This window comes from Pelodiscus sinensis, unplaced genomic scaffold (assembly GCF_049634645.1).
Source record: "Pelodiscus sinensis isolate JC-2024 unplaced genomic scaffold, ASM4963464v1 ctg133, whole genome shotgun sequence".
Taxonomy (NCBI): Eukaryota; Metazoa; Chordata; order Testudines; family Trionychidae; genus Pelodiscus; species Pelodiscus sinensis.
The window spans coordinates 52007-183080 of NW_027465927.1; the positions used below are offsets into that span (position 1 = coordinate 52007).

Here is a 131074-nt window from a genome sequence, read left to right on the forward strand (position 1 = left end):
AAGCACCAGAGTGCCCAGGGGCAGCTCTGGCTTCATGTCGCAGAGTGCTGTGATGTCCCGAGTGAAGGCAACCAGAGCACAGAGAGACAAAATGGTTTCCTGTCCCTCATGGAGGTAGGCAAGCAAGCAGGGAAACCTGAGAACTGGCTGTCCAGGGGGGTGCCTTTAAGCACAGGCCTCAGACAGCCTCAGGCAGCAGCCACACAAAGTAACTCCTGACCTGATGCCCTGCCGGACCTGGTTCTGTCCGGCCTTAAATGCGATTCACCGTACACTCAGTGTGGACGCGCTATTTCAAAATAGCAAAACGCTATTTCAAAATGCATTTTGTGTGTAGACGCGCTATTTCGAAATAAGATAGTTTGAAATAATGCTGTAGTGTAGACATACTCTGAAAGAAGAAATCAGGCCCCTGAGTAATTGAAACAGATACTTCAAAGAGTTTAATTGGAAACATGTGCACAGTAAATACAAACACTATATTATTTACAGGGGAGGGTTATTTACAGGTGACTGTTTGTGAGACACAGCATGGCCAGCACCTGAGAAATAAACTTAAAGAGTCATCAGCATTTGTACAATGCCCCTTAATAAATATAATAATATGGGTTGGGATTAAGCTGCTGGATATGGAATGGAAAACAATCTCCAAAACAGGAAACACCACAAGATTAGGGGAACTCCTATTACCTAATATAGTGAATTATCAGAAAGTGTCAGTTCAACAGGGGGTCTCCATTGATCCCCTTCCCATATTCAGCCATCACAGGAAGAGTCTCTCCCCATTGAGAACCACAGACAATGATATCCCAGACCCCCTCAGCCTTTTACCCTCCTTTGCTAACTGTTGTCTGGTGACTCCTCATAGGCCCAGAACCCAGGAGGGCAAGAGTAAAGTGCTGAGAGAGACTAGAAACCTAACTATTCAGGAAACTTTTTCTATAAGGTGGAGGATCATAGCCTCTAAATTTGGAGGACGAATGATATGTGCACAGTAAATACAAACACTATATTATTTACAGGGGAGGGTTATTTACAGGTGACTGTTTGTGAGACACAGCATGGCCAGCACCTGAGAAATAAACTTAAAGAGTCATCAGCATTTGTACAATGCCCCTTAATAAATATAATAACATGGGTTGGGATTAAGCTGCTGGATATGGAATGGAAAACAATCTCCAAAACAGGAAACACCACAAGATATGGGGAACTCCTATTACCTAATATAGTGAATTATCAGAAAGTGTCAATTCAACAGGGGAAAACACTGATCCCCTTCCCATATTCAGCCATCACAGGAAGATTCTCTCCCCATTGAGAACCACAGACAATGATATCCCAGACCCCCTCAGCCTTTTACCCTCCTTTGCTAACTGTTGTCTGGTGACTCCTCATAGGCCCAGAACCCAGGAGGGCAAGAGTAAAGTGCTGAGAGAGACTAGAAACCTAACTATTCAGGAAACTTTTTCTATGAGGTGGAGGATCATAGCCTCTAAATTTGGAGGACGAATGATATCTGCTGAGTACCTTCTTTGAAGGGCAGAGTGTTCTGAACTCCCAATAACATCAGAGGGAGTTTGAGGACACTCAGCAACTTATGGGACTGGACAATACAAGCACAGTTAAAGGCCCTGGATATCTAAAGGAAATCACCAAAATCCACAGTTAGATGCTTAAATGCCAATTAAAGCCACCCTTAGTGAATTCCCCCGGCATGTGTAATCCCCTAAGTAGTATAAGGGCCCTACCATCAATCAAACGTTAGCCCTGCCCCCTGACCCCGGAAGTCCCGCCCCCTGACCGCCAGAATTCCCTTCTCCCCTGTCACCGGAAGGCCGGCCACTGGATGGTAGTACATCCGGGTCAAGAGGGACAGCTGACCGGGTGTCATGTGACCCCCGTTAGGCCCGTCCCCTGTCACCGGAAGTCCCGCCCTTTGGGGTAATTCATCCGGGGTCAAGAGGGGCAGGTGACCGGAAGTAAGGAGTGTCATGTGACCCCTCTAAGGACTCGCCCCGCCTCCCTCAACCAATCAGGAAGGGGTTTTCCCCTGTAGGACCGCCCCGCGAACCGCTTTAACCAAGCGGGGGGGCAGTTCTGGGACCCGATGACCCGCCCAGCAGTGGGTCGTGTGACCCCTCTAAGAACTTGTCCCGCCTCCCTCTACCAATCAGGAGGGGGTTTTTCCCTGTAGGACCGCCCCGCGAACCCCTTTGACCAAACGGGGGGCAGTTTTGGGACCGGATGACCCGCCCAGCAGTGGGTTGTGTGACCCCTCTAAGAACTCGCCCCACCTCCCTCTACCAATCAGGAGGGGTTTTTTCCCTGTAGGACCGCCCCACGAATCGCTTTGACCAATCCGGGGAGTGCAGTTCCGGGACCCGTTGACCAGACCTGAGGCGGGTCGTGTGACCCCTCTAAGAGCTTCCCGTGACACCCTTTGCCAATCAGAGCATAGCACTTCCCCGTAAGTTCTAGCGCCACACAAAAGAGGCCATCTTGTTCCAAGAGCGCGTGTTTCAGAGAGCGTGCAAACGCTGAGCGGAAACATGGCTTCTTTCACCAACTTTGTTTTGGTGCCGAGAAGAAAGCGCTACATCAGCGACAGTTCCGAGGAGGAAGGAGAAGTTGAAGGGAGCCCTTTGGCCCAGCCGCTGATGGATACACCAATATCTGACGCCGAAACCCAACCGCTCACGATGCAGCCAGACAAGCTAGATGGCCTGGAGGAAGAAGGTGCCCATGGCTCTCAGGAGTCGGACAAGACGCTTGGAAAAGAAGCCAAATAGGTAAATGAAAGATCGAAGTTGGGGCATCATGGGGTTAGGAAACCGGGATTTTGTAAACTTTAAAAAAAAAATGACCAGAGCGTCTTACATTATTTCTTTCTGGCAATCTTTTGACAGCTTGACGATGCCTTTCTAGCTGACCGTCAGACCCGGGACAGCATTGCATCGGACGAGGAAGACGAACCGGGCCCACCTTGTTTTTGCTCAACACTGATACAAAGCATTGAAGAGAACGCCAAGGATGACGGCCATGAAGAATTCAGGAGGTGGCTGTGCATTGACCTCGTTGAGCCAGTGCCACATCATAAGCGTAAAAAAGTTATGCGCTCTATTGTACGCGTTGGTGTTTATACCATCCTTAGTCACTGTCTTAGGGAAAAGCTTTTTGAGGACTGTGAGGGTTGTGTCATAAATGCGCCAGCCCAGCGGTACCATGACTGTTTGACTTGGACTCCAGAGGGTATAAACTGCAAGCTCCGGGGCCTATGTGCTGAACTGTGTTTGGAAAGCTTATTAAATACTGTTATTGCCGTAGGTCCGTGGTCCCCAACACGGTGCCCGCGGGCGCCATGGCGCCCGCAGGGGCATTTGCATGCACCTGCCAGGTGCTTGGGGTTGACCTGGCCCTGGGTACATAGCGTGTGGCGCTTGCGCGGGGGGGGGGGGGCGCGCTGGCCCCGGGCGCGCGGTGCTTGAGGGTGGGGGTGCCGGCCCCGGGCGCGCGGTGCTTGGTGGAGATGAGCATTATTATGGGGTTCTGGATGTGAAAAAGTTGTTCGGAGCGAAAAATTATTGTGAGTTTTGCCGCACAGTGTACAGTCATGACCACTCTTGCAGGTATTGTTGCCGCCTCTGCTTGAGCGGAACGTGCTCAGACAGCGTGGGCGTGCCGCTGCGGTGTCCTAGCTGTAGACTATTTTGTTGAGCCAAAGAGTGCTTAGTCAGACACATAGACTGCGCATCGAAAAAACAAGTTGAATGCCTGTCTAAAACTTTGTGTGATGTGTTTCAGTCTTACATGGACAAGCGGCACCGCTGTAAAGGGCGACGCTGTAAGCAGTGTAAGGGCTTGCTTGTTGGCAACATTGACAATCATTTCTGTTTTATGGACAGCCTTAGAAAGCCCGAAGCCTCAGAAAAGTATATTTTTTATGATTTCGAATGCACGCAGGAGACGGGGTTGCACACTCCCAATTACATTTTTGCTCTGGCCCTAAAGCCAGAAAAATCCTGGGAATTTAAGGGTAGCAAGTGTCTTTCTATGTTCGTTAAGACCTTTATTGGCAAAGAGTTCCATGACTACACATTCATAGCGCACAATTCCAAAGGTTACGATGCGTACTTTGTCGTGAGACAGCTACTGAAGGAAAAGATGTGCCTAGAGCTGATCACTCAGGGTAGTAAACTAATGTGTGTGAAAGTTAAGGCCCTGGACATTCGTTTTATAGACTCTTTAAACTTCTTGCCCATGAAGCTTAGCAAGCTACTGCAGGCGATGGGGTTTGAAGGGTGCAAAGGGTATTTTCCACATTTTTTTCACACCAAAATTACGTGGGGCCTATGCCTGGTGTGGGACACTATGGTGTAGACAGTATGATGCCCAGGGAAAAAGCAGAGTTTCTCGACTGGTATCGGGACCACAGCTATGAGACGTTTGACTTGCAGAAAGAGCTCGCGTATTACTGTCAACAGGATGTTAACATTTTGAGACAGGCTTGTATTCTATATAGAAAAGAGATTATGAACATGACAGAGATGGGGGATGTAGCAGAGAGAGGCCCTGGTAAATTCACTGAGATAAACCTGTATATCGATCCTTTCCAGTACATCACGCTGGCCTCCATCTGCATGGCGATGTACAGGTTTATGCTTTTGGAGCCTAACACGGTAGCTCTTCTCCCTCCAGACAATTACCACCGGCAGAAAAAGAGATATTCGACCCCATCTATTCAGTGGCTGCTGTATACCTCTTACAAAGAAAATATACAAATACGGCATGCTTTACAGGGTGGGGCACTACAGGTAGGCCCCTACTTTTTAGACGGTTATGCCAATGTTGACGGGGTACGCACGGCCTTTGAGTTTAACGGGTGTTTTTTCCATGGCTGTGTCACCTGTTATTGTGAAAAAGCACAAAACCCTATGACAGGGACAACTTTTGGGTTTCTTTATTACAAGACGCAGCTTAAGACTGACTATCTAAAACGACTTGGTTTTGTAGTGAGGACTCTCTGGGAGCACGAGTGGGAGGTGATGAAAGAAACAGACAGGGAGCTTGCAGGCTTTTTAAACCGAGCCCAGTTACCCCAGCCTCTCAGGCCTAGGGATGCTCTTTTCGGGGGGAGGACAAATGCTATCCGCCTATATTACAAGCCTAACCCCGGGGAAGAAATCCACTATTATGATTTTACCCTTTCGTAAACAAAACCAAAGAATACCCTATTGGACACCCCGATATAGTTTATCACAACTTTGGACCCCTTGCAAATTATTTTGGAATTGCAAAAGTTAAGGTGTACCCCCCGCGAGGCCTCTTTTTCCCATTGTTACCTGTCAGAGTGGGTGGCAAGCTTATGTTCCCGCTATGCCAAACATGTGCGGAAACCGAGCAGCGGGAGATGTGCACCCATACTGATGAGGAGAGAGCTATCCTGGGGACATGGTGCACGGTGGAATTGACTGTGGCCATAGCAAAGGGGTATACAGTGGCTAAAATCTGTGAAATCTGGCATTTCAGTGACAAATCTGACAAACTCTTGTCAGAGTATATCAAATTACACCTCCGTCAGGAACAAGAGGCTTCAGGGTATCCCGGCTGGTGCACAGACGAACAAAAACAAAATAAGTACGTTAACGATTTTTACCAAAAAGAAGGCGTGCGTTTACGCCAACACGAGATCAGGTCGAACCCAGCTAAACGCCAAATTGCTAAACTGTTTTTAAATTCTCTGTGGGGTAAATTCGGCCAAAGAACAAACCTACCCAACACCAGCATCGTAAGAGACCCTGATGAACTCTTTCGGTACCTGTTTTCCCCCAATTACGAGGTTTCATCCTGCGAGTTTATCGACAATGAAACAGCATGCGTGTCTTGGAAGCACGCAAAAGACCGGTACTCTGTCTCTGGCAATACCAATGTTTTCATAGCCTGTTTCACCACCGCTTATGCCCACTTAGAATTATACAGTCTCCTAGATGGGTTGCAAGAGCGGTGCCTATACCATGACACTGACTCAGTGATATTTGTGAAAAGGGAAGGTGACTGGAATCCCCCTCTGGGGGATTATTTAGGGGACCTCACGAGCGAGATCCCGTCAGATCAACACATCACTGAGTTTGTGTCGGCAGGCCCGAAAACCTACGGGTATAAGCTGTCGGGAGGAAAGGCCTGTATGAAAGTCAAAGGAATTACCCTAAACGTAGCAAACTGTGAAAAGATCAACTTTGACAGTTTGAAAGATCTAGTCCTGGACTATTGCACGGGTCTGCAAGAAAACACCTCAAAAAAGATAGAGGTGCAACAGCCCTCGATTGTAAGAAACAAAAATCAGTGGCAAATAGAGACAAAAACCCTTAAAAAACACAAAGGTGTTTATAACAAGAGGGTCCTAGGAGAAGGGTTTAAAACCCGGCCCTTCGGCTTTTGAAAAATGGATACGAGGTGGAAACACCCCTTTTCTGCAATTCTCGCAGGGCCTAGCAACTGTGGGAAAAGTTACTTTATAAAAAACGTATTGGGTAATGCCAAACACACACTGTCTGTTATGCCTGAGAATATTTTGTGGTGTTACAGTTGTTGGCAACCTCTGTATAAAGAACTGCTCTGTAAATATCCCTTTACTAATTTTGTGGAGGGTCTGCCTAATGCTTTTGACGATGACCATTTGTTTCCTACTAATAAAGTGAATCTGATTATCGTGGATGATCTGATGAACTCTGCTTGTGAAAGCGATGAAATTGAGAAAGCCTTTACCAAGTACGTGCACCACAGGAAATTGAGCATTATGTATATCGTTCAGAACGTATTTTGTCAGGGGAAAAAGAGCCGTACGATTAACCTAAACACTAAGTACATGGTTCTGTTCAAAAACCCCAGGGATAAACTGCAAATCGCTACGCTTGCTCGGCAAATTTACCTCGGCAAGGCTCAATTCTTTCTAGAAGCTTTTGAGGATGCTACCAAAAGACCTTATGGCTACCTGGTGGTGGATTTAAATGCGTCCACGCCAGAAGCTTATAGACTAAGAACTGGTCTTTTCCCTCCAGACTGGCCGGTGGCTTCTACTTTGAAAAGAACAACCGCCGGGTATAAAAAGAGATGATTTATCGGCAGACCCTTTTTAACAGCTGGGGGTTGCCGACCGAAAACATGTCTAGCTGCGTGAAGAGAAACCTGGCTCTTTTAAAATTACTTAGCAAATCACCCCCGCAGCAAAGGAAGGCTATACTGTGTTTGGCCTCTGACGATTTAGTAGCGGCCATCTCAGAACTAGCACTCAATACCTTAAAAGGAAACGTGCCTTTGACGCAGAATCAAGTGAGCGTGCTGAAAAAGAAACGCACGCTTATAAAAACATTGTCTAATAAAAGGGTCTCGCTTAAAAGAAAGAAGCATCTGGTGAAGCAGTCTGGGGGGTTTATCGGCCCTTTGTTAAGTTTTGCTGTCCCTCTGATAACGGGGCTTTTGAATAACCGATAATGGAGTATGCAGAAAAAATGTACCTGGTGCCCAGTCATCAGCTGGAGCAATTAAGGGCTCCCCCTCCAGTGGAGGAAAATATCAGAACAACTGCAACTCGCTTACTGGATGCTGAAATGAAGTCTGTTCTTCAAAGGACTGACTTAGCCGAATACGAAAAGGCTAAACTCTACAGCGCTGTGCTTCAGAGATACCTAACGTACGTGAGGCAAAGTGATGCAGATAAAAGGAAAATAAGTCTGTTTCTACCAGAACAGAGTGACACCGCCAAACCTCCAGAAACAGAAAACACCTCAGACTCTGTGGTTCAGGAGCTGTTGGATAACGTGAATAAGCGTTATAAGAAAAACGCCTCAGTGTTGCTAAATAAGCTGGGCCAGGATAAAACTATCGCTTCCTGGAATGATAAAGGTGCATTTGTGTACAAAGGCTCGGTGGTGAATGGTTCTAACATGCTTGACTTAGTCAGAGCCGTCACCCAGACGCGTTCTGTCCCTAGCAGACATGTACCTAAAGGATGGGATGTGTTTATCAATGCCATGGCAGAACTAAACGTTCCATCTTCCATCATGGGCAGTGCAGACAACAGAGTTCTTTTGGAACGCCTGAAGGCCTCAGCCACTGACGCTGGGATGGATCGAGAAACACCAACTCCTTTTTTGCCTTCTAAAAAACAAAAATTGGCTAAACTGTCTGACTGGCTCAGTGTGTGAAGTTTGTCATGTTCTAAAAATAATTTTTGAACTTGATCACATTTTGCTTTAAATAAAACACTTCTCTATATATAGAATATCTATTTAATATATATATATTATGTCTAGGTATTTTTTCTGAATTGTTCATTGTTTTTAAGAAGAAAAATTAAGAAAAACAACCATCAGTTGCCTTTAAACCCCTCACCTGGGGTGCTTTACTGCGTGTCAATTTAATTTTCACATCCACCCCGTTCAACAAAAGTTTTTCTTGAAAAAACAGGTCGCTGTGTAGATGACCCAACAACTCCATTGTCCTGCTCTGGGACGTCAGCCTTGCACACCTCACAAATCCTAGATTCTCACCATCCAGCTGTTTTTTCGTGTTGTCCAGGAGTGTCTTTGTAAAACAGTCAGGCGGAAAATTGCTTACTAGGCGGTCTCCCAATGTAACGTCCAATTGACTGAAAATAGAGGCCACTGGGTAATTCACCAGGCCTACCGCGGCATCCCTGGGGAGTGCAGTCCCATCGCCTTTTACTATCTTGCAACAAAGGTAGAGTAGGATGTTGTTTAAATCCATATAATCTATGCCATTCCCTGCTATAAAAAAGTCGATGGGGGCAGTTTCTGTCACGGCTGACAGAGGCGGCACCTCGATGTAGATGCTTTTCTCAATGCTGGTCTGAGTAGGGGCTATCTGAAACAAGTCTAGTTCAGATTTGGTGCACTCTTCCGACCCGCAGTGAACGAAAGCCATGTTGACTAAAATATATCTCTTTTACCAGGTACAGAGCGTGTCCTCTTTCTCCCTGGCTTCCTCTTGGACTTTTGCTGATGGCCTGTCCTGCGTGTCAAGGCTCTTCTTTTAAAGGGTTTCGGGGGTCCTGTGCGTCGCGGATATGACGCATTTCTCTTTCTCTTCCTCCTTTTAATATACATCAGCCCTGACCCTTCCTGTTTAGCCAGATTCCCCACCTTCTCCAAGACAGCCTGGGAAATATGGCCTACCACATCTCTGGCTATGTTTTGAGCGGCTGTTTTTATGTGGGGTTTAATAATCTCTAGCCCTCTTCGCAAAAGCGGTACAGCTTTTCGAAAAAGGCTACGGAATATACCGCCCACGCCGGCCCCGTACATCACAGGGGCTCCATGATATCCAGGAAGGGCATATCCAGCCTGGGCTTTGTAATAGTTGCTGTAGACTTTGGAGTCACCGTAATTTTTTACGATCGCCATAATAGTGTTTTGCTTTTTAGAAACCTCGCTCTTTCCGGGAACGCAGGTGCAGCTTCACAATCACCTTGCCAAAGCAAAATGAAACGCATCTGTTTTGATCCGTCTTTATTTCAATGGTGATGGTGTCGATGTGGTGTTGACTGATGGGTACGTAATGAGGCTTATCGTAGGTTATGGTAACAAACTCATTGTTATTTCCTCTGACAGGGACGCAGCGTAACAGGGGGACAGAAAAGTCCCCCACAAACTGGTGTTCTACAATATCCGTGTATAGATACAAGGAGTTGAAACCCCCTGTGATGTCTGCTGAGAAGGGACTCTTCTGGACACTGTGCCCGGGGGCCAAACCCAGAATGTTAGCTAGCTCCCCGAGGGTAGAAAACGTAGCAGTAGCATCGGTGGATTTAAGTCTACATTTTCTACTCACGGGGTCATAATTCATGATAACATCAGGCGGTCCAGAATGACGTGCCACAATGCTATTCATATGTTCCAATAATTCGGGTATAGTTGAGTAATAACCTCGCCGTAGGATATAACTCCATGGTTTATCTCCAAAGGTGATTTGGAAAGGGGTGTCCTCAGTAATGTTGTTCCAGCTGTGTGGATATTGTATTTCCGCTAACCCCACTTCCCAGGCCCCCGGGAGATCCAACGACTTTATTAGCTGTATTGTAAAGGCCGAGCTGGTGTTTTGGGGAAAAACCCCAGAGCTGGCGTTGCTGGGCAGAGTGATGTAGAAGCCCCTGTCCCCCATTTCTCTCCTTGCAGGTGGGATTGTTTTTATTCTCGCTTAAACGTTACAGAGTTGAGAAGCTTCTACCCAACTGTTAAATTTGTTGGGCCACCCCAGCCATTTCACCAATAGCTGCTTTTTTCTTCCTTTCCCTTTCTCTGCTAGAACTTTTTCAATCCTGTAAATCCTGTCTTGTTTGGGGTTCACCTTTTGTAATTCTTCAGGGTAAAACGACCCCGTCACTGTCTCACCCTCATAATCTTTTAATCGGTAGACAGGTCTCTCACCCCTGGTTAAGGCTTCATCCACTATGAATATCTCATCGGTAAATGTTTGTTCATAACCTTTTTTAAAGGCACCTTTGGTTTTAGAGAGTCTCACGTGGTCCCCTTTTCTAAAAGGAACAACAGCCTGTTTTATTTTAACATCATCTCCATAAACAGTTTTCCAGACCTTCAGAGAATTTGCGGGGTTCACATCAGCAGGTCTGGTCCGTATAGTTCTGTGAAAGCTCCAGCTGTAACTCTTTATAAACTCAGATAATATGTCAATGTAGCGAAAGGTATTGTGGGCTGTAAAATATCTCCACATCCTAGATTTTAAAGTTCTGTTAAATCGCTCCACAACCCCCGCTTTGACTTCATTGCTAGTAACAAAATGGTGGACACCATGCCGCTTTAACAATCCACTTAAAGGTTTGTTTAAAAATTCTTTTCCCCGATCCGTTTGTAATTTTTGAGGCACGCGACCTTCGCTGAAAATAGCTTTAAAGGCCTTGGCTACCTCCTTGCCCGTCTTGTCCTTTAGGCCTAAGGCCCAGGCATATTTTGATAAAATGTCTATCACTGTTAAAATATACTTAAAACCGCTGTTGCGTTTGGAGAACCGGTGCATATCCACCAAATCTGCTTGCCATTGTGCATCCACGTCTGAGACAATGGTCTTGTCTCTTTTAAAATGTATTCGAGCAGGCTTGTGCAAAGAGTAAGCGTCTTGGTCCGAAAGCCATGATGTTACCTGTCTTCTGTTCAAAGTTTTACTGTGCTTTTTGACTGCTTGAAACAGAGGGTTCACCCCACCAAAGCTGCCAGCTTCCCTGGGGGTGTAATGTATTTTCTCTAACAGAGCAATCTGCGTAGACATGACTGTTATTTGTGTTAATAAAAGATGCTGTAAGTATGGAAGGAACACATTCACACCAACACATTTCATACAAGTTTTATTAAGCATCTGGATTAACACACCCTTTTACAGCCATCTGCAAATGGGCACCATGACACCCCCACCACTATCGCTATTAGGGAGTCCGAGTTAATTCATTCTTGCACGTTTGTTCTCGAGATCCATGTGTCAGATATGAGCAAAAAAAGCGGGCACAAGATAGATTTACTCCCACAGGATTACCGATGTGCAATTTCTCAAAGGTTTCTAGAAAGTCATCGTCGACCTGGCAAGAGATTGTCAAAAAAGAGAATAAGCTACAGCTGCTGGTTTTTAGATTCACAAAACACCCATGATGCCCCCCACCTCGATTTTTTCATTTACCTGTTTGACTTCTTTTCCGTTCACCTTGTCCGACTCCTGGGAGAGATGGGCAGCATCCTCCACAGGGACAGATAACGAGAGGCCGTCTAGCTCGTCAGGCTGCCGTGGGAGGAGTTGGGTTTCGGGATCAGATCCTGGTGTATTCAATAGCAGAGGGGGCAAAGGGCCCCTTTTTGCCTCTCCCTCGTCCTCGGAACTGTTGCTGATGTGGCACTTTCTTCTCATGTGGTGGAAGGCCCTCGTCACCAAAACAAACTCCAAACTTCTGGTGGGGGTGGTGAAAGAGTCCATGTTTCTGCTCAGCGTTTGCACGCTCTCTGAAACACGCGCTCTTGGAACAAGATGGCTTCTTTTGTGTGGCGCTAGAACTTATGGGGAAGTGCTATGCTCTGATTGACAGAGGGTGTCACGGGAAGCTCTTAGAGGGGTCACACGACCAGCTTCCGGTCTGGTCAACGGGTCCCAGAACTGCACCCCCCAAATGGTCAAAGCGATTTGTGGGGCGGTCCTACAGGGAAAAAAACCCTCCTGATTGGTAGAGGGAGGCAGGGTGAGTTCTTAGAGGGGTCACACAACCCACTACTGGGCGGGTCTTCCGGTCCCGGAACTGCCCCCTGATTGGTCAAAGCAGTTCACGAGGCAGTCCTACAGGGAAAAAACCCCTCCTGATTGGTGGAGGGAGGCGGGGCGAGTTCTTAGAGGGGTCACACGACCCACTTCTGGGCGGGTCATCCGGTCCCGGAACTGCCCCCCGATTGGTCAAAGCGGTTCGCGGGGCGGTCCTACGGGGAAAGCCCTTCCTGATTGGTAGAGGGAGGCGGGGCAAGTCCTTAGAGGGGTCACATGACACCCCTTACTTCCGGTCACCTGCCCCTCTTGACCCCGGATGTATTACCCCCAAGGGCGGGACTTCCGGTGACAGGGGACGGGCCTAACGGGGGTCACATGACATCCTTTTTTACTTCCGGTCACCTGTCCCTCTCGACCCGGATGTACTACCCTCCAGGGGCGGGACTGCCGGTGACAAGGGAGAAGGAACTTCCGGGGAGTCGGGGGGGGGGACTTCCAGGGTCAGGTGGCAGGGCTAATGTTTGATTGATGGTAGGGCCCTTATACTACTCTCCTACCCCATAGCAGAGCTGGCCGCATACCACCAAGGTCTAGCTTCCCACCGAAGTATATGAGGTGCAAGCTGGAAACAAGCTGGCACAGACAGAGCACATTGTCCTCCAGCAATCCCTCTCTTGTTCCCATTCAAGGTAGCAGGAGCTCTTTGATCTATTTGTCTGTGCTTCATTCCCCGAGCACTCATCCAGGTCAGATGTCTCTTAGGACCTGAGTTGCCACCATCTGGACAATGGGACTTGGGTCATTCTGTAGTACCTGGAGAGCTGGAATTACAGAGAATATGACTCACTTTTCATATAGTCACCTATGCCTGCAGTAGCTGGAGATTTAGTACCAGTGAGTACCAAGCTACAGAAGCTCTCTGTACAAACAAAGCTTTAGGTTCCTCCATTGGGATCCTTCCAAGCTCCAAACTGAGATGGAGGAGGGGGGAGAGGGGAGACCCTGACCCTACCAGAAACTCATCCAATTGGAAGGTGCTCCATTGACTCAATAGCTTCTGCTTTTAAGTTATTTTACATCTCCTGACAGAAATAAATCTGATGGTGTGGAGTTTGGGGTAGCAAAAAGTGGCTTCCAGGGAGCCGATGGAGCCCAAAGAGTGGATCACACAGGTTGGGAAGAGGCATTGCCAGGATAGCCAGGAGATGCACTGACTTATATCACACTGGCTGCAGTTTCCTCCAGGTACGTCTACACCGCAAAGTTAATTCAAAATAACAGCTGTTATTTTGAATTAACTTTAATAGCATCTATACATGCAAACCGCTATTTCGATATTAATTCGAAATAGCAGAGCGCTTAATTCAAATTTGGTAAACCCCAGAGCTATTAAAGGGATAGACCCTGGCCCGTGCCAGATCCAAGCCTACCAGCCAAGAGCCAGCAGTGGCCACTGGGGCCCCTGAGCCAGTAGCCACAAAACGTGAGCCAGCAAGGCACTGGCAGCCAACCCTCCACTGCTCCTCAGGAGCAGTCTGCCAGCACCCAGGAGCCTGACAGGGGCTGGAGAAGGCGGGTGCCTTCCTGGTCCAGGGTGGAGATCATGGACCTTATTCAGGTTTGGGAGGGATGCCCCAGCATCCATGATCTCCGCACTAGACAGAGGAACACGGCCGTCAATGGCAGGATAGCTGCCAGCCTGGCCACCAAAGGCCACATGCGAACCCAGGAGCAGGTTTGCATGACATTCAAGTTGGTGCGGTGAGACCCCCAACCTTGGGCCCTGATCTTCCCTTCTCCTTTCTTCCCTTTGCTTCTCCCTTCCAACTTCCTCCTCCCAGGTTTCACCCTCCCCTCTCCCACCCACTCTATTCCTCTCTCCCACCTCCTTTTCCCAGTCTCCCCAGAGGTTCACCCTGTTGTTCAATAAACCCAGTTTCTATTTTTGAACATACATGTCTTTTATTTGACATCAGGAAGGGAGGCTAGGGAGGAGTAAGTAGATGGACGTGAGGGAGGAATGGGGCACGAGCCCCCGGTGGGGAGGACCGGGGTGGTTCTGAGGGCTCCTCGGGGTGGACACTCTCCTGCAGGGCCTCCTGGATCCTGACAGCCCCCCAATGGACTCCCCGGACGGTAGCCTGCAGCAAGTGCAGCTGGGCTGATGGCAACAACCCTACGAGACGCACCGGTGTGCCCAGGGGCAGCTCTGGCTCCATGTGGCCGAGTGCTGTGGTGTCCCGAGTGCAGGCACTCAGGGCACTCCAAGACAGGACTGCTTTGTTGTCCCTCATCGGGGTAGACAAGCGAGCGGGGAACCCGGGGTGGGGGTAGGGTCCCGTGAAGCACGGAGCTCAGTTAGCCTGAGGCAGCAGCCCCACACACTATGTCCTAACCTGATGCCCTGCCAGCACTGGTTCCGGCCAGCCTGAACTTCGGTTCAGGGTCCACTCAGTGTGGACGCGCTATTTCAAAATAACAAAATGCTATTTTGAAATAGGTTTTGTGTATAGATGCATAATTCGAATTAGCTTAATTCAAATTAACTATTTCGAATTAAGTTAACTTGAATTAACGCTGTAGTGTAGACGTACCTCTTTCAGAGCAGACTAAAGCTGAATCTGTCCTTTGATGTGTGGCTGATGCACTTCACACCTGTGGTATCAGTTACTGCTTGCTTGTCAGCTAAATTTCTTTATAACTCACTAATGAATAGGATTTCACCTGTATTTGTTACTTACAGCTCAACAGATGTTCCATGTCCAGCCATTTCATATTTTTGGTGTCCGTATGTTCCAGGATGATGCCTAAATAAGCAGTGTAAAATAAACATCAATAAAAAACCTTCTCTTGTTAAGTGCAAGGTGATAACATTGGCCCTTTGGCTTCTATTGTGGGTCTAAGGTGAGCTGTAGGCAAGAAAATACTAGAAAAGTTTAGCGTCCACACTGAAGAGAATAAGAGAAAAAAATTAAGAATGTTTACATAAAACCTCATTTGCTTTAAACAATCTATGTTCCTCTTGCCACTGCTGTCAGTTATTGGAGATATACTAGGATAGTGTATTAATCTAGTGGTGTGAACAAAGGGCTGGGGCCAGGAATAAGTGCGTACTAAGCAAGGATCTCACATGGATAAATTAATTAGGCCACAGTGCTTGCCTGGCTTGCATGGGTGTGCTAAGGAAAGGATGGCACAGGGCCAAAGGGGAGGAATCTAGTGCTTCCTGGGCAAGGCAATCAGGAACCTGCAACAGCAGGCACTGTGTGGCGGTGGCCTGCCTACCTCCCAGTGATGAAGCACCAGTAAGGAACAGTGAACAACACTGAGCTTAGGTCTATAGTTTGAGTCCACACTAACTCTGACTACTAAAAATAGAGTGCAGGTAAGATGACAGAAGCAGTTGGAGGAGCTAGCCACCTTGAGAACAGACTTTTGGGTTTGGATGGGATCATCCTTGGAATAGTTAACCCCTCCTGCTACTCCTGCCACAGCTACTCTATTTTTAGCACACTAGTTTGATCGGAGAATAAACATACCCTACGTGACAGTGTGCCAGCCTCTGCTACTAAATGACTGCGCCATCTCAAAGCATTCTATTGCAACTTACAAATTCCTCCTAACACCACACTGGAGAAGTAGGAGAACATTAACATCTCCATTTATGCATGAGAAGTCACAGCACGGAGAGATTAATAGTAGCTCAGTGCTGCACACAGGGACTTTTTCTGTCTACCTCAAAGGGAATACCAAAAGGGACACGGCACACTTTCTCTCACCAGCTAACTTGGCTGCAACTGCCCGGATCTCTTCCCAGCTGCTGCAGAAGTATGTGATGGTAGTTTTGTAAAAGTTCTCCAGTAGCTCAGCCTTCTCTTTGGCCTAGAGAAAATCAGGGACACATGAGCTCTCTCTGGCTAGAAATGCCCTTTGACTGCCAACACATGCCTTTACAAACCACAAGTAAACAGTCTGTGTTCCTCTTGCCACTGCTGTCAGTTATTGGACTCACTCAGACTTTTTTTTTAATTTAAACAAGTAAATAAAAGAAAGGACAGGAGGCTGTGTAGAAGTGGGGAAAGTGGGAATCTATGGCAGATTTACATTCCTCTCACCCTCAGTCCTGTATCCCACTCTAATAGGGTACGTCTACACTACAACGTTAATTCGAACTCACTTAGTTCGAATTACTTAATTCGAACTAAGCTAATTAAAACTAACGGATCTAGACTAAAAAACTAGTTCGAATTAGCGTTTTACTAATTCGAACTAGCATGTCAACATTAAGTGGACCCTGAACCGGGCTTAAGGATTGCCGGAAGCAGTGCCGGCAGGTCATCAGAGGAGGACTTAGAGCGTGGAGATGCTGTCTCAGGCTAGCCGAGGGCTGTGCTTAAAGGGTCCCAACCCCCACCCCGGACAGACAGTTCTCAGGGGTGCCCCGCTTGCAAAGCAGTCTTGGCTTGGAGTGCCCGGAGTACCCACACTGGGCACATCACAGCACTTGGCCATCAGACCGGCTGCACTTGCCGCAGCCTGCCATCTGGGGAGATGGGGCAATTGGGGGGCTGCAGGAGAGCTTCCACCACAAAAGCCCGCAGAGCCAGCCCAGTCCTCCCCATCGGGGGCGCGTACCCCATTCCTCCCTCAACTCCTTCCACTTACCCTTCCTAGCCCCTCTTCTTGATGTACAAAATAAAGGACAATTGTGTTCAAAAATGGAATCTGTCTTTATTGAACAAAACTGGGGGAGACTGGGAAAAGGGAGTGGAAGAGGGGAAGAGAGAGGGTGGCAGAGGGGAGGGCAACTAAAATGATCAGGGGTTGGGAACAGGTCTCATATGAAGAGAGGCTAAAGAGACTGGGACTTTTCAGCTTAGAAAAGAGGAGACGGAGGGGGGACACGATAGAGGTCTCTAAAACCAGGAGTTGGGTGGAGAGGGTGCATACAGAAAAGTTCTTCATTAGTTCCCATAAAGAAGGACTAGAGGACACCAAAGGAAAGGAATGGGTAGCAGGCTTCAAACTAGTAACAGAAAGTTGTTCTTCGCAAAGCACAGAGTCAACCTGTGGAACTCCTTGCTGCTGGAGGCTGTGAAGGCTACAACTAGAACAGAGTTTAAAGGGAAGTGAGATCAAGCCATGGAGGTTGGGTCCATGGAGTGGTATTAGCCAGGGGGTAGGAGTGGTGTCCCTGCCCAAAGTTTGTGGAAGGCTGAGGAGGGATGGCACGAGACAAATGGCTTGGTCACTGTCTTCGGTCCATCCCCTCCAGGGTCCCTAGGGTTGGCCGCTGTCGGCAGACAGGCTACTGGGATAGATGAACCTTTGTTCTGACCCAGGATGGCCATTGTAAGCTCAGTGCTCAGGGTCGGGGGTCTCAGTGGACCCCCTTGATTTTCATGCACACCTGCTCCTGGGTGGCCAGGCTGGCAGCTCTCCTGCCCTAGCCGGCCACCTTCCTGTGCCTAGTGCGGAGATCGTGGATGAGGTCCACGATATCCGCACTAGCCCAGGAGGGAGCCCGCCTTTTGCGGTCCCGGGCAAGCTCCCAGGACCTGCCAGCCTGGTCCCGGGAAGAGGGGGAGGGCTGGGGGGCATCGGGTGGGTGGCTCGATCCGCACCAGGTGCAGGGTCTGCTGGCTGGGTGCTGGCAGGCTTGCACCTGGCACGGGCACCGTAGCCAGCCCGTGCCCCTTTAAGGGGTCCGGGGCCGGGAGGGGGGCATAGAGTTTCCCTGGTGTTGGCCGGAGTGGCCACCAGGGAAAGCTGGGGAGGGCTAGCCTCCCACTAGTTCGCATTAAGGGGCTACACAGCCCTTAATTCGAACTAGTAAATTTGAACTAGGCTTAATCCTCGTGGAATGAGGATTACCTAGTTCGAACTAAGCGCTCCGTTAGTTCGAATTAAATTCAAACTAACGGAGCGCTAGTGTAGCACCTATGAAAGTTAGTTCGAACTAACGTCCGTTAGTTCAAACTAACTTTGTAGCATAGACATACCCATAGATACTTACATTGCCCATCACACATTCCCCCTGCTTCTACACCACAAGCCTATGCTGTCAATAATCTCATATAATTCTGTAGGTCACTCACAAGGTGTCTGCAGATATCCATCTGGAGCTCCTCAGGGTTCAGCTTGGTTCTCCAACTAAGATGCTCATTAAGTATAGTTTGGAGCCTCTTCAGTCCCAAAAATGGGGCACAGAGATGAAATGTAGCTCTGCACTCCTGAAAAAGAGGGTTGCACCATTGAATTGTTCCATAACACGTATTGTGCTCATTCAAATGGAACTCATGTCCTTGACTGCTCATCTACCCCAAGAATAAAAGGGATTCCCCTGAAGTAATAGACAGAAAATATGCCAGCATGACTTTAATAGGGGGAAAGGGATTCTACTTCTGGAGTATTGCATCCAATTCTGGGCACCCCATTACTTAAAAAATGTTGATACATTGGAGAAAGTCCAATGGAGGGCAACAAAGATGATTAGGAGGCTGGAACACATGATTTACAAGGAGAGGCTGAGGGATTTGGGATTATTTAGTCTTCAGAAGAGAAGAGTGAGGGGAGCTTTGATAGAAGGCTTTAACTACCTGAAGGGGGATTTCAAAGAGGATGGAGAGAGGCTGTTCTCAGTGGTACTAGATGACTGAATGAGGAGCAATGGTCTCAAGTTACAGTGGGGGAGGTCTAGGTTGGAGATTCGGAAAAACTATTTTACTAGGAAGGTGGTGAAGCACTGGAATGGGTTACCTAGGGAGGCAAAGGAACCTCTAAATCTAGAGTTTTCAAATCCTAGCTTGACAAAGCCCTGGCTGGGATTGTTTAGTTGAGGCTGGTCCTGTTTTGGGCAGGAGGTTGGACTCAGTGACCTCCTGAGGTCTCCTCCAAACCTATGGTTCTATGATTTTATAATACTGAAAACTGGAGATAGCAGCAATGTTTTTTCAGAACAGATGTAGCTATGAAAGCTGCTTCACTAGGCATAGCTGTGGTCTTTCCTCTGTTGTGGGGAGGCAGGAACGTGGGGTGCAGAGATAGGCAGGAATGAACTCTTGGGATCAGACCCATGACCTATCCTGAACTCCAGTGAGACAACCCTGGCTGCTAAGGACCAGCCTGTCTGGGATTGACTCAAAAGGAGGGCAATGAACTGAGGGAAGAATTTAGGTCTCCACTGCGGGAAGGAATAGCAGAGCTCCCCTGGCATCAGGAGGAAGATTCTTTTTGCTTAGTAATTAAGTCACTGTCATTCTTACCATTGAAACCTCAGGGCTTGGATCTTGCAGGTGCAGCAGAAGCGTGACCCAGCTCTGTCTAACCTGCTTGGCAAAATAGTCCTTCCATTTTCTCTTTGCAGAGCCGGCCAGGATACCAAACAGGACAAAGGCCAATGCACGAAGAGTGTTGTCCTCCTATAGCCAAGAAAGCCACACAGGTTGGTAACGAAGAAATAACCACATCATGTATCTAGCACAGCTGTCTCTTCTACATTAGGGTAGAGTGATTCCAACTACAGAAGTTTAAAAGAACTGGAATTAATCAAGTTTGGGCCAAATGTGTTGATTCATCAAAATACTTTGAAGACCAAGGGGTACTTGGTCAGCTTCTTGGTGACCCATCTAGCAGGCTAACTGGGATCTTGGGCTTCCTGGCCCTCACCTTCAGAACAGCCTGTCTGGCAGGCTGACAAGGAGCCAGGAAATGTGCACCCTGGCACCTCTAATTCCCAGTGTTTCCAGGTTCCCTGTCTCCAGCATAGTCTGCCAGTAGACTGCCCTCAGGCAAGGCTCCCAATAGAGCTGGCTTGAGAATAGTATTACTGTTTCACAAAGAGTTTTGAAATTTGGGCTGGGGGGTGTGTCCCCCAAATAGGAACAAAACCAAAATTTGAAATCTCAAACTTCTCTGCAAAATGGAATAATTTCAACCATCTGACATAAAAATCGTATGGAGCAGGCCCAAAACAGTCTATTACACCCTGTATGCCCATTTTCCTTGTTATGCAGCTACCTAATCTAGTATTCATACTTCCTTTGCCATTCTCATTGGAAATAAAGATGAACAGAAGGGTGAGACTGAAGGAGCAGGGATGGCATCCTCATTTTCTTAATTCTCTGCTCCTCCATAAAACACATCTCTTCCCTAAGGCCTAAAATCACTTCATTCTGACATGAACAATGCCCAGTGAGGACACATCATGCATTGTAAATGGAGCCTCATCAATGTCAGCTGAACTGGGGTTGAAGGCTTCTGTTCACGTACATTATGGAAGTACTTCCGGATCTGTGTGGTGAGGTCTCTGAAGGAAGAACCTATGTCCTTCCCTTTCAGCTCGTTCAGAACGTTGGCCAGTGCCTTCAGGCTTTCGGCAATGACTTCAGAACTGAAAGTGTCTTCTAAAGTCCTGATCAGTGCCTCCAGAAGAAACTTCTTGTACTTTTTCACCTGTTCAGACGTATGACATTAAAAAACACTTTCCACTAACCACATTTCTAATATGTTTTTTTAGCAATTATGAAGCAGTGGGAATTTCATCTGCCCCCCTAGTGACCTATAGCTATATTTTACATCAGGTACTAGCTACAATAAGCCAAACTCTGTGCCATATTACACCTATGTAATCCTATTAGATTTCTAATTACTTAGATTTGAAGGCCAAAAGGGACCATTGTGATCATTCAGTCTGACCTCCTTCACAACACAGAACCTCCCCAAAATAATGTCTGTTTGACTAGAGCACCTCTTTTAGAAAAACAGCCCATCTTGTTTTTAAAGTTGCTACTGATAGAGACCCCACCACAACTCTTGGTAAATGGTTCCAATGATTAAAATTACCATTAAAATGTATGCCTTACTAGCAGTCTGAATTAGTTTAGCTTCATTCCCCCTCCCCCCCCAATTGAATCTAAAGGCACATTTTCTAGCCCTTTGAAAATTCTTGTGACTCTTCTCCAATTTATCAGCATCCTTCTTGAATTGCAGGCATGATCCTGACATAGTATTCTAGCAGTTCTCACACCAGTGCCATAAGCAGAGGTAAAATAACTTCTTTATTCTTATTCAGAATCCCTCTGTCTATGCCTCCGAGGATCACCTCAGCTCTTTTGGTCACAGCTTTGTACTGGGCGCTTACGTTCAGCTGATTATCTATCATGATTTGAGTTTTTTAGTGTCTCTGTTTCCTGGAATAGAATCTCTCATCGTGGAAATAAAGCCTACACTCTTCATTCCTAGGAGTATACATTTACATATGATCATATTAAGTACATATTGTTTCCTTATGCCCAGCTTACCAAGAGAACAAACCTGCTGTGTATTGACTGCAAAGAGGTTACAGGGGTATGAGAGAGCAGACGTTGGCCTAGTGCATTGTGCATGGCCTCTGTAAATCCTGAGCAATTGTTTCCTTTAGTTTCTCTAGTTATGCTGCATTGTATTCAGTATTCTATCTTACCTTCTCAGGTGCCCCATAGACTAAATTGCCTAGGCCTCTTACAGCCATTTGACGGACAATGCTGTTATTGTCCCGTGACCTTTCTTCTAAGCTATGTAAGGCAGTCTTAAGGATCTTCTTCTCCCTGAGTATGGGATCAGTCATTAGCTGAAATAAAATCAACATGTCCATTAGCTCTAATATGTTCATTAAGATAGCGAATATAATTTGAGGAGACACGTAATACACTGTAATTTATTATTCTATATGAATGAGTACTGTGTTAAAAACATGGATTTTTCCTTTTAGGCACTATAATGGGTGATTGCTCATCCCTTGAAAGCCTCTCAGTGACTGCATTTGATACCACAGTCCTTTTCTCTCCCAGGTGCATCCTGCCAGTCGATCTTAGTGAGTCTTCCATGGCTCAGCCCTCTGGCCAAGTCTCAAAGTCCAAACAAATGCCTTTTAGGTCCTGTTGCCCTCACTAGGGTCTTCAGCCCCAACTCTGGACCCTTTATATTCTGTTCTTTGTTCAACCTCTCCATAAGCCTTGTCCCCTTCATCGGGTTTATGCCACTGGGGAACCTGAGCCTGCCCACTACTCTTGGTTCCAACCTAGAAATAGCAGCGAGTCATTGCTTCATTTCAGTTTATTGCTACTTTTTCCTTGGGTTCTTCCTATGGGGCCACTTTCAGTTTCTCCCTCTAATTATATGTTTAAGGCTCGTAAGGACTCTCTCTCTGCAAATTCAGCTTCAGAAAATGCTGCCTGAAATGAACCCCTGTGAATTGGTTTGGCCAGAGAATAGCATTCTTTCTTGGCCCTCCACTTCCTGAAAGGAACTGACCTAATAAAGCCCTGTAGCTCCATATATCTGAGCCAGCTGGGCTCTGATTGGCAGCTTTCATGAGGCCTCTCTAGGCAGACCTTGAAAACCCACGTTTGTGACTCCTTTCCTAGGTGGGGTGTAAAAAGATTTTGGGGCACAAACAGATTCCTAGAACCACCAGATGAGCCTCTAAAATAGCGATTTAGCGTAAATGTGAAATATGACACAGACGTTATAGCAAGGCTGTGGAGAGGGAGGATGCTCCAGTAGTTAGCAGCCTAGGACTTAGGAGGTTCCAGTTCAATTTCCTGCACCCTCAAAGACTTCCTAGATGATGTTGGGCAAGTCACTTAGGCCTTCTGTGCATCAGTTTCCTGTTTGCAAAATGGGACTAATAGTGTTTCCCTGCCTCACAGGGGTATTGTAGGGATACATACTTTTAAAGAGTTTTGAGGCACTCAGATACTACATTATCATTTTGAAGTACTCAGATAATACAAGTTTCTAAAAGGATGTTTTAAGGAAGATGGAGAAAAATTGTTCTTCTTGGCCTCTAAGGATAGGATAAGAAGCAATGAGCTTAAATTACATCAAGGGAAGTTTAGGTTGGACAGCAGGAAAAACGTCCTGCCTGTCAGGGTGGTTAAACCCTGCAATAAATTGCCTCAGGAGGTTGTGGAATCTGCATCACTAGAAATATTTAAGAGCAGGTTAGACAAACACCTGTCAGGGATGATCTAGACTGTGCTTGGTCCTGCCGTGATGGCTGGGGATTGGACTCGAAGACCTCTCAAGATCCCTTCCAGTTCGAATGTTCTATGAATCTATTATTCTACATTAATGAGAATCTAAGATAGATGTTAATGTATTTGTATGTTGCTTATTTTATAGTATTAGGACACTAGATTCATTTAGAAGATTTGCTGAGCTAGACCAAAATCAGGAGCTGTTGATCAGTATTAGCCCTAGGAATTGTCAGAAAAGGTCTAGTAATTCAAATTCTATGGCTACATCTACATTGGCATGATTTTGCGCAAAAGCAGCTGCCAGTCTACACTGGCGGGGAGTTCTTGCACAAGAACACTGACATTCTAATGTCTAAAATCAGTGCTTCTTGCGCAAAAACTATGATGCTCCCGCTCAGGAAAAAGCCCTCCTGTGCAACTGTTCTTGCGCAAGAGGCCAGTGTAGACAGGCCACATTAATTTCTTGTGCAAGAAAGCCCAATGGCTAAAATGGCCATCGGAGCTTTCTTGTGCAAGAGAGCGTCTACACTGGCACGGATGATTTTGCAGAAAAGCGCCTCTTAGCACAACAGCACATGCCAGTGTAGACGCTCTCTTGCGCAAATATTCTAACGCAAAAACTCTTGCGTTACAAGTATGGGTATGTCTACAGTACAAAGTTAATTCGAACTAACAGCCGTTAGTTCGAATTAACTTTAATAGCGGCTATACATACAAACTGCTAGTTCGAATTTAAATCGAACTAGCAGAGCGCTTAATTCGAACTAGGTAAACCTCATTCTACGAGGAGTAACGCCTCGTTCGAATTAAGTAGTTCAAATTAAGGGCTGTGTAGCCACTTAATTCGAACTAGTTGGAGGCTAACCCTAATCAGGTTGCCCTGATGGCCACTCTGGGCCAAACCAGGGAAACTTTTCTGCCCCTCTCCCAGCCCCAGAGCCCTTAAAGGGGCATGGTCTGGCTACAGTGCCTGTGCCAGTGGCAAGCCTGCCAGCACCCAGCCAGCAGACCCTGCACCTGGCATGGCATGAGCCAGCCACCCGCTGCCACCCAGCCCTCCGCCTCTTCCCAGGACCAGGCTGGCGGCTCCTAGGAGCCTGCCCAGGGCCACAAGAGGCAGGCGCCCGCCTGGTCTAGTGCAGAGATCGTGGACACTATCGAGGTTTGGGAGGAGGCCTCCAGCGTCCACGACCTCCACACTAGGCACAGGAATGCAGCCGTCTAGGGCAGGATAGCTGCCAGCCTGGCCACCAAAGGCCACATCCAAACCCAGGAGCAGGTTTGCATGAAAATCAAGTTGTTCCAGTGAGACCCCCGACCCTGAGCCCTGCGCTTAGTACATAAGAACATAAGAATGGCCGTACTGGGTCAGACCAAAGGTCCATCTAGTCCAGTAGCCTGTCTGCCAACAGCGGCCAACACCAGGTACCCCAGAGGGGATGGACCGAAGACAATGACCAAGCAATTTGTCTCGTGCCATCCATCTTCAGCCTTCCACAAACAGAGGCCAGGGACACCATTCCTACCCCCTGGCTAATAGCACTCCACGGACCCAACCTCCATGAATTTATCTAACTTCTCTTTAAACTCTGTTATAGTTCTAGGCTTCAAAGCCTCCTGTGGCAAGGAGTTCCACAGGTTGACTATAAGAAGAACTTTGTGTGAAGAAGAACTTTCTTTTATTAGTTTTAAACCTGATGTCCATTCATTTCATTTGGTGACCTCTAGTCCTTATATTATGGGAACTAATGAAGAACTTTTCTTTATGCACCCTCTCCACACCACTCATGATTTTATAGACCTCTATCATATCCCCCCTCAGTCTCCTCTTTTCTAAGCTGAAAAGTCCCAGTCTCTTTAGCCTCTCTTCATATGGGACCTGTTCCAACCCCCTAATCATTGTACTTGCCCTTTTCTGAAGCCTTTCCAAGGCCATATCTTTTTTGAGGTGAGAAGACCACATCTGTAGACAGTTCTGAAGATATGGCATACCATAGTTTTATACTTCCCCTCCTCCTTCTTCCCCTGGCTTCCCCCTTCCAGCTCCCTCCTCCCAGGTTTCTACCTCCCCTCTCCCACCCTCTTTCTTCCCCTCTCCCACCTCCTTTTCCCAGTCCCCCAGAGGTTAATCCCCCCCGCCCCCAGTTTTGTTAAATAAAGAGAGTTTCTTTTTTTGAACACGTGTCCTTTATTTTTTACATCAGGAAGAGGGGGCTCGGGAAGGGTAAGTGGAAGGAGGTGAGGGAGGAATGGGGCACGAGCCCCCGATGGGGAGGACTGGGGTGGCTCTGCGGGCTCCTCGGGGTGGAAGCTTTCCTGTAGGGCCTCCTGGATCCTGATAGCCCCCTGATTGACCTCCCCCGGATGGCAGCCTGCGGCAAGTGCAGCCGGGCTGATGGTCGAGTGCTGAAATGTGCCGAGTGTGGGCATTCAGGGCACTCCAAGACAGGACTGCTTTGATGTCCCCATCGAGTTAGACATGCAAGCGGGGAATCCTGAGAACTGTCTGTCCGGGGTGGGGGTCAGGTCTTTTTAAGCACAGCCCTCGGCTAGCCTGAGGAAGCAGCTCCACACCTTAAGTCCTAACCTGATGCCCTGACGGCACTGGTTCTGGCCAGCCTTAACTTCGGTTCAGGGTCCACTCAATGTGGACATGCTATTTCGAATTAGCAAAATGCTAATTTGAATTAGTTTTTAGGTCTAAATGCACTCATTCGAATTAGCTTATTTCAAATTAACTAATTTGAATTAAGTTAATTCGAATTAGTGCTGTAGTGTAGACATACCCTATTTGCGCAAAATCTTGCCAATGTAGACGTAGCCTATCTATATCTTGCTCACTCTCTCTTAACCAGCAACTAGAATAGGCAGCTAGGCTAGGCTAGTATAGGCCCCAAAAATAACAAAGAGAAAATGATTAAGAAAGGTGTAATGAAGTTCCTTATGAGATTTCCTTATAAAGGACACATTCTACTATCTAAAATGAATTCCTATGAACTGAACTGTACAATTCCCCAGAGAAAGGTAAACAACAGATAAAAGCCTAATGGTGGAACTGCTCATACCTGAGCAAAGAAAGCTGTGCTGGTGACTCGCTGGTTTTCTGATGGGGAATTTACCCAGGGAAGGAGGCTCTGTATGATCTCCACTGTTATTAGTCCAGATCTTTGCAGAACCCTGGAAGACAAAAGGAACCACTTATGGGGCAGACTGTGCACTTCAAAAGCTTAGCTGCTATGACCATACAACTCTAAAACCTACGCATGGAAGCTCTGTGTTTCTCACCCAGGGCACCCCGCACAAAGCTATACCTGAAAGTTCCCTGTCAGTCACTCTATTTGTTGCCGATCCCTGAGGATGAAGTGCTGTCTCCTAGATCTCTTACCTCACCAGCAAACACACCCCCTCGTGGTGAGTCTGCGGATTTTCAAGAAGCATCCAAGTTTTCTGCTTCCAGAGAGTTCTTATCAGCTTCTCATTCGTAGCCTTGAGAAGCACAGCCTCTAATGCTTCAATAGAAAGCCTGGGGGAAAAGAGGCACAGAACTGTAGTAACCAATAGAAAGGCACAGCCTAAGCAGTCAGGAAACCCCAGTTACTTGTCAGGTCTGTTGTTCATTGACAGTTCATCCATTGACAGTATCCTGGGGACCACTGTTTTTGGAAGGACTTAATTCCAGGAGGTATTTCAGTCTCATACCTCTCATATTACTAGTGTTGCTATGGACAACATTTTGCAGTCACTTTCTCCTATCTGCAAGGTGTATGGGCACTAGCACAGTACAGTAATATGGAAAAAATACACAACCAGACCCCAAAAGCTGGGACACAGAGAGATTAGTGATCACTAATGGTTATTTTGGGGCCCTATGTCCAGCGAGATGTGACAGGGTGCTGAGAGCTTGCACTTGGGGTCAGCACTCTGGTAACTACTAGTACTAATTAGCTTCCCCAGAGAAAGCCTAATTGGATAGAAATGTACCTGATTGCCTGGCTAGAGTGGGGCTATAGAATCAACAAACCTATTATCCCATTAATAAGGAATCTGCCTAAAGGGACACCCACAGGAGTGTTTGAGGGAAACAGAGAGCAAAAGAGACAAAATGCTAGAGGCATCTAGATAGACTTATGTGTAGTGCTGGGGAGGAGCCGGTGGTCGTGGTACATGTAGGTCTCAATGACATAGGGAAGGGTAGGAGAGATGTCCTGGAGGCCAAATTTAGGTTGCTAGGAAAGAGACTGAAATCCAGGACCTCTATGGTGGCATTCTTGGAAATGCTTCCAGTTCCACGCGCAGGACCAGGTAGGCAGGCAAAGCTTCAGAGTCTCAATGTGTGGATGAGACAATGGTGTAGGGAAGAGGGGTTTGGATTTATCAAGAACTGGGGACACTTTTGGGAGAGGGGGAGCCTATACAGGAAGGATGGGCTCCACCTAAACCAGGGTGGAACCAGACTACTGGCACTAAACATTTAAAAGGCTGTAGAGCAGTTTTTAAACTAAGAGATGGGGGAAAGCCGATTGGTGGGGAGATGCAGGGAGACTTCTCTTAGAGGAGAATCCGTTGATAGAGATTCTCTAAGCTGTAGTCAGAAAGAGAGGACAAAGAGACTGAGGCCTGAGGAGGCCTAGATAGTAGTGTTTGTGTTGCCAGAGGTTGGTGGTTTCAGGGAACTGACCTATAGCAAGCACAAACAAGACTTTCTCATATTAAAAGCAGGTGATGGTAAGGTGCCTCATAACCCTGAGAACTCCTGGGGAGTGTCACACAAATGTACTGGGATTCTCTTTGTTTTGCTCCCTTTCTTCTAATTACCTGCAAGGGTTGCCCTCACATAGTTGTTGTCCTTTTCTAAATAACCTCCTTCGGCTGCTCATCCTGGGCAAAGGCATCTTTTGTCCTAGGGTTTGGCTGATCTGCTGCAGAAGAACAGTGAACAACTCCGGGAACAGCTCCTGCACAGTTTTGCTCAACTGCAATGCTGACACCACTTCAAAGATGGCACATGTTGCCTGAAAGGAGAGCATGGTAAAAGAAGAGGTCTCTTCCTAACACTATCACACTCTCTCCCCTTCTGATACCTGCTGGACTAAATTCCCACTCCTGTCACTAACTTGATGAATGACCGAGAGCAATTCACTCCATGTGTGCCTTAGCGTCCCATATCTGTAAAAATGTGTACGACCTATCAAGGCATGTTATGAGTTGCACAAAACATTTGCAAAGCACTGTAAGAAATCTTATTCAAAGACTTTCTAATTGCCAGATATTATTAAGTGAATCAGCCACATACTCTAAATCTGCCATCTGTTGTGCCACAGAAAGCACAGCTGGAATCCAGGAAACAGTACTTCAGAAAAGAAGTGCCCATATGACAATATTATACCACTCATCTAGCTTTCCATCAGCATGTGTGTCACAAGGCAGAGAAATACATGTCTGTCGTCTAACTTACTGTGAGAGGTTCAGCAGCTGCTAAATGCAGGTCAGTTTCTGTCTCTGAGGTCGTGCTTCCTTCTTGGCTTGTTGGAGTCTTTATTCTTTCTATTAGGACCTTCAGGACTTGAGGGGCGAGCAAGGGATCTGTCCCCAGAGATCTCCACAGCTCAGTGGTGTCACTGCAATTTAACATAAGTTATATGTGACCCCTGGAGACTTTTGTGGCTCTGACTATATGCATCATATTCAAGTAAAGAACAAATTTTCTCCTTGACTATGATCAGGGCTCACCAACCGCGCTGTCCGGCGATCTGCGCATGCACAGATCGCCCAAACCTGGCTCTTCCAGGTTACAATCTACACGCCATGGGTGAGTAGATTGTATTATTTGTCAAGCCCTGCCTATGATGAGCAAGTTCAGAGTGCTGTCCTCCTTATATGGTCCTCATGTTTTACATATTGAGTTTCTAGTTACAGAACTAAGTTAAATTACATTTCAGGTTACATTTCTACAGTGCATGACTATTTGGGGATCCTGGAGGTATCCTGAAATAGCTACCCCACATTTACACAAGCAGCCCGTTATTTTGAAATATTTTTCAAAATAATGGGCACACTATTTTGCCATCCCAATAAACTTTGTTGCATGAGGGATAAGGGATGGCTTGAAATAGCACATTATTTCGACATTTGGTGCTGTGTAGAAGCGCCACATTTCAAAATAGGCTATGCAAAATATGATACGCAATTTGCAGAGTGCATATTGTGCATCTTATTTCAAGTTTAGGGTGCTGTATAGACACAACCCTAGTCTTACTGCACCATAACCATTAATGCTAGACTTCAGAAGGAAAGGACACAGAGCTCTAATCACAGTTCCTGTTTTCCTACTTCTCAGTAGATATGGAATCATGAGCATGTGATGCCCAAAGATCTACGGCCTGGGAGACAAGTTGAAGAAAGAAAAATGATCTTCCTACTAACTGGATGTACAACTATGAGAACAAATATTTGTGGCTAGCCCATGACCTCTTCACAAATGGCATTCCCTGGCCTCTATTTGCCAGAATGGGCATGTTCTGTTCACTCCCTATGGGGCACCTGGCATTGGCCACTGTCTGAAGACAGGATCCTGGGCTAGATGGATGTTTGGTCTGACCCACTACAGCCGTTCTCATGTTCTTAGATTCCTGCACTGATGACTGATAATTCAGCTAGGGATGTTTGAATGAAATGATAGATATGCTTACCACCCTGTCTTTAAGTACCAAGAATGACAATTCCATTCCAGCAGCCATACCCTTGCTGATACCAAAAGCCTGGTGCCCTATCCTTGCTAATCAGCCAGGAATTTGGATTTGAAGCTTTCATGCTACCAGAAAACGAACAGTCACTGGCAATTTCCAGGGTGATGTTAGTTCAGGGGTCTGGAGAGGCAAAAGTCCACTCCAGTGATGCCAGTAAAGGGAAGTCTTTAGGATGCCAAAGCAACTATTAATTAATGGAAACAGAATGACACTTAATTTCTCCCTGCACCCACCTTGACATGGTCTTGGACCTTTCTGCAGAAAGACCCAAGCTATTAACCTTTAGGAATTATCTCAAACTGTCTGTGGCTTAAATGAAGCCTTACATCTTCCAGTGAAGCCGTGGGATCCATGGTTACCAAAATGAACACTGTAAGGAGCACTATATACCTGTCCATCGGCAGACGTTTGAGGAGGAGGCTGAAGATCACTGCCTCTAGGTGATGGTGACCTAGAATGGACACTGCCTCCACCAGGAACTGCCTCAAGCTACCCTGCTTGATGGTAGGCATGTGAATGTATATTCTACTCAGGATAGCTGGCACCTGGACAGAATAAAACCAGAAAAAATGTCCCTTTTCCATTCTCTCCATTCATTCTGCAGAACCAAAACGTTTATTTAGTCGTTTAGCAATTTGCTGTTCTTGTAGAAAATCCTTCCTTCAAAAAACAAGTATTTAGACATGGCTGCATAGATTTAACCCACAAAAATTATACATATCTCTGCCCATACCTGGCTGCAACACCGGGTTAAGACATGCTGAGGCCCTAAGCTATGTCAAGTTAAAGAGGCCTCATTGCATTTCCAAAAAAACATGTATTATTCTAACAGAAAGGACAATGAAAATAGAAATAATCTATCTATCTATCTATCTATCTATCTATCTATCTATCTATCTATCTATCTATCTATCTATCTATCTATCTATCTATCTATCTGTACATAGGCAAAGAGGCAAGTAAAAACTAGTAATTTGGGGGTATTTTTAGAGACCCCTCATTATCTGAGGCCCTAAGACGTAGTTCACTTAGCTTGTCTCTTGGGGCCGGATATTCTCTTTTTGCATTTTACTCGGAGTCTAATTTTTCCAAGCCTTTCATGGCTGGAAACTGTGACAATAAGATAGACAACTAATCAAGCATCTTCCTTTTCCCTTGGGGTACGGCTACACTAGCTCGTTAGTTCGAGCTAGGTAGGGTAATGAGGGCAAGCAGAGTTGCAAATGAAGCCCAGGATTTAAATATCCCAGGCTTCATTTGCATGTTCCCGGGTGCTGCCATTTTAAAATCCTCCTTAATCCGAACTCCGTGCCCGCAGCTACACGCGGCACGGAGTAGGTAGTTCTAATTAAAGATCCTAATTCCATGAGGAGTAACGGTAGTTCGAATTAGGATCTTTAATTTGAACTACCTAGTCCAGGGGTGTCCAAACTTTTTTCAAAGAGGGCCAGATTTGATGAAGTGAACATGCGTGAGGGCCGACCATTTTGCCTGACATTCTTTGAACCATTAAAATTAAATGCAAATTAACTATTTTATGCAAAGTTTATTGCAAACGGCATACTTTTCATTTCGTCACATGGATGACAAATCTAAACAGGTGTTAAATCACTCTGCCTTTCATATCTGAAGGCCAGATGAAAAAAAAATCCAGGAAGCTGAAATATATGTCAGGAACATTGTAAATACATTACATATTATTGGTAATAAAGGTTGTCTGTCAACTTTTAAGTTCAAAAAATATGAACAGGAACATAACACCAAGTATACATGTTGTGTCCAAATATATTTATAACTGATTTAGACCAACTGACATTAACTGAGATTTTACAATGTATTCATCTCAATACATATGGATTCGTTGGGGGCCATAAAAGATAGATATTGCCAAATTACCTGTGGGGCCGTATTAAACTGGAACACGGGCCACAATTGGCCCGCGGACCGGACTTTGGACACGCCTGACCTAGTCCATGCCGCATGTAGCCGCGGGCACGGAGTTTGGAGTAAGGGGGATTTAAAAATGGTGGCGCCAGGGAACATGCAAATGAAGCCCGGGATATTTAAATCTCGGGCTTCATTTGCAACTCCGCTTGCCCTCATTACCCTACCGAGCTCGAACTAACGAGCTAGTGCAGATGTACCGTTAGATTATCTCTGTCTTCTGCTGTTGATTCCCCCATTGCCTGACTCAGGATAGGAACACAGATGGAATTAACTTCCAATCCCAGGGGGAGAAACAGCAAGACTTGTGTTCACTGCAAATGATGGCAAAGACCTGAAAGCCTGCAGGTTAGCCAGAAAAACCTCTCCAGCTTCTATTTTACCTCATCCAGCATGGCACCTCCACACTCCTTCAGGATGATCTTCATCCACAGACCGGCTGCTGTGGCACAGGAGGGGCTAGCAGACAGCATACGATCCAGTATGGCCTCAATAAAATCTGTGGCTTGTTCAGAGGGAAAGTACTTACTAACCACCTGTGGACAGATCAAAAACAGGAAAGATTGCAATGATAGTCGGCTCCAGTACTTTTAAGAAAGGAGGCCTAAGAGCTGTATAGGAAAATAATGTATTCATCAGCAAATTGCTAATTGGGCTCATATCTGGCAAGGCAGTTGCAATTAAAATTTTCTCTGTAATCTTTCTAGCTACCACATCTCTATTCTACACTAATAATATCAGGTTAGATCTTAGGTTGTACAGTTAGCACAACATTGTATGGGACAAACAGGATGTAAATTTCCAGTTTATATTCTATTATGTACATGACATCTTTTCACAAAATATAAAAATATGCAAAGAGATGCATGCACACAAATATAGGTTCAGGTAAACACACAAGGTGCCAAGACTGGTTTCTCACCTTGATGTCCCGCTCACATATTTTCCCCCTGGATGGATGGATGGATGGATGGATGGATGGATGGATGTGCGCGCGCACATGCATGGGCATGTTCATGCAACTGTCTGGAATCTGTTTGTTTTTTACATGGCATTCATAGCATATACCTATGAAAAGCATGTTACTGATTACCCATGAATGCCTCACTCCCATAGCTCGCTCCAAGTGTGGAAAGACATCACAAAAGCATAAAACAATCATAGAATCATAGAATACTAGGACTGGAAGGGACCTTGAGAGTTCATCGAGTCCAATCCCCTGCCCTCATGGCAGGATCAAATACTGTCTAAACCATCCCTGATAGACATTTATCTAACCTACTCTTAAATATCTCCAGAAATGGAGATTCCACAACCTCCCTGGGCAATTTATTCCAGTGTTTGACTACCCTGACAATTAGGAACTTTTTCCTAATGTCCAATCTAAATCTCCCTTGCTGCAGTTTAAGCCCATTGCTTCTTGTTCTATCCCCATAGGCCAAGATGAACAAGTTTTCTCCCTCCTCCTTATGGCACCCTTTTAGATATCTGAAAACTGCTATCATGTTCCCCCTCGATCTTCTCTTTTCTAAACTAAACAAACCTAATTCCTTCAGCCTTCCCTCATAGGTCATGTTCTCTAGACCTTTCATCATTCTCGTTGCTCTTCTCTGGACCCTCTCCAATTTCTCCACATCTTTCTTGAAATGCGGTGCTCAGAACTGAACACAATACTCCAATTGAGGCCTAACCAGCGCAAAGTAGAGCGGAAGAATGACTTCTCATGTCTTGCTCACAACACCCCTGTTAATGCATCTCAGAATTATGTTTGCTTTCTTTGCAACGGCATCACACTGCTGACTCATATTCAACTTGTGGTCCACTATAACCCCTAGATCCCTTTCTGCCGTACTCCTTCCCAGACAGTCGCTTCCCATTCTGTATGTATGAAACTGATTGTTCCTTCCTAAGTGGAGAACTTGGCATTTGTCTTAAACTTCATCCTATTTACCTCAGACCATTTCTCCAATTTGTCCAAGTCATTTTGAATTAGTGACCCTATCCTGCAGATTAGTCGCAACCCCTCCCAGCTTGGTATCATCTGCAAACTTAATAAGCGTACTTTCTATATCAATATCTAAATCGTTGATGAAGATATTGAACAAAGCCGGTCCCAAAACAGACCTCTGTGGAACCCCACTTGTTATGCCTTTCCAGCAGGATTGTGAACCATTAATAACTACTCTCTGAGTATGGTTATCCAGCCAGTTATGCACCCACCTTATAGTAGCCCCATCTAAGTTGTATTTACCTAGTTTATTGATAAGAATATCATGCGAGACTGTATCAAATGCCTTACTAAAGTCTAGGTATACCACATCCACCACTTCTCCCTTATCCACAAGACTCGTTATCCTATCAAAGAAAACTATCAGATTGGTTTGACATGATTTGTTCTTTACAAATCCAGGCTGGCTGTTCCCTATCACCTTGCCACTTTCCAAGTGTTTACAGACGATTTCCTTAATTACTTGCTCCATTATCTTCCCAGGCACAGAAGTTAAACTAACTGGTCTGTAGTTTCCTGGGTTGTTCTTATTTCCCTTTTTATAGATGGGCACTATATTTGCCCTTTTCCAGTCCTCTGGACAAGGGAAAATGAATGGTGCACAGCCACTAGGACAGTCACCTAGTGTTTGTTACCTTAGCCATTTTGGAAGATGCTTGAAACAGAGCCTCAGGGTCTGGAGTTGTTAGTGCCTCACGGAGACAACTCAGCTCCTCCTCTGCTGACCCCAGGTTAGTGCACTGACCTAGGATAGAGAAAAGGAGAAAAAGTATGGCAACATTTAATAAAACTGAACCTCTGATCCATAGATAATCATACAGGAGGATCTATGGGGTATGTTATTACCAGCTGTGTGTGAAATTTTGGCCCCACTAAAGCCAATGACGAAATTCTTGTTGACTTTAACGGAGTCAGAATTTTACCGTCAGGCTATGTCTAGACTACATCCCTTTTTCGGAAAAGGGATGTAAATTAGACGTATCGCAATTGCTAATGAAGCGGGGATTTAAATCTCCCCTGCTTCATTAGCATAAAAATGGCTGCAGCTTTTTTCGGCACGGAGCTTTGCCGGAGAAAAGCGCCAGTCTAGATGCTGATCTTGCGGAAAATTAAGCCTTTTCCGAAAGATCCCTTATCCCTCCGAAAAAGGGATGTAGTCTAGACGTAGCCCCTATGTCTGAAAGTTAACAGTAATGGCATGTGATTCATTGTGATTCGTACAGGATTAAACAGGCACTGTATTCTGTGTGGAGCATCTTTCTCTGTATATCTGGTTTCAGTAGCCACTCTGCTCTCAGTCTCTTTAAGGGAAAGCTGTCCTGCTCTGTCATCTCCCTCTCCCCACCCCACTCTGCAGAGCGGGGGCATATGGGCATATGGCGGGGGAGAGAGTGTGTGTGAGACAATGTGTGTGTGTGTGTGTGTGTGTGAGAGAGAGAGAGAGAGAGAGAGAGAGGGACATGCTGGCTGCCAGAGAAATCTTAGAAACAGTGCACTGCCTCTTTAGATAGGCACTCCGTTACTCACCATACTTCAGACTGGAGCAGCACTATCGTATGTGTCCCTCTCCCCAAACTCTGCTCTGCAGAGATGATGACAAGGGCAAAGGGGTCACCCTGACTTCTGCACGTCTCCCTGCTCACCTCCCCTCCACACACCACTAGCAGCAGATAGGATGGAGCAAGGTCGGAGAGGGGCAGCTGAACACATGCTGCTGGCATGCTTGCTAATCAGCTGAGCGCTCCAGACAGAAATTCTGGGGAGAAGGGCAGATCTGGCCTGTGTGCTATATTTTGTCCACCCTCTAATATTTGCAGATTATTTATTATTTGTGCAGTTCTCTTCCAGCAATGTACTTACAAGGCCCCAATCGTTCTGTTATATAAGTGTTGCTAACAAGACAGAAAGAATTACAGATGGAAAAAATGGTCATTACAACAATGAAAGAAAGTGAAGAGTTACTTACACCTGCTCATGGTCTCCTCACCTTGTATATTGAGAAGACAGTTGATACAGTCAACCACCCTCTGACGCGATGTCGTAACTGAATCACAGGTGTATGGTGCTAACAGCCCAATCAGAGATCCAATCTGATGAAAAGTTTCCTGAGGCTAATTTTAAAAGAATGAAGAATGAAAGTTCTCCGGCTATACTGGACATTATTTGCCTTCTTTATTGTGAACTCCATTACTGTACCTGGGTACGGCACATTGGAAAACATAATCCTTGTTGTACATGCAAATTGATGGGGTCTAAATTAGCTGTAGCACTCAAGAAAAATCTCAGAGTCATTGTGGATAGTCCTCTAAAAACATCTGTTCAACATGCAGCTGCAGTTAAAAATGCTAATGGTATGTTAGGAACCACTAGGAAAAGGGATGAATAATAATATGATAAATATCATCATGCCACTGTTTCAAATCCATGGTACACTCACACCTTGAATATTGCAAGCAATTGTAGTCCTCCAACTTAAATAAAGTTAGGTTATAATTGGAAAAAGTTCAGAGAAAAGCAACAAAAATGATATGGGATATGGGACAACTCATACAAGGAGAAGTTAAAAGGACTGGGACCATTCATCTTAGAAAAGAGATGCTTACAGGGGGGTATGATAGAGCCATATAAGATGATCAGAGATGCATGATATGGGTGTCCCTATATCTCTGACTGCCTGGGGCTGGGACTGGACAACAAGGGAGAGATCACTCAACAATTGCCTTGTTCTGTTTGTTCCCTCTGATGCACATAACACCCACCACTGTCAGAAGACAGGCTACATGAACCATTTGTCTGGGGGATCCAGAATGGCCATTCATGTTTTATGTTCTTATCTGATTAAATAGAAATAGAAATTCAACTTTAACAGCGATAGAAATGTAGCTGTGTTAGTCTGGGGTAGCTGAAGCAAATGCAGGACAATGCAGCACTTTAAAGACTAACAAGATTTATTTATTTTTATTTTTTTTTAAGATGGTTTATTAGATGATGAGATTTCGTGGGCCAGACCCACTTCCTCAGATCAGGAAGTGGGTCTGGCCCACGAAAGCTCATCATCTAATAAACCATCTTGTTAGTCTTTAAAGTGCTACATTGTCCTGCATTTTGCTTCAACTTTAACAGCCTGAGAGTATAGGAATGCATCTATGACACTGACACAGCCAGCCTATGTGTGACCACAATAACTTAACAAGCGGCACTGCAATTGTATCAAGAGTCTATTTATAAAAAAGATGTGCTTCCTTATACAAGAGCATTTCACTGAAAGATTGTGTTGTCAGAATTTTCACTGACTTGCCCGAGGTCTAAGGAATGTAGGTCGCACTGTCAGATGTAAATATCCAGAATCAGATTCTGGTCTCTGTTACACTTGTGTAAATCCAAAATAATGCCACTGAAGTCAGGGGCATTACCCTGGCTTTACACGAATATCACTGATCAGATTCTAGCTCTAATCCTTCAGTCCAGCTGCATCCTTGAGCATCCAAAGCTCCCACTGAAGTCAAGGGGAACAATCAGCATGCCAGAATGGCAGAACTGAGTCCTAAGTGTTAAGAACTCTCCTTACCAGATTTCTGGTGGACACATCGAACTCTCTGAATACATAGGCGACCATATCCCCTGCTGCACAATTCTCCACACTTCCTGAACTGAGCAGCTTCAGGACAAAATGGAGAGCTGCCATCCTCACCTGCAAGGGTAGAGATTATGCGCGAGTTATTATTATCTCTTCTGCATGCAATATGAGACAGGATATGAGAGTCCTTTTGCTTTTGCTTTTATCTCTTTGGAATAGTGGCTGAAGTACAAATGATTAACACATCTGTTATGTAAATTCCTTGCAACACTGGCTACAGAAGTACCATGCAAATGCCAGTTTTCACTTTCAGGTGACACTGTAATTAGGAAAAAGGCAGCATTTTCTCCTATAAATGTAAACAAACTTGTTTGTCTTAGTGTCTGGCTGAACAAGAAGTAGGTCTGAATGGACTTGTAGACTCTAAAGTTTTACATTGTTTCGTTACAGTTAACAAAAAATATCTACATTTGTAAGTTGCATTTTCACGCTAAAGAGATTGCTCTACATCACTTCTATGAGATGAATTGAAAAATATTATTTCTTTTGTCATTTTTACAATGCAAATGTTTGTTATAAAAATAATATAAAGTGCATAGTACACACTTGTCATTGTGTTGTAATTGAAATCAATATATTTGAAAATGTAAAAAACCACAAAAATATTTAATAAATTTCAATTTTTAATCGCATTAATTTTTAGTTAACTGTGATTAATTGAAACCCTATTAATAATCTCACCCTAAAAATGTGTCTCATTGCCAGACTCTCCACTGAGTGAAATACTTCCCAGATATTAACAGCAATACCACTATTCCACACACAATCTTACCTTAGCACTCTGATCACTGAGAGCAGATTGCACTGCCTTCACAATCAGAAACTTTCTAACTCTTGTCTCAGGCACTGAAAGATAAGGAGAAGTGTGCAATATAGTATATCTTTGTTCCAAACACTCATGCTCCACATTAGAATGTGTCCTGTGCCCTATTTAAGAGTACTACCAAGCTTCACTCATATACAGAATCAGCGGGGAAAATATAGGACCAGACTCTGATCTCAGTTACACCAGTCTAAGTCTGAAGTATTTCCACTTCTGTAAATAGCACCATCATACTATCCTGATGGAAATATTGTAAGAGAGTTAGACAAATGGAGGTTAGTGAAGTTAGTCTGTGTTTACCACCAGTATAGCAGAATTCGGAATCTATTCTAGAGTGTCTAATACTTATTCAGTCAGGAGTACTATTTTGTTTTTATCTCATTATTATTAACATGCATCCGCCACAAGATTACATTTCTATTTGTACCTTGAAAATATTTTAGGCTACATTCAGCACTTAATTAACCCTGTTGATTTCTGTGTGACCACATGGGAGTTACTTAGCGCAGCACTGGGTCCCTTTAGTGAATTTCCAACCCTCTGGTGAGCATGCATCTAAAAGGGTGTCGCAAGGAGAAGGAAGAAAAATTGTTCTCTTTGGCCTCTGATGATAGGACAAGAAGCAATGGGCTTAAATTGCAGCAAGGGAGGTTTAGGTTGGACATTAGGAAACACGTCCCAACTGTTAGGTTGGTTAAACACTGTGAAAAATTGCCCAGGGAAGTTGTGGAATCTCCACCACTGGAGATATTTAAGAGCAGATTGGATAGACACCTATCAGGGGTGATCTAGACAGTGCTTGGTCCTGCCATGAGGGCAGGGGACTGGACTTGATGACCTCTCAAGGTCCCTTCCAGTTCTAATAATCTATGACTATATGACTCTATGTGTTGCAGCAGGGGCAGATGACCGTTTTGCGGGGCCCCGGGCAGCATAATTCCGCGGGCCCCCCCCTTTGCCACGGCGCATGCACAGTGATGCCATGCTCATGCGCGGTGGCACCACGGCGCGTGCGCGGGGCTTTTTGAAGCGCGGGACCCGGGGCGGCCACCCCACTCGCCCTGCCCTATATCCGCCCCTGTGTTACAGATCCTCTGTGCCCCATTTGCAGAGATCATGAGTATGTTATAGCCCTACCATGCCTGCAAAGCCTTGGTTCTTTAGATCAACCTATAGCAGCTCATGCTTTTAGCTCTGGATGTCCCCAACTCAACCCCCAGCACGATGGCGATGATCGCAGCAGTCACAGTTACTCCTGTGTTACTTACAGTCAGCACCAATAATAGCTGTGAGCAGATTCAGGGATGCCACACGAACAGTCTCATTCTCAATCTTCAGCTGCGAGTGCAGAAATGCTATGAGGTCATCAGGAGAAGAACGGGCTGCAAAGGAAGAAATCACATCCTCACTAACAACTGAAAGCTCATTCTTACCACACCTACAAAAGAAGGAAGTTACAAGGAAACTACTGTGTAATTTGGAGTCTCTTCCCCTACCTAGCAGTAGGATACAATAGCACAGCTCCATTTGATTTTCCATGATGAGCTGCTGAGTTGGAGAACAGATCTGTGGGAAGAAGAGAAGTGATCAAAGGAAAACTAATCAGAACAAGCAACTGAAAAGAAGATGCTCAATTAATTTCTAAGCACTCACTTCCTACCTTTCCAAATAGAGCTCTGAACCCAAAATAAATGGTACTGACTGCACAACAAGAATCAGAAACAATGACCGATACACTGGATAACAGAAGTTCATGCTTTCAAAGTGTTTTTAGCAGCAGAGCTAATTGAATCAAGACTTGACCCTTGGTAACTGGTTCAAATGGTTAATTATTCCACCATAAAAATGTAGGCCTTATTTGCAGTCTGAATTTGTCCAGCTTCATTTTCTAGTTATTGGCTCACGTTCTGCCTTTCTCTGCTAGATTATTACATATGTTTCCCCACATAGATATTATAGACTGCAATTAAGTCACCCTGTCACAGGATAGGTCCTCCCCATTTGGATGGGATCAGTTTTTACTATATAACTCTAACTCCCTCTAAGAACTGGCTTATGCTAAAATTGCTTTACAAACTGAGCTGGATTTTAGCTAATAAAATGAGACCACTATCTGCTTATTCTTAAGCCAGCAGAAACCAATAAGGCATGAGAAGGTCTCCGGGCTCTTCACTAGCATTCAAAAGATGTTTATTCTTAATATGCTTCAGATCTGCTGTGCTTAAGCTCAAGTGATACAAGAACAAGTTCCCCTCACCTGGTCGTGCAGAGCACTGCAGATGGCTTGAAATTTCCCTTCAGGTAGAAGGATCTTATATTCACCGGAGACTTCCAAGAGCTGCCTCAGACTCTACAACAGAGGGTGAAAGTTAGAAGGTGGGCATACAAAGGAGCAATATGCAATGACTGAAGCAGGTTCATGGAATTCATAGATTCCAAGGCCAAAAGGGATGATTGTCATCAACTAGTCAGGCCTTCTGTATGACACAGGCCTTAGAAATTGCCAAAATAATTCCTAAAGCAGAACTTTCAGAAAAAAATCCAATCTTGATTTTAAAATGATCACCTTGACTCTTGGTAAATGGTTTGAATGGCTAATATCCCACCACTGAAAAGGTAGACCTTATTTCCCATCTGAATGTATCCTGTTTCAGCTTGTAGCCACTGGATCATATCATGCCTTTCTCTGCTAGGTCATTACATATATTTCCCCATGAAGATATTATAGACTGTAAGTAAGTCACCTGTCACAGGGTAGGTCCACCCTGTTTGGATGGTATCAGGTTGTGGAGGAGTTAAAGAACTAAGGCAGCCCAAGTGACCTAGTCTCCCCAACCACCATAGCAGGCCTGGTTCTTAGAGCAGCATTGCCTAATAGTCAGGGTCAGTGCAGCAGCCCTTTAATGAGGCTCTTCAGCTCAATGACCCAAGCCCTTCTAGGTACGACCGTGCAACATAGTGCTCAACCACCCTTTGGGGCAAACCAGTGTTGCCTAGTGGCCAGCCCTTCTCCACCAGGCTCTACCTACTCCACAGGGTCCCAGCCCAGGGCCTTGTCTTGCAGCTCAATGGGGTTTCTTCCAAAACATGCAGAGTCAAAGCCTAATACCTCAACTCAATAATGCTTAGTTCACATAGATTACTTCCCACCATTCTTCTGCAGCAGGTCATCTCAGTAACTCCGTGGTCTCTCCTCCATCTGTGGCATTGGATGGTTGTGGGGGGGTCAACTGGAACCACAGGCTGGCTGGTTTCTGCATCCTAGGGCACTGGCAGTCCCTCCACAAAAGCCTGCAAAGCACCTCTGCTCCCTTCAGCTGTCAGCCTAGACAGAACTGAGCTGCTCCCTTTTATATCCTGATTCCAGTTGGAGCATTCCCAGCAAGTATGAAGGGGCATAGCCCACAGATCATGATTAGCCCCCGCTGAACCATGCATGGTGGGTATCCTCTGTCACAAACACTCCCCCTTAAGAGGGTGTCCATTGGTGGACCTTCCTCTTCATCGTCTCCTTCCACTTGGGAGAAGTCTGTGTTTGCATGAGCCTTCCCTGCCCCAGTGTAACATACAGAAGTCATAGGGTTGGAGCGGGAAGTACTACCTCATGATTCAGGCACTGGTGTCCTTCATGTTATTAATCCATCTGAGGGGTGCATGGTTGGTGACCAGTTGAAAGGGCTTCCCCAGTACAGAATATCCCAGGGTATGTCTACACTACAGCGCTAATTCGAACTAACTTAGTTCGAATTAGTTAATTCGAACTAAGCTAATTCGAACTAATGCATCCAGACTAAAAAAACTAGTTCGAATTAGCGTTTTGCTAATTCGAACTAGCATGTCCACATTAAGTGGACCCTGAACCGGGGTTAAGGATGGCCGGAAGCAGTGCCGGCAGGGCATCAGATGAGGACTTAGAGCGTGGAGCTGCTGCCTCAGGCTAGCCGAGGGCTGTGCTTAAAGGGACCCGACCCCCACCCCGGACAGACAGTTCTCAGGGGTGCCCCTCTTGCAAAGCAGTCCTGGCTTGGAGTGCTCTGAGTGCCCACACTGGGCACATCACAGCACTCGGCCATCAGACCGGCTGTACTTGCCGCAGGCTGCCATCTGGGGAGAGGGAGCAATTGGGGGGCTGCAGGAGAGCTTCCACCCCCAGAAGCCCGCAGAGCCAGCCCAGTCCTCCCTGTCGGGGGCTCGTACCCCATTCCTCCCTCACCTCCTTCCACTTACCCTTCCCTAGCCCCCCTTCCTGATGTACAAAATAAAGAAAACGTGTGGTCAAAAATAGAATCTGTCTTTATTGAACAAAACTGGGGGAGACTGGGAAAAGGAGGTGGGAGAGGGGAAGAGAGAGGGTGGGAGAGGGGAGGGCAACTACAATGATCAGAGGTTTGGAACAGGTCCCATATAAAGAGAGGCTAAAGAGACTGGGACTTCTCAGCTTAGAAAAGAGGAGACTGAGGGGGGATAGGATAGAAGTCCATAAAAGCATGAGTGGGGTGGAGAGGGTGCATTAAGAAAAGTTCTCCATTAGTCCCCATAATAGAAGGACTAGAGGACACCAAAGGAAAAGAATGGGTAGCAGGCTTCAAACTACTAACAGAAAGTTGCTCTTCACAAAGCAAAGATTCAACCTGTGGAGCTCCTTGCTGCAGGAGGTTGTGACGGCTAGAACTAGAACAGAGTTTAAAGAGAAGTGAGATAAAGTGATGGAGGTTGGGTCCATGGAGTGCTATTAGCCAGGGGGTAGGAGTGGTGTCCCTGCCCAAAGTTTGTGGAAGGCTGGAGAGGGATGGCACGAGACAAATGGCTTGATCACTGTCTTCGGTCCATCCCCTCCAGGGTCCCTAGGGTTGGCCACTGTCGGCAGACAGGCTACTGGGCTAGATGGACCTTTGGTCTGACCCAGGACGGCCATTGTAAGCTCACGGCTCAGGGTCGGGGGTCTCAGTGGACCACCTTCATTTTCATGCACACCTGCTCCTAGGTGGCCAGGCTGGCAGCTCTCCTGCCCTAGACGGCCACTTTTCTGTGCCTAGTGCGGAGGTCGTGGACGAGGTCCATGATGTCCGCACTAAACCAGGCGGGTGCGGTCCTGGGCAGGCTCCCGAGAGCCGCCAGCCTGGTCCCGGGAAGAGGGGGATGGCTGGGTGGCAGCGGGTGGCTGGCTCGAGCCGTGCCAGGTGCAGGGTCTGCTAGCTGGGTGCTGGCCAGCCTGTGCCCCTTTAAGAGGTCCGGGGCCGGAAGGGGGGCAGACGAGTTTCCCTGGTGTTGGCCAGAGTGGCCACCAGGGAAAGCTGGGGAGGGCTAGCCTCCCACTAATTTGAATTAAGGGGCTACACACCCCTTAATTCGAACTAGTAAGTTCGAACTAGGCTTAGTCCTCGTTCAATGAGGTTTACCTAGTTCGAACTAAGCACACCGCTAGTTCGAATTAAGTTCGAACTAGCAGAGCGCTAGTGTAGCACCTATCAAAGTTAATTCGAACTAACATCCGTTAGTTCGAATTAACTTTGTAGTGTAGACATACCCCCAGGGTGTAGATCACCCACTTGATGGCCAGGGCCTCCCTTGCTATAGTAGGGCGGCAGGTCTCTCAGGAGAACAGCTTGCAGCTGAGATAAAGGATCTGGTGCTCCTTCCCACCTATTTCTTGAGATAGTACCACTCCTGGTCCTACCTCCGAGACCTCCATTTGAAGGATAGAAGGCTTTGTGAAGTTGGATGGGATAGGACCAGCTCTTGGTTCAGCTGTTTTCACAGGGCCTGGAAGGCTTCCTCACAGTCTTCTGATTACTGGACTTTCTGTGATTGGGTGTTCTTCATCAGGTCCAATAATAGGGTGCCCAGTGTGATGAAGTTGAGTACTAAGCAGCCACTGTGTCTGAAGTATTGTGGCACCTGTTTCTTTGTCATGGAGGTGGGGCAGTCACACAAGCCTTAGACCTTATTTATCAAGGAGCTATAGTTTTCCCCTTCCTACTGTGTTCACTAAGATGGCACTTGGCTGGATTCACAGTGAGTCCTGCATCTATTGGGGCTTACAATACCTTGCTAAGATGTCAGAGGTGTTTCCCCCAGCTGGTGCTGTGGATGACAATATTCTTAATGCACACGGCTGTATATTGCATATATGTTTGCAATATTTGGTTCATGAGCTGCTGAAAAGTGGCTGAGGCTCTGTGCAGCCCAAATGGCATCCTGCTGAATTGCTATAAGCCAAGCAGGGTGTGGAAGGCACTCTTCTCACAGGAAGCCGGTATCAGGGGTATCTACTAATAACTGTTGGTCAGTTCTAGTGTGGAAATGAACTTTGCATTTCCCACTATATTCCTCCTTGAGATTTCCCCATGTATGCATCCCAGTATCACTTCAGCTTTTTTGGCCACAGCATCACATTTGTAGGTCATGTTCAGCTGAGTATTCACCAAGTTTCCCAAAATATTTTTCAGAGTTACTGTTTCTCAGGAAGCATCCCTCAACATGTATGTATCACCTACATTGTTTTGTTCCTAGATGCATCTATTTACATTCAGCCATATTTAAATGCACATTTATTGTTAGCACCCAGTTTACCAAATGATCTATATCACTCTGAATCAGTGAGTTGTCCTTTCCATTATTTACCACTCCCCAATTTTTATTTCATCTGCCAATTTTATCAATGATGATTTTATGTTCTCTTCCAGGCTATTGATAATGAGATGACAGTCTAACTCCTTCCGGTACCTACACACTTTTCTTCTTTGCTGCTTGAAGCTTCCAGGATATCTCTGATGAAATCTACATATTTTACTACATTTAGGCTCTTGTGTAGTCCTCTGATACTTTTAGTCAAGTCCATGAGACATTGATTCCCTCAAAATCATGGGCATTCCAATCCCAAAAGCAACCACATATTCTGGACCAGAAAGCCAACATAGATTGGGAGTAAACCATGGAGGAAGTGGGGAGGGGGGAAGGGCAGCAGGGTTGTGGCCCTGGATTTGCTGCTTGGCTTGTACTGAGCCAGCTCACATAGACTGAGCATGCTCAATCATACTACTGAAGCCAACTGCCCTCAATCCATCCTCTCACTATCAGCAGACAAGAGTTACCTTGGTCATGTGATACTGAGGGTAGATGAAATAAGAGAGACAAGGTGGGTGAAATAATATCTTTAATTATATTATCTCACCCACCTTGTCCCTCTAATATCCTTGAACCAACACAGCTACAACAGCCCTGTACACAACGGTAGATGAACTAGACGGTGATTTTATATCTATCTAGTTATATAATCTAAAGCAATGCACTTCAGGCCTTCTTAGTATTAATTTTCAGCTACTGGCAGTTTATTTAATACTGCCCAGAGACAACACACAGCAGCCCCTGCTCTGAGGAGTTTATTTATAATCTAAAAGAGAGACACAGAGTTGATAGGATGTACCAGTAAATCACAAGGAGGGAGTATCTTATGGGGGGGCGGGGGGAGGGAACAGGTGTTTTGTTTCTTACCTCCTTATCATCTCCAGAAACAGAAGATACTTTTCATGAGAGGCTTTTACCTACAAAACTTGTCACCTGGGTCACCATGTCTATAAAATCAAGACTTGCGTGTTTATCTATTATCTAACAAGTCACTATGTAGACCAGGAAACGCCACTGGTAGCAGCTAGTGCAGTTCACCTATGCGCACACATTGATAGTTATTTTAATAAGTATCTCACCTTGGTGACATGAAAAACATTAACATCCTCTTTATATTGCTCAAGGAGCCATGGGATCTGTTCGAACACCTTATCTTGATGATCTTCTTTATGCAGGAGGAGGCTCATCATAGTACCAAGGGCTTTGATAATGGCCTGCTTGACCTACATAGAGACACAGAATTTATGTTCCTACAAATTCATTCAATATCATGCAATGGGCCCATCTTTTCTACTTCTGACGAGTGCAATTTCCCTTTTCCACTGTTGAAACAGCCCTATCTCAATATTTCCTGGTAAAGAGTTAAGACTCATGGGCTTCGTCTACACTGGCATGATTTTCCGAAAATGCTTTTAACGGAAAAGTTTTCCGTTAAAAGCATTTTCGGAAAAGCACGTCTAGATTGGCAGGATGCTTTTCCGCAAAAGCACTTTTTGCGGAAAAGCGTCCGTGGCCAATCTAGACACGCTTTTCCGCAAAAAAGTCCCAATTGCCATTTTCGCGATCGGGGCTTTTTTGCAGAAAACACTACTGTGCTGTCTACACTGGCCCTTTTGCGCAAAAGTCTTTCGGAAAAGGACTTTTGCCTGAACGGGAGCAGCATAGTATTTCCGGAAAAGCATTGACGATCTTACATGAGATCGTCAGTGCTTTTCCGGAAATTCAAGCAGCCAGTGTAGACAGCTGGCAAGTTTTTCCAGTCTAGAGACAGCTATGGTGTTGGTTTCAGAATTATATTCTACTGCACCTCACAACTTTCCCAAGTGGGATATTTCCCCAGATTAGTATGCACACTAAACCAACTCATTCCTGCTGTAACTCTACTGGAACTGAATAGACATCTGCCAGGAATGAATTTAGCCCATTCTCCTATATTCATCTGCATGTCAGGTGACAAAACTGGAATCTATGTACACTATGTACAGACAGAATTTCCATGAGATTGTGACATTATAATCTTTTTTAAATGTTTTACATCATACTCCGTTCTATCCCAAAGAACCTGCCATTGAACTCCATCATCACAAAGAGTGCCATACACAGAGAATTTAACAATATAATTTCTCATAAAGGTTTAGAAAGCCTACAATTCTCACCTCCAAATCTTCACATGTGGTCCATTTGCTTGTCACATGACGATAGAGGGGAAGAATTTCATCACAGAATTGAGATTTACCCATTTTGGGAAATGGCCACCTTTCCCAGTTCCTAAAATATAGATTTACTGCCCTTGACCATTTTTCCAGAACTGCATGGAAGGAAAAAAGACAGGCAATATGAAAAGGATGCAATAGTAATAAGGATACGTTGTTTTATCAGTGAAGACACCCAGGCTTGTAGTTTATTACAATTCCATGCCCAATTCAGGAACAGCTGATGAAATCCAATAACAGTTTTGAATTATTTCTCTTCCCTCCTTTCCGTTTCTTGTTTCTCAAAAGGCTTTCTTCTCTTTTGTCTCTCTCCATCTCTTTTTAATTCCCATCATTTGAAAACATATTTTTTTCTCCCTTGTTACCTCTTAATTAGAGCTGATTGTAAAGGTAGTTTAAATTAAATTAAAAGTGTTTACTCTTGTTTTTTTCAAAATTTCAAATTACAAAGATCATTCACATGTTTCAAAAATCAACAAATTTCAGCCACCTTTTTAGCTGTACAAAAACACTGAACACATCCTGATTAAAACTGTCATTGACATTTTTTCAGTTTAATATTCCATCAACTTGGAAAAAAATATGAAAAATGTAATAAAAAAACAAAATATTTTGACCAGCTGTTTTCTGAATGATTCATGTCCTCTGCAGTTATTGCTTATTTAGCCCTAAAACTGTATGATTTCCTATTGGGTTACAGTTTGTCTGAAAGATGTTCAGTGCCCCTAACTCCTATTAGCTATACTGAGATTTGACAGCATTTTGCCCTAAAATTAGATGCACCCGCTGCCCTTGAAAGGAAAATTAAGGCTCAATCCTATGTTCTATGAAGCTGATGGCAAAATTCCCATTTATCTCAAAGGTGCAGGATTAATCCCTTAGGCCTGATCTACACTAAAGGGGAAAGTTGACTTAAGGTACGCAACTCCAGCTATGTTAATTATGCAGCTGGAGTTGACGTATCTTAAATCGTGTTTTCAGACTGTCCACACAGTGGAAGGTTGACAGGAGTGTTATTCCTCATGAGAAGCAGGACTACCGGTGCCAACGGGAGCACCCACTCAGTTCGAATTAGTGGGTCTTCACTAGACCTGCTAATTTGGACCCTGGTGATCAACTGCAGCAGCATTGATCTTCTGCATAGTGTAGACGTGGCCTTACTTGAGCATCAACTAAAAAGCAAAGGAAGAGAGAAGTGGAGAAGACCAGAGGACAGAGAAAGAGGGTGAAAGGAGATGATAATTAAGAAACTAAAGAGGAGGAATGGGTGGAGGGGTGGAAAACGGGACATTTTTAAATGTAATTCAGTCTGTTGCCTGCACATTCTCCCCCAGGAATTTCCTGGCACATGGGCAGCATCAGCTTTTGTTTATTTTTAAAATATCCACAAGTCATAAAGGGCCTGAACTTACAAATGCTCAGCACCTCCAGCAAAGTAAGGAGCACTCTCAACTCCACTGAGTGCCACAGGAGCATGAGGACTCAGCCCCTGGTACAATCCAGTTCAGAGCCTGTTTGTAAACGATCAGTCACTTAACTCTGTACCAAGGCCCCTAAATATCCATTTTGGACATCTACAATAAGTGCTGGCACTTACCACCACAAAATGGTTGCCTCAGCCTGCTCTCGCCGACTAACATCCGCATGGAGCTCATGCTGTACAGGGTCATTCCCTCAAAAGGAATGCACTTGAGTGCTGAAAAGAAGGACCAGAAGAAAAGGAAGACAGTCAATTGACTGTTATCTGCCTTCTTACTATCGCATTTAGAAACACCGCTGGGTCGGATGCTATGGGCTCCTAGGTCATTTTGTGCTGCGTACACAAATGATAAGGCAGAAGTAAAAAATCAGTGGGGGATTTACCCTGAGGAGGAGCATTCTCCACCAATGTGCAGCTGTGCCAGATGCCCAATCCTCTCCCAGAGTAGGAGAGAGAGCACTGGGGAGGGATGAGAAATGGAATGGAGAAGAGCTCCACTAGACCTGATTTTCCTCAATCCTGTCCTTTAAGAACTTCAAATGGGGCATAAGAGCTTGCACCTTGGTGTGGATAGCTCATGGTCTAGCAACTGGAACCAGCCACAGCAGTTCATCTCATGCCCCCCAAATAGCACTCTGTGTAGCTGTACAGAGCGTGAACCTCTCTCCTTAAATGGAAGACAATAACTTTGAAACAAAAGATGGAAGTTGACATACGATAGGCTGATGATAGGTTGTCCAGCGTAATCAAAGTGAACACGTCAGACAGCTTCAGTGGTTTCAGATGACATTGAAGCTCATACATCACCTCATTGAAATAGCAGCGTGCCAGAGCCACTAATGTGTTGCTCGCTGCCACTTTTAGTTCATTTGTTGCTTCCTTAAAAAATACAAAAAGAGAGAGACTGAAGTGATTAAAGCCAACTACACTAGCCAATGCTGCTCAAATGAATCAAGTTCTTATTTCTGTTTTCCACCCAACTTTCTGAGAACAGAATCATGAGTCATAAATAATCATTGAATCGTTTGGCTAAACACTTGTCAGCCTTTCAGTTGTTTGCAAGCTGCTTAGACTATTCGCTATTAGCTATTTGTGGTGGATGATTGGCTATCATAGTGACATGATATTTTTCCCTCAGAGGAGGTGGGCAGCTTCAAGATATTCAGAGAATTTTCCTGAATAAACTATCCCCTAAATCCAAATACTGCTTCTTTTGGAAACAGCTCAGATTCTGTTTAAAGGTTTCATCCTGCTGCTTAACACCATAGTATCAGAGCACCTTCCACACAAAATCAGTATCAATAATGAAATCCCTAGTAGACTTCACAAAATACTTGCTTGTTAAGAAACGGTAGGCCTCTCTGCATCTGATATATGTCACAATATCCTGACCTTACAAAGCACTTAAGCACATGTGTAACTTGAACAAGATGAAACTAGTCACATGCTGCTTAGGACCTGGGATTTCTGGAGGACGGTGTGGGGATCTGTGGGCCCCTAGCAGTCATTAATCCTGGAGTTTCAGTATATAGTTTACAAAAAATGTTTTAATTAGTGTTTTAATGCTTTCATTCCTGTCATTAGCATATAGGGAAAACTAACTTACCTGAGTATCAGAGGGGTAGCCGTGTTAGTCTGAATCTGCAAAAGCAGTGAAGTGGGTCTTTGACCACAAAAGCTTATGCTCCAACACTTCCGTTAATCTAACTTACCTGAGTCTCTCTCATGTGGTTTGAGGCAAGTGTTATTATTTTGCTCAGTAGCCTTCTCTCTAGGACCTGGGCATCCTGCTGTAATACTTTCTCCAGGATACAGTAAATGTCTACTCTGTTTTTCTGGGGACAAAACATAAAAGAACAATTGGGGAAAATGTTTCCTTGATGACAATATAGTAATGCTATAAGCTAATATAGTAACGCAATATAGTAACACTTACGCTAATAAGCTTCTGCCCAAAAGAGTTTACAATCTAAACATGAAACAACTAGCCCAGGCTAAAAGAGCAGATCAATAGCCAGGAAAATAATTCAGGTCTTCTGATTCACTATCTGGAGTCCTCTCCACTAGACCACACTGATTCCACAGCCTGCATACTCACTCAAGTAACCCCTAGTCTTCATTTGTATAAAACTTGCTATGCCCTCCACAATCACCCCAGCTAGCAGCATTTCAGAAGAAGCTGAGCAATTTACAAATTTTTTAATCAGAAGAAGGGCCCTGCACTGCCCCCTTATCTAATTTCGTTTATTATTATTATTATTGTTGTTGTTGTTGTTATTATTGTTGTTGTTATTGTTGTTCTTGTTATTATTAGCATCATGCCTTTTTTTATCCACTCCAGACAGAATTTGTAAATACAATTATAAAATACCCAACTCCTGCAGTAAATCTTCTGCAGCTTTTAGGGAAAATTAGCTCAGGAGTTACCTCTACATTGACAGTAGCACACTTGAAGGTCTCTTTTATGGGGTCCATCAAAGTTCAAATTCACAGATGATACTAAATATGGAGGAGTTGAAGGTATGAGTTGTGACAGAGAAATAATCAAGAGGGGCACAGAGAAATTAGAAACCTGAGCAGAACAAGACTGATTTCAGAGAACTGCAAACTAGCGCACCTAGAGAGGGGGTCAATATAACTGACATAATGAGAGGGAGAAAAGTGGGAAACAACAAGTGACCTGGAGTGACAGTGAAAAAAAAAGTCAGCCATCTGGGTTGGGTTTGTTACATACAGGAATCTTGTCATAAAGCAGGAAGACAACAGTTTCTCATTGTTCATCTGAGGTGTGACTGCTTCTGGCTTATTTCACTTTTTTGGCACCACATTCCCCAGAAAAGATCAACAGCTTGGAAGTAATTCAGGAGAAAATTTTAAAAAGTGCAGGGAGGCCAGCAGAACTGACTTTTAAATAGAGACCTGCAACCTCTATGGGATCTGACCTCATGCATCAGGGTGAGGTTGGGTGGGTGTAGGGGAGCCTGCCTTGACAATAAATGGCCACGTCTCCCTTTGACACGTGCGGATCTCTAACAAGCAAAACCCAGGCCTGTCTCAAGTCTGGTGCACATAAGCATGCAGGCAAGGTCATGGGAGAAGCTGTGAGAGGAAGGAATGTTTTGCATAACAATGCAGATGAAGCATGGTACGTGAGACTATGTCAAGAACACATGGCAAGCAATCTTGTACAGGTACTTCTGTTTCTGATAACCACAAATTACAGATGCAGCCATACAACTGTCAACTATGCACATAGCAGCAACATCCTGAGTGACAGGATGTACTCCAGATAGGGTATTGGGCATGTTACATATCCTACACAATATGTAATCAATTGGTAAATATTATTAGAACAACCAAGTCTCGCTTTGCTATAAAATGGGCTTAGTAAGAACAATCAGTGGGAGGGAATGAGCAGGATTGACCCACAGGTACTGCTCGATGTAACTAGAAGTAAATAGGCCCTACACACCGGTGATCCAGTGCATGGTGTTCCAATGCATGGGAAGAAAATGAACCCTGACCTCCTGCCTGCTACTGTAGGTAGCATACGGGTGAAGTGTAAGTGAACTAGTCTTTATTATTGTATTATAGTAGCTCTTTTATTAATTGCTTTTGCATTGCTTTGCACTATATTATTGCTTTAGAATGTATGGCATTTAAGGTTTAAATTGTGTAGTAATTGTTTTTAAGGCTTGTAAAACTTAAACAACTGTCATAACTGCTTAAAGCTTGCAATAAATAAGAAAGTGGTTAAGTATCCCTGGAGTGTCCTGGTTTCTCTTGGATCTAAAATAAATCGTATCACATCACAGTGGGAAAACAACTGGACTCCCCTGGGCTCAGATCAGGTCAGCTCTCCTCCACAGAGTCAGCACAACCGTGACTGCCTACTCCAGCCAGCCACCACCTCCTTGCTGCATAGCATGCACTGTGGAGTGAGGATGCTTAGGAGTCAGTGTTTCTTACCCTGCAGCACGTACATTGCACAGCAGGGGGCAGTATCAGAGACATAACATTTAGACTTTAACATCAGGAAAAATGCCCCAGCTATAAGACATCTATCAGGTTATTACATAGTCTTCATTGGAAAGTGGTGGAAACCCAGTCACTAGGAGCTGTTAAAATTGGTTTGGCCCAAAAAAATGAAAAAGGCACTGCTGGGAAATTGGATGATCCAACAAGCCTTTCGCATCTGTCTCCTGTGAGTCTATAACTCTGAATTCAGGCAGCTGAAGGTGTGAACTGCCTGCTAAGGTCATAAAGCACTTTGGAATGTTCAAAGCCAATGGTTGGCTACACATTCCAGTGGCTGTGCTTTTAAAGGATGCTGCTGCAAACTGCTATCACTGCTCTAGTGGGGAGAGGCTCTGCCTCTTTCCATTCATTTTTAAATGTAAGGAGGATTTTTAATTGAAAATCATAATTGATAACTTATGAATACAAGAACCCCACACTATTCAAGCGAGCCAGAAATGAACTGCTTGTCTTGGCTTCCTGGTACTTGAAACTAAAATGCCTTCTGTGTTGACCCTTAATAGAGAAATGGACTTTGCTGGATGCGAGTATTAATAAAGGAAAAAGGGGTTTGGATTATTTAAGAACCCTTCAAAGCTATATCCCAATCATATGTCATTATAATTAAGAAGTGTTGTCTTGGGTTTAGAGCAGAGAGTCAGTTCACATGGGTTTTATTCACCATTCTTCTACTAACTCACTATGTGGTGTTGAGCAAGTTATTTAATTCCCCATGACACAGCCCATCAGTAAATGGGGATGTTTATCACTCTCCCAAAGGTGCTGTAAAACCTAATTCATGAGTAAGTAGGTAAGTGCTTTGAGGTTTTTGGATGAAGATGCTAAAGGAGGACAAAATACTGCTATAAGAGATTATAGATACCCCTACAGTGCACTTTTATAATATACAGCCCATGTACTCCAGTGTGTACAAAAGGACAGTGCTCCTCTGAGTGTCTCTTTATTATATCATCCTGATCTGTAACAGAATTTTGCAGGATGAGTTTTGCATGAAGACAGAAGGGTAAATACTGATTACACTGAAGGTGGGCTGAGCCAAGTTCTGTATTGAATTACTTCCATGAAGTCAAACAGAATTTGGAGTGGAAACATGGAAAACAGATGTGATTTGATGAAACTGCCTTACCTCATCCTGCTGAAGTTTTTCTAGCAGAACAGTCACAACGACAGCCAGTTTGGTCTCAGCTATCTTGACAATCTCAAGGGCAATAGAGGCCTTATCTTGATCGTCCATATGGTCCAGGAGGAGAACAACCTTGCTGTAAACAGCTGAAATTAAAGGAAAGGATTCTGCTGGTTATCATTGATGTTGGGATTCAGTGCTTGTGTCTTTAATTCACTATCTAGTAAAGACTCTGTAGGAGACCAGACATGGTGATAAGTGGACCTGGGAATCATGCAAATCCTTTTCTTCCCTCATGGTGACCATGTCTGTTTGCAGAGCTATTGTGGGGGGACGGATTATAATAAGGAAAAGCTGCTCCTTTTAAATAAGATCCCCACATAAACTAATCTTTTCCACCTTTACTATTAATTTAGGCATTTTGATAGCACACAGAATAATTTATAGCCAAGATTTTTAAAACTGGGTGCCTAAACTAAAACTCCTAAATCCATATTAACACGCCTACATCCTGATTCAGCAACTTAATCACATGCCTAACTCTATGCCAACAAATAAATCTAAAGTTAAACACATGCATGCTGAAGTGTTTTGCTTAGTCAGGGTGTCATTTCCAAAAGTGCTGAGCACCCAGAATTACCTATGGATGGTGCAAAAATCTTCTAGGGGTTCAGTATCTCTAGAAAATCAAGCCACTTTTCAAAGACCCCACTGTATGAATTTAGAAGTCAAACTTTATGCACTCTGTTTTGAAAAAAGGCTTCAGTTTTATTTTATGATAATTTAAATACTTGCAGAGAAGACACACGGACTAGGTATTTGTCCAGTTGCCTCTAGAGACCCTACAAGATTTTCCCCCAATGCACAACATAAGAACATAAGAACGGCCGTACTGGGTCAGACCAAAGGTCCATCTAGCCCAGTATCCTGTCTGCCGACAGTGGCCAGCACCAGGTGCCCCAGAGAGGGTGGACCGAAGACAATGATCAAGCGATTTATCTCCTGCCATCCCTCTCCAGCCTCTGACAAACAGAGGCCAGGGACACCATTTTATCCCCTGGCCAATAGCCTTTTATGGACCTAACCTCCATGAAATTATCTAGCTAGGTGTTTTCCATGGGTAGGGTGATTGCCCCATACCTTTATGTGAAGCCTCAGAGATTAAGTCTTGGTAAGTCTTGCTCACATAGTCAGGATCAGTGTTACCTGTAAACTGAGCACTTGGGTGGCAGACATGTGTTTCTAATGGTTGTACACATCCGTACATGCCTCAATGCACCTAAAATGTATTCTACACGTAGAATTGGAGAGAACATTGGTCAGGATGCAATTGATCTCCAGATTTGAGGGTGGGGAGGAATTTTCCCTGGGTCAGACTAGCAGGGATTATTGTTTGGGAGGTTGGGAATTTGTCTTCTTCAGGAGTATGGGGCACTGATCAACCACCAGGATCATCAGGGCTTTTCTGACCTAATCATTTCTCTACCATTGCAAAGGCCTCAGGCATTGGTAGCATTTCAGTTTCTCCTATCCTCTGTCTGCAGCACACAGCATCTTAGTCTCCTAGGCCTTGGGCACATCTACACAGCAGGGCTAAAGCAGAAATAAGCTACACAACTTGAGCTATCAATTGTGCAGTTTAAGTTGAAATAGTTTATTTCGGCTTTTGGCGCTGTCTACACAGCAGGAAGTCGGGGAAAGAGCACTCTTCCTCCTACTTCCCTTACTCCCCATAAAATGCGGGTTATAGGAGTCGGAGAAAGAAGTTCTCCAACTTGACATTATTTGACATTATGTTGAAATAATGGCTTGCTGTGTAGATGCGGACTATGTTATTTTGCAATAACATCAGTTATTCCAAATTAACACTGCTGTGTTGACATACCCTTCAAGAGTGACAATTTTTAGTCCAAGACAAGTTTTGGTTTCAGCATAGGGTTGCTAGGTGAAACGTAATGGTTTGTGACATACAGAAGATTAAAGTACATGATCTAATGACCTACCAGCCTTAAACTCTATGAAACTGTGAAATAGTTGATGTATTAATAAAATCAGGATTTTATCTCCCATGTGTCTCTCAGCAAAAATTCTCCTGGAGACTTAATATTTAACAAGAAATCTGAAATGCCATATTTATCTGTCTCCATTGTAACAGCATTCCAAGGCATGGAGGAGGAATTGATCAGAATTTACCCTTCCCATGAAAGATTGCTCAAGATTAGGCGATTACCCATCCTTACCCTTCGATTCCAACACCCAGATGCAGATGGAATCAGAACTGTAACTTACATTGCCCATACAGTTGCAATAGTAATGGCGTAGGATTAAGAGCTAAGAAACGCTTTGTTATCCTCCATTTAATATGCTAGCTATCCACTTAATATCTTAAGTAGACAGCAGGTACATCTAGACTGCAGAGTTTTTCCAGGATACCAGAGATATCCCAGAAAAGCTCTGCCACGTCCAAGGAATGCGTCTGCTTTTCCAAAAAAATATTGGAAAAGCAGACATGTTTTTTCAGCATCTCTGTAAACCTTGTTCTACGAGGAAGAAGGGATGTTCTGAAAGAGGCTTTTTTTCTGACATTTGGCCCACTGTAGACGGGCCAACTGTCAGAAAAGCCTCTTTCAGAAGAAAAGTGATAGAACTTTGTAGTCTAGACACAGTCAGCTAGAAGAGAAGTCCTTCTGTGTTTTCTCTTCTAATTTCTCCCATCTCTGATGCTTTGCACCTCTAGATTTTGGCTCCAAGGATGCAGAAGTCATAAAATAAGGACCCATATTAAACATAAAACAACTGGAGAAAGGAAAGAAGACCTTCCCCATAACATCCAATAGTGACTCAGGTTGTCAGGAAAGTTTCCAGGTTCAGAGGCTGTAGGCCAGTCCTTCAACTCAAGTCAATTAAAAGGGAAGTCAGTAGAGGCTCACTGGATTTACAGCAGCTAATGATCTGGTCATATAAATGGAGAATATTACACGTTTCTATGCACCCATGCTCTTGAATGTGTATGTGTGGATACAGGTTGGATATAAAAAATACAATAGTGACCCTTACCTCTATCAATTACCTCCTGTTCACTCACAAATGTATTCATGGTTTAGTCTTTCCTCAACACCTTCTCTCAATCCTTTCTCCCTCCAACTAGCTCCAGTACTGAGAGATAGATGGCCTCTCAGTCTGTCAACCAGAACTTCCAGTTAAACTTACACAAGCACTATTGTGACATCCTTGTGACCAAAGCAAATTCCATAAACTGTTGATGACCAGGTAGGCACACAGGGACTCTGTCACTGTGCTGGAGAGAACTATGATTAAGATGACCTGTCACCTGTCTATGACTTTTACTAAAAATGGCCCTAAATAAATTTTAGGTGCTGGGGAAAGGCAGCACTCCAGCAGACTCCACTGCTCTGAGAGCAGGCTAGGGTGCCACTACTACTTCCACTCCAGGTGGGTGAACTGCCTAGGGTACCCTGACTGCTCTCCAACCATTGCTCCAGCACAGCATCTGGCCCCAGGGATGCCCTGAGATGTACCACACCAACTACTGTGGAAGTCACAAAGGTCCCAGAAAGTCACAGAATCCATGATTTCTGTGATAGAAATGTAGCCGTGTTAGTCTCGTGTAGCTGAAACAAAAAACAGGACTATGTAGAACTTTAAAGACTAACAAGATGGTTTATTAGGTGATGAGCTTTCGTGGGCCAGACCCACTTCCTCAGATCAAATAGTGGAAGAAAATTGGCACAACCATATATACCAAAGGATACAATAAAAAAATGAACACATAAAATTTGATTTGTCCTTTTCATATGTGTACATTTTTTTGATTGTATCCTTTGGTATATATGGTTGTGTCAATTTTCTTCCACTATTTGATCTGAGGAAGTGGGTCTGGCCCACGGAAGCTCATCACCTAATAAACCATCTTGTTAGTCTTTAAAGTGCTACATAGTCCTGTTTTTGTTTCATGATTTCTGTGACCTCCATGAATGATTCACAGCCTTATTCATAATCACTTTCACCCAAATAGGCCTCTACCTACAGGTTCACAACCATCTCCTCCCTGTTGGTCAGAATCAATTCTTAAATGCCTATGCCCTGGGTTACTTCCTTCAGTTTCTGAAACAAAGCATTGTCCCCATGACATTCCAAGAACTTATTGGATATTTTGTGTTTTATCATATTACTTTTCCCACTGATGTCTAGGTAGGTAAAGTTCCTCATTACTATAAGGGCCTGTGTTCTGGATATTTGTTTTATTTGTTCTAGAAATGCCTCATCTCCCTCCTCCTCCTGGTTTGGATGTGTTTTCCCCACTTCGTCTTTACCCAGAGACTTTCAGCCGGTCTGCCTCTTGCCTCTTTCTGGAACTCAGAACAAGTGTACAATACAACACCACCTCCCTTTTATTCCTACATGCTCTTCCTGAACAAGATGTACCCCTCTATGCCAATACTGCAGTTATGAGATTTATCCCATCAAGTATCTGAGATGCCACTTAAGCTCAGTTATGACTTGTCTATTAGTACTCCCAATTCTAACTGCTTAGTCCTGTTATTCCTTGAATTTGTGAGTAGACGTCTAAAGCAGTGATACTCAAAATGGTCCATGAAACCACTTTGAGAAAACTGCTAACTGGCTACACTGGTGTGTTTATTTACTGGTGCCGCAGCCACAAAGCCTCGTGGCTCCCATTGGATCCGATTTGCTGTTTGCAGCCAAAGGGAGCCATGGGAAGCAGCAGCCACAGCTCCTTTTGCTATGACTGGCTAACCAGAGCCAAAGGGACCTGCAAGGCTCCGTGACCTCAGTGCTGGTAAATAAACACACCGGCGCAGCCAGTTAGCAACTTTCTCAAAGTGGTTTCACGGAGCACTTTGAGAAACACTGATCTAAGGTATTGATCAAATTCCCCCCAGGGATTTCCCTCTTGTTGCTCCTGTAATTCTACTCTAATTTTCCATATCTGATTCTCCCCAAAGAACTAGTCCTCTATTAAAGATACCTTTTGAACCTAGTTGCCTTTTGTCACCTGCCCCTACTCAACTTAGTTTAAAGCCCTTCTAATAAGATTGGTGAGTCACTGCATTAAGATGTCCTTCCCTTTTGTGGTCAGATCCACCCCATCTCTTCCCAGCAAACCACCTTCCTGCAACAGTATGCCATGACTGAGGAAGTCAAAACCTCCCATCCATCCATCTTCATCACACTATTATGTGGACATGCTTACCATTTAGAGCAGAAAAAACACTCAGTGCAGGAAACAAGGGGACTGAAACTGAAGCTGTCAAGTTCACCTGCTTCCATTTTCAGTAACTGATCCATCTGGATCTCTCAAGCTAGTGGGGATGTCCAAGGCAGAAAAATATTTCTGTAGATCAGCATGTGATTATTTGTATTGCGGTACTGCCTCGTAGTCCCAGTCATAGGCCAGAATCTCATTGCCTTAGAACCTGTACAAACTCAGAATAAGATGGTCCTTAACTGTCATTAAGTAATATTTATTCACAGCACAACAGAGAAGATAATTAAGCAAGAAGATAAGCCTACTTTGACCAGGTACCAACATGAAACTAGTGTAATAATACTACATATTTAGGAAACTTTATCCCTGATTCAGGGTCTGTCGTGGCTAAGCTTCAGTTCCATACCATTGTGCAAACTGGGGTCTTATACAACTGCGCTAGATAGAAAGTGTACAGCAGTACAGTTCAAGAGTACTCCATATTTAATACATGCACAGGAGGCCACTTCCACAAGAAGCTAAGGGCATGGTCAGCACAGAGAAACTTCCTGTCTCTGCTAGTTTTTCGCATCCCTCACTGTCTACACCTGCTCCATAAGTTCAGGCCTTTCAAAAACACAACATCATGTACAGGTAACTGTAACAATGCTTGTTCGTTGTATCTGTTCACATGAGAGCAAGGCATCCAATATCAGTCCACTATGGGTGGATCAGCAATAGGAATAATGTTTGTGCATGTGACAAATAACCCCAGGACCACAGAACAGATTAAGGACACCAATGTGTGTGGCAAAGTCATCACAAACACTGTGCAGACGTCAGGGAGCTCATAAGTTAGCATATAACCTTAATTCAGATCTTGGTGCAATAGTATATCCTCAAAAGGAAACTTTACTTATTAATTGGTTGTATTTTACTTATCAGTTGGTAGTATTTTACAAGATAAAAAGCTGAATCGTTGGTTGAATGTTCGTTTATTTGCCCCAGGGCCAGATTTTTACAAAAACAAGTCATGTGCACATACACAACTAAGAGTTCTGCAGCAACGCACACTGTCCTGCAGCAATTAGTAGTGGGATCCTGCCCTTAGCAAGTCCTGGGCTTACAATTCACATGCTTATCTCACTAATAGGTATCAATTGATCAGCCTGTACTGAATATGGCTTGACAATTTGCCATCACTCAAAACACATTACAGTCAGAGAGGATGATAAATATACCATTTATTCGCCATTATGTACAAAGTCCAACATGTCCAAGGAGGCAAGAAAACAAAACTGGTGAATACAGAAAAAACATTACAGCCTCTCTCTGAGTTACAGACCAAACACTTGGCTGTAACTCGATCAGTTTGTAACTTGGACCCCATTGAGTTACACGTGACCGCGCTGTTTGTAAGCGCGGGTCACATTCGTAACACGGGGACCGCCTTTACGACTGCTCCATGGGAGCTTTGGTCGTAAGTGCGAACGGTCGTAACTCGACCATTTGCAACTCGGGGAGCAGCTGCACTGCAAAAAATAGACTGATAGCTAGAAGCTTTTGTACAATGTGCAGTAAGATGCACACCTTAATCCCGCTCAGTGTTTGACTGACTCTAATTCAACCTAAGATTTGTCAGAGTAGGGTATGAGGCCCAGATCTTCAAAGGTATTTAGACTAATTTCCATTGAAACCAATGGGAGCCAGGAATCTCAATACCTGGGAGGATCTGAGCAAGGACGGCAGAATTTGATGCAACAACAATATGCATTTCTAGAGAGATTTTCCTTTTTAAATAATTTTACTAACTCTCTGATTCAAATATAAGCCATTATTAGCAAATAATTATATTTTTTCTATCCCTATTAGAGCACAGAGAAATAGGAGAGTGGAAATAACATGATTTATTTAAAAGATTTTAACCAGGTTCTTTCATGGAAAAAAATTAAAGATCCAGCACTGTACAGATCACTCTGCTGAGATGTGAGCCAAATGACTTAAAGCAGAATTCCAATATTACTTCTCTTTTTTGAAAGTTTTCTCACAAACTCCTCAAAATATCTGCCTCCACCTAGTGGTGTGGGTTTGTTATTTATATTCCCTGTTGTAGAAATACATCAAATTATACTCCGCATGATTCTATGATTCTATCTGTAGGGACAGGGACAGGGACAGGGATAATCCTGGGAAGAGGCTCTTTTTTCCTTCACTACTCTATAGAGGTTCTTATACTGCTTGTTGTCAGCAAGACATGAGAAGTCATTCTTCCACTCTACTCTGCGCTGGTTAGGCCTCAGTTGGAGTATTGTGTCCAGTTCTGGGCACCACATTTCAAGAAAGATGTGGAGAAACTGGAGAGGGTCCAGAGAAGAGCAACAAGAATGATTAAAGGTCTAGAGAACATGACCTATGAAGGAAAGCTGAAAGAATTGGGTTTGTTTAGTTTAGAAAAGAGAAGACTGAGGGGGAACATGATAGCCGTTTTCAGGTATCTAAAAGGGTGTCATAAGGAGGAGGGAGAAAACTTGTTCATCTTGGCCTCTGAGGATAGAACAAGAAGCAATGGGCTTAAACTGCAGCAAGGGAGATTTAGGTTGGACATTAGGAAAAAGTTCCTAACTATCAGGGTAGTCAAACACTAGGGCTGTGTCTAGAATGCATCCTTTTTCCGTAAAAGGGATGCAAATTAGACACAGCGCAATTGCAAATGAGGTGGGGATTTAAATCCCCCCTGCTTCATTTGCATAAACATGGCTGCTGCTTTTTTCCCGCTCGGAGCTTTGCCGGAAAAAAGCGCCAGTCTAGACGCGGATCTTTCGGAAAATAAAGCCTTTTCCAAAAGATCCCTTATACCTCTTAAAAAAAGGAATAAGGGATCTTTCGGAAAAGGCTTTATTTTCCGAAAGATCCCCGTCTAGACTGGCGCTTTTTCCGGCAAATCTCCGAGCCAGAAAAAAGCGGCAGCCATGTTTATGCAAATGAAGCGGGGGTATTTAAATCCTCGCTTCATTTGCAATTGCGATGTGTCTAATTTGCATCCCTTTTACAGAAAAAGGATGCAGTCTAGACACAGCCTGGAAGAAATTGCCCAGGGAGGTTGTGGAATCCCCATCTCTGGAGATATTTAAGAGTAGGTTAAATGAATGTCTATCAGGGATGGTCTAGACAGTATTTGGTCTTTCCATGAGGGTAGGGGCCTGGATTCGATGACCTCTCGCGGTCTCTTCCAGTCCTAGTATTCTACGATTCTATGATTCTTTTCATCCATAAACATTTTTACAGACAAAGGGAACGTGATGCAATTGACCTGGCCTTGGGATCCCCTCCTGGAGGCCCTATGGTCTGACCATACCCTAGAGACACAATAGAAAAGTCCTCCAGACAGACTGGAGTGGCTGTGGGAGAAGCAACCAATCAGAGCCAGGAAAGTCCTATAAAAGCAGCTGAAAGACCAGTATCAGTCAGTGTCTCTGGAGGCCACAAGGTATGCAGAACCAGGAGACAGGCTTCCTGAGAGAGTGGCAGCACTGCAGACAGCTCCTTGGCTATGTCTAGACTGCAGGCTTCTTTCGAAAGACGCTCTTTCGAAAGCATCTTTCGAAAGAGCCTCTTTTGAAAGAGCGCGTCTAGACTACAATACGCGGATCAAAAAATCGATCTGCTTTTTCGAAAAAGAGCATCCAGACTGCTGGACGCTCTTTCGAAATTGAAAGCCACCCGGAACTGCTTCTGCCAGGGCATGGGGGCAGCATTTCCTTCCGGGTGCTGCCTGCCTGCCCTTTGCAGAGACGCGTGGTGAGAGGGACACTCCTGAACACCCGTTGCTCTGCTCCTGCAGCTGCCTTTGCTGTCCCTCGAGGAAGTAAGCAAGGCATTGCAGTGCTGGTTTGGAGTGCTCAGCTTCCTGGGACACCCCAGCAGCTTTTTTCTTTTGAGGTTTTTCGCTTTGAGACCCTTTTTTTTGGCATGGAGCCAGAGCTGCCCCTGGGCAGGCGATGGCCCCACACCACCATACTGCAGCTGTTGCTGCATCTGCATGACACTGTCATGAGGCTACTTCCCGAGCTGGACCCAGACCAGAGGTACGAGGGGCTCCTCCGTCAAGCAGCCGCACTGCCCTTGCCTCCAAACTTTTTCGTGGACAGGCGTGTTTGGAGGTTTGACACCAGCTCTGACTGGTGGGACCGGCTCGTGATGGAGATCTGGGATGACCAAGACTGGCTACGCAACTTCCGGATGCGAAAGACCATTTTCCAGGAGCTGTGTACCTGGCTCACCCCTGCTCTGCAACGGCAAGACACCCACCTGCGGCCCGCCATCCCCCTGGAAAAGAGGATCGCCATTGCCCTCTGGAAGCTGGCAACCCCCGACAGCTACCGCTCCGTGGGACACCAATTTGGCGTGGGCAGGTCTACCGTAGGATCCATCCTGATGGAGGTAAGTCATTGTCTGGGGACAGTCACAGTTTGGGGTGGGGGGAAGGGAGACTGTCAGGAAGGGCCAAGTGGAGTGGGAGTGGGAGGGAGCTCCTCCACTCACCCTGAATTGTTGGGGGGGGGGGTTCTGAGGAGGGGATTCCCAGGGTGTTTGAGAGGGAAGGTGGGCGGTGGGTTCTCCTCCTAAGAGATAAGGCACCCCTTCTAACATTTTGTTGTCTGTCTAGTTCTGCAGGTGGTGAGGGCCATCAATTCAGAGCTGCTCAACAGGCTCATCTGTCTACCAGATCTGGACAGCGTCATGGCCGGCTTTGCTGCCCTCGGCTTCCCGAATTGCGGAGGAGCGCTCGATGGGACACACATTGCAATCCGTGCACCGCCCCATCGAGCAGCCCAATTCATCAACAGAAAGGGCTACTTTTCTATGGTCCTCCAGGCCCTGGTCGACCATCGTGGCCAGTTTTCGGACATTTGTGTTGGGTGGTCAGGGCGGGCACACGATGCCCGGATCTTCAGGAACTCGTACCTCTACCGGAGGCTTCAGGCAGGAATATTTTTCCCGCATCGTGAGTTTGCGGTTGGGGATGTGCACATGCCGGTGTGCATAGTGGCTGATGCCGCCTATCCCCTGATGCCGTGGCTGATGAAGCCCTACACCGGCCACCTGGATGCGAGCAAGGAGCAGTTTAATGCTCACCTTAACCGGGTTCGCAACCAGGTGAAATGTGCGTTCAGACGTTTAAAAGGCAGATTCCAGTGCTTGCTCACACGCCTCGACATGGGGGAGAGCAACATCCCTGAGGTGGTGGCCGCGTGTTGCGTTCTCCATAACCTGGTGGAGAGGAAAGGGGATGCCTTCCTACCAGGGTGGGGTAGAGGTGCTGATGGCCAGGAGAGGCACTTTGCCCAGCCCCGGACAGCTGCCATCCGCCAGGCTCACCGGTCTGCTGTTGGCATCCAGGAGGCCCTCCGGGAGCAATTCTCCAGTGGAGGCCACTGACTCTACTGAGGGGCTTCTGCCTGGGGACTGGGCCCTGGCCCAATAGAAGCTTCCCTCCACAACCCATCTCCTGACCCTGTTTGGACACATCAGTAACACCAGGGTGTGTTGCAAAATAAAATGTTATGTTTAATTTTTGTACATATTCTCAAACAATAGTATAAATGTAGCAAACATAACAATTTTTTTTTTCATTTTTGTTGTTGAAAACACTATTTACAATAAAGAAACATTTTGTTGAACCCTTTGTTTGTGCTTTAACTGGGGTGATGGGGGTGCTTGAAACCTGGAAGGGGGAAGGGGACTGGAAACCTGGAGGGGGGAAGGGGACTGGAAACCTGGAGGGGGGAAGGGGATCAGGTTGCACGGTGCTTGCCAGATTTCCCTCTCCTGCCTGGGCCTCGTGTTTGGGGTGCTCCACGGCTACGGGATCGGGTGGTGCACCTGTCGGTTGGCTGGCTGGGGTGCTCTTGGGACGTGGAAGCCTGGGGGAGAGGAGGGCCAGGGGGAGAGAGGGGCTGGGGAACTGGGGGGCTGGGGGAGAGGGAGGTCCAAGGAGGGAAAGGGATGCTGTTGTGGAAAGGGGGTTTGGTGGGGTGGGGTCATGGGGTGCTGGAGGAGCAGGACCAGGCACAGGAGCAGGCAAGCCGCAGACCTCCCTGAGCGTGGCACACAGGGACGTGCGCTGCAGGACCAGCTCGTCCATGAGCCGGTCACGCCAGCGATCCTCTGCCTCCGCCCTCTCTCTGAGGATGGAGTTCAGCTCCTGCACGGCCTCCACGTGCTGCCTGAGGATGTCCGCATAGACACGCCTGTGTCTGCGGCTCCCATGTCCCCGAGATGGAGATGGAGGTGGGGCTGGGGTGCTGCGGCCCTCTTCCACGGCTGGTCCGGCTGTGGAGGAAAAGAAGAACACACAATCAGTCCTAAAAACTGGGCTCTGTAGCACTTAAAATACTAACAGGATGGTTTATTAGGGGATGAGCTTTCCTGGGCCAGACCCACTTCCTCAGATCAGAGTAACACGGCTACATTTCTATCACAATCAGTCATGTGTGCAACAGCTGTCCAAAAGGGCATGCCCTCTCCCTTGAGACAGGGGAATCAGACATTCTGAAGGTTACACTGTGTGTGACCTGGGCATCAGCCTGAGCATGACAGGTTTCCCTTGTGCATCACCCACTGTGCACCCACCTACCTCCCCCCCCCCCCCGGGTGTTACACAACCTCACTGCACTCACCTGCTGCTTCCTCTCCTGCGCCAGATGACGCCTGGGAGGCCTCTGGGGTCTGGGTGACTGGCTCCAGGGTGAGGGTCGCCGTCTCCTCACTGTCCTCCTCCTCTGGGACCATGTCCCCATCTCCAGACTGCTCTGGGTCCTGCTCGGGAGCGTCCACCATGGGGTCTGCCAATCCAGACTGTACGAACCGCCGTGGTGTGCGTGCTTCTCCACTGCCACCCAGGATCTGGTTCAGCTCGGGGTAGTAGGGGCAGTAGTGGGGGGCTGCCCCAGAACGGGAGCTCTCCTCCCTGGCTTTGACGTACCCCTGGCGCAGCTCTTTTACTTTGGAGCGCACCTGGTCCTGGGTGCGGGGGTAGTGGCCCTTCTGGGCCAGGGCTTCAGCCATGTGGCCATAAATATCTGCGTTTCGCCGCCGGCTTTTGAGGGCCTGTAAGGCCTCCTCCTCTCCCCAGAGCTCCAGCAGGCTCTTGATCTTTGCGCCAGACCAGGATGGTGCCCGGCGTTTGGAGCCCTTGGCTGGGTCCCCAGAAGGCTCTCTGGAAGGGCCAGGAGGGTCTTGGGGCTGGGACATGCTGCAGCAAAGTAGCCATGTGCTCTGGCTCCTTCTCTGCAACAAGTGGCTGTGAGGGTGCCTGTCCCTTTAAGGAATGGCTGCAGCCAGGAACCACAGACATGCAACCCACGGCCCAGATTGTCCACCAGGGCTTCTTCCTGGAGGCCAATACTTTCGAAAAAAAGGGCTCCCCCCGTCCACACTCACTTACTTTCGACGGATCTCCCTCAAAAAAGGCGTTCTTCCTCGTAGAATTCGGTGTACCGCCGTCGAAAGAAAAGCCGCATTCTTTCGATTTACTTTCGAAAGAACGCGGCTTGAGTCTGGACGCAGGGGAAGTTCTTTCGAAAAAAGGCCACTTTTTTCGAAAAAACCCCTGAGTCTGGACACAGCTCTTGTGAAGAGCTATTGGCGAGTGCTGGACTGTGATGGGACTTTGAAATAAAGCCCTGAGGTAAGGGCAAAAATGCTGTATTTTGGTGGGGTAGCTCTGGGGACACCACTCTCTTTGAGTGGGGAACAAACTTGAAAGGACATAAGAGAGCTAACCAAGATAGGCGCCGATTAGATGTGTACCCTGGAAGGGGTTTTGATGAGCACACACAATGAGTGAGACTCGGCCAGAGACTGTGTCACCGAAGTCAGACAAGAGAGTGCAGGCACATGTGCTTAGCCAGAAGGGGTACTCAAGAGAGGTGAAAGCTGCTCTGTTACAGAGAGCAGTCCAGTATTGTCATTAATTCCTGTTCATGGCTTGTTCCTTCATTAAAACCAGTTGTGTCTCTGCATATGATGTCCTTTGTGGACCCCGGGTGAGGTGAAGGGACATGGCTTCGCACATAAGGGGTGTGGCACTTCCTCCCTCCGAGCTACCCAAAGTGTGTGGTGCTCCAGCAGCAATTTATAGGGTCTTGGGCTCTGGCTGCTGCTGCATTAGCAGCAGCCCTTATTGGAAAACTTGAGAGCCCCAAGCCCTCTCTATCCCTTCCCCCAAATCCCACTCCTGCTTCACCCCACTGGGTACTGAGACTAGGGCCAGGACACTCTGCTTCCCGGCCACCACCATAGTGAAGTAGAGCAACCCAGCTGGGAGATGGTGGAGCACAGTAGGCTGTTGGTTGTTCCAGGTCCCACCACTGTGGTGTGTGCTTGGGGGCATGACCCCCTCTGACTGCCCTGTGCTAGATTTTCCCAGATAATTACCTGGGCACCATGGGTCCCATCCATCTGATGGTTGAGGCATCCACTGTGGGGCCTGGACAGCTCGGAGAGGCCAATATAACCGTGTCTCTCATGGGCCAATACAAACTGCCTCCTGTGTTGCATCATTTAATGAAGCATCTCTTGTAAACAGGCAAGACTAGGAAGAGCTGACAATCAGGCTTACCATTTTTCCCAACTGGATGGACTGGACGCCATTTACAGCAATGGTGTCCCATCCCTCTGGTCAGGAAAGATGATAACCTTAAGCTGACTCAATGCAATGGTAGCCACGTCAGGTGACAGAACAGTAGCACAAAAGAGTGGCAGGGGAAACTCAAAACAATATTTTTTTTAAAAAAAGAGAAAATTGAAAGTTTCAGCAACAAGACAAAAAACAGGAGAAAATGACTCAAGTGGAGAATTAGGTGGGAGTGAGGGAGTGTCATGTCTTTCTTAGTATACCTGCGGGGCAGGAAACCCTATTCAGACCTAAAGGGCAGACACCAAGTCTAAGGGCCTTATGCCCAGAACCTCAGAGGTATTTAGGCTCTTAGGGTATGCCTACACTGCAGTGTTTTTCCAGAATAACTGCCGTTAGTCCAGAAAAAAATACTTGCGTCCATACTGCTATTGCATTCTTCTGACAAAAAGTTGAAAGAACGGAGGGGTTCTTTCACGAGGAAGACGTCTTTGTCTGAAAGAGCAGAAGAGGGAGTTCTTTTGAAAGAAGAGGCCTCCAGGAAATAGCACAGGTGCCCTGGTGGCCACTCCGTCCAAACTAATCAGAACTCTATAGTCCCTGTCTCCGGCCAGCTCTTAAAGCTGCAGGCACCTGGGACAACACTTGTGGCAGGGGGCTGGCCCAGAGAGCTGCACCTCACTGCGTGGCTGTGACTGCCACACTAATTGGGACCCATAGCCCAGCCACAAGCCTCCTGAGACCTCTCTGGCCCTCACAGGGAGCATGACCAGGGCTCCCAGGACTCAGCCAGAGGCCCGAAGAGGTTTGTGCCATCGTGGTCCGGGGCAGAGATCCTGGCCTTCCTGTAGGTGTGGGGTGACCAGGAGACCCTGCAGGATCTCGGCTCCCAGTGGCACAACGCCGACATATACGGTCGAATGGCCAAGGCTCTGGCCACAAGAGGCCACCACTTCCAGAACCTCATACAAGTATGGAGCAAAGTGAAGGAGCTCTGCCAGGGCTATGCGAGGGCAAGGGAGCACAGCTCTCTCTCTGGGGCAGGACCCCACTCCTAGCCCTACTACGCTGAGCTCCACCACATCCTGGGGGGTGGTTCAGCCCCTTCCTCACCCCTAGTGGTGGACTTGGGGCTGGAGATGCTCATCTTTGCCAACCCAGGGCTCCCAGGCCAGGAGGAGGAAGAATCCGACGACGAGCTGGAGGAGGAGGAGGAGACAGCCAGCACAGTCACCCTCACCCTCAAGCCCGTACCCCAGGGCCTGGATGTCTTACACGCATTCTCTGAGGATGGGGAGGAATCATCAGGTGAGTGCTCTGTTTTTCACACACACAGGGCAGGGAAGGCGGGCGCAGAGGGGATGGGATGCAATCGTCGCTTGGTCATCTTGGCCTGGATATTGTGCTACGCTCCGTGCACGTGGAACTACATGCAGTGCCAGTCTGCAACATGCAGCCCCAGGAGGCAGCCCCAAAGCACCTCCAGGCAGGGCCAGCCCGAGCCCTTTTGCACCCTGGGCCCAGGCATGCGGCGCCACCCCCAGGCGCAGGGTGCATGCGTGGGCCTGCCCCCCAGGGCGCTCGGCGCATGCACGAGCTGGTCACGGCCACTGGCGCGCAGCCCAGGGCCGCCCCCAGGGTGCACAGCACATGCGCTGCCCAGCCTGGTCCGGCCAGCGCTGCTGGCACGCACGCTGGGCCGTGCAGGGCCCCGCAGCCATGGGTGGAAGGGTGCTGTTGGCCAGCGCCGCGGGGCCGGCGCTGCGGGATCCGGGCACGTGGCTCCTGATGGCAGCTGTAAGGGACGCCATGCACTCCTTACAGCTGCCATTAGGCGCCCCTCATCGGCTGGCGCCTTGGGCAGCTACCCGGCTCACCCATGCCTCCATCCGGCCCTGTCCCCAGGGTCCTGTTCACGGGCTCTGGGGAGGCCACACACACATCTGACCCCTGGGGGAGATGCCCTCCCACCACTAACCACTGCTGGAAGCAGGCTGGGGACAAGGGCACACACATGGCTGCACACAGACTTAGGAGTGCCGCACACGACACACGGGAATGCCTGCACACTTGAGGCACCATCCACTTCCACGGACAGCGCTGGCAGGTGTGCGTGCAGCCCCCATGGAAGAGCAGACTGCTCCAGGCCCCTCTCCTGCCCATGGCATCCCACTGTGGCCGACCACTTCCCTTGCCCTGCCTGTCTGTGGGATGAGGATGGGGGGGAGCAAGAAGCATGGTCCCCTGGGCACCTCAGGGCCTCTGTGAGGCAGGGCCGATATCCAGGCCACACATAGCCTTGCTCCTGGAACATCCCTGCCCTCTAGCCTGAGGACTCTTGTTCTCAGCTCACAGAGGAGGGCACGGACTCAGGGACAGTGTCTGCATGGATGACTGACCGCCTCTTCCTCTTTATTCTCCACAGCTGGACTAGCGTCACTAATGGGCGATCACCGCCAGCTGAGGCAGCCGCCTGACCCTGGGGGAGCCACAAGTGCAGGAGGGTCCAGGGGGACCTGATGAGACAGCACGTGGTCATCCTCCAAGGCATGCAACGGATCCTGGCCCGGAAGGACCAGGAGGACGCTCAGGGGCCGTGTCTACATTTGCGAGATTTTGCGCAAAAACTTGCCGCCTGTCTACACTGGCCGCGAGTTCTTGCGCAAGAACTATGATGCGCCCGCTCAGGAATAAGCCCTCTTGAAGAAGTGTTCTTGCGCAAGAGGCCAGTGTAGACAGGCAACATGAATTTCTTGTGCAAGAAAGCTCGATGGCTAAAACGGCCATCGGAGCTTTCTTGCGCAAGAGAGCGTCTACACCGGCACGGATGCTTTTGCGCAAAAGCACATCTCTTGCACAAAAGTACATGCCAGTGTAGACGCTCTCTTGCACAAATACTTTAACACAAAAACTCTTGCGTCAAAAGTATTTGTGCAAAATCTTGCCAATGTAGATGTAGCCAGGGTTTTTTGTAGACTACAGGGTTTTTTCAAAAAAAGTGGCCTTTTTTTGAAAAAACTTCCCCTGCATCTAAACTGCTGCCATGTTCTTTTGAAAGTAAATCAAAAGACCATGGCTGGTTTTTTAACTATGGAAAACCTCGTTTTACGAGGAATAACGCCTTTTTTCAAAAGTGCTCTTTCAGAAAAAGGCACTATGTATTGCAAACTGTGCTTTTTCGAAAGAGAGCATCCAGACTGTCTCGGTGCTCTCTTTTGAAAAAGTGGCTTGCTTTTTCAAAAGTACCGGTTGTAGTCTAGATGCTCTTTCGAAAGAGGCTTGCAGTCTAGATGGGACCCAAATATGGGCTCAGATGGTGCAGCAGAGCCAAAACATGTGTGCTACCATATATGAAATGATGGCACACCCAGCTCCTGTCCCTGTCCCTGTCCCCGCTGCTCCTGCTCCTGCTTCTCCTGTTGTCCCAGGCCCCACCCACCCCCCGAGGTTGCCGAGGTCCTGAGACCTGAGGTGGCACTTCCAGCTGCACCACGCACCACTCCCAGCCCTGAGTCCCCCTCCTCCTTGGCCCTATCCAGGGAAGAAAAGGAGGAGTTGCACTATATGTAAGAGAGCACTATGACTGCTCTGAACTCCAGTATAAAGAGGGAGAAAAACCTGTTGAGAGTCTATGGGTTAAGTTTAAAGGAGCAAACAACAGCAGTGATGTTGTGGTTGGTGTCTGCTACAAGCCACCGAATCAGGTGGATGAGGTAGATGAGGCTTTCTTCGGACACCTGAGAGAAGCTTCCAGATCTCAGGCCCTGGTTCTTGTGGGGGACTTTAATCACCCTGACATCTGTTGGGAAACCAATATGGCAGTACACAGGCAATTCAGGAAGTTTTTGGACAATATTGGGGATAACTTCTTGACACAAGTGCCAAAGGATCCAACCAGGGGCCATGCGCAGCTTGACCGTCTGCTCACAAACAGGGAGGAACTAATAGGGGAAGTAGAGGTGGGTGACAACCTTGGAGGTAGTGCTCATGAGATGGTAGATTTCAGGATCCTGACCAAAGGAAGAAAAGAGAGTAGTAAAATACACACCTTGGACTTCAAAAAAGCAGATTTTGACTCCCTCAGAGACCTGATGGGCAGAATCCCCTGGGATGCTAACATGAAGGGGAAAGGAGTCCAGGACAGCTGGCAGTATTTTAAAGAAGCCTTATTGAAGGCACAGAAAGTAACCATCCCGACACGTAGCAAGAGAGGCAAACATGGTAGGAGACCGGATTGGCTTTGGTGAGGCCACATCTGGAGTATTGTGTCCAATTCTGGGCCCCCCACTACAAAAAGGATGTGGACACCTTGGAGAGAGTCCAGCAGAGGGCAACCAAAATGATTAGGGGGCTGGAGCATATGACTTATGAGAAGAGCCTGAGGGAGTTGGGTCAGTTTAGTCTGCAGAAGATAGGAGTGAGGGGGGATTTGATAGTAGCCTTCAACTTCCTGAAGGGAGGTTCCAAAGAGGCTGGAGAGAGGCTGTTCTCAGTAGTGACAGATGGCAGAACAAGGAGCAATGGTCTCAAGTTGTGGTGGGAGAGGTCCACGTTGGATATTAGGAAAAACTATTTCACTAGGAGGGCAGTGAAGCACTGGAATGGGCAATCTAGGGAAGTAGTGGAGTCTCCATCCCTAGAGGTGTTTAAGTCTTGGCTTGACAAAGTCCTGGCCGGGTTGATTTAGTTGGGATTGGTCCTGCCTAGAGCAGGGGGCTGGACTTGATGACCTCCTGAGGTCTTTTCCAGCTCTATGGTTCTATGATTCTAGGTTCTGAATCCTGCTCCTCCCTAGTTACTTTTATTATGGACAAAATACAAAGTTCTTCGTTTTCAACACAAAACTGGTATCTGTATTGATACCAAGGAAGGGGGGAAGGGAAAGATTGTTGTGGGAAAGGCAGAGAGGGGCAAGGCACAGGCCTCTAGTGGGGGGGTCATGGGGAGAGTTGGTGGGGTCTTTCAAAGAAACTCTCCCTCAGAGCTTCCCAGATGTGCACCCTCATTTGATGGGCCTGGTGGATGGCAGCTGTGCACGGCGCATTCCACGTGGATACAGGCCCTGTTTAGGTGGGTATTAAATTGGTCCCTGCTGAAGTCCAGGTGGCAGGTGTATAGCTTCATCCGCCATGGCATGAGGAGTAGGCCACATCCCCCATGATGCACAGTGGCATCTGTGTTATACCAAATAAAAGCAAGCAGGATCTTATGAGGGGGATAAGGCAAAAAGCCACGTTTATTGTAAAGATAATAATAAAAAATAAAGAAAAGATAGAAGCAAACAACGTTGTTTAACTACTTAACCCTTATACATATAAACATTCGTTCATCCATTTATTCAGGTTCTGTGTATTTGTTATAGTTACCAGCCTGGAAGTTGCTTGTGACAGAAAAATGGCCAGGTATTCTGTACACAAGTGATGGTAGTGGGGAGCGAAGTCCTGATCAGATGTGCATCTGAAGCTCCTGGTAGGCTGGCAGCAGAACCTTGGACTCTGATTCCATAGTTTTTTAGTCCAGTTCTTATAGGAATTTTTTCCTATGCCAGTCTATGGAAATTGCTGCATCATGCTGATGTCTCCAGGGTGGCTGCCAGGTGCTTGTCGGTGATCTCATCGGGTGGACCTTCAGTACTTGGTTTTCTCCACTTGACACCTTTTGGTTGCACTTGCACCTGACGCCTTTTTCAGCCCTTTGTTGCTGTATTCTCAGGCTGGCACCTCTCAGAACCATTCACTCATCATCCAAGCACTCTCTCTCTTACATACATTCCTTAATTAATGTTTCCCATACAATATTTTTGTATAAGAATAACTTTACATATCTCAGAGTTGTAGTTACAAAAAGTTTCTGGGTGGTATTGCTTAAAACATTCTCTGAGTGCTGAATAAAGTTACAATGTTTTAAAGAGAACAGGCGTTAAGTAAGTAACAATGCCCTTAGTCAATTACAGGGCTTGGCTCCCATAGCAGAGTTAGTGGATTGACAGTGCATTGTTACAATGTATCTCTGCAATGTCAATTTCAAGCAGCCCCTTGCACAAGCTTGAGCATGCCCTGGAGCACAGAGGGGGGGCTGTTTCTGGCTACATAGGATTATATTCTTAACAGTTCTAAATTACATAACCTAATACATTATATTCTACAGGGGCAATAATAATGATAAATCTAAACATTTAACAATCTTAACAAATAATAATAATAAGAAGAAGAAGAAGAAGAATTAATAATAAATCTAAACACTTTAAGTTGTGGGGAACAAATTATGGGGAGTCTCTTTCATTTGGGGGAATCATTTTCAATATATGAATATGTTATCCCTACATCTGCACATCCCCAACCTGACAGTCACGCTGGGGGAAGAATGTGCCAACCTCCAGCTAGTGGTAGAGGCTGGAATTCCTGAAAATGTGTGCATCGTGAGCTCTGCCCAACCACCCAACAAAAATGTCCATGAACTGTCCATGGTGGTAGACCAGGGCCTGCAGCACCATGCAGAAATAGCCCTTGCAGTTGATGTATTGGGCGGCTCGATGCTGTGGTGCATGCATGGGAATATGGGTTCCATCTATGGCCCCACCGCAGGTGGGGAAGCCCAGGGTGGCAAATCTGGCCATGATGGGGTCAAGGTCTCCCAAGCAGATGACCCTGTATAGCAGGATGGAGTTAGGCCTTCACCACCTGCAGAAGGAGACAAAGAAATACAGAAAACAGAGAATGAGAGGGGGTGCCTGAGCCCTTGGGAGGTTCCGGAGTCCCTCTTCCTCCTTTCCCCCTCAAACACCACAGGAGCCACCCCCTATGAGTCGTCCCCCACCCCCTGCAGGACTGTGTGAGGGCGGGATGGCACATCCCCCCCAGCGATGGGACTTTCCCTCCACTCCCAGCCCACCCCCCACAGCCTCGCACCCCTTTTCCTAGGGTCCCCTTTTCCAAGACTTCCCCCTCCCCCAGAGATTCTGAGAACACCTTACTTCCATGAGGAGGGCCCGGACAGTGGACTTTCCCATGCCAAACTACTTGCCCATAGACCACTAACTGTCTGGGGTGGCGAGCTTCCAGACAGCGATGGTGACCCACTTGTCCAGGGGGATGGCGGGTCGTATCTGGGTATCCCGTCAATGGAGGGCAGGGGCAAGCCAGGCACACAGCTCCATGAAGGTGGCCTTCTTCATACGAAAGTCATGGAGCCATTGCTGGTTGTCCCACCACTCCATGACCAGCTGGTCGCACCAGTCGGAACTGGTGTCCAGCCTCCAAAACCGTCTCTTCACTGTGGGATACAGTTGCCAGGGTCTTGCTCCGCACACAGGGAGAGGGTCTCAATGATGAGCTCGGTGTCGAGCTCGTGCAGGGCCAGGAAGCAGCCTGCACAAACAGAAGCTGCAGCAGTGTGGGGCCATCGCATGCCCACAGGCAGCTTCGGCTCCATGGCAAAGAGTATGCCGTGGTGTCCAAAAGCCGGGCAACCAGAGCACACACTGCAAAAGCTTTGCTGTCCCTCGGAGAGGTAGGCAAGCAAGCAGCGGGGTCCCTTTAAGCACATGTCTCAGCTAGCCTTAGGCAACAGCACCCAGAAGCAACTCCTGGTAAACCTCATTGCAGGAGGAATAACAGCTAATTCAATTTAGGGCTTTAATTTGGAATCCCGTTTCACTGCCGCGCGTAGACGCAGGCAGTTACTTCGGCCTAGTCAATTTCTAAAATGGCGACTGGCCGGGAACATGCTAATGAAACGCGGGATATTTAAATCCTGCGCTTCATTTGCAATTTCGGTCACCCTCATTAGCCTCCCTAGATCGAACTAGGGGGCTAGTGTAGACATACCCTTCCAGAAAAGCTTATTCCAAAAGAAGCTTGCAATCTAGACGTAGCCCTAAAGTCCATTGCTTTCAATGGATGTTAGAAGACTAAATACCTTTATGGATCTGGGCCCTACTCCTACAAAATGATCCACACAGATAGATCTGTGTGTCTGCATTCATGTCAATGGTACTCTACACAGACACAATGAAAGATTAAGGAGTAAAGGATATTTATTTGTGATATATCTCTTCAGACACGCACATACATGCCTGCATACACAGTAGCCCAACAGTTAGTTTGTTCTTTTAAAGAAATGATGTGACACACATAAGGCTGACTCAAAGGCAGGGACTCATAAAAACGTGTAGTGATATATGCCTGTCAACTTGTACAACTATAATCATTAGGAAATACAACTTAAACCCGTTTTATTTCCTAACATGCAGAGCACATGTAGGCAGGGAATAGCAAGCACTTTGAAATGTATCCACACACTTGCTGAGCTGTATATGGAGAGCGACAGTCTCCATCCATAAACTCCAAGGCTGGCATGTCGGATCCAAAGCAATGAGCAAAAGTCTTAGGGTGTGTCTAGACTACATGCCTCCGTCGACGGAGGCATGTAGATTAGCCAGATCGGCAGAGGGAAATGAAGCCGTGATTAAAATAATCGCGGCTTCATTTAAATTTAAATGGCTGCCCCGCTCTGCCGATCAGCTGTTTGTCGGGAGATCGGGGCAGTCTGGACGCGACGCGCCGACAAAGAAGCCATTCTTGATGGGCACAGGTAAACCTGGTTTCACGAGGCATACCTGTGCCGATCAAGAAAGGCTTCTTTGTCGGCACGTCGCGTCCAGACTGCCCCGATCTGCTGACAAACAGCTGATCGGCAGAGCTGGGCAGCCATTTAAATTTAAATGAAGCCGCGATTATTTTAATCACGGCTTCATTTCCCTCTGCCGATCTGGCTAATCTACATGCCTCCGTCGACGGAGGCATGTAGTTTAGACGTACCCTTAGTGTCATCAACTTCCACAGATGTCAGTGGGAGCTCCAGATACTGAGAGCTTCTCAGCACAATATGATTATCTATGTGTGTGGCCAACTTTAGCAGGATTTTGTTTGGTTAGTTTTGTTTTTCCTCCAAGCCCTAGCTCTTGGATTCATGATTATGTACAACTCAGTTTTTGCCTTCAAAAAGTAAGTTTCTATCCGTCATGATTACAGAGAAGTTTAAAATATGACATGAGTTCACCCAAATGACTCAGAATCCAGAAAACAGTCCAAAAATAATATTTTTTTAAAAAACCCTCATGATTTTTAAGCCAAATGAATGACTTTTTTCAGGCCTGACCTGAGATATTTGTTATGCTTGGGTTTAGAAATATTAATAACATGTTAGAAGCAATTTATATGCTGGGCTCTTGCAGTGCATTAGAAAGCCTGATGAGTGCTATTCCACGAGAAGTACTGTTTTCCAACTGAACAGGGGAGAGGATCTGTGGGATCACGTGAGGGTTACTTGTATTCCCTCCCTCTGGGGTATCTGGTGTTGGCCACTGTTGGCAGACAAGATACTGGGTTAGATGCACCTTTGCTCTGACCCAGTCTGGCCATTCTTATGTTCGTATCAAGCTCCCATGCTGAGTGAGAATGTGAATGGAGCAGACAGGGTATGTCTACTAGGGATGTTAAAAGTTGATTAAATAGGTAAATATGTGACCACTGAAAATCTCATGGGCAACATGCTGCATGCTCTTAAATAAGCATTATATTGCTGAGCCCACAGCGATGCCTCCCTGAGAGCAGGCCTGTCAGCCCCTGCTGGCCTGGCTCCCAGGGAAGTGGTTTCCCTGCAACAGTGAAGCTACATCCCTGGGAACTGCCTAAGTTTAACCGACAAGCATCAACTTATCCGTTAAACGGTTAGCTGGTTACACTCTAACATCCCTAATGTCTTCACCAGTGGCCACCAACCTTTTTATGCACAAGAACATTTTTTAAGTATTAGGGCAACTCGGGATTTACCCACCCTACCCCTGAGGCTCCACAGACTTCATTCCCTGCTCTCTCCATCACTTGCTCTCCCCACACACACACTTTCATTAGGCTGGGACAGGGGGTGCAGGCTCCAGGCTGGAACCAAGAGTTCTGGGAGCAGGAGGGGGTAAGAGATGCAAGCTCTGGGAGGGAAACTGGGTGCAGGAAAGGGGCGCTAGGCTGGAGCACAGTGTTAGGGTGCAGGTGAGGTATAGGGTACTGAGCAAACACCCAGGCCAAGGAGAAAGTCTCGGAGGGTATGTCTACACTAAGCCTAGTTCGAACTTACTAGTTCGAATTAAGGGGTGTGTAGCTCCTTAATTCGAACTAGTGGGAGGTTAGCCCTTCCCAGGTTTCCCTGGTGGCCACTCTGGCCAACACCAGGGAAACTCGTCTGCCCCCCTCCCGGCCCCGCACCCCTTAAAGGGGCACGGGCTGGCTACGGTGCCCGTGCCAGGTGCAAGCCTGCCAGCACCCAGCCAGCAGACCCTGCACCTGGCACGGCTCGAGCCACTCACCCGATGCCCCCAGCCCTCCGCCTCTTCCCGGGAACAGGCTGGCGGCTCCTGGGAGCTTGCCCGGGACCGCAAGAGGCGGGCACCCACCTGGGCTAGTGCGGACATCGTGGACCTCATCCATGACCTCCACACTAGGCACAGGAAAGTGGCCGTCTAGGGCACGAGAGCTGCCAGCCTGGCCACCCGGGAGCAGGTGTGCATAAAAATCGAGGTGGTCCACAGAGACCCCCGACCCTGAGCCCTGAGCTTACAATGGCCGTACTGGCTCAGACCAAAGGTCCATCTAGCCCAGTAGCCTGTGTGCCGACAGCGGCCAACCCTAGGGACCCTGAAGGGGACGGACCGAAACAATGACCAAGCCATTTGTCTCGTGCCATCCCTCTCCAGCCATCCACAAACTTGGGGCAGGGACACCACTTCTACCCCCTGGCTAAAAGCACTCCATGGACCCAACCTCCATCACTTTATCTCACTTTTCTTTAAACTCTGTTCTAGTTCTAGCCTTCACAGCCTCCTGCAGCAAGGAGTTCCACAGGTTGACTCTTTGCTTTGTGAAGAACAACTTTCTGTTACTAGTTTGAAGCCTGCTACCCATTCCTTTCCTTTGGTGTCCTCTAGTCCTTCTAGTATGGGAACTAATGAAGAACTTTTCTGTATGCACCCTCTCCACCCCACTCCTGCTTTTAGAGACCTCTATCCTGTCCCCTCTCCGTCTCCTCTTTTCTAAGCTGAGAAGTCCCAGTCTCTTTAGCCTCTCTTCATATGGGACCTGTTCCCAACCCCTGATCATTTTAGTTGCCCTCCCCTCTTCCACCCTCTCTCTTTCCCTCTCCCACCTCCTTTTCCCAGTCTCCCCCAGTTTTGTTCAATAAAGACAGACTCCATTTTGGAAGACACTTGTCCTTTATTTTGTACATCAAGAAGAGGGGCTAAGGAGGGATAAGTGGAAGGAGGTGAGGGAGGAATGGGGTACGAGCCCCCGATGGGGAGGACTGGGCTGACTCTGCGGGCTTCTGGGGGTGGAAGCTCTCCTGCAGCCCCCCAATTGCCCCCTCTCCCCAGATGGCAGCCTGCGGCAAGTGCAGCCGGGCTGATGGCCGAGTGGTGTGATGTGCCCAGTGTGGGTACTCCGGGCAATCCAAGCCAGGACTGCTCTGCAAGCGGGGAACCCCTGAGAACTGTCTGTCCGGGGTGGGGGTCGGGACCCTTTAAGCACAGCCCTCGGCTAGCCTGAGAAAGCGTCTCTACGCTCTAAGTTCTTCTCTGATGCCCTGCCGGCACTGCTTCCGGCCATCCTTAACCCCGGTTTAGGGTCCACTTAATGTGGACATGCTAGTTCGAATTAGCAAAATGCTAATTCGAACTAGTTTTTTTGTCTGGATGCGTTAGTTCGAATTAGCTTAGTTCGAATTAACTTTGTAGTGTAGACGTACCCTAAGAGTGTAAAATGGGACAGTTGTAATGGGTTGGATCACAGGGGTCCACTTGGGATTGTAACATGGTGAGCTGAACTAGCCACTGATGCCCACCTCTGGAGTCCCCACCACCTTGTCCCGCAGGATCATCAGCTCTGGTCTCCCCCAGCCAGGCATAGACTTGGAGTTACTGTACCCCTGCAGAGCAACACAGATGCTGAACCAGTTTAGTTCTGAAAGGATTCAGCTATAACACTGTTGACAGCACCTAGGGACTCAACCCACAAGGGACCAAAACCCCAAATAAATCGATCTTACTCTGTAAAACATTTTCATAAAAAAAGGTCATAAAGATATTCCTCCCCTTAATCAATGAAAGAAAGATGAGCGTTGATTGCTCTGCCCAGTTAACAGTTATTTACAGTAGGCTTATTGAGAAACAAAAGTGCTTTTTGCTAAGTATTAAAAGTAGTTGCAAGTGAAAAAGAAAGGTCAAAGTAAGTTACTAAGGTAAAATAAATAAAACATGTCACCTAATTCAAATAGAATAAGAAACTTGTTCCATGCAAATTCTTACCCTATACAGCTGTTCTTATCTCAAGCCAAAGTTGATCTTTTTCTGACCTTGGCCTAGCAGCTTTGTTTTTACCCTTTTGCTACAGTTCTTTGTTTCCAGGTTTCTTCATGTGTATCCTCTTAGGATGGGGAGGCAGTTTTCAAGCCACTGAAGACAAATGCCTGATTGTTTTTCATTCCTTCCATAGACTTTTCCCTGCGGCAGGGACCCTTTATTCAGTCTCCCCATCCCTATTAAAAAGTACCAAATTCAAAATGGATTCTAGTGCCAGGTCTTTCTAGGACCAATCACAGTTTGGGCTTCCATGACAAACATGACCATTCACAAGTCATTGGTTTGAGTTCCTACAGTATCGCTAATGGCGCTCATTAGCACATTTAGAATTAAAAACAGATCCACATACAATAATGATACATACACAAAAATAGGATGTACAGACCCAGCAGGTTATGAATTTAAAAATGATATGTTACATGACCTGTTTCACATAAAACATCTGTGAATTATGCATATTCATGTTCATAAGTCCATTTTCATACACCATGGGGTGTGATAGGGGGAATACCAGGAGAGATACTCCTAGAAATAAGGTTCAGATAAATTGGGCAATGTATGCAGCTGCATAAAATTTCATGGCATTTTATTCATAGGACCACTAGGTGGCACAATATACATCATTCTAATCTAAGCAATCCTGAAGAAATCAAAAGAAGTCACTGAAATGGAGATATGCAGTATTCTGCAAACTTGTAAAACAATTAGTGCTATACAATGCAATAGGTGATGGTGAACTCTTCAATGGGGAGTGGAATAACAAAGTTGACTCTGCAATAGAATACACTGTAGCAAAAATTAAATGTGATCCTTTAAATTCTAACGTGAGCTTTATTATAATAGGAATTTTCAAGAGAGGTGCTATTCATTCTTTCGCTTTTGGGCAGAGCCTCAGTTCACAAACTGCGATGTTTTTAGCATGTACTGACAGCTTTTTAAGATTATTCCATGATGTTTGACAATTCTGACATCACTCACCCATGACTTCCAAGTTTTCATGACAATCCTCCAGCTTTCATGACAACCCTATAGCTATTACACACTGGAGCCAGTAGATGCCAGCAACCACACGCTGAAAGAGGTTCCAAAGACAAGGTGATTAAATACAAGTGTTGATTGCAAGTATAGTCAGGATAAGCAGTAAGCAGTTAGCAGATGAGTTAGATTTAATACGCAAAAAGTCATGTGGACTCATAAAAGAAAATTTCATACAAATGAAAGTCAAGAATTTATAGTGTGATTGTTTATCTTTTCTGAAAAATTTCACCAACATGATCCATTAACCCATGTAAGCTCTTTGGGTCAAGGACCATCTCTTTTGTTCTATGTTAGTAGAGTATCTAATACAAGACTGTCAAGTCCATGACTAGGGCTCCTTGTCTCTATGCCAATACAAATAATAAAAAAAAATAGATGGATGTTACCCTAAGAAAAGATAAAATACGAGTAAACGCCGTTTAAAAGAAATTTAAAAGCTTGAAACCTTGCCTCTTTCCCTAGCAGGTAAATCCAGTAAAAGATATTACGTCCTTCAACTTGTCTCTCATTTAAAAGACATGTAATTTGACCAAATCTGACTCCCTATATTGCCAAACGTGTAAATAATTTTTTTTTTAAACAGGGCAAATAGCCACATACTCTCAGCCTAACATTCACAACAATGTAGAGCTGGGACTGAGTCATAAATATTTTCATAGAATTATAGAATACTAGGACCGTAAGGGACCTCGACAGGTCATCGAGTCTAGTCCCCTGCCCTCATGGCAGGACCAAATACTGTCTAGACCATCCCTGATAGACGTTTATCTAACCTACTCTTAAATATCTCCACAGATGGGAATTCCACAATCTCCCTGGGCAATTTATTCCAGTGTTTGACTACCCTGACATTTTGCTACATTTACATTGAAGTGTTATGGCAAATTAAAAAAAAAATAGTACTAAGAATATGCAATGTCATACAGGGCATCCCCGTTATACATCCATGATATGTTAAAAAAAAAGCGGGCATATAGTGAAAGGACATAACGTAGGGAATTTTTTTCCTATATCTGACTTCTAATTCCTTAAATTGGTCTTTTTTTTTGCAATGGAAGAGCGGGAAATGGGGAGACTTAAAACAGAACAGTTCCCACAAGCGTCTACGACACTAGTGCAGAACCAGCATACACCAGGGCAATTTGTAGTAGGGGTGCTCTGTACCACTGTTATTATTGTGGAATATTCATATTGGTGTTTCACATCTTTTTATGAGTTTATCTATGCAAACTTGCTGCTGTATGGAAAGATTTTTTAATATAAATATCTTAGTTTAGCAAACAAAATAAGTTGTCCATGCTTAATAATGCTGACATTAGTATGGTACAAAAAGTTTATGGCTTATTGTGGTGATTTGGGTGGGGAAAAATTGAGTTCTCACCAACTCAGGCTATTGTTTGGCTGAAATAAATATATGGTGAGACTGGATAAACAGGGTAGCAGTACACAGATTTACAAAGTGAAGCTGTATCTTTTAAATGGAAAAAGATAGGAGGATAAGAGCTAATTCTCCTCTCATTCCTGTTTTAAACTGGTGTCACTCTAGGGAATATACACAAGAATCAGCGAGAAAAAAAATCGAGCCCATTATTTTTACTAAATGAAATTTTTTAACTTGAAGATAAATACAAATAGAATGTAGCAAAAATTAATAAAGACCCTAAATTAAAAATTTTTATTTCCACATGTGAAATTTTGTGAAGGTTTTGCTTTATGTGTGAATGTGAATCTCCTTGTGAATTCTGGCACAAGCAGTGTGTATACCTGCCAGGCTAGGCCTCGACAATGCACAGTGTTGTCACAAAAAGGGTGGGATTCATTCGGTTAACATAAGAGCAACTATACTGGGTGAGAAGAAAAGCCCATGTCGCCCAATAGCCTAATTTCTGACTAGCCTCAGAACCAATGAACAGAGCAAGTAATCAAGTGATCCGTCCCATTGTCTAATCCCAGCTTCTGGCAAACAGATGCTAGGTTTGATCAGTTATGGAAAGTTTTATTCTAAATACTAAGGATCACCACCAGACTAATGTCGCACTTAAGTGATAAATTAATCTGCTAATAAATTAATCTGACAAATTAACTTTATGATAATGACAAATAAAATGAGTCCCTTCTTTAAAAGTAATGTTTGCTTTTAAACTCTTGACCTTTTTCTCGGTGAACAGTACAGCCCCACGCAGTCATTCCAACTTTATTACTCCTATGATGTAGCAAATTACACATCCAGTCTTAGTCATGCAGACCTCTATAAAGCAGTAAAGATGGGGTTAAAAGCATTGAGTAATGAAGCCCCATTAAAATTCATCAGAACAAGCACAGGGGAAACAGATCTGATCTGAAAGTGGAGATAAATATTCAAATCAGAACCACCATAAATAAGATCAAATATGTCTCTGTAATATTGTTAAAGGATAACACCTCTTACACCTTGAGATAAAATGGGCAAAACTGTGAAAATTAGTTGTTTGCTCAGAAAGTACAAAATATTTTATTTTGCACTAGACCCATAACGTAATCCTATTTTCTGACACCGTTTTAGCTCTTATACTGTGTAGTCTAGGTGAACCTGTAGCTATGCATAGTATTGCATTGAAGGGGGGTTGAGAAATGTTCCTAGTCTGGATGAGTTCATTCTCCTACCTGCATGCAGCTAATTCATCCCCATGGACCCACATCACTCCAAGCCTAATCCGGGTCAACATATTTTAAGGACAATGAAGCCATCAAAAGCAGATGGAAGGAGAGTTTTGAAGAGTCTCAGAGGGATAGCCATGTTAGTCTGTAACTTTAAAAACAATGAGTAGTCCTGTGGCACCGTAGGCTAAGACTACACTGCAGCACTATTTCGGGATACCTCTGATATCCCAAAATAGCTATTCCACATCTTTTGACCGTGCCTGTTATTTCAAAATATTCTGACAATGCACAGTTACAATGCACAAAACCTCATTCCACAAGGAGTAAGGGATGTGATTTATTTTGAAATAAGCGCTGCCTGGACAGCACTAAATTTGAAAATAAGCTATTTCAAAATTGACTTGAAATAAGCTACTCAAAAATAGTAGCATCCTGAGCTTTTGTGGGCAAAACCCACTTCTTCAGATGAGTTTGAGTGGAGGAAAAAAGGGGGACCCTCAGACCGAACCTTGAGTCAACTTTTTCTGGTGCCACTATTGAATTGATACTTCAACTATGTGAAAGAATCTCTTGCTGACATCCCCCTGCTTAAAGAAGTAACAAGTCATTATGAAATGAGAGCCACAAGGCATCAGGCCAGATAGCACACCAGCTGAAGTCTGCAAGAATTGGTTAGGAAGTTCCACGCACTTTTTCCTTCATGTCTGGATAATGAGATGATTACAGAAGACCTGAGTAATGTTAACATTGTTATAGTCTTTAAGAAAGAAGATAAGTCTGAGTGCAAAAACTATCAAAGCATTTCTGTGCTATCTATAGCAGAAAATTTTTTGCCTATATCCTCTTAAATTGATTATTTTCCCTGCCAGAGGAAATATTGCCAGAAGCCTGTACATGGCCTTCATCGATTTGAGAAAAGCCTTTGATTCTGTCAATAGTGAAGCCCTGTGGAAGGTGCTGGCCAGATTTGTCTACCCTCCAACATTTATTAAGGTCTTAAGTCTTTTCCATGATCATATAACTGCCACACTTCTCTGCAATGGCCTTGAAACAGAACTTTTCAACATCAGAAATTGGGTTAAGCAAAGATGAGTTATTGCCCCAACCCCGTTCTCCTTTTATCACTCTATTTAGTAGTCTTTTTGGTCCTTGTTAATGCTGCTGATCTCTGACATTCAATTCAGAATGGATGGGTCACTCTTTAATCTTCAACATTTTTGCTCAACATCTAAAGTCTTAAGATTGTCCATTATTGATCTCCAGTATGCCGATGACTGTGTCCTCAGGCACAATAAGCACGACATCCATACTGGATTTTCTTGCACAAGCTTACCAAAGACTAGGACTCTGTCTCAATATTGATAAGACTAAAGTGCACTATTATTGTGCTTCAGGACTTGGACATGACTCATCAAAGAAGCACCTTTGAGGGTCAGACTTGGAGACAATTGAGACTTTTTGCTACCTCAATAGCCAGCTTTCTCAAAATGCAAAAATGGACAGATCACAGTACACAAGTGCTTCCTTTGTGGTGGTCAGAAGAATTGCTACAAAGACACACTTAAGAATACTGACATGGACATCACAAACTGGAAAGAACAAGCTACCAACTGACCCCAATGGCACCACATCCTCCAGCTTCAAGGAGAAGCACTTTGCCCTGAAGCTGAAAAAAGAGAGAAGGAAGAGGTACTTTCTCCCAGAAGGCAGCTGGCCCACCATAAATGTCTGTGCCTACAGCAGGCAGATTTGTGGTTCAAGGTTTGGACTCCCGAGTCATCTCAAATCCATGCTAGAGATCATCCTCTAATAAAGGGATCACCAATTAATGAATTTGTCCCCATTCAAAGATGTCTTTTAGTCCTTGTTCATACATGTACTTGTACAAAGGGACATTCTGTCCTTGAAATGGCCCTTTAGTAGATATAAGATGGGAGATTTGTTTTGAGTTTTCATTTCCCGAGGAAAGGTACCAGCTTACAGTGATTTTCTTTCCTTGTGTGCAATTTTTTTCATTTGGGCAATGGTTATGAGATTTACATGGACATAGGACTGGGAGGGATCTTCTTCATCACTGAATCCAGTTCCTTGCTATCACAAACAATCCCATCACATAACCCTGTTCATAAATGGATCAACACACACACACACACACACACACACACATACACACACACACACTATTTATTTTGGAAGGTTGTTCCACAATATCAGTCCTCTGATAGCTAGAATTCTTCATCCAAAAACCACCTTTAATTTCTTTGTGTCCAGTTTATATCCATTGTTTTTGTGCTGACATTGCCCTTCAGTGTAAGGAACTCTTCTCCTTCCTTGGTGTTTACCCCTCAGGGCTGTGTCTACACTAGCATGAATTTCCGGAAATGCTTAAAACGGAATACTATTCTGTTTTCAGTTTTTCTGGAAAAGGAGCGTCTACATTGGCAGGCTGCAGAATAGCGGGAGCAGAATAGTTTTTCCGGAATAGCGGCTGATTTTGTACAGTAGAGCATCGTTGCTTTTCCGGAAATTCAAGGGCCAGCGTAGACAGCTCGCAGCTAATTCCGGAAAAGCGGCTGATTTTCCGGAATAAGTGGCCCAGTGTAGACACAGCCGAAGTGTTTAGAGACAGTGATTATACACCCTTTTGGCCTTAATTCTGATAGGCTAAAGAAACCAAGCTCGTTAATTAGTTTGTCTTCTAGTTTCATCTCCTAAGATTTGATCGCCATTCCTCTGTGATTTTCCAAGACTGGATTGGCTGGCTCCACAGTTGATTTGTGCAAAGCCTGTGGAAGTTGGGCCGAATACATACTTTTCCTGGCTGAGTTTGAACCTGTTTTGATCACTGAGACTCTGGTGGCATGAGGGGAGCTTTGGGCTCCAAATGTTATCTGAATCCATTCCAAATTTACTATGAGACTGGTAAAATTCAGGTTGATAGAACCCTAACTTTTCCCAGAAGCTCTGAGTTTTATTGTTCTGGGCATCTTGGCTGTGCAAGCTCAGGGCCTGAGTAATTATGCCTGGGACTTACATCCTCCACACCTCTTCTGTGTTGCTCTTAACCCAGACCACTTTGCTTTTCATTTCTTCTTTTCCTAGAATAACTTGCGAAATGCCCAGCCTGACACAAAGCCATTTCTATTTTCAATTACTGTAAATAGCTTGCGAGTCATATGCCTTTTCTGTACCAGGAGATGTTTGAAACATGCCTCACAACTCCTAAGGCTATGTCTACACTACTGAGGGTTTTTTTTTTGGAAAAATGGCTATTTTTCCAAAAAAACTTCATTTATGTCATCACTGCAATCACATTCTTTTGGGGAAAAAATCAAAAGAACAGAGGGGTTAAAATTGTTAAACCTCTTTCTACAAGGAAGAAGCCTATTCCTGAAAGAGCTCTTTCAGAAAAAGGCATGTGTGGGTGGGGAAGAGGGAGTTCTTTCGAAAGAAAAGGAAAGAGGAAAAAGTACAGGTGCCCTGGTGGTCACTCTGTCCATAGTAATCGTAGTTTCAATGTGAGATAGTATCCATTCAGTGTGGACACTATCTTTCAAAAAAGCAGATCACCTTTTCGATGCATTTTGGCAGTGTGGACGCTCCCTTTCGAAAAAAGTTTTTTGAAAGATCTCTTCTGGAAAAGCATCTTCCGAAGGAAGCCTGCAGTCCTGACATAGCCTAACAAACATCTGCTTGCAGCAAAAAAGAGGGGAAATGTCATGCTCAGGGAAAGCCTAACAATATGTTTTGGGGAGAGCTGTGTTCATGTGACACTCCTAGGGTATGTCTACACTACAGCACTAGTTCGAACTAACTTAATTCGAATTAGTGAACTCGAACTAAGCTAATTCAAACTAGTGCATGTAGACCTAAAAACTAGTTTGAACTGGCATTTTGCTAATTCAAACTAGCATGTCCACATTGAGTGGACCCTGAACCGAGGTTAAGGATGGCCGGAAGCAGTGCCGGCAGGGCATCAGATTAGGACTTAGAGCATGGAGCTGCTGTCTCTGGCTAGCTGAGGGCTGTGCTTAAAGGGACCCGACCCCCACCCCGGACAGACAGTTCTCAGGGGTTCCCCGCTCGCTTGTCCTACTCGATGAGGGACAGCAAAGCAGTCCTGGCTCGGAGTGCCCTGAATGCCCACACTTGGCACATCACAGCACTCGGCCATCAGCCCGGCTGCACTTGCTGCAGGCTGCCATCCCGGGGGGAGGTCAATCGGGGGGCTGCAGGAGAGCTTGCACCCCGAGGAGCCTGCAGAGCCACCCCAGTCCTCCCCATCGTCGGCTTGTACCCCATTCCTCCCTCACCTCCTTCCACTTACCCTTCCCTAGCCCCCCTTCCTGATGTACAAAATCAAGGACACGTGTGTTCAAAAGTAGAAACTCTCTTTATTGAACAAATCTCGGGGAGATTGGGAAAAGGAGGTGGGAGAGGGGAAGAGAGAGGGTGGGAGAGGGGAGGGCAACTAAAATGATCAGGGGTTTGGAACAGGCCCCATATGAAGAGAGGCTAAAGAGACTGGGACTTTTCAGCTTAGAAAAGAGGAGACTGAGGGGGGATATGATAGAGGTCTATAAAAGCATGAGTGGTGTGGAGAGGGTGCATAAAGAAAAGTTCTTCATTAGTTCCCATAATAGAAGGACTAGAGGACACCAAATGAAATGAATAGGTAGCAGTCTTCAAACTAACAACAGAAAGTTCTTCTTCACAAAGCAAATAGTCAACCTGTAGAACTCCTTGCTGCAGGAGGCGGTGAAGGCTAGAACAATAACAGAGTTTAAAGAGAAGTTAGATAAATTCATGGAGGTTGGGTCCATGGAGTGCTATTAGCCAGGGGGTAGAAATGGTGTCCCTGGCCTCTGTTTGTGGAAGGCTGGAGATGGGTGGCACGAGACAAATGGCTTGGTCATTGTCTTCGGTCCATCCCCTCTGGGGTAGCTGGTGTTGGCCGCTGTCGGTAGACAGGCTACTGGGCTAGATGGACCTTTGGTCTGACCCAGTACGGCCGTTCTTATGTTCTTATGTTCTAAGCTCAGGGCTCAGGGTAGGGGGTCTCACTGGACCACCCTGATTTTCATGCAAACCTGCTTCTGGATGGCCAGGCTGGCAGCTATCCTGCCCTAGACGGCCACTTTCCTGTGCCTAGTGCGGAGGTCGTGGATGAGGTCCACGATCTCCGCACTACACCAGGCGGGCGCCCGCCTCTTGCGGTCCCGGGCAAGCTCCCGGGAGCCGCCAGCCTGGTTCCGGGAAGAGGCGGAGGGCTGGGTGGCAGCGGGTGGCTGGTTCGTGCCGTGCCAGGTGCAGGGTCTGCTGGCTGGGTGCTGGCAGGCTTGCACCTGGCACGGGCACTGTAGCCAGCCCGTGCCCCTTTAAGGGCTCCGGGGCCGGGAGGGGGGCAGAAGAATTTCCCTGGGGGTGCCCAGAGTGGCCACCAGGGAAAGCTGGGGAGGGCTAGCCTCCCTCTAGTTCAAATTAAGTGGCTACACAGCCCTTAATTCGAACTACTTAATTCAAACTAGGCGTTAGTCCTCGTAGAATGAGGTTTACCTAGTTCGAATTAAGCGCTCCGCTAGTTCGAACTAAGTTTGAACTAGCAGTTTACCTGTGTAGCACCTATTAAAGTTAATTCGAACTAACGTCTGTTAGTTCAAATTAACTTTGTAGTGTAGACATACCCCTATAGAGGCAAAATCGTCTCTTGACGTCATACCAGACCAAAACCTTACAATAGTATCTGGCTGTTCTGCTGAGGCCCATTGGATTGGGCAGTATTTTTGGCAACCATACAGACTAGGAGAATTAAGCACCCAAATATCAGAATTTGGTGCCTGAGTCTCTTGGGCTCCTTTGCAATCCCTTCCACAAGCATGGGTAGGGTAGCATCCTGTTGGAGTGCAGAGGCAGACCACTTTCTCCCCCTTCCTGCCTATCTTCTTCTTTTTAATTCCTTCCTTTGGTTTCATTACCTGCCTTCTTTGGAGGATTTAAGATTTCAAGGAAAAATTGGAACTCCTCTGACAAGGAGGCAAGGAAGGAGCTAGTTTACAAGAAGCCATAAAACTACCAGGAAGAAAAGAGGAACTTAAAATGAAGAAAATCACTTGAATCATAGAATCATAGAATACTAGAACTGACATGCATCTGACGAAGTGGGTCTTTGCCCACGAAAGCTTATGCTCCTACACTTCAGTTAGTCTATAAGGTGCCACAGGACTCCTCGTCGCTTTAGAACTGGAAGGGACCTCGAGAGCTCATCGAGTCCAGTCCCCGCCCTCATGGCAGGACCAAATACTGTCTAGACCATCCCTGATAGACATTTATCTAACCTACTCTTAAATATCTCCACAGATGGAGATTCCACAACCTCCCTGGGCAATTTATTCCAGTGTTTGGCTACCCTGACAGTTAGGAACTTTTTCCTAATGTCTAACCTAAACCTCTCTTGCTGCAGTTTAAGCCCATTGCTTCTTGTTCTACCCTCAGAGGCCAAGATGAACAAGTTTTCTTCCTCCTCCTTATGACACCCTTTTAGATACCTGAAAACTGCTATCATGTTCCCCCTCAATCTTCTCTTTTCTAAACTAAACAAACCTAATTCCTTCAGCCTTTCCTCATAGGTCATGTTCTCTAAACCTTTAATCATTCTTGTTGCTCTTCTCTGGACCCTCTCCAATTTCTCCACAGCTTTCTTGAAATGCGGTGCCCAGAACTGAACACAATACTCCAATTGAGGCCTAACCAGCACAGAGTAGAGCAGATGAATGACTTCTCGTGTCTTGCTCACAACACGTCTGTTAATGCATCCCAGAATCATGGTTACTTTTTTTGCAACAGCATCACACTGTAGTTGAGCGTGGCGGTTGCCCATTTGAGAAACATGTACAAGACTTAGCTTAGGACTGGGACACCTTTAGCTCTCCCTGACAAAAGAGGTTGATCCAAGCAGCAGTGAGATACACACACACACACACACCCCTCTAATTTCTTATTAAAGATAAAACTTTCATAAGAATAATCCCTACTCATTAGATACATTGCTTCCTCTTCCTATTCTCCCCAGTGTTGCCTGTGGGTGAGGCTAAGACAGAGACTAAAGGATAGAGAATTGGTTGTAGTGAATACAAAGAAGATTTTCCGTTGAAGCCACTGGCCACACACGCAACCTGCAGTTTTCCCTGGCTTTCTATCTGAGAGACTCATGCTGGATCCATCAAAGCACTTCAGTAAGTCCCAATAAAGACACTTGCATGCCTAAAGTTAACCATGAGCTCAAGAAATTTGCTGTATCATGGCCTAACTAAATGCAGCCTGTGATGTCCCCAGTCACCATGCAGGGTTTCCCAAAGTCTTAGCCTGAACATGAAGAGCAGAATCTGTAGCATGGACAGGACACTGGCATGCTCCATTCCCGCTCACAGCATGTTTATATGGGGCTGTGTAAATAATATAAAGAGTCCATATTTTCAACATCTACAAGTCAAACATTTCACTGTGGTATCTGGATATAAGATGATCCTTTTAAGACCTTGAAATACATTTGAGGAGGTGACCCAGGAGAAAGCTGGAACAAGATTTAATTTCTAAGATATATATGATTGTGATTGGAACAGATGTTGACAGGGCCACCAACAGGGAGGAGCAAAGGGGGAAGTTGCACCAGGGCCTGGTAATTTCAAAGGGCCCAGGGATTTGAGCTACTACTGCGGCAGCAACAGCAGCCATAGCCCTGGGCCCTTTAAATCACCACCAGAGCCCTATGTATTGAGATTCAGGTGGCACTGAGGCCTGGCCAAAAAAGGCTAGCCCCAAGTGCCACCCCTTTCACAAAGCCCCACCAGGGCCTGGAGTTGAGCCCCACCCGCATTGCCCAGATCTGGGCAAAGTCTGTGGCCAGTCCTGGATGCAGAAAAGAAAACACAGATGGAAAGATGAGAGGAATTTGTACAAAATGATTGATTTGAATGATGGGTCTTTATTTGGGAGAAGAATCTATGTATTTGATTTGTAGAGCTCAAAGAATATTTTTAAAATGTCTGTATCAAAGGTAATCAACTCCAGTTAGGGTCCATTATATATTTGCTGTGAGGAAGATGCTGTATTGGAGGGCTTGCACGAAAAGGAGAACATACTTGCAGAGGCGATGGTTTTGTCCGGGAAATATTTGTGTCCTGGGGATTCCCAACCTTCTTACTTAATGTTGCAGTAATGAAGCTGCATTTTAAACAGAACAAATTCATTTCTTAGCATCAGGAACTGATATTTCATGTTACAGGAAATATGCAACTTCTCCTATGTTTTTTTGGTACTCTCTAGTCCGGAACTCTTGGGACCTGACCAATTCTGAAGGAGAGAATTTTTTGGACCACAGGATGTCAATATTGTCTAGCAGCATTACCAACACTTCTACAGCTTACTGTGCTGCTAGAGGGCACTTAGGGGTAAATTAGAACTAAATAATAACACAGAACACTAAGAGATAGGACAGGTGGATGTAAACAAACTTTATGGGACCACAGGAAACTTGGCCACACACATGAAATGATGGATGAGAGAGTTCTGGATTAGAGAGGTTCAACCTGTATAGTAAATTATGTGCTGCCCTTGTAATGGAAAAACTTTCACATCAAGTAGGTACAAAGAGAGGTGCCTAAAATAACAAGTATCTACTAATTTGCTCACCTGTTTTAGCATACTCAGAGGTGGGCTCCCCAGCCAGCAAGCCAGTCTTTAGTCAGGTTCTTTGCATATTAGCCTGATCCTCAATAAGTAATGTAGGATGTAGCGTTGTGACTTGTCTCAGTAAAATGTTTTTAAAAACCCACAGTGACTTGCATGGTGACAAATGTCAGAAGGGTAGCCATTTTTGTCTGTCTATACAAAAGCAATGAGAAGTCCTGCGGTACCTTAAAAACTAACAGATTTATTTGGGCATAAGCTTTTGTAGTTGAAAAGCTCCTCGTTGTTTAATAAAAAAAATAGTGCCCCATCAGTGGTAGAGTAGGAGCAGGTTTCTTGACAATTGACAGAACTTTAGAAGCCAGAGCTGGAGAGCGAGCAACCTGTTTATAACAGTCCTGGAAGACCAGACTGAGACAGCAGCCACAACATTTAGGAGAGGGGCTCAATTTTGTTTGAAAATGTTTGTTTCTTAAACTTCTGGAGGATCTTTTCTTCCACGAGAAATTATGAAAATTCTACTTGTCATTCCAAAAATGGATTATTTTTCAGAATTTTGGAATTTTTTATAGAATGGAAACTTCTAATCTCTAATCAACCCTCATATTCACCAGAACAGAGTTTTAGATTTTGCAGAGCACCATACACTGTACAAGTCCTGTCTTTGGCACCAAACAAGGCCCAAAAGAAAAATCTATAGGCAAGAAAACCCTTGACTGCAAAATTCCCAGGTCAGATAATATAAAGGAAGACACTCAAACTTTATTTAAAGACTTCAAATGTTGGAAAAGTTTCCACGCACACTGATGACGTGTTTTAGTCATTAATTAGCCTCATTTAAAAATGTTAACAGCAAACTAAAAATTATTAATGAGAGCACAGTTTTGTCCCCCTTATTTTTTAGATTTAAATTATGATAAAGGAAGACATGCCAACAGCTCTAGGCACCCTGACACAGCATTATAAATATATACTACCCCATTATTAAAATGAGCATTTCAACAGGCACTCAGCCAGACACATTACCCTAAGCCCAATTAAACAGGTTTCTATTGAAGCTTGGCTGGAAGATCACCATGTTTGGACTGTCTTGGACCATGGAGGTAAGTTTGTCAACCCTCCAAGAATTAAAGATCAATCTTTAATAAAGATGATGTCATAAGAGCTCCAGGAACAAGTCCAACTGAAATTAGCAATCCAACAAGGAGGGGAGCAAGTTCTGAGTTGTCGAGCCCTTTTACACAGAAAAGAGCAGTTCTGGTCCCAGGCCTCTCGGGGCTTTTTTTTGTATTAAGCCAGACTTAATACCCCATCTGGAGACCAAAGTGTAGTGAATGCAAAAGCTGGAGTGCTGGTGTCATATGCTCCCAGCAAGACACCCCGCTCAGTGAGTCACTGCATTGTGCACTGGCTTCAGCCTGACTCATGCTGAGAGATCGCCCTGGGATTGTTTCAGACAGTTAGGATGGAAGAACTGGGCCCCCAGTTAGTTTCAGAGAAACCAACAACCCCTGTATAGCATATGTCATGTTTCACAGGGCCACGTTAGAGGGCAACCTGAGGGTTTCAACTGCAGCATCAACTGCAGGGGCTTTTGTGAAAACATGCAGCACACTGATGCAGCTCTTAAAACAAACTCTTCTTTACGGGAGATGAATGTTACAGGTGCATTCATTACTGCCTTTCTTTTTAGGAAATCTTTCCCTAGCTACAATGTTTTATTCTGTAGAATGAAAAAGGAGGTTGCTAAGTAGATTGCGAAGTCTGGGGTAAAGGGAATTCCACTCCCATAGGTTAAAGCCTGGGGAGGATAGCTAAGCAGTATCTGATACTTGAACACAGATACAAATCAGGAAAAGGCCTTTAATACACCTCAGGCCAACATTGCTACTGGTTTGAAAAATCACTAGTTTACAGTTAAAATTAGAACTGGTCAAAAATGTTTTGTCAAAAAAGTGACATCTTTCCATTTTCTCAATTAAAAATGATAACTAAAAAATTGATTTTCAGTCTCTCAGTGTTCCCCTTCCCCTCCTTTCTATATGCATCTTTTCTCATTTGCCACTGAAAAATCATGGGGGAATTAAAAAAAGATTAAGAGTTATTTTTTCCCCTCAAAAATGAATCCGATTTTTTTTAAATCTATGCACATTTTAATTTTCTAAATAAAAAAGGCATTTTGTCAGAATGATTGTTTACCAGATTTCAATCAGACCTACTTTAAAAATAGCAGTCTACACTTGACAAGCATTCTGTAAACTACGATACCCACATGAGGAAATGAGGAGACAGATTAACAGGGCCAAGCGTGTACCCAGAAGCCTCCTGCTACAGGACAAGCCCAAGAAAGAAACCAACAGACCACCACTGGCCATCACCTACAGTCCTCAGCTAAAACCTCTTCAACATATCATTAGTGATCTACAACCCATCCTGGACAATGATCCCTCACTTTCACAGGCCTTGGGAGTCAGGCCAGTCCTCGCCCACAGACAACCCGCCAACCTGAAGCATATTCTCACCAGCAACTATACACCGCACCATAATAACTCTAACTCAGGAACCAATCCATGCAACAAACCTCAGTGCCAACTCTGCCCACATATATACGCCAGCAACACCATCACAGGACCTAACCAGATCAGCCATACTGTCACTGGTTCATTCTCCTGCACATCTACTAACGCAATAAACGTCATCATGTGCCAACAATGCCCCTCTGCTATATACATTGGCCAAACTGGACAGTCCCTACGTAAAAGAATAAATGGACACAAATCAAATATTAGGAATGGCAATATACGAAACCCTGTAGGGTTTTTTCAATCTCCCTGAACACACAATTGCAGATCTAAAGGTAGCCATCCTGCAGCAAAAATAATTCAAGACCAGACTTCAAAGAGAAACTTCTGAGCTACAGTTCATCTTCAAGTTTGACACAATCATCTCAGGATTAAACAAAGACTGTGAATGGCTAGCTAACTACAAAAGCAGCTTCTCCTCTCTTGGTATTCACACCTCCAGATAAGCTACTAGAAGTGGGCCTCATACTCCCTGATTGGATCCACCTCGTCATGTCTAGCCTGATTCTGGCCTGCATATTTATACCTCCCTCTGGAAATTTCCACAACATGCATCTGACGAAGTGGGTCTTTGCCCATGAAAGCTTATGCTCCGACACTTCAGTTAGTCTATAAGGTGCCACAGGATTCCTCACCACTTTTGCAGATTCAGACTAACACGGCTACCCCTCTGATACTCATGCACTTTACTAGCAGACAATATTGGAAGGTGGCAAGATGATAGGGAACAGCCAGCGTGGATTTGTAAAGAACAACTCATGTCAAACCAATTTGAAAGCTTTCTTTGATAGGATGAGTCTTGTGGATAAGAGAGAAGTGGTAGATGTGGTATACCTAGACTTTAGTAAGGCATTTGATACGGTCTCGCATGATATTCTTATCAATAAATTAGGCAAATACAACTTAGATGGGGCTACTATAAGGTGGGTACATAACTGGCTGGATAACCGTACTCAGAGAGTAGTTATTAATGGTTCACAATCCTGCTGGAAAGGCATAACAAGTGGGGTTCCACAGGGATCTGTATTGGTGCCGGCTCTCTTCAATACCTTCATCAACGATTTAGATATTGGCATAGAAAGTACGCTTATTAAGTTTGCAGATGATTCCAAGCTGGGAGGGGTTGCGACTGCTCTAGAGGATAGGGTCATAATTCAAAATGATCTGGACAAATTGGAGAAATGGTCTGAGGTAAACAGGATGAAGTTTAATAAAGACAAATGCAAAGTGCTCCACTTAGGAAGGAACAATCAGTTTCACGCATACAGAATGGGAAGCGACTGTCTAGGAAGGAGTACGGCAGAAGGGTATCTAGGGGTTATAGTGGACCACAAGCTGAACATGAGCCAGCAGTGTGATGCTGTTGCAAAGAAAGGAAACATGATTCTGGGATGCATGAACAGATGTGTTGTGAGCAATACACGAGAAATCATTCTTCCACTCTACTCTGCACTGTTTAGGCCTCAGTTGGAGTATTGTGTCCAGTTCTCGGCACCGCATTTCAAAAAGGATGTGGAGAAACTAGAGAGGGTCCAGAGAAGAGCAACAAGAATGATGAAAGGTCTAGAGAACATGACCTATGAGGGAAGGCTGAAAGAATTGGGTTTGTTTAGTTTGGAAAAGAGAAGATTGAGGGGGGACATGATAGCAGTTTTCAGGTATCTAAAAGGGTGTCATAAGGAGGAGGAAGAAAACTTGTTCATCTTGGCCTCTGAGGATAAAACAAGAAGCAATGGGCTTAAACTGCAGCAAGGGAGGTTTAGATTGGACATTAGGAAAAAGTTCCTAACTGTCAGGGTAGTCAAACACTGGAATAAATTGCCCAGGGAGGTTGTGGAATCTCCATCTGTGGAGATATTTAAGAGTAGGTTAGATAAATGTGTATCAGGGATGGTCTAGATAGTATTTGGTCCTGCCATGAGGGCAGGGGACTGGACTCGATGACCTCTCGAGGTCCCTTCCAGTCCTAGTAATCTATGATTCTATATAAAGTATGCTGAATGGATGTAATATTTTTACAGTTGCTCAAACCAGTGAGCAAACACATTGCTTCATTCTGAACAAACTGCATGTACCAAAGCTGTTCATCTGAAAGCCACGTGAAGATATTAGACTGTGCAGCCAGAAGTACGTGTCTATTTTGCAAGGTCATGAACCATAGATTAAATAAATGCTGCATTGGAAAATCATGCAAGTGAAAAGCAATGACATATAACTGGTGTTTTGGTTGCCATGGTTGAGAATGGTCAAAATTGACACCAAAAACTTCTAGCCTAACTACCCCTCATTGCTGTGAGACTAAAGTATGGATCTGAAGGATACTGATAGTTGTTCCTGACATATTTTTTCCACCAATCCTAATCAATTTTCAGTTGACCTCAAACACACCTGCTAGCTCAGCAGCAAGGCTGTGTTCCCCTGAATATTTGTTGTCCTTCTCAATTTGTTCTTACTAGAAAGCTTGAGCTAAAGGAAGGTGTAAATTTGACTCTGACCCATAGGAGAAAATGTGGTATTAATCAGTTCCTCCTGAGGAGGTCCTTTTACAGGCCTTCTCAGCCCCTTTTGGTCAAGTAGTTTCTTAGCCCTACTTATTATTTTTTCTAGTGTGCCTTTGTTCAAATGTTTCATATGTATAATTATTCTTCACAGTCCATCTCACAGCACTATATGGAACGTTTTACTGCAATCTACATACTGTGATACATTAGCAGCATTCCAGTTCACCACTCAGGGCAAGATTGTACCTACTCCAACACAGCTGCATAGGGGAAAGGTAAAGATTTCTGCACGCTCACTAAGTGTTAGAACAGGAATGGGCAACCAGGAATGAGGGATGGGTCACAGGAGTGGCCCTCCTTCACCTCAGTGGTCTGCAGCAGCCTATGGCCCACTGGGGCTCCACCTCTGGCCCTGTGGACCCCCTGTATTTGTCCATCGCCCCCCCATGCACCTCTCTCAAACACTGGGGTACCAGAGCCCTGCACTTACCTGCTCCTCACCATCCCTCCCAGCACTTTTGGCCTGTGTCTAGACTGGCATGATTTTGCACAAAATCTTGCCGCCTCTCTACACTGGCCACGAGTATTTGCGCAAGAACACTGACTTTGTAATGTACAAAATCAGTGGTTCTTGTGCAAATACTCTGATGCTCCCACTCAGGGATAAGCCCTCTTGTGGAAGTATTCTTGCACGGGAGGGCCAGTGTAGACAGGTAACATCCATTTCTTGCATAAGAAAGCCCGATGGCTAAAATGGCCATCTGAGCTTTCTTGTGCAAGAGAGCGTCTACACTGGCATAGATGCTTTTGCACAAAAGCAAATCTTTTGCGCAAAGGCACATGCCAGTATAGATGTTTTCTTGCACAAATACTTTTAATGGAAAAACTTTTCTGTTGAAAGTATTGTGCAAAATCATACCAGTCTAGACGCAGCCTTGGAGTATGCAAACTGCCTGATTCGTGCTTCATCCCCTCGCCTACTCCCCCCCATTTACCAGAACTAGAATGCTGTGAACAGCTGATTCGTGATATTCCATATCTGGGAGAGAGGGGTAGGAGCGGGGATAGAACATGAATCAGATGATTCACATGCTCCAAAAGTGCTGGGAAGGAAGTGCAGGGCTCTGGTGCCCTGGTGCATCAGAGGTGTGTAGAGAAGGGCGGGGGGGGGGGGGGAGGGGGAGGAAGGGGGAGGGGCAGCCAGGAGGTTTGTGGGCTGCATGTGGAGCCCAGTAGATCCACTGCGTTACAGTTACTAGGGTCTTAGTCCCAACTGCTGAGGGAAGCTCAAGAATTGCACTCCAGATGTTTTCCAATAGATACTTCAGTTGGAAAATGGCAGGAACTGGGCAAAGTTTTAGCCCCAAATCTTCCCTTAAACTAGTCTCTGGAGTTGGCTAGCTATAGTGTGTGTGTGTTTGGGAGGGCAGTAAGTAACACCTTGAAAAGGGCTGTTAGCAAGCCCCTTTGTCCCCGTTCACCTTGGATGCCCCCATACTCTAGTTTTTGCATAAAATACACCAGCTAGTTTTCAATCAGTAACTACGCTGAAGAATGATTACTGTTCCAAGGATATTTTTATGTTACAAATAGAGACCTTGGCATAGGCCTATTCATGATAATGTCTTTATTAATTATATGATATTCCAAACTGATAGTCTCTTCTCCCAAAGCTATAGTGAGGAAAAAGAAAGATGGAAAAAGACTTTTCAAAGAGCGCTGGGTGAGGAGTCTGCAGGGATTAGAGGCAAAAGAGATGCAGCAACAGAAGTGAGTAGATAGTATTATACACACACATATGTAACAGTCCTAACACTCATGAACATTCGTGGGAGGAAGGCATGTAAGTAATAGACCCATTGTCATTCTCTATAAACAAATGGGTATTTTTTAAATAATACTGGATGATACCTTCAGCTGGTTTGAATTTACTTAGCTCTGTAGAGAGCTACTACAGTAGATGGGTTGCATGGGACTATTATATTGCCATACTAATTTCAACCCCCAATATTTGATATTCATTTTAACTAGCCTTTTTCATATTTACTTTTTAAATGTTCTGAAATCCTCCAATTTTCTGTTGAAAAAAACCTGCAAAATGCAAGAACTGTGTTCCCAGTTAAGAAAAATTCTTAATTTTCATCATTGTTTATGGTAAATGTTAATCCTCCTTGAACACACAGAGAAAAATAAACTATTCTTCTATCCATAAATGAATTGAAGACCTTCTACATATCACATATATAGTAGGGAAGCTCCAACGCCAAAATATCAATTAAGTTCAGCTTAATGTTAGAGTACATGTAATGCAAGCAAGTGACGGGTTCACATTGAGAATAGCCTGATACTGCTCTTAGCCAAAGTACTTGCTCCATCAGCTTAAGTGGTAACGGCCAACATTTTAGAGCAGAAGGTTTTGTGTTTAATAACCATTATAAAGGTCCAATGAATAAGCAACCCCTTGTGAATAGAAGAAACCTAGCCATAAAGTAACTAAACATTTAAAATGTCTTATCTTCAGAATGTAATTTCCAAATATAAATTTGCTTATGTAAAAATTATGAAACCAACAGTGCAGAGTTAAAAACACGATAAACATTATTTATACTAAGACAGATAACAATAACAATGAAAGCGCATCCAATAGGTTTTTACACTTTCAAAATCGGGACTCTCTGGTCCGGCAACATCCATGGTCCAGCAGAGCCGCAGATGTTGCTGGACCAGAGAGTCCCAGAGGCAAAGAGCTGAAGCCAGCCAGGAGAATGCAGGGCTGGGAAGCTCTGGCTGGGCCAGCAGTGGCTGGGCCAGGTGGTGCCTGGGGAGCCCTGGTCCGGCCAGAGAACCCCCGGCCTCAGCAGGACCATGTGGTGAACAGGGAGCCCCCGCCCCGGGCAGGGAACCCCTGGTGTCAGCCAGGCCAAGCAGCAAATAGGGAGTCCCTGCCCCGCCTGGGGAACCCCTTGCAGCAGCAGGGCCAGGCGGCAGCACAGGCAGCCCCAGGGAAGCCAGGTCGGAGCAGGACTGGCCCCCGCAGTGGAGCTGGTGGCAGCCAGGCAGCACCAGCCAGGGAATCCCGGGAAACACCCAGTGGCAGCTGGCTGGGCAGCTGGGTGGCCCCAGCCAGAGAACTCCCCGATGTTGTCAGGGGCAGGTGGCCAGGGAGCCCCAGCCAGGGAACCCCTGGAATTCCCAGTGCAGTGAGGTTGGGGTGGCCAGGTAGCCCTGGCCAGAGAACCCCCAGCAGCAGCGAGGCAGGCAGCAGTAGGTGAGCCTTGGTCAGGGAGCCCTGGGGAATCCCAAACGGTAGCGAGGCTGTGACATCTGAACAGGCTGGTGGTATCTAGGTGGCCCCGGCAGCAGAACCTGGGGAACTCCGGGTAGCAGCAAGAAGGAGCCCCAGTTTTGGAAGCCTGGGAGTGGGACAGCCAACATGGGAACACTGACCTCCTCTGGTCTGGCAAGCCCTCTGGTTTGGGACCGCTCAGGTCCTGACAGTGCCGGACCAAGAAGGTCCAACCTGTAGTTGCATGTTACATTTTCAGGAGTTGTGCGTGTGTTCCAGTCAACACCAAACAAACAGACTGGCAGACCACTGTTTCCATTGGACCAGAACAAATTGTGGCAGTATCAAGAAAATGCATCTGGGAGTTATGTCTACTGACTACTGTGAAATCCTTCTTCACAACTCAATAAGAAAATGAGCTAGTGGTATTGCCGCTGGGCTTTTTAGCCTGAAGATACCAGGAGAGGCATTCTAGGGGCAGAATTGGCAGAGCTCTACTTCATCACAGCAACCCTCAACTGACCATTAAGGCCCTCGTATCAGAGGAATAAATTAAAGCTTCATGAGACGTTGTCTAAGGGTATGGCTACATTAGCAACCCTAGTTCGAACTAGGGTGGCTAGTGCAGCCATACCCTAAGTTACATCAAGGCCCATGCCTGCCCTTAGTAATTGGCTCCCTGGTGCTTCCCATCACAAGAAGAAGGTGATCAGAGAGGGTGTGCAGTCCCTAATGGATGAAGGAGGTAACCTAGTGACAGAGGATGTGGGGAAAACTGAAGTACTCAATTCTTTCTTTGCCTCTGTATTCACGGACAAGGTCGGCTCCTGGACTTCTGTGCTAAGTGACGCAAGATGGGAAGAAGATGGACAGCCCTTGGTGGGTAAAGAACAGGTTAGGAACTATTTAGAAAAGCTAAACGTACACAAATCCATGGGTCCAGACTTAATGCACCCGAGGGTACTGAGGGAGTTGGCAAATGTCATTGAGGAGCCTTTGGCCATTATCTTTGAAAAGTCGTGGAGATCGGGAGAAATCCCAGATGACTGGAAAAAGGCAAATGTAGTGCCCATCTTCAAAAAAGGGAAGAAGGACGATCCAGGGAACTATAGGCCGGTCAGTCTTACCTCGGTTCCCGGAAAAATCATGGAAGGGATCCTAAAGGAATCCATTTTGAGACACTTGGATGAGAGGAAAGTGATCAGGAATAGTCAGCATGGATTCACAAAGGGCAAGTCGTGCCTGACCAATCTGATTAGCTTCTATGATGAGGTAACTGGCTCGGTGGACATGGGAAAGTCAGTGGATGTTATATACCTTGACTTTAGCAAGGCTTTTGATACCGTCTCCCACAATATTCTTGCCAGCAAGTTAAGAGAATGTGGATTGGATAAATGGACGGTAAGATGGATAGAAAGATGGCTAGAAGGCCGGGCCCAGCGGGTAGTGATCAACGGTTCGAGGTCAGGATGGCGGTCGGTTTCTAGTGGAGTGCCCCAAGGTTCGGTTCTAGGACCAGTTTTGTTCAATATCTTTATTAATGACCTGGATGAGGGGATAGATTGCACCCTCAGCAAGTTTGCAGATGACACTAAGCTGGGGGGAGAGGTAGATACGCTTAAGGGCAGAGATAGGATCCAGAGTGACTTAGACAAATTGGAGGATTGGGCCACTAGAAATCTCATGAGATTCAACAAAGACAAATGTAGAGTCCTGCACTTGGGACGGAAGAATCCCAAGCATAGTTACAGGCTGGGGACCAGCCAGTTAAGTTGTAGTTCTGCAGAAAAGGACCTGGGGGTTACAGTGGATGAGAAGCTGGATATGAGTCAACAGTGTGCCCTTGTAGCCAAGAAGGCTAATGGCATATTAGGATGCATTAAGAGGAGCATTGCCAGCAGATCCAGAGATGTCATTATTCCCCTTTATTCGGCTTTGGTGAGGCCACATCTGGAGTATTGTGTCCAGTTCTGGGCCCCCCACTACAAAAAGGATGCGGAAGCATTGGAGAGGGTCCAGCGGAGGGCAACCAAAATGATTAGGGGGCCGGAGCATATGACCTCCGAGGAGATGCTGAGGGACTTGGGTCTGTTTAGTCTGCAGAAGCGAAGAGTGAGGGGGGATTTGATAGCAGCCTTCAACTTCCTGAAGGGAGGTTCCAAAGAGGCTGGAGAGAGGCTGTTCTCAGTAGTGACAGATGGCAGAACAAGGAGCAATGGTCTCAAGTTGTGGTGGGAGAGGTCCAGATTGGATATTAGGAAAAACTATTTTACTAGAAGGGTAATGAAGCATTGGAATGGGTTACCTAGGGAAGTAGTGGAGTCTCCATCCCTAGAGGTATTTAAGTCTCGGCTTGACAAAGCCCTGGCCGGGTTGATTTAGATGGGATTGGTCCTGCCTACAGCGGGGGGCTGGACTTGACGACCTTCTGGGGTCTCTTCCAGTTCTAGGATTCTATAAGGGGATGGTTGGATGAAATAACATGATCTTGGTAACTAATTGACCATTCATTATCAGTTGGAAATAGGTCAATGGAGGGATGATAGGAGTTGCTCTAGGGAACTTTCTGGGTGTCTGGCTGGTGAGTCTTGCCCACATGCTCAGGGTTTAGCTGATCGCCATATTTGGGGTCGGGAAGGAATTTTCCTCCAGGGTAGATTGGCAGAGGCCCTGGGGTTTTTCGCCTTACTCTGTAGCATTGGGCACAGATTACAGCTGAAGGACTCTCTGCATGTTGGGTCCTTCAAAGTATTTGAATGCTTCAATATCTTTGATATAGGTGAGAGGATTATTCTAAGAGGGGTGGTTGAGATTCTGTGGCCTGCACTGTGCAGGGGGTCAGACTAGATGATCATAATGGTCCCTTCTGACCTTAAAGTCTATGAGTCTATGAGAATCCTCACCCCTTTCTTACTCATTGGCAGAGGAGACAATCACACCCTCTATATTTATATAGCCCTTAGTGCAATGGGGACCAAATCCTAAGTAGGAACTCTGGCACTATTATACAGACAAATGGAATACAGCTTGAACTTGACACTCTAAGCTTAGAGGCAGCAAAGGCCAAAGGAATCAGTAGCTGATGGATCATCATTTCATGCCTACTGCTATAATTCTTCACTAAAGAAAGAGAAATACTGAATTCAGCTCTAGGGAGATTAAGTCTGCGTAATTTCTTATGCCTATGCTAATATGTAGCTCCAAAATTCTAATGGGCAATAAGAAAGAAAGAAAGACACAGAATATCTATCTGTTTTCAGCAAGCCAAACATTCTGCAAGCTCTCTGCACATGTAAATACAAAATATTGTGATAGAGCCCTTACAAGAAGTTAGTTTCTGCAATCAGCCTTTCCTCTTTTTATTTTAGGAAGCATTTTTTTCTTTCCTGGCCCTAAAAGCCCATACATTTGATAGGGATGAAAGATGTGGTTAGTGCTGTGACATCCGGTCCTTAGGTTGATTGCTAAAATGAAACTTGTATTAGATCATCAAATGCATCTGGTGAGAACTGAAAACTGGAGCACAAGGCCCAGAATACAGAATATCCCCTTTCTGTCATTTTCCCTTTCACTGGTCATTTTGCAAAGTCATTGTTATCACTCAATTCAGAAAACACAAGACTGTTAAAACACAGTCTCTAATCTGTAGTCAGAAAGAGAGGAGGGGAGAGGACAAACCATGGGCCAGAGCAGACAAACAACCGCATACAAAGGAATCCAATGCATCAGGGAAGGGCAGACAAATAAGCAGTGGCAAATTTTTAAAGTGCTTGTACACAAATGCTAGGAGTCTGATTACTAAGATGGGTGAACTAGAGTATCTCGTATTAAATGAGGAGACGGACATAATAGACATCACTGAAACCTGGTGGAATGAGGAAAATCTGTGGGACACAATCATACTGGGATATAAAATAGATAGAAAGGATAGAGCAGGCCGAGTGGGTGGCGGAGTGGTACTGTATGTGAAAGATAATGTAGAATCAAACGAAATAAAAATATTAAGTGAATCAACATGTTCAATGGAATCGCTATGGATAGTAATTCCATGCTCCAATAATAAGAAATTAGCAGTAGGGATATATTACCGACCACCTGACCAGGACAGCGATACTGACATTGAAATGCTAAGGGAGATTAGAGAGGCTACCAAAATAAAGAACTCTATAATAATGGGGGATTTTAATTACCCCCATATTGACTGGATACATGTCACCTCAGGAAGAGAGGTGGAGATAAAATTTCTCAATGGCTTAAATGACTGCTTCTTGGAGCAGCTGGTGCAGGAACACACAAGGGGAGAGGCAATTCTCAGTTTAGTCCTGAGTGGAGTGCAGGATCAGGTCCAGGATATAACCGTTACCGGACCGCTTGGGAATAGTGACCATAATATAATAACATTCAACATTCCTGTGGTGGAAAGAACACCTCAGCAGTCCAGCATCCTGGCATTTAATTTCAAAAAGGGGAATTACACAAAAATGAGGAGGTTAGTGAAACAGAAATTAAAAGGCACAGAGACTAGAGCCAAATCCCTGAAAGCTGCATGGAAACTTTTTAAAGACACCATAATAGAGGCCCAACTTAAATGTATACCCCAAATTAAAAAACATAGCAAGAGACCTAAAAAAGAGTCACTGCGGCTTAACCACCATGTAAAAGAAGCAGTGAGGGACAAAAAGGTATCTTTTCAGAAGTGGAAGTCCAGTCCTAGTGAGATAAATAGAAGAGAACATAAACACTGTCAAATCAAGTGTAAAAATGTAATAAGAAAAGCAAAAAAAGATTTTGAGGAACAGCTAGCCAAAAACTCAAAAAGAAATAACAAAATGTTTTTTAAGTACATTAGAAGCAGGAAGCCTGCTAAAAAACCTGAGGGTCCCCTACATGATCGAGCTATAAAAGGATCAATCAAGGACGATAAAGTCATTGCGAAGAAACTAAATGATTTCTTTGCTTCAGTCTTTACAGCTGAGGACGTTGGGGAGATTCCTGAATCTGCACTGTCCTTTGTGGGTGATGAATCCGAGGAACTGTCCCGGATTGCAGTGTCTTTAGAGGAGGTTTTGGAACAAATAGAAAAACTTAATGTTAACAAATCTCCGGGACCGGATGCCATTCATCCAAGGGTTCTAAAAGAACTCAAATGGGAAATTGCTGAGCTATTATCTGTGGTTTGTAACCTATCCTTTAAATCGGCTTCCGTACCTAATGTCTGGAAGGTAGCCAACATGACACCAATATTTAAAAAGGGCTCTAGAGGCGATCCTGACAATTACAGACCGGTAAGTCTAACTTCAGTACCGGGCAAATTAGTAGAAACAATAGTAAAGAATAAAATTGAGAAGCATGTAGAAGAACATAATTTGTTGGACAAAAGTCAACATGGCTTCTGTAAAGGGAAATCCTGTCTTACTAATCTGTTAGGGTATGTCTACACTACAACGTTAATTCAAACTAAGCTAATTCGAACTAACAGATCCAGACTAAAAAACTAGTTCGAATTAGCATTTTGCTAATTTGAACTAGCATGTCCACATTAAGTGGACCCTGAACCGGGCTTAAGGATGGCCGGAAGCAGTGCTGGCAGGGCATCAGAGGAGGAATTAGAGTGTGGAGATGCTTTCTCAGGCTAGCCGAGGGCTGTGCTGAAAGGGTCCCTACCCTCACCCCGGACAGACAGTTCTCAGGAGTGCCCCGCTTGCAGAGCAGTCCTGGCTTGGATTGCGTGGACTACCCACACTGAGCACATCACAGCACTCGGCCATCAGACCGGCTGCACTTGCCGCAGGCTGCCATCTGGGGAGAGGGGGCAATTGGGGGGCTGCAGGAGAGCTTCTACCCCCAGAAGCCCGCAGAGCCAGCCCAGTCCTCCCCATCGGGGGCTCGTGCCCCATTCCTCCCTCACCTCCTTCCACTTACCCCTCCCTAGCCCCTCTTCTTGATGTACAAAATAAAGGACACGTGTCTTCCAAAATGGAATCTGTCTATATTGAACAAAAGTGGGGGAGACCAGGAAAAGGAGGTGGGAGAGGGGAAGAGAGAGGGTGGGAGAGGGGAGGGCAACTACAATGATGAGGGGTTTGGAACAAGTCCCATATGAAAAGAAGCTAAAGAGACTGGGACTTTTCAGCTTAGAAAAGAGGAGAAGGAGGGGGGACAGGATAGAGGTCTCTAAAAGCAGGAGTGGGGTGGAGAGGGTGCATACAGAAAAGTTCTTCATTAGTTCCCATACTAGAAGAACTAGAGGACACCAAAGGAAAGGAATGGGTAGCAGGCTTCAAACTAGTAACACAAAGTTGTTCTTCACAAAGCAGAGTCAACCTGTGGAACTCCTTGCTCCAGGAGGCTGTGAAGGCTAGAACTAGAACAGAGTTTAAAGAGAAGTGAGATAAGTGTCTTTCTGCCTGTTCTCCAAGGCTACAAGTGAGCTCTTGTTTGTATGGATGGATGTTTTTAAGTCAGATGTTTATAACTCAGGGATTGCCTGAACACAGCCTGGTGACATCAGGTAACAGTCTGTCATGGATTACATCCATACACACAGTGATGAAAAATATATTCATTACAAATGTAAAGGAAAATTAATGTATAGGAAAACTTGAGTATTGAAATTTCTCTGGTATTTTGCCATTCATTGATCTTTCTAGTCAAACAGGGCTTGTTCCCTAATAGCTATGGAAGAATGCAAATAATGAAGTCACAGGGAAACAAAATGGGCCATGTTGCAAAGGCTGGGGAAAAGCTGGGGATGATCGGCGAATATCCTGCTTCCTGTATTAAACATTAATGCAGAGATCCAAACATAACTAAAGTGCAGTTGTTCCTGGTTTGTGGTCAGGGAAAAATAATGGTGAATCATCTTCAGAACCAACAGATGACATAAAGATGGCCCATGGTGAGTAGATTACAAGCCAGCACAGCCGCGCAGCGCGGTCTGCACATGCGCAGTGTGCCGAACCGCACAGCTGGCGAGCGGGACTCGCTGCCACTTGGTGAGTCCCTGATTATGGGCCTCACTGTAACATTCATTTTCCTCACAGACACAGTACAGGAGCAGAAGCTCAATAGAATGTGTCATATAGCAACATGCCTTACCTTACCTGGTGCCTTCTATGGGTACGTCTAAACTACATGCCTCCGTCGACGGAGGCATGTAGATTAGCCAGATCGGCAGAGGGAAATGAAGCCGCGATTAAAATAATCGCGGCTTCATTTAAATTTAAATGGCTGCCCCGCTCTGCCGATCAGCTGTTTGTCGGCAGATCGGGGCAGTCTAGACGCGCCGCGCTGACAAAGAAGCCTTTGTTAAGTCCGGTGCGGAGGGTGTCGAATTTTAGCATGAATGCCAGTTCAGAGGATTCCCTTTCAAGTGCAGATTTGAATGTCTTCTGAAGTAGGATGCAGGTTAGCAGGTCATTGAGACTGTGTCCTTTCTGGTTGAAATGACAAGAAACTGTTTTCTCTTTGTGATCTTGTCTGATATCTGTTTTGTGGGCATTAATCCTTTGGCGAAGTGTCTGAGATGTTTGTCCAATGTACATAGCAGACGGACACTTTCGGCACATGATAGCATAGATTATATTTCTGGATGCGCAGGAATATGTGTTCTTGATCTTATAACTCACTTGGTTAGGTCCAATAATGGTATCAGCAGAATGAATATGTGGACAAAGCTGGCAACGGGGTTTGTTGCAAGGGAAGGTACCAGGGTTGGTATTAGTGTGGTATGTCCTGTGGTGGTTGGTAAGAATCATCTTGAGGTTAGGTGGTTGTCTATAGGAGACTATGGGTCTGTCTCCCAGAGCCTCTTTGAGTATGGTATCCTGTTCCAATATAGGCTGTAGTTTATTGATAATGTGTTGGACAGGTTTAAGTTGGCATTCAAATCTGCACTTGAAAGGGAATCCTCTGAACTGGCATTCATGCTAAAATTTGACACCCTCCGCACCGGACTTAACAAAGACCCCAACTATCTTACACATTACAAAGATAGCTTCCCCAATTATCACCTCTAATACTATTAACTCACAGACATTTCCCCTTCCCCACCTCTAATATCATTAACTCACTGGCATTCACCTTCCTTCCTCCCCCCCCCCCCCCCCACATCCCCCTTCTGTTCTGTAATGTGATTTGTCCTTTTCATGTGTGTTCATTTTCTTAAATTGTATCCTTTGGTATATATGGTTGTGACTGTTTTCTTCCATTATTTGATCTGAGGAAGTGGGTCTGGCCCACGAAAGCTCATCATCTAATAAACCATCTTGTTAGTCTTTAAAGTGCTACATTGTCCTATAAAGACTAAGAAAATGCTTGCAACTTTTAAAATATGCCAGTTACTTGCTGTTTGATGCACAAAGCTATTTTTAAAAAATTCCAGTATGTAATAGGTACTTTCCAGGCAGAAAAGAAAGAATCATCCCTGCTCCAAACAGCTAACAGTCTAAGCTTAGGTTGGTGGACAAATAGACATTGAATTATAGATTCTTTACCATTCCTGCCAATCCTTTTTTGTGTGGCTATTCTTTCTGCTTCCAAATCAAATTTAATACAACAAAAATTGCTTTCCAGAAAAAAAAAATCTTATATAACGCTGGTATGGGTCTGTCACCATGAAATAAAGAGATTAGATGTCCATGTAGATCAGGGTCTTGCCTTGATCTGGCCCCAAGGCTCAGGGTTCCCATCTTCCTTTTTTTTTTTTTTTTTTTTTTTTTTGTTTCTCTCTTGTGTGTAGTTCCCAGCTGGCTTTTCTGTGGGTCTGGGAATGGAGATTATAACTGAAATATTCGTACTACTGAACAAAACAATATGGTTGTTCTTTCCAAAATGTACAACTGAGCACAGACCAGTGTAACTTTGAAAATTTACTAGACAGAAGAAAAATGCTGCTTTTAATCATCTTAATGCACATGAACAAGCACAGAAACAATTTCCTTGCCTTCTCATTTTCTTAAATTTTCCCCCTTTATTGTTTTAGTCCTAAACATTTTTCATGGCACTAGACTGTATTTTTTTTGGGGGGGGGGTGGTTTTTTGGGGGGTTTTTTTGTCCCTTTTGCTGCCTGATTGGTCAGTTTCAGTTCCAAATGAGGTCTGGGGTTTGACTGGTAAGTTTGTAATTCTGGTGTTTGTAACTCTGAGGTTCTACTGTATTTCTAATTGTTAGATAGCTAGAAATGGGCATATCTGCTGAAAGAATGTGAGTTTGAGAAGACAGCTGTCTGAAAGCAGCAGTCCTTTCCCTCCCTGAGAATCCTTTGGTGTACAGTGAAAGTCAGTGTTAAGTTAATTTTTTCCCCCCAACATTACTATGAGGTGGTTTACACTAGAATATTAGATCAGTTTAACTTCTTCAGACAGAGGTGTGAAGAATCCACACTTCTGAGTGGAGTGAGGTGACAGAACTAGCTGCTGCCTCATGGGAGGGCGGATCACCTACTTTGGCACGGTAATCCCTTTGGTTGGCATAAGTAGTATCTACACTTACCTGCTACAACGGGTCTCCTGCAGTGGTGCCACTATAGTTTAAATGTAGACAAACGATTTAAAAGTGCCTCCACACTCATCTGTTCTGTCAATCTGTCCAGTCAAAGCAATATTCACTTCCTTACTTCCCAAAATACATTTTTACCATCTTTAACACCAGTTACCACTGCAAAACCAATGCAGATATGGGAGAGTCTAATGTGGCTGCCCTGGCTCATCCACTTCTAATGGAGCAGTTAATTAAGTTTCCTGTGCATGTGCTTAGCTTTTCCTTCCCAGCTCCAATAAAGACAATGAGCTTCTGTGGGTGTAACTGAACACACATATTGAAAACAATGGTATTGAATAAGTGTAGCAGAGTTATCATCAGACCTGCAAAGTCTTTATTACTGGAGACAATGAGCAAACTAGAAAGAACATAACCTGAGTTCCTATTCCAGGATAGAATTTGTATGGATGGCAATTAGGAAATAATATATGTACTCATAATTGGCATAAAACCGACATGAAAAACTTTTATTATTAACAACAGCATCCCAGTAATGCCTAGAGACCCCAGATAAGATCAGAGACTCATTCAAATAGGAATTGTGCAAGTATGGAAACTACACCTCGCCTGAGGAACTTTCAATCTAAATAGATCAGCGGAAGTGAGGGAGAAAAGAAGCAATCTGATCCCTATTTTACAAATGAGGAACTGAGGCAGAGTCATTTAAGTAACTTAGTCTAGGTCACACAGGAACTTTGTAGCAAACCCAGGCATCAAACCCGGAAGGCCAGGAACAATGATTTAACCACATGCTCAGACTTCTTAGGTAGATTCACCATACTGAAAAAATGACCCCTCCCACGTCATTTATTTTAAACATAGATTTTGTTCAGTTCCATAAAATCTATGTGGGTTCTTGAAAGTCATGAGCTTCCAAAGGCTACTTCTACACTGTTCGTTTTTTGCAGAAAAGGAAATGCAAGTGAAGTGCTCATTAGTAAATCTTGCACTCTCATTTGCACATTCTCTTCCGATCCTTTTTGTGGAAGAGGTTTTTGAAAAAAAAACAAAAAACCCCACAGTGAATAGGAATAAGGGTTCTTGCGCAAAAGGTTTTTTTTTTTTCCAAAAAATGGCCCCATTTACACTGCATTTTTTCCATAAAAACCTCTTCCGCATATGCAAATGAGAGCGTAAGATTTGCTAATGCACACTTCATTTGCATTTCCACTTCTGCAAAAAACAAATAGTGTAGACGTACGTAGCCAAAAGGAAGCTTAAAAACCTGTTAAAAAGGGAAGAATCCTATGCACTGGGGTTATAATAGTGGAGATGTTTGCAACAAAGGGAGACAGTTTACATAGAAGCTGAAGTTAACCTATGGAATTCACTCTTGCAAGAAATAAGTCTGATCACAGACTTCTCCTCACTTGCAGCAAGAAATGCAAACTCATTTATTTGACTGAGCTGCTTGTGACAGATGCAATAATCACAAACAACAAAAAACCCATAAGCCAACTAAACATTTTCTCCTAAAAAAAAGAAAGAAACATTTTGCATACTGTGATAAGGATTAGAAAAACAAACAGAGTAATGAATAAATGGCACCCAGTGTGAAGTTAATGCATGGGAAATCTTGTGGGGGTTGCCTCTGCTGAAATAAACTTGGTTAAGAATAGTTAGAGAGCACAAAAGCAAAAGTGAGTAAAAAAATTAACAGAATAAGTTCTTCATTTCAGCCTATGGAGGAAGTTCTGAAAATGAGTCACTTTAAACAGGACTCTTGAGTTAAACAGTACTTCAGCCTCTGTTTCAAATATTGCCAGCGCCTGCCTTTAAATATGGGACATTTGAGCCTACCGTAGGTGTTAAAGTAAAGTTCCTGCACCAGGGTTTTTCTAACTAACCTGACAGGTGTAAAAGGCGTGGTCAGGTAGAAAGTACTACCACTCCTTTCCTAAACTATCACTACACAAATCCCAACTGCAGGAATCAAATTTTCCCCCTTTAACATGGAAACTCAGGTCATTCAAGTAGCAGACTGGCAACCGTCCTCCACAGCACCTCAGAGCTATTCAGAGCACACAGGCAGGCGTAAGGGCAGGCAGCCCAGAATGAAGCACTAATAGAGCCAATAGCAGCCTCTGTCCTCATCAGGTCTGGGGTACAGGTTGGAGGAAGTGTCTTACAATCACCTGTATGTAACTGCCTCTCTGTCCATGCCTGCGTACTAACCAGACAAGTGGATCTCTCCTGGTGGTGCAGAGGTGAGCCCTTCCTCTTCAGTTTTCACAGCCAGAGAATGCACTCTCCTGGTCAACGAGAGGACCACATGTACTTTGTCCCCGGGGGCTGTGGAGCAAGTTCTTCAGCTGTCACCTAGGACTTTGTGTGGAAATGCTGGGGGAGAAGGACCCACTAGCAGTCCTTCTGGGATTTGGCTTCACATTGTGCCTTTCACAAGGAACCCATTCTGGAAACCATTCAGCATCTAGTTTAAAGCTAGTTTTTGCCCTCCTCTTATGAGGCCGTGCAAGAGACAGTAAGACCCTGTCTACTCTCAAATGGCCATGGAAAGGGCCACACAGAATGGCAGCCTCTATGCTGAGGGAAGTGCAAGGGCTAATGCAAAGATGATTTCCCCACAAACCTCAGGGAAAAATTCAGCAGAGGTGGGATAGGGAGAAAGTGAACTCATGCTTCCCTCCTCCCTGCATGTACCAGCAAATAAAGCCTACAGTACAGGGCAAAGAGGCTGCACCCTTTAAAGGGGTACGGTGCATCAGTGCTGCGTCTGAAGTAGTGCAGCTTCATTTGGCACCTAGTGTGTATAAGACCTGCTCCAAAGCTTACTGAAGACAATGGAAGTTTTTCTGTTTACTTCAGTGAACTTTGGAGCAGGCCTATAAAATGGACGAGCCTCATTTCAGGAAAGATCATAAGCATTCAATGAGTCTACTCTACCATTACTTAATTGTACGGGGTCCTAACTTACCACTTACCAGGCCCAAATATGGAATGAAGACCAAACTGAGGGACACAAAAATATTATTCATGTAGAACACTTACAATGTTGTGAGATTACTGTAATCAGCTCTACATCTAATCTCCCTCTTATGACTCTGCATTTGTAATCTTCGTCATCTCCAGCAATAAAAGTGGAAGGACAGAAAATTTGCCATTTGATGGGTATAAAGGCGAGATTGGAAGGTGAATGAAAATTTGGCTCCGTGTAAAACTTCCAGCAGGCTCAGAATGTAGGAGCAGACTCTGAATATAATCTTCATAAATGGTCAATTTTTCATAAATAAAAATGTGAACTGTAGCTTTTCCTGGTGAATTTAATAAATGCAGATATGAAAAATATATTTGTCAGACTGAATACTCAGACAGCATAGCAAAAAGGATTGAACGTCTTAGCTATCAAAAGTCTTGTAATAACAGATGTACAGTATAATAAAGTTCACAAGTGGGCTAACAGAAATGTTTCTCATGATTTCATGACTTTTTATGGTAATTCTTTCTTCTGAGCATCAGCCAATACACTTGAGTCACTCTTGAACTCTTCATTAAGGACAGGGTCAAGTGTTGCCTAAAATACATGTATTCAGAACTTGTCTCAGTTCTTTCATCCAACACAATGACCAGTGAATATTCAACAGTGAATCACTAGATTCTACTTCACTTTTTCACATATCTGAAGAAGATTAAAAACACTGAATGACAAAATATAGAATGTATTGTATCAGAAATTATACATAGTTCCTAGTGCAATGGAGAAATGCTGATAGGCACTTTTGCCTACAGCACTAAAATTCCCTGCTCAGTCAGTGGGACTATTCAACAAGCATTGTTTCTCATAGAATGATTACTTACCAGCATAAAGATCCTAGGTATGAAGCTTTAGATGGCAAGGTCATGAGCTTTTTTTATATAGTATTAAGATGCTTCATTGTGTGGAAAATAAATATTACAAAATAAATATTACAGAACAGCTCTTAGTCTAACATGCTATCGCTTTCAATAACTTTCATCTCCGAGGTTGAAATTTCCCAATTTGGGGCCAGGCTTTCTACTGCCCTCAGTTTCCATTAAGTACAGCAGAGTGAGGGGTGCTAGTGAGCTGGTTGTGGCTCCCTGATTCTCTGGTTCAGCTTTGGCCCTTGCCCCTGTAAGAGAATCCTAGATGCTGCTCTAATTAGTGTGGGCTAGTCATGGGCTTCATTGACCTTGGAATTTTTCTGATTTGTATGAGGAACAAGATCATTTCCCTGAATGACATTTCCTCAGAATGACAGAGCACAAAGTGGCTTACATCTGTCTTTTAAGTATCACCCATTTTCAGCTGTGCCAAAGCACAGCTCAGCCACAGGCATCTTTGTATTAGCTTCAGTCAGAATAAAATGGGGCCCTAGGGTCCCTCTTCTGCAGTTAAATACACGCTTAACTTTATGCATGTGAGTAGTTCCATGGTGAAATACAACAGATACCTCTTACGCAGTCACAGTGCCGGATACTGCTGGGAGGAGGGCTATTTCTCCTTGTGCTGCAGCTTAGCTCCATTGTCACTAAGCTGTGCACCCAAAATGCAACAGTACGCTGATATTTGGCTGAAGTACCCTATGAAAGAAATTCATCCATTGCTTGCTGTAGCATTCCATGGAGCGCAAATGAGGCCTGCTGCTCACTGAAATCCACCATTACTGAGTACGGCTCCTTACTCTTCCGTAGAAGCATCTGGGATTTTTTTCCACATAGGATCATTCTAGCTCCTTTATTTTATACTAAATAATCCTTTTTAAAGACTGATTCATCAGAGCTCATCAGATTTGAGGTCAAAAAACTTTAAGGGACTCCATAATCTTTCCACATATAGAAGTGGCCAGATTCAGAGCTTAGTTAAATCTGGACAAACCTTATTAGCATCACTAAATTTCCTCTGGATTTTCAGAATTTGCACTAGAATGCTTAAATAGAAACTTTCACACGGGCAGGTATTACAAAGCATGTAGTTTTAAGTGATTTCTCTCGCACGGCACTTACACTTATGTAGTCACGTCCTCTGCAGTCAATCAACACATGTAGACTAGATATCAAGCCAGAAGTGTGCTGCAATGTGCATTAATGGCACCAAGGTAATGTTGGAAAGCTGAGATTGATCAGCAAGCAAATGTGTTGACTGAGGTTAAGAAAACTAACATCCCTCTGCCCCTGTGGTTTTTGCACCTGAATCATATGAAAGGAAGATAAAGAAAGTTGGCTGCTCTTAAATATCTCCAGAGATGGAGATTCCACAACCTCCCTAGGCAATTTATTCCAGTGTTTAACCACCCTGACAGTTAGGAAGTTTTCCTAATGTCTAACCTAAACTTTCCTTGCTGCAGTTTAAGCCCATTGTGTCTTCTCCTAGGCTACGTCTACACTGGCCCCTTTTCCGAAAGGGGCATGGTAATTTCAGAGATCATAATAGGGAAATCCGCGGGGGATTTAAATATCCCCCGCGGCATTTAAATAAAAATGTCCGCCGCTTTTTTCCGGCTTTTTTTGCCTCATTAGAGACAAACACAAATACAACAGAGCTTCTTTCCACTGTAGTCCAACGCAAGGGGGACTATTTTGGATTACAGTTTTATTTTAGGCTTCCAAGAAGTCTGAAAGGGGGAGAATGTGTGTGTATACGCACACATGCACATACTTTAGTTCCTCTCTCACTACAACTACAGGGCACCCCTCTTTCACAAAAGCCTATGCAACTGAAGCACCGATTAGCATATTGTCATGCTTCATTTGCATAATTCATTAGAGGCCATTTTTGCGCAAGAGTCTTTGTGCAAAAAAGAGCCATCTTCACAGCTCCTTTTTGCACAAAAACACCCTCTTGCGCAAGAGCTATTCTTTCTGAAAAAATTGAGAAGAATGGCTCTTGTGAAAGAGGGTGTTTTTGCCCAAAAAGGAGCTGTGTAGAGGGCTACTTTTTGTGCAAAAGCCTCTTGTGCAAAAATGTCCCCTGATTAATTATGCAAATGAAGCAGGGAAATATGCTAATCTGCACTTTGTTTGCATAGGCTTTTGTGCTAAAGAGATGCAGTGTAGACATACAAGTGTTAGTCCTCCTCTTAAGTGCTGTTTACACTAGATTTTTATTTTGATAAAGCTATGTCCCTCGGTCGGCCGTGTGAAAAATCCTGACCCTTGAGAATCATCTATACTAGCCAGTGTAGACTAGTGCTAGGTCAAGAGGAGACTTCTCCCATTGACCTAGCTACCCCTTCTTGGGGAGGTGATGTACCTCCACCAAGGAGAGAACTCCTATTACTGTGGGTGCTACTTCTGCTGAAGTGCTACAGTGGTGCAGCTGTAGCATTCTGAGTGTAGCCAAACCCTTAAAGATTCATTCCCAAACATCCAATAGTACAATAATGTTGTACTGTCTTCCTGGGTTATGAATTTTTGACAACTGTCCTGCAAATCCTTGAATTCCAGCAAGAAATTGTAGCCCTTCTTATAGGCAGAAGAGGAGAGTCAACCTTTTCCATCCAACCTCCACTCCAGCTGAAGATCCAGACACCTCAGCCACTCTTACGGGAGATTCTAACAGAAGACACATTAAATTAGTTTACCAAATGAGAGGCTCAGTTTTTCAAAGCAGTGGTTCCCTAAAATCATTCACTTGAAGTAGCACAGGTAGTGCAGGTAGCATAATCTATCCTTATTATTGCCCAATGCTCTCAATTCTAGGACCTTGCCTTCAGATGCTTATAACTTTGCAAAACTTAAGCCAGACATTTTCTCACTTGGTTTCAGCCTCAGGCTGAAATTTTGGAAAGTTTCAGAGAAGATGATTCAGCCATTACTGAGAAAATGCCCTCCATAAGACAGAAGTCCATGGGAAAAAATAGTTTGCAATCATGGAATTAAAAACCGTACCATAATGTGCACACACATGGGAGCTGAGTTCATTGAACAGGCAATCTTAAGTGTGACATTTCCTACCTTTTGAATGTTTGACTTTGCAACCTTAACATTATTTTAGTCTCATTTTAATATATTATTATCTACAATGAATAAAAGCAAATTCTAAACTTCAAGATATGTAACTGTGTTTAAAATGAATCATTGTGTTAATTGATGACATATTAATTTCCTTTCCTATGCAGCACACGGCGACCAATCTCCCTTTGATGGAAGGGGAGGAGTACTGGCTCATGCCTTTGCACCAAGCCCAGGGATAGGAGGAGATGCTCATTTTGATGAAGCTGAGAAATGGTCACAAAATCATATAGGTAAAGTATTTCCTGTGCCCGTCGCAACAAATTCAGCTCCTTCTACACAAAGCCCTGGCATTTTCTTCCTATAACTGTTTGTCCCTCTCTCTTATATATAATGTAACATACTTACCTTTGCCTGCCAGAGCATATATATAAGGTCTGTATTCTGTGGAGCTCAAATCACTTTACAAAAGTGGGAGAGCAATATTATCCTGGTGTTTTTGTAAGTTAGACACAACTTTAAGTGATTGTCAAAAGTGATCTCCATTAACAAAAGGAGAGTCAGGAATAGATTGCAGGTTTCCTGACTTCCCATTCATGGCCTCTGAAAAATTCTTACTAAAACATGGGAGAGCAGATAAACTTAAATTAAACCTATAGGATTTCGTCACAATGAAAAGATGTGAATTCTTCTGCTTGTGATTCTCCGTTCCATTGTATGTTAACAATTCTTTTCCTCTTTTTATTATATGAAAAATTTAGGAACAAATTTGTTCCTTGTTGCTGCTCATGAATTTGGCCATTCTTTGGGACTGGGTCATTCAAATGTTCAAGGTGCTCTGACGTACCCTATTTATCGCTACTGGGATCCAAACACCTTCGTCCTTCCAGATGACGACAGACAAGGAATTCAGCGATTATATGGTAATTTCAGCGTCAGATGTTAATTTTGATATAAAAAAATACCAAAAAGGGACAGATTTTGTCATACTTTAAGTACCTTACTCAGACAGCCAAACTGATTTGAATGGTCTACTCTCTGAGCAAGGTACTACTCAGTGAGAGTACCTAAATTTAGATCAAGCCAACATGATATACTTTATCCCTTCCGCCTATTCTTTCTGGAGTCTAAGAGCAAGCTGTCCATATCGCAAAACCACCTAATGGAGTTATAGACCGGGACTGACAAAGGGTCCCCTACACACCAGTGCTTTGCAGAAATCAATGATGGCATGCTGCTAACCTAACTGCCAGTGAGTAGTACCTTGCTCTACCAAAGAGGATATTGAAAGCAGTATGGCTGCTTGCTGAATGTGAGATTGTGCAATGTGGCTGTGTCTAGACTGGCCAGTTTTTCCCCAAAAACAGCTGCTTTTGCGGAAAAACTTGCTAGCTGTCTACACTGGCTGCTTGAATTTCTGCAAGAACACTGACGATCTCATGTAAGATTGTCATTGTTCTTGCGGAAATACTATGCTGCTCCAGTTTGGGCAAAAGCCCTCTTGCGCAAATCATTTGCGCAAGAGGGCCAGTGTAGACAGCACAGTACTGTTTTGCACAAAAAAGCCCTGATGGCTAAAATGGCGATCGGGGCTTTTTTGCGCAAAAGCGCGTCTAGATTGGCACAGATGCTTTTCCGCAAAAAGTGCTTTTGCGGAAAAGCGTCCACGCCAATCTAGATGCTCTTTTCTGAAAATGCTTTTAACAGAAAACTTTTCCATTAAAAGCATTTCCGGAAATCATGCCAGTCTAGACGTAGCCTGTAAGTATGGCAGAATCTGGCCCTCACATCACTGTTCTCGGAGTCAGGACCTACTCATTCTAAGTTACAGTGGCAAAACTATGCTCTAAAACTATGGCACTTGTGTGTGAACATTTGCTTCCATCAGACACTTCACAAAGGGACAGCAATCATGGTACATATTTCTCTGCATTTTGTCTCAAACAAATACCTTATTATTTCCGTATTTCTATTCCACAGGCAGAAAAAGAGAAAACTTCTAAAGAACCATGGTGTTTTTAAAGAGAATGAAGAAGTCAGCAAGTGTACTTTTCTTTCACACCAGAAATGTTTCATTTTATTTCTTTAAATGGCAAATGTTTGAAGATCAATTTCTGCTCCTATACATTTAGGCTACGTCTAGACAGCAGTTCTATTTTGGGATATCCAAAGTATCCACAAATAGCTATTTCGCATTTTTAAATGCACCCATTACTTCGAAATATATTCCGGTGTCCCTGTAGCCCTCGTTCCATGAAGGTTAAGGGACTTGCTGGAATAGCGCTTTATTCTGAAATTTCAAAATAATCTATTTCAAAATTAGATTGAAATAAGATATGCAATTTGCGTAGCTCAAATTGCGTAGCTTATTTTGACCTACGGGTGCAGTGGAGATGCACCTTTACTGAGATTTGAAAACCTCTTTAAATGTATTCAGTAGTTTCTATGAAAATAAAAATTCTCCCAGCACTATTCTGCCATCCTACATTCCTGTCTGTCAAACGCTGGTGGTTTGCATTTCACTGGGGGGCTCGGTGACTACTATATGGTCAATGCATGCAGGACAAAAATTGTCAGGTGGGTGCTTGAAGTGCATCTAACATCACGATTTAGGCTCTCTGTTCCCAGCCCATTCCCTTCTCCTCCTTACTGCATATACATACCCAGACTCTGAGTACCCTCCACAAGGCCCAGAGAAAGCATGTAAGGCAGTGAGTGGTTCACAAAGTGTGGTCTGCAACCATCTTGCAGGTAAGCTGCAGGCTCTGGGTTCACACACCCCTATACTGGGGAGCCTACACTGGTGCTCCAGCTCTGCAGCTCCCCTCTTGGGGGAGGATCCTCATGGGCCAGATCTAGCTCATGGGGACAGGAAGCAGCTCCATGCACTCCCACTCCTCCTCCTCTGAGCAGGGGGATTGGCAGTCCAAGAAACTGTTCACCTGAAAGCTTTCCCTGCTGCTTCCATTGGCCAGATTCATGGTGCCTGAGAGCGACAGGAGGTACAGAGCCAGGTAAGTGTCGTCCCCTCCGCCCCACCTTCATATCCAAACTTCACACTCCCATTCCCGTCAGGCACCATTACTTTTTACCCTGCAAGGTAAAGTAAGGGCTGGCAGAGCCTTGAGAAGATTGGATGGGTGGCTCACGGACTGGTGGTGTTATCGAGTTAACATCAAGTCAACTCAGGGATGGTCTAGACAGTATGTGGACTGAAAGTAGGAGAAGTAGCAATCAGCTTAATCTGCAGCAAGGGAGATTTAGGTTCAATATTAGGAGAAACTTTCTAAGTAACTATAAAAACAGTTAAGCTAGGGAGTAGGCTTCAAAGGGAGGTTCTGGAATCTCCATCACTGGAGGTTTTTAAGAACCAGTTAGACAAAAGTGTGTAGGAATACTTGGTCCTGCCTCAGCACAGGGAGCTGGACTAGGGGGTCTTTCTAGGTCACTTCCACCCTGCATTTCTATGATTCTCTGTAGAGCTTAACTGGTGATCATCACAGCAAAACTGACCCTCCAGCCTTCACCCAGCTCCCGTCCAACGTGAATTATTAACAAATGAGCTGGTCCCTGATATAGAGAAGTCATAAGACCAGTGAGCCTAGCAGCCCTGTCAGTGATATCTCAGGACAGCCATTCCCTCATAGAACAGTGGGGGAAGCTAGGGGATCCAATCGTTCCTCCCTGATAAAGGTCTGCAAAGCACAAACAGGGACTTAGCTTAAAAAAGCAGAGATGCCTTCCCTCAATCACTATTACAGGCACCTATCCTAAGTCTGTAAGTAAACACATGGGCTACGTCTACATTGGCCCCTTTTCTGGAAGGGGCATGTTAATTTCAGAGGTCGTAATAGGGAAATCCGTGGGGGATTTAAATAAAAATGTCTGCCGCTTTTTTCCGGCTTTTAGAAAAGAGCGTCTACACTGGCCCCGATCCTCCGGAAAAAGCACCCTTTTTTGAATAAGTAGGAATAAGATCCTCCGGAAAAGGGTGCTTTTTCCTGAGGATCGGGGCCAGTGTAGACGCTCTTTTCCGGCTTTTCTAAAAGCCGGAAAAAAGCGGCGGACATTTTTATTTAAATGCCGCGGGGGATATTTAAATCCCCCGCGGATTTCCCTATTACAACCTCTGAAATTAACATGCCCCTTCCGGAAAAGGGGCCAGTGTAGACGAGCCCATGCAGTTCTCAGATAGCCTTCTGACCCAGAAAGAGGCTAGACAAGAGGGAGGGTAACTCACCTGAACAGTCAATGCCACTTACAGCCCAGAATTCATCAGCAACACTGAATTCCCAGAAAGACAAAGTGAAGATGATAAAAAAAACCAGACCCCATATCACTAGCTATAGGGTTTAGATCTAGCTTGGTGTGTATCACAGAAGAGTGGTTAGAGACCCCCAAGAGGCACTGGACTGAGGGTCTTCTACCATCTTAGTGGAGAAAGGGCAAGGGAGAAAACCCTGCATACTGGTTACTTACAGCGGATCTTCTGGAAACCTCAACTTCTCTGAGGGTATGTCTTCGCAGCAAAGTTATTTTGAAAAAACAGCCATTATTTCAAAATAACTTCACTAGCATCTACACAGCCAAACTGCTATTTCGAAATTCATTTGAAATAGCGGAGCACTTATTCCAAATTTGGTAAACCTCATTCCATGAGGAATAAAGCCAAATTCAAAATAGCTATTTCAAAATAAGTGCTGTGTAGACACATCGAAATAGGGGGCCTCCAGCCTTCCCAGGGTGCCCTGGTAGCCACTCCAGTCTCAACCAAGATCACTCCTCTCCTTCCTCCCTCCCCGGAGCCTTTAGGGGTTGACTCTGGCCACAGTGTCTGTGCCAGTTCCAAGCCTGCCAGGCCAGAGCCAGCAGTCACTACCCCTGACCCAGTGGCCCCAAAACATGAGCCAGCAAAGACTGGCAGCCAGCCCTCCACCACTCGCCAGGAGCAGTCTGCCAGCTCCCAGGAGCCTGACAGGGGCTGGAGAAGGCGGGCACCTTCCTGGTCCAGGGTGGAGATCATGGATCTTATTCAGGTTTGGGGGGATTGCCCCCAATGTCCATGATCTCTGCACTAGAGAGAGGAATGCGGCCATCAATGGCACGATAGCTGCCAGCCTGGCACTAAAGGCCACATGTGAACCCAGGAGCAAGTTTGCATGAAAATCAAGTTGGTCTGGAGAGCACTCCATCCCTGAGCCTTGACCTTCCCCTCCCCTTTCTTCCCCTTGCTTCCTCTCCCCAAGTTTTCCCCCTTCCCTCTCCCCCCCTCTCTTCTCCCCTCTCCCGCCTCCTTTCCCCAGTCTCACCAGAGTTTCATTCTCCCCCCTCTCCCCCGGGGTTTTGTTAAATAAAGATAGTTTGTGTTCATGAAAATACGTGTATTTTATTTGACATCAGGAAGGGGGCAGAGGGAGAGGTAAGTGGAAGGACGTGAGGGAGGAATGAGGCACAAGCCCCCAGTGGGGCAGACCAGAGAGGCTCTGAGGGCTCCTCAGGATGGAAGCTCTCCCGCAGGGCCTCCTGGATACTGACAGCCCCCTGATGGACCTCTCAGATGGCAGCCTGCAGAAAGTTCAGACAGGTCCGCAGCAACGCGTCCACGAAAAGCACCAGAGTGCCCAGGGGCAGCTCTGGCTTCATGTCGCAGAGTGCTGTGATGTCCCGAGTGAAGGCAACCAGAGCACACAGAGACAAAATGGTTTCCTGTCCCTCATGGAGGTAGGCAAGCAAGCAGGGAAACCTGAGAACTGGCTGTCCAGGGGGGTGCCTTTAAGCACAGGCCTCAGACAGCCTCAGGCAGCAGCCACACAAAGTAACTCCTGACCTGATGCCCTGCCGGACCTGGTTCTGTCCGGCCTTAAATGCAATTCACCGTCCACTCAGTGTGGACGCGCTATTTCGAAATAGCAAAACGCTATTTCAAAATGCATTTTGTGTGTAGACGCGCTATTTCGAAATAAGATAGTTTGAAATAATGCTGTAGTGTAGACATACTCTGAAAGAAGAAATCAGGCCCCTGAGTAATTGAAACAGATACTTCAAAGAGTTTAATTGGAAACATGTGCACAGTAAATACAAACACTATATTATTTACAGGGGAGGGTTATTTACAGGTGACTGTTTGTGAGACACAGCATGGCCAGCACCTGAGAAATAAACTTAAAGAGTCATCAGCATTTGTACAATGCCCCTTAATAAATATAATAATATGGGTTGGGATTAAGCTGCTGGATATGGAATGGAAAACAATCTCCAAAACAGGAAACACCACAAGATTAGGGGAACTCCTATTACCTAATATAGTGAATTATCAGAAAGTGTCAATTCAACAGGGGGTCTCCACTGATCCCCTTCCCATATTCAGCCATCACAGGAAGATTCTCTCCCCACTGAGAACCACAGACAATGATATCCCAGACCCCCTCAGCCTTTTACCCTCCTTTGCTAACTGTTGTCTGGTGACTCCTCATAGGCCCAGAACCCAGGAGGGCAAGAGTAAAGTGCTGAGAGAGACTAGAAACCTAACTATTCAGGAAACTTTTTCTATAAGGTGGAGGATCATAGCCTCTAAATTTGGAGGACGAATGATATGTGCACAGTAAATACAAACACTATATTATTTACAGGGGAGGGTTATTTACAGGTGACTGTTTGTGAGACACAGCATGGCCAGCACCTGAGAAATAAACTTAAAGAGTCATCAGCATTTGTACAATGCCCCTTAATAAATATAATAACATGGGTTGGGATTAAGCTGCTGGATATGGAATGGAAAACAATCTCCAAAACAGGAAACACCACAAGATTAGGGGAACTCCTATTACCTAATATAGTGAATTATCAGAAAGTGTCAATTCAACAGGGGAAAACACTGATCCCCTTCCCATATTCAGCCATCACAGGAAGATTCTCTCCCCATTGAGAACCACAGACAATGATATCCCAGACCCCCTCAGCCTTTTACCCTCCTTTGCTAACTGTTGTCTGGTGACTCCTCATAGGCCCAGAACCCAGGAGGGCAAGAGTAAAGTGCTGAGAGAGACTAGAAACCTAACTATTCAGGAAACTTTTTCTATGAGGTGGAGGATCATAGCCTCTAAATTTGGAGGACGAATGATATCTGCTGAGTACCTTCTTTGAAGGGCAGAGTGTTCTGAACTCCCAATAACATCAGAGGGAGTTTGAGGACACTTAGCAACTTATGGGACTGGACAATACAAGCACAGTTAAAGGCCCTGGATATCTAAAGGAAATCACCAAAATCCACAGATAGATGCTTAAATGCCAATTAAAGCCACCCTTAGTGAATTCCCCCGGCATGTGTAATCCCCTAAGTAGTATAAGGGCCCTACCATCAATCAAACGTTAGCCCTGCCCCCTGACCCCGGAAGTCCCGCCCCCTGACCGCCAGAATTCCCTTCTCCGCTGTCACCGGAAGGCCGGCCACTGGATGGTAGTACATCCGGGTCAAGAGGGACAGCTGACCGGGTGTCATGTGACCCCCGTTAGGCCCGTCCCCTGTCACCGGAAGTCCCACCCTTTGGGGTAATTCATCCGGGGTCAAGGGGGCAGGAGACCGGAAGTAAGGAGTGTCATGTGACCCCTCTAAGGACTCGCCCCGCCTCCCTCAACCAATCAGGAAGGGATTTTCCCCTGTAGGACCGCCCCGCGAACCGCTTTGACCAAGCGGGGGGGCAGTTCTGGGACCCGATGACCCGCCCAGCAGTGGGTCATGTGACCCCTCTAAGAACTTGTCCCGCCTCCCTCTACCAATCAGGTGGGGGTTTTTCCCTGTAGGACCACCCCGCGAACCCCTTTGACCAAACGGGGGGCAGTTTTGGGACCGGATGACCCGCCCAGCAGTGGGTTGTGTGACCCCTCTAAGAACTCGCCCCACCTCCCTCTACCAATCAGGAGGGGTTTTTTCCCTGTAGGACCGCCCCACGAATCGCTTTGACCAATCCGGGGAGTGCAGTTCCGGGACCCGTTGACCAGATCTGAGGCGGGTCGTGTGACCCCTCTAAGAGCTTCCCGTGACACCCTTTGCCAATCAGAGCATAGCACTTCCCCGTAAGTTCTAGCGCCACACAAAAGAGGCCATCTTGTTCCAAGAGCGCGTGTTTCAGAGAGCGTGCAAACGCTGAGCGGAAACATGGCTTCTTTCACCAACTTTGTTTTGGTGCCGAGAAGAAAGCGCTACATCAGCGACAGTTCCGAGGAGGAAGGAGAAGTTGAAGGGAGCCCTTTGGCCCAGCCGCTGATGGATACACCAATATCTGACGCCGAAACCCAACCGCTCACGATGCAGCCAGACAAGCTAGATGGCCTGGAGGAAGAAGGTGCCCATGGCTCTCAGGAGTCGGACAAGACGCTTGGAAAAGAAGCCAAATAGGTAAATGAAAGATTGAAGTTGGGGCATCATGGGGTTAGGAAACCGGGATTTTGTAAACTTTAAAAAAAAAATGACCAGAGCGTCTTACATTATTTCTTTCTGGCAATCTTTTGACAGCTTGACGATGCCTTTCTAGCTGACCGTCAGACCCGGGACAGCATTGCATCGGACGAGGAAGACGAACCGGGCCCACCTTGTTTTTGCTCAACACTGATACAAAGCATTGAAGAGAACGCCAAGGATGACGGCCATGAAGAATTCAGGAGGTGGCTGTGCATTGACCTAGTTGAGCCAGTGCCACATCATAAGCGTAAAAAAAGTTATGCGCTCTATTGTACGCGTTGGTGTTTATACCGTCCTTAGTCACTGTCTTAGGGAAAAGCTTTTTGAGGACTGTGAGGGTTGTGTCATAAATGCGCCAGCCCAGCGGTACCATGACTGTTTGACTTGGACTCCAGAGGGTATAAACTGCAAGCTCCGGGGCCTATGTGCTGAACTGTGTTTGGAAAGCTTATTAAATACTGTTATTGCCGTAGGTCCGTGGTCCCCAACACGGTGCCTGCGGGCGCCATGGCGCCCGCAGGGGCATTTGCATGCACCTGCCAGGTGCTTGGGGTTGACCTGGCCCTGGGTACATAGCGCATGGCGCTTGCGCGGGGGGGGGGCGCGCTGGCCCCGGGCGCGCGGTGCTTGAGGGTGGGGGTGCCGGCCCCGGGCGCGCGGTGCTTGGCGGAGATGAACATTATTATGGGGTTCTGGATGTGAAAAAGTTGTTCGGAGCGAAAAATTATTGTGAGTTTTGCCACACAGTGTACAGTCATGACCACTCTTGCAGGTATTGTTGCCGCCTCTGCTTGAGCGGAACGTGCTCAGACAGCGTGGGCGTGCCGCTGCGGTGTCCTAGCTGTAGACTATTTTGTCGAGCCAAAGAGTGCTTAGTCAGACACATAGACTGCGCATCGAAAAAACAAGTTGAATGCCTGTCTAAAACTTTGTGTGATGTGTGTCAGTCTTACATGGACAAGCGGCACCGCTGTAAAGGGCGACGCTGTAAGCAGTGTAAGGGCTTGCTTGTTGGCAACATTGACAATCATTTCTGTTTTATGGACAGCCTTAGAAAGCCCGAAGCCTCAGAAAAGTATATTTTTTATGATTTCGAATGCACGCAGGAGACGGGGTTGCACACTCCCAATTACATTTTTGCGATGGCCCTAAAGCCAGAAAAATCCTGGGAATTTAAGGGTAGCGAGTGTCTTTCTATGTTCGTTAAGACCTTTATTGGCAAAGAGTTCCGTGACTACACATTCATAGCGCACAATTCCAAAGGTTACGATGCGTACTTTGTCGTGAGACAGCTACTGAAGGAAAAGATGTGCCTAGAGCTGATCACTCAGGGTAGTAAACTAATGTGTGTGAAAGTTAAGGCCCTGGACATTCGTTTTATAGACTCTTTAAACTTCTTGCCCATGAAGCTTAACAAGCTACTGCAGGCGATGGGGTTTGAAGGGTGCAAAGGGTATTTTCCACATTTTTTTCACACCAAAATTACGTGGGGCCTATGCCTGGTGTGGGACACTATGGTGTAGACAGTATGATGCCCAGGGAAAAAGCAGAGTTTCTCGACTGGTATCGGGACCACAGCTATGAGACGTTTGACTTGCAGAAAGAGCTCGCGTATTACTGTCAACAGGATGTTAACATTTTGAGACAGGCTTGTATTCTATATAGAAAAGAGATTATGAACATGACAGAGATGGGGGATGTAGCAGAGAGAGGCCCTGGTAAATTCACTGAGATAAACCTGTATATCGATCCTTTCCAGTACATCACGCTGGCCTCCATCTGCATGGCGATGTACAGGTTTATGCTTTTGGAGCCTAACACGGTAGCTCTTCTCCCTCCAGACAATTACCACCGGCAGAAAAAGAGATATTCGACCCCATCTATTCAGTGGCTGCTGTATACCTCTTACAAAGAAAATATACAAATACGGCATGCTTTACAGGGTGGGGCACTACAGGTAGGCCCCTACTTTTTAGACGGTTATGCCAATGTTGACGGGGTACGCACGGCCTTTGAGTTTAACGGGTGTTTTTTCCATGGCTGTGTCACCTGTTATTGTGAAAAAGCACAAAACCCTATGACAGGGACAACTTTTGGGTTTCTTTATTACAAGACGCAGCTTAAGACTGACTATCTAAAACAACTTGGTTTTGTAGTGAGGACTCTCTGGGAGCACGAGTGGGAGGTGATGAAAGAAACAGACAGGGAGCTTGCAGGCTTTTTAAACCGAGCCCAGTTACCCCAGCCTCTCAGGCCTAGGGATGCTCTTTTCGGGGGGAGGACAAACGCTATCCGCCTATATTACAAGCCTAACCCCGGGGAAGAAATCCACTATTATGATTTTACCCTTTCGTAAACAAAACCAAAGAATACCCTATTGGACACCCCGATATAGTTTATGACAACTTTGGACCCCTTGCAAATTATTTTGGAATTGCAAAAGTTAAGGTGTACCCCCCGCGAGGACTCTTTTTCCCATTGTTACCTGTCAGAGTGGGTGGCAAGCTTATGTTCCCGCTATGCCAAACATGTGCGGAAACCGAGCAGCGGGAGACGTGCACCCATACTGATGAGGAGAGAGCTATCCTGGGGACATGGTGCACGGTGGAATTGACTGTGGCCATAGCAAAGGGGTATACAGTGGCTAAAATCTGTGAAATCTGGCATTTCAGTGACAAATCTGACAAACTCTTGTCAGAGTATATCAAATTACACCTCCGTCAGGAACAAGAGGCTTCAGGGTATCCCGGCTGGTGCACAGACGAACAAAAACAAAATAAGTACGTTAACGATTTTTACCAAAAAGAAGGCGTGCGTTTATGCCAACACGAGATCAGGTCGAACCCAGCTAAACGCCAAATTGCTAAACTGTTTTTAAATTCTCTGTGGGGTAAATTCGGCCAAAGAACAAACCTACCCAACACCAGCATCGTAAGAGACCCTGATGAACTCTTTCGGTACCTGTTTTCCCCCAATTACGAGGTTTCATCCTGCGAGTTTATCGACAATGAAACAGCATGCGTGTCTTGGAAGCACGCAAAAGACCGGTACTCTGTCTCTGGCAATACCAATGTTTTCATAGCCTGTTTCACCACCGCTTATGCCCGCTTAGAATTATACAGTCTCCTAGATGGGTTGCAAGAGCGGTGCCTATACCATGACACTGACTCAGTGATATTTGTGAAAAGGGAAGGTGACTGGAATCCCCCTCTGGGGGATTATTTAGGGGACCTCACGAGCGAGATCCCGTCAGATCAACACATCACTGAGTTTGTGTCGGCAGGCCCGAAAACCTACGGGTATAAGCTGTCGGGAGGAAAGGCCTGTATGAAAGTCAAAGGAATTACCCTAAACGTAGCAAACTGTGAAAAGATCAACTTTGACAGTTTGAAAGATCTAGTCCTGGACTATTGCATGGGTCTGCAAGAAAACACCTCAAAAAAGATAGAGGTGCAACAGCCCTCGATTGTAAGAAACAAAAATCAGTGGCAAATAGAGACAAAAACCCTTAAAAAACACAAAGGTGTTTATAACAAGAGGGTCCTAGGAGAAGGGTTTAAAACCCGGCCCTTCGGCTTTTGAAAAATGGATACGAGGTGGAAACACCCCTTTTCTGCAATTCTCGCAGGGCCTAGCAACTGTGGGAAAAGTTACTTTATAAAAAACGTATTGGATAATGCCAAACACACACTGTCTGTTATGCCTGAGAATATTGTGTGGTGTTACAGTTGTTGGCAACCTCTGTATAAAGAACTGCTCTGTAAATATCCCTTTACCAATTTTGTGGAGGGTCTGCCTAATGCTTTTGACGATGACCGTTTGTTTCCTACTAATAAAGTGAATCTGATTATCGTGGATGATCTGATGAACTCTGCTTGTGAAAGCGATGAAATTGAGAAAGCCTTTACCAAGTACGTGCACCACAGGAAATTGAGCATTATGTATATCGTTCAGAATGTATTTTGTCAGGGGAAAAAGAGCCGTACGATTAACCTAAACACTAAGTACATGGTTCTGTTCAAAAACCCCAGGGATAAACTGCAAATCGCTACGCTTGCTCGGCAAATTTACCCCGGCAAGGCTCAATTGTTTCTAGAAGCTTTTGAGGATGCTACCAAAAGACCTTATGGCTACCTGGTGGTGGATTTAAATGCGTCCACGCCAGAAGCTTATAGACTAAGAACTGGTCTTTTCCCTCCAGACTGGCCGGTGGCTTCTACTTTGAAAAGAACAACCGCCGGGTATAAAAAGAGATGATTTATCGGCAGACCCTTTTTAACAGCTGGGGGTTGCCGACCGAAAACATGTCTAGCTGCGTGAAGAGAAACCTGGCTCTTTTAAAATTACTTAGCAAATCACCCCCGCAGCAAAGGAAGGCTATACTGTGTTCGGCCTCTGACGATTTAGTAGCGGCCATCTCAGAACTAGCACTCAATACCTTAAAAGGAAACGTGCCTTTGACGCAGAATCAAGTGAGCGTGCTGAAAAAGAAACGCACGCTTATAAAAACATTGTCTAATAAAAGGGTCTCGCTTAAAAGAAAGAAGCATCTGGTGAAGCAGTCTGGGGGGTTTATCGGCCCTTTGTTAAGTTTTGCTGTCCCTCTGATAACGGGGCTTTTGAATAACCGATAATGGAGTATGCAGAAAAAATGTACCTGGTGCCCAGCCATCAGCTGGAGCAATTAAGGGCTCCCCCTCCAGTGGAGGAAAATATCAGAACAACTGCAACTCGCTTACTGGATGCTGAAATGAAGTCTGTTCTTCAAAGGACTGACTTAGCCGAATACGAAAAGGCTAAACTCTACAGCGCTGTGCTTCAGAGATACCTAACGTACGTGAGGCAAAGTGATGCAGATAAAAGGAAAATAAGTCTGTTTCTACCAGAACAGAGTGACACCGCCAAACCTCCAGAAACAGAAAACACCTCAGACTCTGTGGTTCAGGAGCTGTTGGATAACGTGAATAAGCGTTATAAGAAAAAGGCCTCAGTGTTGCTAAATAAGCTGGGCCAGGATAAAACTATCGCTTCCTGGAATGATAAAGGTGCATTTGTGTACAAAGGCTCGGTGGTGAATGGTTCTAACATGCTTGACTTAGTCAGAGCCGTCACCCAGATGCGTTCTGTCCCTAGCAGACATGTACCTAAAGGATGGGATGTGTTTATCAATGCCATGGCAGAACTAAACGTCCCATCTTCCATCATG

General features: G+C 45.4%; 1 protein-coding gene across 1 annotated transcript; it reads right to left on the reverse strand.

The window, feature by feature from the left end:
* Nucleotides 1-15003: 15003 nt before the first annotated feature.
* LOC142825089 (maestro heat-like repeat-containing protein family member 2B) lies at nucleotides 15004-57113 on the reverse strand. The gene is made up of 26 exons (XM_075916772.1): nucleotides 56988-57113; nucleotides 53934-54076; nucleotides 50482-50604; nucleotides 49486-49648; nucleotides 48887-48985; nucleotides 47233-47384; nucleotides 46156-46299; nucleotides 40707-40799; nucleotides 39946-40015; nucleotides 39718-39831; nucleotides 38399-38472; nucleotides 37558-37680; nucleotides 35977-36100; nucleotides 34625-34734; nucleotides 32365-32517; nucleotides 30428-30582; nucleotides 28747-28909; nucleotides 28107-28303; nucleotides 26677-26814; nucleotides 26357-26468; nucleotides 21734-21880; nucleotides 20542-20724; nucleotides 19536-19691; nucleotides 18369-18503; nucleotides 16050-16152; nucleotides 15004-15077 (listed from the first exon to the last, which is right to left on the reverse strand). The coding sequence occupies exons 1-26, from the start codon at nucleotides 57025-57027 to the stop codon at nucleotides 15004-15006; spliced, it is 3288 nt and encodes a 1095-aa protein (XP_075772887.1). The 5' UTR covers nucleotides 57028-57113.
* Between the last annotated feature and the right edge of the window lie 73961 nt (nucleotides 57114-131074).

Coding starts and splice junctions, on each gene's coding strand:
- LOC142825089 (XM_075916772.1), bottom strand. CDS start 57,027: ATGAATACATTTGTGAGTGAACAGGAGGTAATTGATAGAG. Junction 49,649..50,481: donor ACCACATGAGAGAGACTCAG/GTAAGTTAGATT, acceptor GTATTTTTTAAG/GAAGCAACAAATGAACTAAA. Junction 48,986..49,485: donor CAACCTATCATCAGCCTATC/GTATGTCAACTT, acceptor CCTTCTTTTCAG/CACTCAAGTGCATTCCTTTT.